The 102,835-nt window shown below is 37.7% G+C and overlaps 2 protein-coding genes across 14 annotated transcripts; one reads left to right on the top strand and one right to left on the bottom strand.

Moving 5' to 3' along the window:
- Window positions 1-36,822: 36,822 nt before the first annotated feature.
- Window positions 36,823-80,317, top strand: ECHDC1 (ethylmalonyl-CoA decarboxylase 1). 7 transcript variants are annotated; one of them, XM_060283396.2, is made up of 8 exons: window positions 36,823-36,974; window positions 37,202-37,323; window positions 46,596-46,643; window positions 50,197-50,418; window positions 52,969-53,111; window positions 61,807-61,859; window positions 66,449-66,529; window positions 78,628-80,317. In XM_060283396.2, exons 4-8 carry the CDS (start codon window positions 50,199-50,201, stop codon window positions 79,034-79,036), a joined length of 906 nt encoding a protein of 301 aa, XP_060139379.1. In that variant the 5' UTR covers window positions 36,823-36,974; window positions 37,202-37,323; window positions 46,596-46,643; window positions 50,197-50,198; the 3' UTR covers window positions 79,037-80,317. The 7 variants fall into 7 exon arrangements, with proteins under 7 accessions (XP_060139379.1, XP_030709370.1, XP_060139382.1 ...); XM_060283397.2 differs by lacking the exon at window positions 36,823-36,974 and adding an exon at window positions 37,073-37,136; XM_030853510.2 differs by lacking the exons at window positions 36,823-36,974; window positions 37,202-37,323 and adding an exon at window positions 37,032-37,136.
- Window positions 80,318-81,019: 702 nt separating this feature from the next.
- RNF146 (ring finger protein 146) lies at window positions 81,020-102,113 on the bottom strand. Of its 7 annotated transcripts, none has more exons than XM_060283615.1 (4): window positions 101,995-102,113; window positions 93,602-93,704; window positions 85,955-86,030; window positions 81,020-82,783 (listed from the first exon to the last, which is right to left on the bottom strand). In XM_060283615.1, the coding sequence occupies exon 4, from the start codon at window positions 82,780-82,782 to the stop codon at window positions 81,703-81,705; it is 1,080 nt and encodes a 359-aa protein (XP_060139598.1). In that variant the 5' UTR covers window position 82,783; window positions 85,955-86,030; window positions 93,602-93,704; window positions 101,995-102,113; the 3' UTR covers window positions 81,020-81,702. The 7 variants fall into 7 exon arrangements, with proteins under 7 accessions (XP_060139598.1, XP_060139597.1, XP_030709378.1 ...); XM_060283614.1 differs by having other exon boundaries at window positions 93,602-93,709; window positions 101,995-102,112; XM_030853518.2 differs by lacking the exon at window positions 101,995-102,113 and adding an exon at window positions 101,823-101,988 and having other exon boundaries at window positions 93,602-93,709.
- Window positions 102,114-102,835: the final 722 nt, after the last annotated feature.

Here is a 102,835-nt window from a genome sequence, read left to right as displayed (position 1 = left end):
GAGAAGAAAGGGTAAAGAAGGAGCTTCATAGGTATGCTGGGACCAGATCTTGGAGGAGCCTGGTCTTATCCTATGATCTTATCCTGTGGGAGCAATGGAAAGCCACTGAAGGATTTAAATCGATTGGCCTTATTTGCATTGTTTTTAAATGTAGATTTCAGATTTTTTGTTACCAGCACCCACTAAAACACTACTATTTTAACCCATAAAATGCATATTAAATTCCAAGAATACATTACTTTTGGGTTTTTCTTTCTGGTTATCTAAATCCCACACCATTGAATGCACAGCTCGCCTTTACTTCCATGAAGCCTTCTTTGAGCATTTCAGGGCTCAGTGATTTACAATTTTGTGAGTTCTTAGAGCCATTGCAGCCTTGTCATTCCCTGTCAGAACAGTAGCTTCAGGAGGACAGGAATTACTATCTGCTGACTTTACTGATCTATCCCTATCACATAAAATAGGACCTGGCCATAGCTGGTGCTCAGTAAATATTTGTTAAATGAAAGAATGTACTGTCCTCAGTAAGGTTTTGGGATTCAGGATTTGTACTAGTCGTTTTGGAATTGTTATATTAATTTATTATTAAGCCTGCTTTGCCTGAAAAAAAAATTCTGGCAAAATACAGCAAATATACATATTTGTTTAAGGTATATATGTTGAGATCTTCATAAATGTCCTACTTCACATATAGTTTATATATAATATAGTAAATTATACATATGTATTAAATATATATTTATGCAAAGCAGAACATTTTTAAATATACAAACTCACAGATTTGAAGGAAATGCTGAACAATCAGATTCCAAGAAATATAGGAACCGGGGTAACTGGGGATCTCAGCCATGGACACTCTCAGATGGTCTTTTTAGGGCCCCGCCTTCTGTGTTTGTGTGGCTTCACTTCAGATTGAGATTTTTAGGAGATGACAATTAGCACAGATTGGAATACATGCATTGCTTGCCCTCTACCCCTTTGAATCTGAGATGAGGGAGGGACAACTTCCAAAAGGAAAAGTGAGGTGCTATTAACAGGCACCAGAACAGCTGACAAGGGAACATCTGCAATAAATAACAGATGTCCAACACACAGCTGACTCTCCATATCCACAGGTTCCACATCCTGTGACTCAACCAAACACAGATCAAAAATATTCAGAAAAAAAATTCCAGAAAATTTCCAAAAGCAAAACTTGAAATTGCCCACATGCTGGCAACTGTTTAACTAGTATTTGCATTGTATTATAAGTAATCTAGGGATGATTTAACATGTACAGGAGAATGTACATGAGATATATGCAAATACTATGTCATTTTATATAGGGAACTTGAGTATCCTCAAATTTTGGTATCTGTGGGCCCGGGGTGGGGTGGGGAAGGAGGGTGGTAGGTCCTGGAACCAATTCCCCACAGAAACGGCAGAACAACTGTGTTCACTTTACCATGATGCAGTGTCTCTTCCTTTAATTAAATGCTATAATAGACAACAAGGTATAGGTACAAAGAGGCTTCACTTCTTGAAAACTTAGAACAGTATGGAAGTATTATCTGTATTTATGTAAAAGAATAATTATTTATAATTAATAATTTATTTATAATTTTATATGATTCATATTAAAATGTAGACCAATGTGATGAATTCTAAAAGTGGCCACAAACTCTTTCTCTCCCTGAACCCATGTCTTTACAATTTGACTTTACAGGTCCTCCCATTAATAGGTGGCATCTTTTCACCTTGGATTTGGACATTAGCAAAGGAGACACGAGCAGCAGAAGCTTGACAAGCAGTTGCACATTGGAGCTTGACCATGTGAACAAGCACACATGGCTAGTCAAGACAAGGATGACAGATCGCATAAAGAAGACACAAGCCATACCAGCTGAGGCCTCCCAGACCAACCACCAGCCAACCTGGGCTGACTGCAGACACATCAAAAAAGACCTGCAGACTCAGACCAGTGGAGCCCAGGCCAAACAAAATTTCATGAGCCAAATAAATGTTTGTTGCTTCATGGAGCTAAGTTTTGGTGTAGTGTGCCATGAAGCGAAATCCAACATATATAATCGGTAAATTAACATTTTTAGCATAAGAAATAAAAATGAAAAAAGCAAGTCAAGCAAATTCAACCATAACCATGTATGTTGTCTCTCTTCCTCGTCTGATCTGATAAGTGTTCTTTAAGACAAGATAGTACGTGAAAGTAAGCCAATTCTGAATTAACCTCTTAACCTCCTTTTGTGATTCATTCTCTTAATAGGAACCATACTTTAGATTTCAGGTACTCCGATTCTTTTGTTCTCAGAGGAACTCGTACCTGTTTGATTCTAGGTTTTGTTGTTGGTTGATGTGTCTCTTTTGTTTTAATTTACAAAATTAAGAAAAAAAAGTTTCTCTTCCTCGCTGATGTTTAAAAAACATTTTACAGAGCTTTTTCTCACAGTTCTTTCTTGGATGAAGTCTACCATCTGAAAAAACAGAAAGCAAATTTTCTCTTTCTGGCTCTCCTTTGCCTTTCACTTTTTTTTTTTTTTTTTTTTTTTTTTTTGCTGTACGCGGGGCTTTCACTGCTGTGGCCTCTCCTGCTGCGGAGCACAGGCTCCGTACGCGCAGGCTCAGCGGCCATGGCTCACGGGCCCAGCCGCTCCACGGCATGTGGGATCCAACCGGACCGGGGCACGAACCCGTGTCCCCTGCATCGGCAGGTGGACTCTCAACCACTGCGCCACCAGGGAAGCCCTGCCTTTCATTTTTAATAGTGATGTTCTCTGATGATATTCTTGGTTGTTTTCAATGAGTTTCACAGATGAGCACTCCCAGTCCCACTCAGAGTTCATTACAGCCCATGGAAATTTCTTTCCTCTTATAACATCTCATCTTTCTTCTGATTGTGAATGAAAATTAGCAAGACACATAACAAAGTTAACATTGAATACAGACATTGAAGACAGAAGTCCAGCAGGTCTAAGTTCAAACACCACCTTTGTCACTTAAAGACCTATGGCACATTATCTACATTTCCATTCTTCATTTTTCTCATTTGCAAAATGGAAGTAAGTTATAATTTATAGGATTTTTAAGAATAAATGAGTATTTATAAAAGTATTTTGATAGTGCTTGATGTAATAAAAATTCTCAGTAGAGGTGTTTTACTATGGTTTTCATATGTTTAGTATTTGTCCAAGTGCATTGTTTCCAAAGTTATTTATTGACAATCCAGAGAAGATGAAGACAAGCCTACAATGTTAACATGAAGAAGAAGAAGGAACAATTCAAAATATTCAAAACACTTTTATTAGTTTATCTCACCTAAACTTCACATAATCCTATGAAATGGTTACTGTCATCACCCACTTAATAGATTTGTAGAGTGAAATCTGTGAGTGTTAGTGTCCTTTATAAATTCACACGGCTTTGAAGTGGTCACCACTCAAATAGAGACCCATTTGGCTCCCAGTCTCATGCTTTCTGACAACTACATGCTGGCATACCCTCTGCTATCACAGAACAAGTGTCTCACATGTTGGGAGTAATCTTCAGGAAGGCAACGCTGAAAACCACTGTATACGCAGTCAGTCAAGCCTTGCTCAACTTTCAATTCAACTGATGAAATGGAAACTTTGGGTCTTCTATCCCCAAAGTTGCTGATGCCACATCAAAAGCTTAGAAAAAGCCTTCTAAGCCGCGTCCGGAGCCTGTGCTCTGCAACGGGAGAGGCCACAACAGTGAGAGGCCCGCGTACCCCCCCCCAAAAATAGTACTCACAGAAAAGCCCAAGAACACTAATTTCAAAATTCTTCCTTTGTCTGCTGTAAGGTTTTATTCAGATGTGCATCCCACATTTATATAAGTTGCATTACTTAAAGTACTAGCGTATGATTTCTATAACTTGCATAATGCACTAAAGAAATGAAATGGGTCAGATTGCAATTTCATTTCATTGTGCAATAGTTTGTCTTAGAATCAGGGTCTATTACTCTATTCCCAAACTTACCCCATCTTTGTATTCTAATGTTACTTAACTGAGATATTTTTGATCGATGAATATACAGTATTTCATTTTGAGAAGCAGAAAGTCATTATTGGATCATGTGATAAGAAGATCATATTAAGAAAAATAACAGGTGGTGCTTCAAATTGTTTAAAAATTAGTCATGAAAGCAAATTTTTACTGCTGACAGTTTTGGCAGAATGCAAAGAGCTGCATCACCAGAACTGATAGGTGTACCGAGCTAACGAGCAACAGATGTCGGGCAGACAAACATAGATTCCACAGTTGCTCCCATCATTTGAGCAATACTTAATTGTGTGATTAGCACCTCCAGTCCTTGTTAACATGCCCTAGAGGCCAAGGAAAATATCCTAATCCAGCATGATATTCTCTGATTTACAAGTTCTATCAGAGATTTCTTAGTGTTGATATTTTTAATCCACAGAAGTGTGATTATATTTTAAAATGAGCTGCACATTTATTAAAAAGAGAACATTTTTAATATTCTTCCTAGTAAGCAATAATGAGGAATACATCCAGAACGCCAGAGTAAGTCTTTGGTTTATGTTTTAAATGTTAAAAAGTAAAATGTTTTAAATGGCTCCATAAAGCTGATAAAATAAGACGACTGATTCCAGAGTTGGGGCAAGGAAGGTACAAGATGAGCCTGGAACCCATCGTTGTGCCAGAAATTAAGGAAGTACTCATCAGAAAGGAAACAAAACAAAAGAAAACAAAACAAAAAAACCCCACAATGGGGGCATAAATAAGTAATACAGAAGACAGCCTGAAGTGTCTCCACTTTGGCAATCTGAGACATTTTAATTATTCAAATACATAAAGATGGTAATATCATCAAATAAAATAGGAATCCATGAGTCCACATTACAGATAGATAAATAGAGGAGAGGCAAAGCCCTTACTTAGAGTAGAATGACAACTAATACACGTGGAACGAGCACTGGAGTTGTGAAATCATTTTGCCTCCATTATAGTAAATATTGATTTGGGGAAGAATAGTCAGTAGATGGATATGAAGGCAGGGGCTAGGGTTAAGTTTGATGAGTTTGTTGAATAGCAGAATTGTTTTAACCCCATAGACTATCAGTTTCAAGGAGGAAGTTAGTAAGGATACAGTGGAGAAACCAGACAACATACTGACCAGTGATCAAAATTAACATCACCAAGAAAGGGTTGGTGGATATCATGTGACTCCAGATATGACGCCCTAAAAAGAACACAACATCACTTTTGTAGCATTCTGGCCAGGAAGGCACTACCTGTATCTAACTATGAAAAAAACATCAGACAAATAAATATTCAGGAATATTCTATGAAATAACTTGATCATAGTCTCCAAAATATCAACCTCATAGGCTGGTGAACTATTTCAGATGATTAAATACAGAGACGTGACAACTTCCTGCAATGTGTGAGCCTAGACTAGTTTTATATGGAAAAAAAAGACTACATAAATATTATGATAAAATTGTCCAAATGGTAATATAAATTGTTGATTTGATAAAGCTATTGTATCAATGCTAAACTTACTGAGTGCGATATTGCAGTAGTGTAAGTTATTCAAATTTTTCTGGTAACTTTCCTATAATTTGAAACTATTTTAAAATAAAATTTTGAAAAAAAGAAAAATATAAGAAATGTGTTATATTATTCTATTCCAATAGTTCATAGTACTTTATAATAGATTACTTCATGTAGATACATACATAAAACAAACATATTTACACCAAATTAGCAGAAAACCAAATTTGTGATGTAAATCAGTTAACTTTTTAATATATATAATGGATTTATCTCCCCCATCACGATCTAATTTATTTTTTTAACATCTTTATTGGAGTATAATTGCTTTACAATGGTGTGTTAGTTTCTGCTGTATAACAAAGTGAAGCAACTATACATATACATATATCCCCATATACCCTCCCTCTTGCATCTCCCTCCCACTCTCCCTATCCCACCCCTCTAGGCGGTCACACAGCCCTGAGCTGATCTCCCTGTGCGATGCAGCTGCTTCCCATTAGCTATCTACTTTACTTTGGCAGTGTATATATGTCAATGTTACTCTCTCACTTCGTCCCAGCTTACCCTTCCCCCTCCCCGTGTCCTCAAGTCCATTCTCTACGTCTGTCTTTATTTCTGTCCTGCCCCTAGATCCTTCAGAACCTTTTTTTGGGGGGGGGGGCGGTTCCATATATGTGTGTTAGCATATGGCATTTGTTTTTCTCTTTCTTTTTTACTTCACTCTGTATGACAGACTCTAGGTCCATCCACCTCACTACAAATAACTCGATTTCGTTTCTTTTTATGGCTGAGTAATATTCCACTGTATATATGTGCCATATCTTCTTTATCCGTTCATCTGTCAATGGACACTTAGGTTGCTTCCATGTCCTGGCTATTGTAAATAGTGCTGCAATGAACATTGTGGTACATGACTCTTTGAATTATGGTTTTCTCAGGGTATATGCCCAGCAGTGGAATTGCTGGGTCATATGGTAGTTCTATTTTTAGTTTTTTAAGGAAGCTCCCTACTGTTCTCCACAGTGGCTGTATCAATTTACATTCCCACCAACAGTGCAAGAGGGTCTAATTTATTTTCAATATGTACATTACAACTTTGTTCTGGTCCTATCCATCTGCATCCATTCTAATTTCAATTATTTTAGTAACTAGCATTGCAAGTTATCTGTGTTACTGTTTCAATTAATTAAAAAATAGATAATACAGGAAAGCTGGACCACAATTCTATTTAAGCCCCCTAGGTTAATTAAATAAGTGCAGTAGAAATATGGTCCAGTTTTCCAATATTATTATCAATAGCAGGAAATAAAGTCTTTTTTTTTAAGCTAGTAGCTGTCACTATATTTACCTATTCTTTTATTTCCTGATTATTGAGAACAAAGCAAGACCATCTGTACTAGTGAAAACTTTTTAACTACTGGAAAGGCAGAATAATAATTGTTCTACAAGTGACCTCAGGGTTTTATACAGTCTCAGATGTCCGAAACTGAACTCTATGCTATATTCTTAGACTTGTTTAACACATTTCTACTATATGCAGTATTTATTCTATTTCCTGGGCTAGAAAACTTGGAGCTTCTTTATCCAACATCCATCCAGTCAAATCTCTTGGTTACATCAGATGTATCTCTTTATTCTGCCCACATGAAACTGCTCATCATTTCCCAAACATCACAAGTTCCTGTTAGAACTTTGTGCTTTTGTACATGCTGTTACTTGCAAGGAAGTATTGTTCTTTCTGTCTGCCCAACATTTCTCATCCTTCGTGTTCTGTCTCAAATGTCCCCAAGCATACTAAGCAGCGCCCTCCCCTGTGCTCCAGTAGCAATTCTATCATTTTTGTGGTATTCTGGTATTTTAATTTATCTGTTTACAGGCCTGTCTGACACAGGAGACTATGAAATCCTTCAGAATAAGGAACATCTCTTATACATCTTTATATCTCATTCAGGATGTGGAATGTGCATCATAAAAAGCAAGTATTCAATAAATGTGAAATGAATGAATAAATAAATAACAAATGGATGAATAACAATAGAATGAAATTAAAAAGCTAACATCTCTGGGGGAAGCAGGGAAGAGGTAAGACTTTTTAGGAAATAAAGAGCTAGGAATGTTCAGTCATTTGAATTTACAGAATATCAATATACTTATGTGTCTGGTCATATGCATATTGCATTTTTTTGAATGGAAGTTCTCTGGGGTCCAAAAGAAGAGTTCTTAGATCAAACTTGGAAATGACTCAAAGCAATGGCAGAAAAATGGGCTGAGAGTCTTGGTTCACGACGAGGTGAAATCTGCCAATCATGTCCGGGCAGGAGCAGGAAAGGCCTTCCTCTCAAGGATGACACCCCTCTTGCACAGCAAATCGTTGTGAGCTGTCTTTTGGCCTGTGACGATTCTTAGTCTTCATGCATTTTTATGGTGCAAGTCATCTCTCTGTCTTTATCATTCTTTGTCTACTACTCTGAGTCATGTACCTAAGAACTACATGGCCTTGTTCTGTATAAAACCCTACGACTTCACCTTGGTTCATGGGATAGTCTTGTAACTCACCAGCACCTGGCCTGGCCTCAGCTTCCTCCTATCCAAATAAGGGAGAGGAACTCTAATAGTCCAGAAGCTTCCTTCTAGGTCTAAAATTGTGTGATTCTAATGATAATATCAGGTTATACTAGTAACACAGGTTATCTGGTATGTTGCCAGCTGAAAATCACTAGTCCATCCCATGGGTGAAGGCTCTGAGGTTGAGAGTGACATAATAACTCAAGGAGACTTTTGCAGTGGTTGAGCTGAGAGAAGCCACCCTCCTGGTGAGCCACCTGGCCTAGGTAGGCAGCTGCGTCACCAACAGTGTGCTGAGCTTTAACTACAGAAGACTAGCCTCTCAGATGTCCTTGAGTCCACGTGGTGAGCAGAGCTAAAAATCCTAAATAGCTCCTGGGTCTCCTAGGCTCTGTTTTTGTAGATGTAAAAATAGAAGAACATTGTGTATTAGGTCTTTTATAAACCATAAACTGGAAATACCAAAACACATGCTTCCACTGTAGAGATGGGGTAGGAGTTTGTCATCCACCTGGCCTGAGGGAAGCAACAGGATAATTGATATGCCCGTTATTTATAGCTGGGCCATAATATCATGTTTGTCATTTTAGTTGTATAAGAAAAGAATGTTTTTTAATTCCTGAATAAGTCCTGGACCATATTTAAATGATATCACGCATCCAAATAAGAAAAGCAATCTTTGTGTGATAAATGAATGGGAAAATGAATGAATGCCTATCAGCTTGATGTTATACAGGCAAAATAGCTTATAATGTGATGGAATATTACAGATCCACACAGATCATTCTTGACATTACACAGATGTGGCCTCAGGCTTTGTCAGAGGTGAACCGCTCAGAAAATTATGAGCTTTGGGAGACAGGGTGGTGAATGTGTTGTCTGAGCTGGTCGCGTTGTTTATACATACCCTATTCCTATGAAGTTTTCATTTAGCTTACATCAGGCAGCCACTGCAATGCAGTGCACACTTGTCCTGCCAAGTGCACGATGACTCCAAGACATTGCATTCTTAGTCATGGAAATAGCTACAGCATTGCAAAAATGCGTGATACTCTCTACCCCACACTATTGTTAGTGTTTTCTGGTCTTATTCAGTCACATTAAAGTGCCCAGAGTTTTCTTGGCCTCATAAACTGTGTGTTCTCATCCAGACACAATTTCTGGCTTGTCTCTGTCCTCTTCTCACAAAAGGTACTCTGAGTTCATTTATTTTATTAGTTCTAGTAAAGAATAGAATATCAAAATCTGTCTGATATGCTGAATTAAATTCTAAGGGAAGTGTTATTAGTACATTTTTATGTAATGGAAATATTAAATAAATTAGGATGCCATATATCTCTTTCTTCAACATCTTTAAAAAACTGGTTGAAGTTTTCTACTTTATTTTTATTAATTTATGCCACTGATGGCTTCAAAATGCAGCTCTTAAAAAATATTGCTTTATTAATTTGCATTTGCCTCATATAGGGAATTACCAGTGAATTGGTAACTTATGAACCCTGGAGATTCATTTTAAGTGAGTTTTTTAGATTTTGAAAGAAACTAAAACCAGAACTAAGACAGAAATGTTGTAAGAAAAGCATATGATCGAAAGACCATGATTTTAAAACCAGACATCTCTAGCTTTGAATTCTAAGTTTGCTGCTTACTAGTTCTGTGCAATGGGAAGAATTGAATGTCTGTTCCTTCACCTTTGAAATAAGAAAATACTTTGGGAAATATCTTTTTGAAAATTGAATGTGATAACCTGGCCATCCCCTAGCACAGTGAGTCACAGACTAGCCACCAGTAAATGTTAATTCCCCATCTACTACTCCTTCCTTCTTAGTAACATTAGATTTTATTAAGAAAAAAACAAACCTTCTATTCCTTTAAATTCTACATGCAGTAGCATATTAATTGTTTCTAGACTGTACCTATTATTTTATTCAGCTCCAAAATGCTTCACAGAAGAAATTGGTTTGGAGTAGGTGCCAAGTAGTTGAGCCTAGAGAACACTGGGTCACCATTCTGTGGAGAACTTGCTCTGTACCAGTTCATAAATGGAGAATGAAGCTAGGGGTTCTTATAGGTGCACAGTCCCGATGTGCAGCTGTACAATAAGAAGAATGAGAATGAGTTACAATCTCTCTACTGAAAATATTCTCAGAGGCTTTCCCTAAAAAGTTGCTGTTGTTATGGTTTCTGGCCAACAGCTCTGTGAAGCCATTTTCTTATGATTTAATTACCTTATTAAGTGATAATCTCTTTCAAAAGCTATTCATTCAACCTTCCATACAATGTGTTCTTTATACAATTCTGCTCTCAATCCAGCTCTGACCTGGGGATGATAGAATATGAAGGATATTATTTGTTGACACAGATATACTCAGCTCTACAGGGAAAGATTAGTGACCATTTGGATAGAGTGTGTAGGTAATGGTAGGAAGAGAGACTATTCCTGCTTCTTCTGCTGTTACCACTATTGCTTTTTTTGGGGGCCTCATCTTGCAGCATGTGGGATCTTAGTGTCCTGACCAGGGATCGAATATGCACTCCCTGCAGTGGAAGCGCAGAGTCATAACCACTGGACCGCCAGGGAAGTCCCTGTTACCACTATTCTTGGTGCAAGTCATGCCCAGCTGATGCGGTAATTCATTAACTCAATCCAGGAAGCAAGAGTTCTCTCTGCACTTCACAATTAAACGCCCAAACTTTCTGATTGTCTCCTGAATAACAGGGGGAGCTCTAACTCATCTCAGCTAAATTCTCTTTAAAATATATTTATGTCTATTAAATGAGGATAGAAAATAAAATTTTGTAAATCCAAAAATATGCGTATGTGATATAAAACATATATGGAAATATGGTGATTTCAGTTTTCTGTCAAATCATAACTAACCTGTACCTAAGGAATAGGACATGCTAAAAAATTAAGGTAATTATTTATATTTAATTTAATAAGGGTAAAATGTTGAAAATGTTTCCTGCCTTTGAATGATGTATCTTGAGACTTTTTTTAACATGTGAGCATTATATGCAAGATAATAGTTCCTTGCTCTTGGTAAGTGGGCTGATGCAACCCTGAATTAAATAGACTAGTAAGCCCGGATTAAATAAAGTCTATGTTAGTGACACTGTACGTTATCCTGAGGGGAACAGAGAGCCTTTGGAGACATAACTAAGTATCACAGTGTAGATCCGACATGACAGATCTGATATCTGACTATTTCAACAAGGGATAATCAGTTCTGTAGACATCCCCAATGTTTCTGTTATTTTATATATAAAATAAAATGCATAAAATCTGATTGGTCCAACCTAGTTCATAGGCCTGTACTGTAGATACAAAGGAGTTTGTGGGTGTGAATTTTCTGACTTCTACCTTCAGAAGGCAGGACTCATAGTGTGAGGAATTACAAAAATAAACGGAGGTATTCAAAGGAGTTGGCCAACTACAGATGACGAATGTCTACTCGAGAGCAGATTTGGAGAAGAAAATAGGTGAAGTAGATTTTCAAGGCAAGATGAAATTTCATCTGGAAATATTACATTTAAATGTTGGGGCAAACAGACAGGAAGACATATTTAATAGGCTCTTTGGAGCTAAGGTGAGATGTCTGAACTACAAGTACAGAGGTGAGAATATTTATAAATAATCTACAAATGTTGAAGATAAAATGTTGCAGGTAAAACTGCCTAGAAAGAGATGGTATTTAAAAAAAGGGAGCAGGGTGAAGGTGGAGAGAACTAGTAATGGAGCCTTGTGGAAGAGTTACACCCAAAAGAAATTTAGCAATTAGTAAGGACAGTTTCACAATGGGGAGAATAGAACCCAACTTCCATTGGAAAGATATAGGGAATATTAGGAAGTAAGGAGTTCTGAAAGGAAGAAGAGATAAAGTTTCACACTACCCCTGATTGTCTGAGGAATTTTTCTGACCCTCAACACGATGCAGACAAAAGGACTTGGGTATTAGCTGAGTGGTCACTAGCTGGCCCACTGCACTATCTAGAATGACAGCACAGGTAAAGGTCTTTAGAGCAGATTCAAAGAATTCACACTCCATGGTCCACTTGGGTTTAATCTATTAACAGACATGAGTCCTGTGTTCTACACAAAGCTGTTGTCTTTATTATTTTCTTCTCTTCAAGTATTCTTTTTTGATGTGAATTACACTAGCCTGTAAAAAAAAAAAAAAAAGAATTGACTGAATGAACTGAGTTCTAAAGAATGCAACTGCTATTAAGGAGAAGACACAGTAAACTCTGTAAGCTTATGCTGCATCCTGATTCCAAAAAAAATGGCATCAGAAAGTAAAGCCTCAGTAACAAAGTCCTTGAATGTGGCTAATTAATAGATCCTTCTGGGGGGGTTAGGAGTGAGAGTGCTGGTCATGGAGCCCTTTACTTTTACTCTGCTGCTTCAACCTCTACTAGCTTATCGGTTTATCTGCCCCTTTGCTACATGCATTTCTAGTAGCATTGGTACTTTTGGCATTTTCTGTGGTTAAATAAAACCCATCTTTCTCAGGGAACCAACCCCAACACCAGGAAGTAAGGGTTCCTAAGGACCCTTATCTGTGGAAAATATCATTGTCAACATAGCCATAGCTATTTGATCCAAGGATGCATTCCAGAGCTATCTGGAATGTCCTGTAAAACCTGACTTTTTATTTTTTTCCTTTTTTTTTTTTAATACAACTGCCTGAGTTAAGCTTGGATTGCTGAGGCATCCACTTTAAAGAGGCATCCACTTCAAAGATGGCTTTCTAGAATAAATTTGCCAGCCATAGGACTAGATAAAGAGCCAGGTCACCTTCTCCCACTGAGACCCCTTTGTTTTAGAGACCTTTGTTGATTTCAATAACTGACCAGTTGGACCACTTGTTTTTTCTCTTCCCAAACTTTAAATTCCAGCTCCTATACTTTAAATTCACCAAGAAGGAGTAGAGTGCACCCCTGAAACCCTAGGCCCCCATCCTTGACTCCAGTGAAAGCAGAACTCCAGGCCTGTTCTCTCTCTCTCTCTCCCCCCACCCCCAAACAACCTCACCATTAGGCCCCAGGTGTGCCATGTGCTTTCCAGGACCTGTGCGTAATAAACCTTTTTTCTTTTTTTTTCAAAGTTTCCTGATGGTTATTGCTGAAAGGCATCTTGCAATAATAATAAGAACCACAGGGCTGATCCAGCCACAACATTGGTTATTGACAGGCTGGGATCGGCACAAAACAACTGGTCAATCAGAAGAAAGATTAGAGAGCCTGGGAGTTAGTTGAGCTGAGTTCTTTAAATGGCAGGGAGAATCTGGACCACAATGTTTACAGTCTCCTGCTACTGGGTTTCTGGATCTGCCTTCTTCCTTCCTTTCTTGCATCTTCATTTTTCTTTTGATTTTGTGAGATATGTCTGTCTTCCAACAAATTCCCTGTTTTTGCTTATGCTAGTCAGAATTGGTTCCTACTGCTCCCAACCAAAAGAATGTAATGAATGCTCTTAAAATAGAGATGACTTGAAGTTAAAGAAAGGCACATTCCTAGGAGATTGCATGGAAGAATTGGCATTCTCTGGTTTTCAGTGGAAGCTTGTGCCAGTGACTGTGTGCTGCCCCATCAGAGCACCTAACCATACACTATACTTGCATTGTCTGCTTCATTGTCAGATTCCCCACTAGACTGTAAGCTTCACAAAGGAAGGGAACATTAGTGATCTGCACATTAATGAATCCCATGCACTTAGCACAGGGCCTGACATTTCATAGTCGTGCCAATATTATTGTGAAACACTTAATGAGCTAGACACCTTATCATCCTTGCCATGGTCCATTTGGCAAAATTGGCTAAGTTTATTTTTTATTACCACCATATAATTGTTAATACTATGTTCTTTTATTGCAGGGCTTCCGTTTATATTGGCATACAGTTTTCTTCTTCTACTAAATCTTAAACCTAGGTCAATTCCTTTGTTTTATAGAGCTATGTTCATCCTCAACTCATGAGTATAAGATCATGACTTTACTCAGAAACTGAGTTTCAAACATGAAAAATGATGAAGTGCTGACTAAAAAAAAAATAACAAAAATGTACTTGCAAGGAACTACAAACAGCTGACCCAACAGATTATTCTTTCTGATCCGTTCATTCATGTAAGAAAGAAGAGAGGTCCCTCTCCATCTGATTCTCTTGTTCAGTGGAAAGTCAGTCATCTGTTGGTGGGCTGGTGGGCATCTAGTGAAGCTAATGCAGTTTACAAAGCATTAGAAGCAGAAACCTCACACCCTGGGCTTAGCTGAAAGGAGTGAGGGAGGTTATTGTCTGGTGAGTGATCTGAGTCTAGATCAAAACAGCTGCAGAGCAACTAGATCCTGCCTATTTACAAAATTTTCCTTCCTTCCAGGATATAACATGTATAAACATCTGACCTAAGAGTTAGGGTTCCGAACGTGGGTGCTGGTAAATGTTTTACAACTGGTTTTCTGGGGGGGGAAGTAAACAAAAAACGCGGTGATTGTAGCATTTGCTGATTTCCACGGTGTACATTGCTTCTAACATGGCCAATTTCCAGGTACCAGTGTGATATCAAGTAGCTCACAAAATTCCTGAATATTTATCAGTTGACTCTCATGAGCTGGTATAGGTAAACTCCAACACACCACTAATCCTCTTCCTTGGAGGGTGTTTATCACACACCTCAGTCCGTTATGGTGTTTGGTTTCATTAACTGACACATGCATACTTATATTCATTTACTAAACTAACACTTATGAAGTGTCTTGTGACAGAAACGGGAGATACAAAGACTAACTCTACCCTCTAAGGGTTAATAGTTTAACAGAGACAAATTTTTTAACAATAACAGGTAATATTAGAGGTATGTACAGGCTATATGGGGCCACAAACAAGAAAGTACTTAAATCTATGTGAGGAGGCAAAGGAAAATAATATTAACTATTTAGTCATTTAATGAGCATGCTTTTAGCAATGATTATTACCAGGAACTGCTAAGCATTTGATCATACAAAGGCAAATTAGATACGTCTAGAGAGGGCTTCACATTATAGCAGGAAAGATAAGTAAATAAATGACCATAATCTGGTATAAGTACAATTATGGAAGTGGATATGAGAAGCAGTGATGGCATATAAAAAGCATAAGATCCACACAGCTTGGTATAACCCACAAGACCTCAGTCACGGGGCCCCTTTGTGTCTCTCTACACTCATTTTTGACATACCGTGTAATCCATGCTCTGCTCTAACAGCGTCTTGAAACTCCTTTAAAATGCCCATTTCTTGCCACTGAAACTCGGGCTTTCCTCTTCTGGATTCAAGTGGTACTGAATATTTCCATATCACTTTTTTGAAGGGAAACATACTAGAACAGTCTTTGTCTATCTTTCTGTCAGACATTCTTCTTTGCTTTGCTTTTTGAAAAATGTCATATTAATTTATATAATTTTCACATAATAAAACTTACCATTTTATTAGTTCAGCAAGCCTTTTGCATTCCAGACCATCTAAGATGAGCTTACTTCTTCTGAAGTGTGTCTTTAAATGCTGCTTTATGGTGGACTCTGGGAAGGTAGTAAACTCAGTTTTTTTACTTGTAAGTATTTTTATTTTCCTTTCATTCTAAAAGGTTTTGCTGAACATGCAATTCTAAGTTGAGAGTTATTTTCTCTCAATAATTTGAAGATGTTATTCCGCTCTCTTCTAGATTTCATTGTTACTGTTGAAAAGTTTGCTGTAATCCTATTATTGTTGTTACTCCTCTGTAGTTTGGAATGGAAAGAATAACAATGGGTCTGGAAGCCATTCCTTGCTCCACAAGGACACCAGAGGCAAGCTTGACCCTGAGCAGAACTCCTTGCAAATGTTAACTGGTGGAATTTACTGACTAAGAAATACATGAGGGTTATGCAGGGGTTTCGATGTGCTGATTACAGAGCTAGGAATGCTTTTAGCATGGTGGATCTGTTCCATGCAGATTGGTCACTGTAAATAACCTGCAATTTATATACTGCCATTGCACTGAAGAATGGAAGGTGTGTACAGTGGCTTTCCTGTGCTACCTTGGCCCATACTCAGTTCTCAACACTCTAAAAGCAACCACATACTGGTGAGGGAAAGGGATTCTGAAAATGGGGTCTGACAGTTTGGGGTCTCCTGGATATTGATGTTGAATACACTTCAGTGTTTTGTGTGAGTCTGTTAAACAGTTTGAGTCTGTGATTATGCACAGGTGTCTGTTCTTCCTCTTCAACTAATTTAAGAACTCCCCCCGACTTTGGTGTTATGCAGTTTCACAATGGTTTGCTATGTATGCATTTATTTTTTTATAAATTACTATATATCTTGAATTGTTTTTTTGCTTCCAGGATCTGTAGATTCATATTTTTCAATAGTTCTGGAATGTTTTCAGTCGTTATCTCATTGAACATTGTTATTCCTCCAGTCTATCAAGTCTATCTTTTCTAGCTCTTCAATTAGATGAAAGTTAGACATTTTCATGCATTTCTTTTAAAAACTCTTTATTTGTTTTCCCTTTATCCTATAGTCCATAATTTTTTTTTCAGTTATAAATTCCATTTAAGTAATTCTCTTCTAATTTACTGTTTATCCATTTCGGTTTTATTTTAACAAATACATTTTTTTGCTTCTGAAAGCTTCACTTACCTCTGTTTTCCAAATATTGTTTATTCTTGATAGATTTTTATTGCTTGCTTATCTTGTGTAAGAATAAGCTTTGTTCTTAAAATTTTACAATGGGATATCAATGTGATTTCTCATAGTTAGCTGTATTTGTGATGAGAAATGTGAAATACCAACACTTGAGGTATAGCATAAAAATCACCCCAACTTGACTGCGATTTGACACTTATCACAAGATTATTTGGGATATCTGAAATTGCAAAGGGAGTGTAGTCGGCCTGCTCATTTTCCAAATCCTCTAATATCTCTAGTCTGCATCTATATTATAAATTAGCCCTCAGTGAAACAATAGCAGTGTTATATTTCTATCATTTATTTATCACTTTCTACATCCTATATATTGATTCACAGCTGTTTTACAAGATAGGTGCTGGTATTATTCTTATTTTACATATGCGAAAACTCAAACTTAAAGAATGTGTGTAACAGTTATACAACTAGCAGGACTCAGGATTCAAATTCAGGATTGCTCAATCGAAATTCCAAAAGGATTTGAACAAAGCATGAAATTATTTACCAGAATAGTACCTAATTTCCCTTACATAACAACTGACTTGAAAATTTCTCTTTAAATGCAGCGTAAGAAAAAGATTGTCACTATAATCCAAATGACACGCTTTCTGCTATAAGATCACTAGAATTATAACACCTCATCTGATTTCCTCTGTATCTTATCTGTCAGAAATCTCAAAGTAAAACAGAATATCTACCTGCCATAATAAACTATAGTCAGATGCCTGGTAATAAATATTAATTTGCTTTTGTCAAGTGTTTTTTGCACTGTTTTAATTCTTTTACTTTTATATTTCCTTTAACTTTTAAAGAGTTTCAAATATTTTTATAATGTAGGCAAGATATCTTTAAAAACTCAAATTAATGTGGTAGGTATGAGAAATATTCATTGCCTCAACATTAATGGCAAGTTCAGTTTAGTTCAGTCAAAATTATTATTTTTTGTTTCAGAAGCCATCTTCAGCCTTTAGTTGACTATAACAGTGGCTCAGTCTTTGAGGAGTTTGCAGACAACTTATGTGGTCAACTTACTTCCCAACAGAAGTGTGGTTTATTGTGTTTCTCTTAGGCTCAGACATTAAGCATTACAGGTAGCAAGGAACCTTCTTTTCACCACCTACCATCCCCCCCTATATTTCCACAGTTATATGTATCCACCCTTGAAAAATTAGACCCAAAGGGTGTGCATTACCATCTTTTATTTACTCTTTGTTGAAAAAATATTCTCAAATGTTGCCAAAAGCCAAGAAAGAAAATTATGCTTTTTGTTGTTGTCATTATTATCCCATTTGTAATCTTTTATCTTGATAACATTTCAACTCTTTGATCATTGCAAAATGTACATATTTTAGAATGAACTATTATTTATTTCTAAATCACTAGTATTTGTTAAAGGCCTATTGTATCCATATTTGTACTAGATATTATGAAATTTAATAAAGCAATAAATAGATAAGTTCAAAACAATACAGATGAAAAGTATACAAAAATAAACAACCTGAATATAATTCTAAAGGTGAAGTTATATGATATAAGCAAGATAGAGAGGTATGTTTCCGGACACATCAAGTAAAATGTTAATGGATAACTTGGCATTAGTCAGACAGTGTCGCATTTTAATTGATAGTAAAAAGATGGGAGACTTCTCTGGTTGGGAGAACAGGATGAACAGAGAATATACAGGGGAGAGAGAAGAAGGAAAGTAGTCTCTCTGAGAAGTATATCAGGGAACAAGGAATCACAGGCCATTGTAAGCCACGCAAGGGGGAGGCAGAGTGGACAGGAGCACAGCACAGTGGGTAATAGCCCCAGTTCTACAGCCATGTAACCTGAGATAGAGTCTCGGAGGCTGATGAACAGAGGACTTAAACTTTAGGCTGACACTTCTGAAAGATCATAAAGGATAATATTTCAATTAATTAAATTTCAAAGTGGGTGGTAGTTATATTTTCTGTTTGTCTTGCCGTCTTTTAAAATATAAATTGCTACATTCACCTAAACAAAAACAGTTGGTGATCAATTTAAAGACAGATGGCACAAATATTTTTCCCTACAAGTATGGTTGTTTTCCAGTTGTGACATTTTCTTTCCTGAAATTCAATTTTTAAAGATCTCAGAGGAAGCATTTCTAAAATGTAAATGATGACTGCAGTAGAGAAAAAAAAAAGCATACTGATTACTGAACTCAACTGTAAGAGCAAATGAGTTCCAGTGGGATATGGCTTGTGTGTCCAAATGTGTTCTAGCCATGAGGTCAAGAGGCCATGATGTCAAAGCCACCCTTACTTGTCTGAAGAGTCAGTGGCTGCCTAGGCAATGTTCCTTCAGGGATAACAGAAAAGGTACCTGTCACTCAAAACAACTCCCCTGTCTATAGACTGACTTCTGATGTCTTTCATCTCTCTAAAAAGAGGACTTTTAAGTGAAGATACTCTGTGCAATATAAGGAGTTGGTTTACATTTGCTTGAAGATATAAATGAATGAGGTTGATTCAGTCATGCCAGTCTCATGAATACTCACTTTTGATCTAATGAGATAATTTGACCACATATCACAGCTCTCTTTGCCCAGGGTAAGTTTGCATAGTATATCTATATACTCTGTACAGTGTGGAATAGCGGTAAACACTCTGGATCACTTATTTACTTATCTAAATAACTTATTGAAGATACATTAGCAAATGCAGCTTCAGATTTTCCTACCACCCAAAACAACAGAATCTGTGTTTTGAGTAAAATTTAAATTGTAACCCAAGGCCTTCAAACTTAAAAAAAAAAAAATTTCCAGTTCTAAAGAGTATAGTCTCTGATCTTTAATAAGCACTATTTCTTAGCAAGGACTTCATGCTATTTTAGGAAGAGAAAATGTCATATGAGAAAGAATGTAAAATGGATTTACTTTTAGATTCTATATCTATTGCTGCAAAAGACAGTTACAGTTGGCATCTAAAAACCACACAGCTTTCAAACAGATACCATCTGGAACTGTGAGTAGTCTCCTCCAGGCAAAAGAAATGAGGGGATAATTCAACAGAAACAGCAGAATGAGGACATGGGAAGTTATTAAAACAATAACACGTGCATGTCCATCAATTTGGCAACTATCTTAGTGTCTTGTTACAACACAAATCTAGTGTATATTTTATGAGCAACACCTGTACTTTAAGTATTACAGGTTGCAAACATGAGTTTCTGTTTTTAAAATTGAAGTAAACGCACCCAGAAATTACAGAAATGAGACAAACATGATCATGTACTGCTGGTGGAAGAGTAAATTGGTCTAACCTTTCTAGAAAACAAATTGGAATCAAATATCAAATGCCTTTAAAACTTATTCATGACATTTTAACACTTCTAGCAATCTATCTAAGGAATTTGTCAGTGATCTTTTAAAAAGGGAATATGATGTTTTGCACAGTACTCTTCTTAAGAGCAAAAAACAAATCATGCCATTTCCACATTATGTAATATTGTGGAGCCCATAACCATGTTTTGAAAACTTAGTATTATTTTTAAAGGTTTATGATTTAATGTTAATTTTTTTGCAATTTCATGAGTAAAATTTTACATATGTGACCATTAAAGTTTGTAAAAAAGAAAGTAAATCAAATGATAATATTTCAGTTCTTTATATTTTCCACTGCCAGACAACAATAGCTGTAATATTCAATGGGGGGGTCAGTCTTAATCCTGCTCATTTAAGTCACATAGAACAAATGTATTTCAACTTCCTCACCTTTCAAATATTCGAAACTAGGTAGAGAGAGCTGTCAGATGATCTGTCCACTCCTTCCAAATCCTGACAAAATGTCACAACTTCTCCATGTTAACTATTCCTGATACCATCAAAGATTTCCTACATGATATTTTCTATTTATTTACTTAATTCTATTTATATACAATGCTTTATATCTGCTGGTTACTGTTCTGTGTGCTTTACAATGGTGAGTTAAAGTGGCCTTCAGGGTATTTTCTGATCTAGGTTATCTAGAAGTTTGTGTTCTAATTGTGTTCTAAATTCAGGAGCCAAAAAAGAAATAAGACCTTGGGACCATTCCAGGTGGAGAGTTAAACTGAGTCCTGCCCTCCCACCCCTGCACAAAGTTGTGACCTTTGAAGGGCTGTGCCTTCTGAAAAATGATAAATGAGGCAAAATCTATACAACCAGAAAATGTGTCTGACTTAACTTGAGCTATGAGTGAGGAAAGAAATCTCCCTTGAGAATTTGTAAACACAGGCATAGTTCAAGCAGTCTTAGGGTTTTATTTTAAACCTCCTGGGTGGTTAAGTGCCAAGCTGAGAAATGTACTTGCACTGGTCCTCATTGGCAGAGCCCTGGGTGTCTGGCAGAACATACTCCCTAAGGGCATAAATTTAATCCAGATTTGTGGATTAAACGTTGGATTCTCAGAAATCCAAAAGTCAAGCAGATAAAGTCAGGGTAACATGACCTCACACCTCATAATTACAAAACTCTCGAAGTTAAAACAGTTTTTGTTTTAAATTTTTTAAAATTGGGGTATAGTTGCTTTTACAATTTTGTTTTAGTTTCTGCTGTACAATAAAGTGAATCAGCTATATGTATACATATATCCCCTCCCTCTTCGACCTCCCTCCCCCACCCATCCCACCCGTCTAGGTCATCACAGAGCACCGAGCTGAGTTCCCTGTGCTATACAGCAGGTTCCCACTAGCTGCCTATTTTAAACATGGTAGTGCATTTATGTCAAACTCAATCTCCCAATTCATCCTACCCTCCCCTTCCCCCCTTGTGTCCACATGTCCGTTCTCTACCTCTGCATCTTTATTCCTGCCTGACAAACAGGTTCATCTGTACCATTTTTCTAGATTCCATATATATGTGTTAGCATAAGGTATTTGTTTTTCTCCTTCTGACTTACTTCACTCTGTGTGACAGACTCTAGGTCTATCCACATCTCTACAAATGACCCAATTTTGTTCCTTTTTATGGCTGAGTAATATTCCATTATATATATGTACCACATCTTCTTTATCCATTCATCTGTCGCTGGATATTTAGGTTGTTTTCATGTCTTGGCTATTGTAAATAGTGCTGCAATGAACATTGCAGTACATGTGACTTTTTTTTACGGTACGAGGGCCTCTCACTGCTGTGGCCTCTCCCACTGCGGAGCACAGGCTCCGGACGCGCAGGCTCAGCAGTCATGGCTCACAGGCCCAGCCGCTCTGCGGCATGTGGGATCTTCCTGGACCAGGGTGCGAACCCATGTCCCCTGCATCGGCAGGCGGACTCTCAACCACTGTGCCGCCAGGGAAGCCCAATTTCTGATAGTCTGATTAATATGTGTCTTGGCATGTTTCTCCTTGGATTTATCCTGTATGGGACTCTCTGCACTTCCTGGACTTGATTGACTATTTCCTTTGCCATTTTAGGGAAGTTTTCAACTATAATCTCTTCAAATATTTTCTCAGACCCTTTCTTTTTCTCTTCCTCTGGGACCCCTATAATTCAAATGTTGGTGCATTTAATGTTGTCCCAGAGATCTCTGAGACTGTCCTCAATTCTTTTCACTCTTTATTCTGCTCTGTGACAGTTATTTCCACTATTTTATCATCCCGGTCACTTATCTGTTCTTCCGCCTCAGTTATTCTGCTATTGATTCCTTCTAGAGTATTTTTAATTTCATTTATTGTGTTGTTCATCATTGTTTGTTTGCTCTTTAGTTCTTCTAGGTCCTTGTTTAACGTTTCTTGTATTTTCTCCATTCTATTTCCAAGATTTTGGATCATCTCTACTATCACTACTCTGAATTCTTTTTCAGGTAGGCTGCCTATTTCCTCTTCATTTGTTTGGTCTGGTGGGTTTTTATCTTGCTCCTTCATCTGCTGCATATTTCTCTGTCTTCTCATTTTGTTTAACTTACTGTGTCTGGGGTCTCCTTTTCACAGGCTGCAGGTTCGTAGTTCCTGTTATTTTTGGTGTCTGCCCCCAGTAGGTGAGATTGGTTCAGTGGGTTGTGTAGGCTTCCTTGTGCAGGGGACTGGTGCCTGTGTTCTGGTTGGTGGGGCTGTATCTTGTCCTTCTGGTGGTCAGGGCCACATCCACCGGTGTGTTTTGGAGTGTCTGTGGACTTATTATGACTTTAGGCAGCCTCTCTGCTAATGGGTGGGGCTGTATTCCTGTCTTGCTAGTTGTTTGGCATGGGGCATCCAGCACTGGAGCTTGCTGGCCGTTGGGTGGAGCTGGGTCTTAGTGTTGAGATGAATTTCTCTGGGAGAGCTCTTGCCGACTGATATTACATGGGGCTGGGAGGGTTCTGGTGGTCCAGTATCCTGGACTCAGCCCTTCCACCTCGGAGTCTCAGGCCTGACACCCATCTGGATCACCAAGACCCTGCCAGCCACACAGCTCAGAAGAAATGGAAGAGAGAGAGAAAACAAAAACAAAAAGATTAAAAAAAAAAAAACGAACAGAGAGAAATCTAGAATAAATGGTAAAAGCAAACCTATACAGACAGAATCACACAAAGAAGCATACACATACACTCTCACAAAAAGAGAAAAAGGAAAAAATATATATATGTATATATAAAAAGGAGGGCTTCCCTGGTGACTCAGTGGTTTAGAGTCTGCCTGCTGATGTAGGGGACACAGGATCGTGCCCTGGTCCAGGAAGATCTCACATGCAGCAGAGTGACTGGGCCCGTGAGCCATGGTCGCTGAGCCTCCATGTCTGGAGCCTGTGCTCCGCAACGGGAGAGGCCACAAAAGTGAGAGGCCTGCATATGGCAAAAAAAAAAACCAAAAAGGAAGTGATCAACCAAACCAATAAACAAATCCACCAATGATAATAAGCACTAAATACTACATACACTAAGATAAACATAAAATCTGAAACAAATTAGACACAGAAAGCAAACCCCAAGTCTACAGTTGCTCCCAAAGTCCACCACCTGAATTTTGGGAACATTTGTTGTCTATTCAGTGTTCTTCAGATGCAGGGTTTATCAAGTTGACTGTGGGGATTTAATCTGCTGCTCCTGGGGCTGCTGGGAGAAATTTCCCTTTCTCTTCTTTGTTCACACAGCTCCTGGGGTTCAGCTTTGGTTTTGGCCCTGACTCTGCATGTAGGCTGCCCTCAGGAGTCTGTTCCCTGCCCAGAGAGGAAGGGGTTAATTCAGCGGCGATTAGGGCTCTCTTGCTCACTCAGGCCGCAGGATCGGTAGTCAGAATTGGAATGTGGGGAGAGCCTGAGGCAGCAGAGGCTGGCTTGATGTTGCAACAGCCTGAGGCATGCCGTGAGTTTTCCCAGGGAACGTGTCCCTGTATCATGGGACCCTGGCAGTGGCGTGTTGCACAGGCTCCCAGTGAGGTGTGGATAGTGACCTGCACTTGCACACAGGATTCTTGGTGGCAGCAGCAGCAGTGTTAGTGGTTCATGACTGTCCCTGGGGTCTGAGCTGATAGCTGCCGCTCGCACCCATCTCTGGAGCTCTCTTAGGCAGTGCTCTGTCTTCTGTGGGCATACTGGAAAGGAATACCCTCTCCTCGCGCACCCTGAAACAAAGGTCTCTTGCCTCTCCAGCGGGTCCAGACTTTTTCCTGAACTCCTTCCCAGCTAGCTGTGGTGCACTAGTCCCCTTCAGGCTGTCTTCATGCAGCCAACCTCCTTCCTCTCCCTGGGGTCTGACCTCCGAAGCCCGAGCCTCAGCTCATAGCCCCCACCTGCCCCAGCCAGTGAGCATACAAGCCTCTCAGGCTGGTGAGTGCTGGTTGGCACCCATCCTTTGTGCGGGAATCTCTCCACTTTGCCTCTGCACTTCTGTTGCTGCACTCTCCTCCGTGGCTCCAAAGCTTCCCCCCCCAACCCCCATCCCCCCCAGTGAGGGGGCTCCCTAGTGTGTGGAAACTTTTCCTCCTTCACAGGTACCTCCCAGAGGTGCAGGTCCTGTCCCTATTGTTTTGTCTCTGTTTTTTCTTTTGCCCTACCCAGGTATGTGGGGATTTTCTTGCCTTTTGGGAAGGCTGAGGTCTTCTGCCAGCGTTCAGTATGTGTGTAGGAGTTGTTCCACATGTAGATGTATTTCTGATGTATTTATCAGGAGGAAGGTGATCTCCACGTCTTACTCCTTCGCCATCTTGAAGGTCTCTCCTCAGAAAAATGTTATCTTCATTCTTTTTTCTGTTCTGTGATAGTGAATTTCACCATTCTGTCTTCCAGTTCACTTATCCATTCTTCTGCCTCAGTTATTCTGCTATTGATTCTTTCTAGTGTATTTTTCATTTCAGTTATTATATTGTTCATCACTGTTGTTTTGTTCTTTAATTCTTCTAGGTCTTTTTAAAGCATTTTTTGCATCTTCTCGACCTTTGCCTCCATTCTTTTTCCGAGGTCCTGGATCATCTTCACTGTCATTATTCTGAATTCTTTTTCTGGAAGGTTGCCTATCTCCACTTCAATTAGTTGTTTTTCTGAGGTTTTATCTTGTTCCTTCATCGGGTACATAGTCCTCTGCCTCTTCATTTTGTCTATCTTTCTGTGAATGTGGTTTTCATTCCACAGCCTGCAGGATTGTAGTTCTTCTTGCTTCTGCTGTCTGCCCTCTGGTGTATGAGGCTATCTAAGAGGCTTGTGCAAGCTTCCTGATGGGAGGGTCTGGTGGTGGGTAGAGCTGGGTGTTGCTCTGGTGGGCAGAGCTCAGTAAAACTTTAATCTGCTTGTCTGCTGATGGGTGGGGCTGAGTTCCCTCTCTGTTGGTTGTTTGGCCTGAGGCGACCCAGCACTGGAGCCTACCCGGGCTCTTTGGTGGGACTAATGGTGGACTCGGGGAGGGCTCACGCCAAGGAGTCCTTCCCAGAACTTCTGCTGTCAGTTTCCTTGTCCCTGCAGTGAGCCACAGCCACCCCCCACCTCTACAGGAGACCCTCCAACACTAGCAGGTAGGTCTGGATCAATCTCCTGTGGGGTCACTGCTCCTTCCCCTGGGTCCTGATGCGCACACACACTTTGTGTGTGCCCTCCAAGAGTGGAGTCTCTGTCCCCACAAGTCCTGTGGAAGTCCTGTAATCAAATCCCACTAGCCTTCAAAGTCTGATTCTCTGGGAATTCCTCCTCCCATTGCCAGACCCCCAGGTTGGGAAGCTTAACATGGGACTCAGAACCTTCACTCCAGTGGGTGGACTTGTGTGGAATAAGTGTTCTCCAGTCTGTGAGTCACCCACCCAGCAGTTATGGGATTTGATTTTATTGTGATTGCGCCCCTCCTACTGTCTCATTGCGGTTTCTCCTTTGCCTTTGGATGTGGGGTATCTTTTTTGGTGAGCTCCAGTGTCTTCCTCTCAATGAATGTTCAGCAGTTAGTAAACGTACATCCTTCTACTCTGCCATCTTGAACCACTCTCTCGATATGCCTGTATTTTACATTTAGACAACAGGTGGAAGTTCTCTTTACCTCTCCCTAAGTCGAGCATAAGAACACCAAGAGTAGCATTTCAGACATATCACTGACATAAGAGAATTTGAATTCCAGAGGGATATTTAACGTGCAATTTCTTTACACAAAGATCATTTTCAGCTCGTTGTTTTTGACATTGACCAAATGAGTTTTGCTTACTTTGAGTACTGCTTCACTTTCTGCCACTTAATTTTTGCAGGAACTGGGTTACTTTCTCTAAATCATGGCAAGAAAAAGACTGACTGGCAACTACTTTCCTCCTCCCACCATGATCCCCTCCTGCTGTTCTCAAAAAGAAGGAAAAGAAGGGAGGATAGAAGGTCCTCCAAAAATGTCAGGAGGATACACAGTGATCTCTGCTGAGATGAAAACAGATCTGAAAAATCCACAAGCACCGTCCAAACTGCAACTTCTGCAGAACTCATGACTTTGCACTCTGACCAAGTAAAACATATTTTAAGATTTCTGAAATTTCAAAATAAATTCTCCCCTCTTTCCTACTAAATTTCGTAAATAGTAATATCGTTTCAAACTGTTTGAATCACTGGTATGACTCATTCAAATCCAAATTATTTGACAGGTAAAAATGACAGGAAGAAACCAGTTCCATGCTAAAATAAAACTAGTGCAGTGCTCACTGGGTCTTCTTCTGGTTCTATAAAGCTACATCCTTAAGCTTTCTCTCTCTCAGCTTCTCAAGTGAGTTTCATAAAGTTTTTCCTTTGGTACATTCAAACAGTCCACTCTTATTTTAATTATTTGGGCAGATGTTACTTGATTTTTGTGTGTGAGTTGACTTTGCTAGGTGCTTGAAAGACATGAGGAAGTGTCAGCAAGCATAAAACAAGAAGAACTTTGCTTTGTCTGTTATTTTACTTCATTTTTCCAAGGCAAGAATAAGAAATGAGGAGGTGACGGAGATAGTTTGAGGAGAGAAAAACTACTGCGCATCTTATTCATCCATTCGTTCATTCAAAAATAATTATCCGGCACCTCTCATACGGTAATCATGGCAATTCAGAGCTAAAGGAGATAGTAATGGTCTCTGTCCACATGAAACTTAGAGTTTGGCTAAGAAGACATTTATTAAATATATATTCACATGCACACTGAGCCTTAGAATAATGTATAAAGTATACTGGGTGTGTGTGAGGAGCTAATCATGAAAACAAAAACCACTGAGTATTTAAAGCAGCAGAAATTTATTGCAGAGGAATGGTGACACAGGTGATGAAAAACTGAGAAGTCCAACAGAGGACCCTGAGGCTATCTAGAGGCTGGCAACAATAGGAACCCATTATCTCCTCACTTCAGTCTGAAAGGACAAAAGGCAGAGGTGGCATTATGAGAGCACAGGGGCCAGGGTCACCTGGTGGGAACTGGAGCCACGTTAGGAAACACAACTTCCATCAATTATGACACCACGGGCCAGGAGATGTGGAAACGCCGTGGCTTTCCTTTTCCTCCCACCCTTCAGTTTCTCTACAGTAGTCATCGTTGGCAGTAAACAAACTGGCATGGGAGTTTATCTTTTTGCTAAATAGAAAAGACCAAGAAGGAGATTTGAGGACAAATTGACCCAGGACCTGCACAGAGAATATAGAGAATTAGAAATATCTAACGTAGTACTGGGGATATCAGCTTTGAACCCTCTACTCACTTCCTACCTCTACATCAGCCTGGCTATGTAGCCACACAATCAGAAATGTTCACTGCCAGTCTTAAAATACTCTTCCTTCTACTTACTCAGACATAGATCTGAGGAAAGGAGAAAAAGGAGGTGGAGGAAGCTCTAAAAATGGTATAAGAGACCAAATGGAGGGGAAGTTTTATATATATGCAGCTCAGTATAGATACAAAGGAGAAATATAGTCATTATTGAAGCACTATAAAGAAAACCCTCCGCAAGATTTGGGTTCAAATTATATCTTTTGCAATTACAAGCCATGAGCTCTTCGGCAGTTTATTTAACCAATTTGACCTCAGTTTCTTCATCTATAAAATGAAGTTAATAATATCAATACTTACCTTGAGTGGTTGCTGCAAGGATTTCCATATATCAGACGTAGGGGTGGCAAGCTGGTTGGGGGTGGGAGAATGAGAGCTAAACTCATGTTTGCACAGAAAGCAGCAATTGCCCACTTTGGTACTGCCACCAATTAGTTAATGCCATGTTAATCTCTTGGATACATAGTAGGTGCTCAATAAAATGTTACTTTTATTATGTTTATAAATCATTAAGTAAAACTTTGTGTGTAGTTTATTCATTTGGAATTCAGGTAGGTGTTGAAAGGAAAGTTATTTATTTTCTCATCTCAATCTTCGTGTTCATCTTTTTACAGCCATTTGGAATAAACCGATGTAGAAACTTCTATAGAAAGAAACCCCTATTTCTTCTTTCAATGTCATCTCCTTCTCCTCCTATACACCTGCAACCATGTCTATCTTGTTCATTATATGATCTTCAGTGCCTAGAACAAGGCCTCTTAGGACGTGAAAGGTCCTGAAATCATGTTGCTATGCAGGCTCCACTTTAGTAATTGATTGCTTAACTGGTAATTCTGAAATAATTAGGTGGTTGAAAGCAACCACTGAAATTTAAAGATCACTTCCCGACATGCCTTCACAGTTTGAAGACTGAACCTACTGTTTCCATATCGGAGCAAATGCTTTATGGGAGCCGACTATAAAATTCAAAAAGTTATTATTCCAATTAGTAAATCTTAAAACAATGGTTGAAATTAAAGAATTTATTCTTGGTTGAATTTCTCCTGTGTGAATCAGAAAGACTAATGTTGTGGGTAATACTAAATAAGAGAGATTATGTCTCCGTGTCAAATATCAAAATAATTTTGATATGTGATGCATAATTTTCTGAATCTTTTTGCAACATCTCCTGGTTATGAAACATCCCAACATCCCACATCATCTCCTTTCACACCTTTAATACTAGGCTGAGAACTTTCTTTTTCCTTTCATCTCCTGCTGTTATATATGTATATAAATGACTCATCAGAAAGTCTAGCCTCATAATTTCTCAAGCTCCATATTCCCAAAACCTTTTATCTCCACTTCATTTCAGTCAGTCTTACAGCTCTGAATTGCTCCCCTTCGAAGATTAAATCTCAAGACTCCACTTCTATCTAATCCTTTCCTCCTGCTCTGTTTCCTCTCATAGTGGTTGCATTTACTCTTCAGGAAGACCTCTGGTGTCCTTTCCCCTTCTGTATCTTGTCAGTACATTAGAGCTCCTTTTGGCTTCTCTTACTTTTCTATTTAGCCTAATTCCATGCTTGCACATCTCAACTCTGCCCTTTTTTCCCAGCACTTTTGAGTCCCTAGACTCTAACCTTCCACCAACTTACAAAATCAGGTCATAGACCTTGGTAACTGCTACACTCATCCCCTTCTTTTCCTTAGAATGCCTAATGTTCCTGTGTGTCAAATATGATCCTGAATCATATGAATTCTTGCAATTTTTACCTCAATTCCAGGAATCCTTTGCTGTTTTTTTTTTTTAATTTATTTTTTATTTGTTTATTTTGGCCGTGTGGTGTGGCATGCAGGATCTTAGCATGTGGGATCTTAGTTCCCTGACCAGGGATCGAACCCGTGCCCCCTGCATTGGGAGCACGGAGTCTTAACCACTGGACCACCAGAGAAGTCCCCCAGAAATCTTTTTTTTTTTTGTGGTACGCGGGCCCCTCACTGTTGCGGCCTCTCTCGTTGCGGAGCACAGGCTCCGGACGCGCAGGCTCAGTGGCCATGGCTCACGGGCCCAGCCGCTCCACGGCGTGTGGAATCTTCCCGGACCAGGGCACGAACCCGTGTCCCCTGCATCGGCAGGCGGACTCTCAACCACTGCGCCACCAGGGAAGCCCCCAGAAATCTTTTAATTCATTTCTTGTGGATTCAGAATCATATTTCCTAAGGAGACCTTAAAGAGTATTTTTCTCTCCCCCCTTGTCTCCCAGTCCCACCGCGGCCTTGTTCAGTCTCAATGGAAGCTTTTTCTCATTTAATTTCTATGGTCTTGAATCAATAAGTTTAGGCTATTAATCACTGGGACATCTTTACGAAGGAGACACATTTACATGCGCCTCTCTCAATTGTGCCGTATACAAGAGTAGTCAGAATGCAAGGTGGTGGGTGAAGGGAAGAGAGGGCACAGGCTGGTTTGTTTGGAAAACTCCCTAGTGTAGGAGGCACTATCAATATCCATAATTTCCATGCATACCATGATTGCTTCCAACATCTTGGGCTGCCTGAACTCACTTTGCTGGAGATCACAGCAGGCCAGAAGCGCCAGGAAAATTGTTCGCTGGTGTGGGAATACATATACTCCAGCTCTCAACATTCCCTGGATGGGACAATTTTGCACATGTGTTTTACACTGTCTTCTAGAGCTTCCCTGGGGATTAGGCTCCATTTTTTTTTTTTCCCCCACTGTGGTGTCATGCTTAATTACTCCTCCTTCAATTCTCTGTATCACCTCACCTGTGTTCCTGGCTACTTTCAATAAACTGCTTGCACGTGAATCCTTGGGTTAAGGCATGCTTCTGATGGAGGCAAAAGAAGACACTAGGAAATTCTAAAGTGCATACACTTTTGGGAATCAGTGCCTTAGTGAGAAGATCAAACCCAGCTCTCATCAATTTATTTTCTTTCCTGTTTTTCATCTCAAGACACATTGCCACACCACTCCCCTCATCAAAAAATATTCAGTAACCTCCCCAATTAACTTTTCCACTCTTGTTGACCTGGGAGAAAAGCTGTCTTTTCTCCTTGTCAAGCCATGTTACTTCTTATCTACTTTCAACACTAAAATCCACTATTAAGAGATTGCCTTTATTAAAAAAAAACCAACAAAAAGAAACCTCTCCACCCTTGTACTTCTTGTCTATGATTTTATAGCTACCCTACCTTGCATCAAAACATCTAAAAGAGTAGTTGCTAGCCAGCCTTTGCCTTCACTTCATTACCATCCTTTGAGTTTTTAATCGTTTGCACTGCTTCTTCCCACCTTAATTAAAGCTGCTCTCTCAAAGGTGACCTATTTCAGGAGTCCCACCTCTGGAATGGCAGCATGAGGAGTTCCGTGGACCCAGTCCCCAACCAAATAAGCATAAATAGTAAAACTTATTTTTAAAAAAACATGATGTTTTAATGTATATGGAAATTGGCATAAGGACATACAACAAACATTTATTCAAGAAAATCTACTAAAACTCAGTAAGAACAGTGAGAATCTGGGCCATTTGAATCACAACCTCTTCCCTCTGTCCCTTGCTCCACATCAGCATGAAAGAAAGTTCATTCCAGACAAGTACAACCAAGAACATAGGGTTCCCTCTCCTCTTCAGTGCTGTGCAAGGGACAGGCTGCCAGTGTTTATCAAATACCCCAGCTACATTTTGCAGAGGCTAAATTCCAGGTGACTGCAGTAGAGGTCAGAGGCTCTCTTCTTTCACCCAGCCTCAATCCATAGGCCAGAGGCTCTACCACAAGTGCGGTAGGCTGAGAAGACTGGGCCCTTGATTTCTCTCAAGCTAGCTCATTTCGAGGTGGAGGTTTCACTATAGGAGAGGCAAGCCAAGAGGACCAGAGGCTACTGCCTACACTTAGCGCCTTCCTCCTGAGGGAAAGATACCATACATAGAGAAGTCAGAGATTTTTTTTCCTCAGGAGGACAGATGGGCCTTTAGAACAGAAATTTCTGAAGCTCTACCAGATGATCTAACTTTATATGAAACAGAGTGTGGGAAAGGTCAAACCTAAGGGTGCTCTTAGAAACAATGGAGCTGTTTGTTGGGAGTGAGAACGCCAAGCTAAAAGGCTGGCCAGCAAGTTTGCTAGAGGGAAACAGGGAAAGAGATGCCCAAGAAAATCACTCCTGGAGTCAGAGCAGTCTTCATACACTGGCTTCAGACACTACCCCTAAAATGAGGCTCAAATTTAATTGCATCAAACTGTGGAGCAATTTATGCCCAAGGGCACTATAAAACGATACAGCAGATCAGCCAGGAATTGAAGGAGTCTAACATCTGGGTGTGATCAGGGAAAGAAACAAAGAAAGCCCTGCTAAAACCACTATCATTCCAGGAATCTTTGCAGTACTCTCTCAGGAGCAACATCAGAGCCTTCAAACTAAGATAGCAGCACCGGTAGCTAAAGAAATAAACAAGTAAACAATGATAAGCACCAAATGGGTGGGGGAGAATCATATGCAGAGTTACTATATTATCTAAAATGTAAAGTTAAAAAAAAGGAGACACGCAAGAAATTGGAAACGGTGACACATACACAGTTTTTTTTTTTTAAAGCAGGCAATAGAAACTTTATTTGAGGGGGCCCAGATGTTGACCATAGCAGACTTCAAAGCAGCTCTCACAAATATCTTCAAAGAATCAAAGGAAATCATGCTTAAAGAATTAAAGGAAGGTACAATGATAACGCCTCACCAAAGAGAGAATATCACAAAGGAGAAATTACAAAAAAGAAACAAATAGAAATTCTAAAATTGAAAATACAATAACCAAAAAAAGAAAAATCACTACAGGGCTCAACCGTAGAATTGAACTGGCAGAAGAAAAAATTAGCAAATATAAAGAAAGGTTGATAGAGAGTATACAATCCAAAAAAATAGAGAGGACAAAAATAATGAAGGAAAAATGAACAGAGCCTAAGAGAAACGCATAACATCACTAAGCTCACCAACATACACGTAATAGAATTACCAGAGCAGAGAAAGGAGAGAGAAAGAAACAAGCAAACAAAACTGCAAAAACTTATTCAAAGAAATCATGAAAATTTCTCATATTTGATAAAAAACATTAATCTACACATCCAAGAGGCTCAACAAACTACAAGTAGGAAAAACACAAAGAGAGCTACCCAGCAACATGATAGTTAAATGTTCAAAGACATTTTTGTCTAAAGACATCTTTGTCTAAAGAGAAAAATTTGAAAGCAGCACAATGGAGCTGTAATAAAGACAATGTCAGGTAAACAAAAACTGAAAAAAATTCATTGTAAGTGAATCCAACTAACAAGAAATACTAGGAGAAACTCTTCAGGCTGAAAGCAAGTGACCTCAGACAGTAGTTGGAAACCATATGAAAAAAAGAAAAAAGATACTGATAAAATAATTATGTAATGATAAAACATTGAATGTGTATTGCTTCTCCTTTCTTCTCTTAGTTGATTTAAAAAGCAATTATGTAAAACAGTATGTATAGAAGTAGGTCTATAACATATAGAAATGTAATGTATTTGCCAATAATAGCACAGAGGAGATTGGTGGGAGCAAAGCTGTATTGGAATAAGGCTATGATACTAGATGGTAACTCAAATCTTAAAGAGAACCATAAATGATAAATAAGGTTAATATAATAAATGCTATAAATATGCATTTGCTCTTTTCTTCTCTGTTTTTTTAAAAGATATACAACTATATAAATTAACACTTATAACAATGTACTGTGCAGTTTGTAACATTTATAAATGCAGTATGTATAATAATAATGGAACCAAAAGGCAGAAAAAAGAACTCTGTAGGAGTAACATTTCTATATGTTACTGGAATTAAGTTAGTATAAATCTGAAGTAGACTCTGATAAGGTAAGATGTATATGGCAAACCCCAGAACAACCACTAAGAAAATAACCCCCAGATAATGAAAAAACTGTAAAAGGAAAAAAAAAACATTAACAAGAGAAAACAATCATTAATGCAAAACTAAGAAGTGAAGGAAAAATAAAGGAAAGAAAGAAATGAGACAGAAAAAAAAAAGGTAAAATGGCAGGTGTAAATCAACTATATTAATAATAACATTAAATGTGAGTGAATTAAACAATCCAATAAAAAGACAGAGATTGTGACACTGGTTAAAAAAAACAAGAACCAAGTATATGTTGTGAGAGTGGACAAATTTGTATTTATAGATACAAATAGGTTGAAGGTAATAAGATGGAAAAATATATATCATGTAACTAGTAACAATAAGAAAGCTGGAATGTGTATGCTGATATAAAGCAAATTGGACTTTTAAAAAATGTTACAAGAGACAAAAAGGGACTTTAAAAATTATAACAGTGTCACCCTTAGGAAGATAAAACATTCATAACCACATGTTTACCTAAAGTAAGAGCCACAAAATACAGGAAGAATTTACAAAATTGAAGGGAGAAACAGACTTAGAAAAACACAATTCAACAGCAATAGTTGAAGGTGTCATTAACCTATTTCCTTCCCCCCCCAACTTCATGGAAGTATAATTGACAAATAAAATTGTATATACTTAATGTATACAATGTGATGCTTTAATATATGTATACATTGTGATATGATTACCACAATCAAGCTAATTAACATCCATAACTTAACAGTTACCGTGTGTGTGTGTGTGTGTGTGTGTGTGTGTGGTGAGAACACTTAAGATCTACTCTCTTAGCAAATTTCAAGTATACAATACAGTATTACTAGCCATAGTCATCATGTTATACATTAGATCTCCAGGATTTATTCATCCTATGTAATTTAAATTTTGTAACTTTTGACCAATATCTCCCCATTTTCCCCATCCCCCAGCCCCTTGTAACCACCTTTCTGGTCTCAGTTTCTATGACTTTGGCTTTTTTTCTATGACTTTGGCTTTTTTAGATTTCACAAATAAGTGATATCATAGAGTGTTTATCTTTCTCTGACTTATTTCACTTACTGTAATGCCCTCAAGATCCATTCATATTGTAGCAAATGGCAGGACTTCCCTTCTTTCTTATGGCTGAATAATATTCCTTTATATATATATATATATATATATATACACATATATATATACATATGGCCATCAGATATAGATATTGCTATAGATAGACTATATCAATTTATATTTTTAGAATATATTCAAATATTAGCTGTTATCTCTGTGAATGGGACTAGGGAAGGTTTTTGTTGTTCTTTAAAATTTTCATATGTGCACAGTAACATTATATTCCTAAATAGAATAAACATATTTTTTTCTAATGCCAACAGAGAATTACACTCTTTTAAAAATAGATGGGAGGGAATATCTCTTACTATCTAGGAAGTGAGGAAGTGTCGGAAAGAGAGAGGGAGAGGGGAAAGGCATGGAAGAGACAGAGGAGAGAAGAAAATCGCAAAGAAACAGAAGTTATAGTCACTTGATGCTTTTCATATTTGATAAAAGTATCTACTTTTATCTCTCAATTGGGTTTTTCTTGGACATCCAAACTCTTTAGAAAAGGATGAATGGTGACCTATCCAGATATAAAGTTGGGTCATAATACTTTTTAAGGTCCAAAAAGTCTTTTGGAATTGTTATAAAAATGCAGAAAAGAACTAATTGTGACATAGAAAATTTTATGTGCCTCAAGACTGAAAGCTATTTTGAGCCAATCTCTCAGAAGAGTAGATACTGAAAAGTCTTGACTGTAGAACATGAGATGGAGTAAAAGGAAGAAACGCAGTTTAACAGCAAGTCAAGTGAAGGAGGGGAAGAATAACTGGATATGTATTTTATGAAAACTCAAATGATTAAAGAAATGGCCATCCAATATTTGCAGATTGAGCCAGCAGTTAGACTAGGCACTGACATGCTAATACTACAGCACATGAACTTTGTAGTTCGGCACAACGGTTATTGTAGTAAACGGTATTTTTACACTAAGTTGTATGTAAATATACACGGAAATGCTATTCATACAGATGGGCAACCAGAACACTACTGGAAATTAAAAAAATGTGAAAGACTAGCTCTTTTAATAGAAAACTTTTTCCACAGGATATGGGAAGCATCAGATATCCTGGTCTCAGCCCTCCCAGCTCCCACCTTCCTGTCCTCTCAGGACACTTAAATAAATAAATTTTTTGTGGCTTAGCCTCATAGTAGATTCCAATTTATCAAGGCTAATTACAAATGTACACGTGAGTGTGTGTGTGTGTGTGTGTGTGTGTGTGTGTGTGCAGGGGGTGCGAGGGAATTTCAACATGAAATTCAAGTAAATATCAATAGAATTCGTTATTTAGGCCCACTGCCTACCACCACTGACACGTCATTGCAGATTCCCATCTACTCTAACTATATGCCCATAGCTGTGGGTGAAGAGGCACTTCTGTGGGTGAAGTGCGATTAGAGAAAAGAAATACTGGTCTACCAGCGTATTAGTCACTGTACTTAAATGCATAACTGTCATCTTCTGTGCTACCTTCCATGAATCTTCACTAGCTGCCAAACTTGTTCCCCTTCCTCCAAACTCCTGAGCACCTTTTCAGCTACCTTCCAAAGCACTTCGGATTGGCAAATAATTTTAAGTTTGTTGAGCGTTACAATGACGCTATTACACGCGGTGCCTATGCTTTCTGGCAAAAACAAAAAACACAAAAATGCCTTCTCTCCACTCAATAACACAGATGACATGTGTAAGAAGGCACAGCCTAGATAACTTCCTCTTCCCTCCCGTTTCGAAATTGTCCTAAACTGGTCCTTCTCCTTCACTCTTTCCACGTTTACACAGGAGCCTGAAACAGCGCAGGACTTCGGGGCTTCCGGGCACCAGCCCCGGCCCTGCGTCGCGAAGCTCGGCAGATAGGAGCCCGCTTTCAGGGCTCACTCACGACACGAGCACCCGGCCAACAACGGGGTCTTCTGGGTCTGGGGTGCCTGCCCTGGAGCGGCACAGGATCGCCGGGAGAAAGAGCCGACGCGTAATATAGGTAACGGGCCGCGGAAGATCAAAGGGCAGCTGGCGCCGCAGGTCGGGGGCGGGGAAACGGAAGAGGATCTGGGCGGAGCGGAATGGGGCGCGGCGGGGCGGAAGGGGAAGTCGGCGTTTCTGGGAGCTGCGGGACTTTGTGGCCGTAGGAGCTTCACTTTAAGTAAGTACCGTTTAGGAGAGGACCCTAGCTGTCTCTGCGTAACGGACTTTAGTGTTTCTCCACAGGGATTCCAGACGGCGAGCCGCGGGGGTTCGGCGGCGCGGTCCGTGTGAAGCCGCCCCGCAGGCCCGCTGCCCTCTGCTGGGCGTGGGGACGCAGCTCACAGCGACGCAGAGGCCTTTGCCAGGTGAGCGGAGGGTGATAGGAAAAGACGAGTCGAACTTTCCTGGGAGAGTGGAGAAACAGCTGACATAAACGTTTTCAAAAGAATAGGGAGACCTGATTTCAGTGCACTAATTTAAATGCTGAATACTTTCCAGGCCCTCTTCTCAGCAGTGTTAAAAAAAAAAACGACTAAAGAAAATAATTTAGGTGATACAGTTTAAGTTCACATTGACATTAAGTGGGCAGTCTCCTTTTGGAGACATGCAAAATAAGGTGGAAGGCATGAAGCTTTTAAGGTAAAAATAAAACAGCTGTTTATTTTACCAGCAAAATGGGCTTATTTGGGAATAGCAGAGGAATTGCAATTCGAGACAAGCGAACTAGAGGAAAAGCCATAAATGAGTTCAGCAAACAAAGGAGAGGCCCATTCTGTTACAGAGAAAAAGGAGGAAGTTGGGAGGGGTTGTTCTGAAGAAAGTCCCCTGGTAGAAAGTGAGAGTTCAGGTGGTGATGGTTCCTTCTAGGCAAATTTGCTGGGTGAACAGGAAATCTTCCCTCCTAGTAGGTCTGTGAATGATGCTTTGCTGTTGGAGTGTGTAATTAACGGGAGTAGTTGATGCTTCTTGTGGTAGTGTGTGAGGGTTCCCCCTTCTGGACTCCCAGCTATTTTAAATGAGGTTTCCTCTATTCAGTTTGACATTTTCTGCTTTTCTCTGAAAGCATCGCTGATCAAGAGTCAGGTTTTCCATCTTCAGTGGCCTTTGTCCCTTGGTGCTAGGACTTTTCCTGGGTGTTGTGTCCCACCTTAAAGGGAAAGTGCACAGATGGGAAACGACTGAGGTCATGTTCAAGTAACAAGGAGGAGTAGGAGGCAGAAATCTCAGGCACTTACCATCTAAAGTCTGTGTCTTCTTAAGGTCATAAGCGTTGCAGACCATTCTGATCATTTTGAAATGTTGAGCCAGCATTACCTGTTGGACACATCAGTTTTACAAAGGTGTTACAGGAAACAAAATACAGAACTTAAAATAGTTATACAAACCGGAATTAAAAGTAACATAACTCCAGGGCTTCCCTGGTGGCACAGTGGTTGAGAGTCCGCCTGTCGATGCAGGGGACGCGGGTTCGTGCCCTGGTCCAGGAAGATCCCACATGCTGCGGAGCAGCTGGGCCCGTGAGCCATGGCCGCTGAGCCTGCATGTCTGGAGCCTGTGCTCCGCAACGGGAGAGGCCACAGCAGTGAGAGGCCCGCGTACCACAAAAAAAAAAAAAAAAAGGTAACATAACTCCAAATTTTATGATGGTCTAAACTAGGACCTTAGGCCTGCGGGTAGCCAGCTGAACAAATCATGGAGGGTCAGGTGAGACTTGTTGCAACCAGTGCTCTTTCTCCTCAATTGTTCCATGCAGTTGAGTTTCTGCTGCTCTAATCATGTTTTCTTTGGCACTTACTCGGACCTGAGGGAAAAAAGGCCCTTCCTACAGAGGCAGACATGGAGTCATGTATGCCTCCTGGAAGTTCCCACTCAAGGTGGCCATGAAGGCTTAGTAAAATGGATCAATGGGAGGCTTCTGTTTTGTATTGAAGAGAAAATAGAACAGTGAATACAGCAACAGCACAAACTGAAAGAATTAACTGAGCATGTTGGGAAGGCAGGGCAGGAATAAGTATGGAGCAATAGCTTATGAGCTCTTTGCAAAAACAGCAGAACTTCAAAGACGTATTAAAATAGTATTGTTATCCCCGAAGAGCTGTTTAGAACCAAGTGTGTTATCCAGTAAGACAGCCTGTAAGGTTGCAAATTCAAAGACCGTGAATCTAGGTAAGAATCCCGAAACAGTTAATAGTCCAGATGAAAGAAAGACTTCAGTGAATTCTGAACCTTCTAACTCTTAAAAAAAAAACCAAAATGCAGGTGAAAAGACTAATTTGTTATGGGGTCATGATGAGGTAGTTTCTGGAAGGCCATAATCAAAAGAAGAGGATTTGGGAAATACAAACAAGGGCATTGTCTTTCTGTGAAAGAGAGAGAGAGTAAAAAAAAAAAGCAACAGTGAGAAAAAGGGTATACAGGCCTGGTCAGGTCATCTTTGGAAAGCTGTATGCCTCCATTGTCAGCTGCTTCTCTTCCTAGTCATTTCGATTTGGAGGTTTCCAGTGTTTGTGTAGGACTACATGTCAGGTGCGGTCTTCTCTAGCTGTGAGATGTGTACTCAAGGTTCGAGTCCCTGAAGTTTGACTGCCTTCTAGGTAGTGAGGAGGACCTGGTATAGTCCCTTCCAAGAGGATTCAAGGCAGTCTTTGTTCTTACTGATTTCAAATCAGAAGAGTGGAAGAAAATTGAAAACATTAGTCTGGAGAGGAGTAGCCAGACATTATTGGAGACTAGAAGAATTTAGGATCCAGTCCAGTGTGCAGGTATATGACAAAACCTTGGAGATAATTGATAGCTACGTAAGTGCAAACATGATTTTTCTCTCTATGATTGTCCTCACTTTTATCAAAGATAATCATAGTAAAACTAATTTGTTGGTATTAAACTTGGTTTGATTATATACATAAATGCAGCAAGAATGGTGATTGACCATATAAGCTCTTTTTCAAAATTGTTTTGCTGGAATCTTGTAAGCAAGGTACCAGGCTGATTTATTTATTATTTTTGAGAAGTTCCTTAAAGCTGTCTGGTCATATCTGTCTATGTACGTCTTTCTTGAATATGATAATCCAGCCAAAGCCTTGGTAATATAGCCAATATTTCCAGTTGTGTCTTGTTATGAGGAGAACAGATTCTCATTGAATTTATGCAAGTACACATATTGTCATGAAAAACATACTTAAGTTTTTGAATTCTGGAGGGATCAGGACGGGAGAAAAAAAATAAATATTTTAACCTTTGTTACAAAGATACGTTTTCTTTTTTTTTTTTTTTTTTATGCGGTACACGGGCCTCTCACTGCTGTGGCCTCTCCCGTTGCGGAGTACAGGCTCCGTATGCGCAGGCTCAGCGGCCATGGCTCACAGGCCCAGCCGCTCCACGGCACGTGGGATCTTCCCAGACCGGGGCACGAATCCGTGTCCCCTGCATCTGCAGGCGGACTCTCAACCACTGCGCCACCAGGGAAGCCCAAAGATACATTTTCTTAAAGGAGAGGAAGAAAAAGGTCCTTTAAATCTAGTTCTGTGTAATATCTTACAGTTATCTAACACCTGCCTTCTAGAGTATTTGTCAGGATCTTTTCTGCGATGAAAGGTACTAGAAATGATATTTGCAAAAGCACCAGAGTAAAACAACAACTGTCTATAACTGACAAAAGACTTAAAAATAGTAATGATTAAAGATCTGATGAAGGTTCATTATGATGTAGTTGACAAGTCAATTTGGTTATTTCTATGACTACATCTTTAAAATCATGGCTGATAACATTATGCCAGGACACATCAGAATCATAGGAATTTTCATACAATCTCTAGAACATTTAATAACATTCACGTATACAACATAACCTAAGAAAGTTTATCGTCATTTATTTGACAAAGCTTCCCATATAATCTGACATATCAGATAAACCTGATTAACATCTCCCTTTTTATAAGAAGAGAGAACAAGTCCTCTGAGAAGTCCCAGGGGCCGTCTGGAGATTCCCAAAGTTATTTTCAGGTCAAAACGACTTAATTTAGAGTTTGATTTTGGGGAGGTGTTTCAAAAATATCAAAAGGTTTTGGACATTTGACCAAATAAGATTACTGAAGATTACAAAACACCAAGTATCTATTTAATCAAAATGACAAAATGATTTCAAAAGACAAATAGAGAAGGTTACATAGCTGCAAAACAAAAAAAAAAACAAACCAAACCCTTAGCTCTTCTTTATAAAAAAGACAGCTTTTTAGAAAAGCACAGGAAATAATTTTGATAAAACACAAAAAAGTAAGGAAAAACCTTTCACAATCTCTTATCAGGAGCAGACCAATAGCCCAAGCAAACTATGTCCTTTTAGCAGCTGAAAGAAAATTAAGTTCCAGTTTTACATAAGTACACTATTGATATTAAAGCTTACTTTTAAAACCCTTATAGCAAGTATATTTAATCTTATCCTGCTTTATTGCATATAAAATTTCTTTCAAAAGATTCTTGTTTCACAAACCCTTCTACAGTTTTCTATTTACATTCAGATTTTGTCTTATCCTTTCCTTTTTATTCTGGCAACTATTTTACTTCAGGACAAAACTACTTCCTTTGCATACAGCGATGTTTTCCTTATCATTTCTAGTAGCTTTAATCATATTTATTAATCAGAATATATAACCCTTAGAAACTTTGATTTCTAGTGAAAACTAAGAAGTAAGCAATTTTAGAGTAGCAAATTTATAAATGTATTTTCTAGTTTCCAAAGGTATATGCCATTTAAATAGTACAGTCTTTCAGTGTGACACAAGACATGGTTACTAAAAGACAAAAATTTATCTTTGGTTTCTCTAAAATAGAAAGCCAAAAGCAATAGATCTGTGTTCGGTAATTAATGTTTTAGTAATTTATCATGTTTGGAGAATGATCCAGACATTCAATAAAGATTTGAGTATGCTATTTTTTTTTAAGGACACATATCATAAAACATAATTGTTGCACCTAAACACTCTTACCCCATTTTCATCTATCTGAATTTTTAAATGTAGTACTGTCCAGAGTCCCTGAAAGGGCAGGGGGCAAACTCCAACATGTAGATTACTGGGATCCCATTTCTCAGGTTTTTTTCCTAGAGCAAAAGAAAATTCCTAAACAGTCTGCAGGTCAAATACCAGCACAGTTCCAATAGGAACAGCCTGATTCCAAACGAGTTGGGCCAAATGCTAAGTGAGTGAGTGCTCACAGGAAGGATAAAGCCTTTATACAGAAAGTTATCTAATGGAGGTTGTCTAAGTTTTGGTTTGCTGATGTGGGACCCATGGCAGGAACAGCTCTATTTTGGGCCTAGAAATTGATTTCAACAGTAGGTAATGTTCCCTGGGAACTCTGTAATTGTCCTTCTCACTACCTGTATTAAATTATCTTGCTTAAGTAAAATTTGCATCCTTCGTTTCATGCAGCCAACTTTTCGACAACAGCAAAAATGACTAACTCATTTTTGGTAAATGTTCTTTCATTCTAGAATTCTTTTGAGCCTCATTAATCCTTTTAATGCTACACAGACATATAACTGCGAAATCTGCTGGGGGAGGGAGGAGCATGGTAATAAAACAGAGGATCTTTTCTTGATATTTTATTGGTCTGATCTGAAAGATGAGCAGATCTCAGTTAGTTGGGGCACAGGCAGTGATCAGCATTCCAAGAAGAGAGACCAGTTTGCAAGGAAGAATGGAACCGAAGCAGGGTGAATGGTGGGAATAATAAACAGGGTGTGTAGAGTTGGTTTGTGGACAGCTTCTTAAGCCTTGTATGGCATTATGGATTCTCAAGCATTGTGTGCCAAATTATTACTGGTGAATATTATTTGTCAAGTACTGTACTAAGCACTGCAAATGCCCTCTTACAGCTAAATCTAGTGGGAAGATTTGGTTAAAGACGTAATTACAGGAAAGCGTGAGTGAGGGTTAATAAAGGATATAAATATTGTGAGAACAGAGAGTAAAAGTATTTTGTATAGTTTAGAGTATTAAAGGAGATGACTTGGAGTCTGAGGAAGAAAAAAGTGTGATGGGTGGGGGAAGCACGTATTCAGAGGCTTGGAATGAAGAGAACACCTGAAGGATTTGAAAAACTGAAATAAGTTCATGTTGGCTGAGAGGAAGAAGGGTATGTGTGGCACGTAATTAAACTTGAAAGGTAGGATAATAAATGACAGCCTAAAACCAAACTAAAATACGAGAAACAGGTCATATACTGACAGTCTAAAGTAGAATAGTTTTGATTTTTTGTTTACTCCCTGCGTTAAGCTAATTGTTTTCTTACTAAGTATGCGTCTGTGTTTATTGTCTAGATGTAGCAGTTTCAACACATGGTAAAACGGGTTATGCCTTCTAAGAGAACAGCTAGCTTAGCTTCTGTGCAGGGAAGGGAGCTATTTGATCACCTTTGAAGAACTTTAAAACAAAAGTGGAGAAAGTGAAACCTTTGATCTCAGATGTACACAGGGCTCTCTTCTCTTTTCCTTTTCCCATGGTATGGTTGTGAGCTTGTTCAGCTGGGCTGAATCTGCTTGTGGTAGGACAGCAAAGCATCCTGCAGGATGAGTTTTAAACATACTTTTTGTCCTGAAGAAAATTTATAAAATCAAAAATGCCTCCGAACCTTTTCGTTGCCTCTGATCCTGGGACAAATCCAAAATGCCGATTGCTTAACTACATGCTTATAAAAGACCAGAATCTCAGCCCTTGTTTGTTCACTTATACTTTCAGATAATATGGTAGTTTAATAGTGGTTTACACCTTGTCATCTTCTAAGTACTGAACTACTGTCTAATTTAATCTCTGAGTTTAGAATTGGGATGAAAGTATCCATAATAGGCTATTTCAAATGTCAAGAATTGGATCCCTAAACTTGAGATCAGCAAATCTAATAGGCTTAAGCAGTGCCCTTGAGTTTCTCTGGTACTAGTGTGTGGCACAGACAAGGGGATATGAGGGGAGAAGAGAAAAGAAAGGAGAGTTAGTGCAAGGGGGACAAGAGTGAGGGGGGAAAAGAAAAAAAATATGGAATCAAAAGAGAAAAAGGATAATGAGGTTTTTATTATAAGGTTTCCACGGAAAAATCAGCATATCAGAGTTGTCCAATGAGGCAAAAATGTTAGTAACATGAATATTTAAATTTGTAATGATTTAAGTATGAGGAGATACAGATCTGATGATGTCTATACTAATTGCCCTTGTTTTGGTTATTGGAGGTAGGGAAGTGTGTGAAGACAGAACAGACAGACTCCTTACAATGAAAGAGGATAACGTTTATTGAATCTATTATCCCTTCATAATACTTAAAAATGCTAATGATTTTATAAGCCTTACCCCTTCTTATTTTCTAGTTTAACTCCTTATTCTTTTCCCTAAACAGAATACTATGGAAAACAGGGAAATTTATTTATTTTTTTAAATAGTCATTTAAGTTCTCATCAAGTTTCTTTGGCACAATTCTTTTATACTGAAGTCATGGTCAATGTGGAAGAGACCTCTGCCCCAACTGAATTTTCCATTGAGTGGTCTCTTCTATATATGACTTATCCCCAGGGGCAAAACATGCATAGAGCATATTCTAGGCAAAAGCAAGCTTGGTCATATTGTGTTTTGCTCTGACCCTCTATGTAGACCTCTCAGTTTTGTGAACTGATCTGGCAGGTGACCTTGAGAGCTTATTTTTCTTAGACTAGAAGCAGGCCTAAGGAACCCTGAGCCCTACTGCCTTTAACCTTCTTCAGATGCCTTCCGAAGATAAAGGCAGCCCCTGCTTCCATGTACCACACAAGCTGAAAAAGAAAGAGAGGAGAGGAGAGAGAGAACCCAGTAGAGAGGAAAAGGAGGAAAGGAGGGAGATGAGAACAAAGAAATCCAAAGTGGCAGCAGTGCCAATGGAAACAGTTTCACTCTGTTGCCTTCTACAGAAAGCTGTGGTACTTTGAATGTAGTTGGCTCAAAACCGATAGCATCTTCCTTTGAAGGAGGAGTGGGGAAGGTAGGGCAAAATAGGTCAAGTCATGGGTTCCCCATTTAAATTTGCCACGAATAGTTACTAGGTCTTTTTTAAAATTAATTAATTTTTATTTATTTTGGTTGCACCGGGTCTTAGTTGTGACATGGTTTTAACCTCAGTACTCACTGGGTAAATTGCCTTTCATTCCTAGAAAGTTAGAGAATGTAACAGGCTAGTCCTAACCCTTGTGAGGGAAATCTGGTTATATAGTTAAAGTATGAAGAATACTACTAACCAGACCCTTGTAAAATATGTATTACCAACTACAGACATTATAAATAGGTAGAGCGATGTTTTGTTATCTGTTACTTACCATCATTTCTTGAAAAGTGTTAGTATTTTCATTAATGATCCAGTAGAGATTGTGTTGTATGCAAACCCAATTTGTAAACATGAAAAGAAAAAAAATATCAGACCCAAAGCTCTTGTCTGTTTTGTGAAAAGGAGGAGCAGGGGCTCCTAAGCTAGGACTGACCGTGGAGTGGTGGTCCTGGATCAAACTGACCAGGGGCCAGTGAAAAGGAGATCTCCTTCTCTGGCTGACTGTAATACCCTTGAGCACTTGTAGCTACATATCCCGGACTTGCATTTCCTAGAATTCCAACAATGAAATAAACTTTTTCTATATGGCAAATAGAGATCTTTTATTTAGTTTGGGAAATGATGGTTAGGTACAGTAATCCCTGTATGGTAATAACCACGTTAGGTATCATTTAGTACCGCAAATATTAAATGTAAAGCTCTGTATGCTAAAGCCATGAATAAGATGTGGTCCCTGCCCATAAGAGTTTTTGAATTTACTGGAGGCAGGAGCTTCATCTCTAATTCTTTCTTATCTGGTTTCTGGTTGTACATCAATTTTTAAGAAATATCATTACCTTTAATAAGGACACTTGCTCAGTTGTCAGACCTGCCAGAACCTTCAGACACCTATGTGGCCACCAATGGCAATATTTGTGTTCTTTATTAAATATCTTCTATGCAAAAAACAGTACTTAGAAAACTAGTCTTGAAATTGGCAGTTTAGAAGGTTGGGAGAGATTACTAGCAAAGGTAGTGACCATCCCCTCTAAATTTGGAATGATATCCTTCAGTTAAAAAAATGTTTAGTGAGAAATGTAGCATACATGCATATAGTGAAAAGAGCATAAGAAGAGTTTAAAGAAAGGCAACAACAAAAAGAAATACCTGTGTATCCATTACTTAGGTTAAGAACTACAACACATTCATTCTGAAACCTTACTTTTTCAAAAGTATGTTAGGTTAGCTTTCTTCATTCTTCATGTCTACATTTATTTTCATTCTGGCTAACTGTAATACAACCTGATTTCAAAGTAAGTAAATGAAAGCAATCTTTTATAGAAGTAATACATGAATAGTAGTGTCGCACAGTTTCATATAACCTCGTAAATGTTTTGATTTCATCCGATAGCCTTTGTGTAAAGTATGTTCTTGTCTATTCAAAAGACTTGTGATTCTAGGCGGCTATTTAGTTACCTAAAATAGTGTCTCAAGTTTTAAAGGTTTTTATAAATTGATAATTTGTTTTAAAAAATTACATGTATTTATTTGGAGAAAAAGCAGAGTGAGAACTTGAAGAGCTTTCCTGTTGTTTCAGAATTTGACAGCAAGCAGGTCACTCTCTAGAGGAAAGCTTCACATAAAGGTAAGCTTTCATTACTTGTAAAATGGAAATGTGGGCCCTATTTTCTGTTTGTCTGTTTTCTAGATTTGTTTTGGGAGGGTAGTGGGACTATATAATTTTCATTCTAATATATTAGTGCTAACGTAATCAGGTGAAGAACTGATACTCTGGAAATATGTAAGATGAGAGTATTTTGAAAGTAGAGCCCTCTGCCAATATTTTGGCCACAAGACACTGCAAAAAAAGAGCTGATCTGAGTTTACTTCTTTCTTTGGTTACTCCCCAGCAGAACTAGAATGTTGCTTGATTTTTGTTCTACTTCTGCTTAGAATGTTAAAACTTGGAAAGAATGAAGGGAAATAAAGTATAATCCCATGCACTGATTTAATGTCTTTGGATCCATTTCTGCCTATAGAAAATTCTTAGACTTCATGATAAAAGTTTATTGGTGAAGAGAAAAAAATCCTTTTATGAAGTTATGGCTATATTTTAAATTTGATGCAGGTCTCTAATAGAGCTTAATAAAAGGAGGTATTTTCTATTTTCAACTAGAGAGTTGAATATTATTGCTGAGTGTGTATGTATTTTGTTTCTTTGATAAAACTAAAAATACTTTTTTTTTCTCTCTGAAATAGCTAGTTAGCAAAGGGGAGATCACTAAATAGGAACTCAATAAATACCAATTGAATTGTTACCAATTATATCTTACCAAATGCTCTTATCATATGCATGTATGTTTATATACTAGGATCCCAGTCCTTTGAACTTCTTGGCTATAAAAACCTATATACACATGGTGTAATTTACTTAATGGCTTTTATGCAAAGAAACTATTCAACCATTTTTTATTCTTAGAATGAAGCTATTTACTTTAAATAATCCAAGAAAGAATACTGTCCTGTTTTAAAAGATTTATCTTAATTGCTAATCTAGTTATTATGTATGTTTTTTGCAATTTGTCTTTTAAAAAGCAAGGAAGGCTTCCAAGCTCATTTTGAATGATATATTTTGACCTTATTTTTCCCACAGACTTTGATCACTGAACTTGAATCTAGGGATAGTGAAAGGGGAGATGAAAAAGAAAGAACAGTGGTTGGGGGTGAGAGGGCTTTTTTGCACATTGCTGGAGTCGTGAGCATACATACAAATATACATATATATCTTGTCCTGAGAATATAAGTTTTGCTAATTTAATTTATTTCTAGCCCCATTGCTTGTAATTTCTCAATAACTCCTGAAATTTTGAGTATAGATTTCCTCTGCTAGCTAAGAGAATCTTGAGAGAACTTGATACTTATATTTAGTTGATAATTTAGGAAGCCTCCAAAATCCTTGTTTTTTCATAACTCTTTCGTACTTTTTAATTAGTAAAAACATTGTATTTCCCCCCCCATCCCTTTCATTTCCCATAGACCTAAATTTTCCCACCTTAATCACTTTATTTCCCCTTCAGATTCATTTTTTAGGTTCATGCTCAAGTCCTGAGAAGGACTAATTTTAAATCTTTTCAATTTCTTTGAAAATGTATATGAAGATTTGTACTTCTGGGGGCATACGGTAGAAAGATAGCTCTGATCTTAAGGTGTAGTATACAACTGATTGGTGACCACTGTATTCATCCAGGTACATAGGTTTGAACTATGTTAGTCATAGAAGAAGTAAAGGATGAGAAAAATACAAAAGGTTGCGTATGAGGAATGAAGGTGGGGAAGGAGATTGGGTTTTCCGCTGTGGCTTTCTGGGTTGAGGATACTAGGGAAGGAATAAAGTAGTTACAGGTTTTAAAAGTGTGAGTTAGGTTTAAACAGTGATTTTGAGAAACCTGTGGTACATCTAGAGGTGAGGAGTAAGGAAGTAGATTTTTGTTTGATTTAGGAGGACTTGGGCATAAGGTCTCAACTAGAGATGGAAACGTAGAATTTGTTGTCTTACGAGTTTTAATAAAAACTGTAGGCAAATGAATAAAAGAATTCCAACAAATTAGTACTAAAAAGGCAAAAAAATGAGCAAGAAAACTTGAAGAGGCACTTTATAAAAGATGATATGCAAATAACAAGCATATGAAAATGGAGCTTGACTTCATGAGACATCATAGAAATGCAAAGTGATACCACAATGATATACCACTCTCTAGAATGCCTAAAATGGAAAGAAAGGAAAAAAAAGACATTGGCAAGTGATAACAGGGTTGTGGAACAACTGGAACGTTCACTAGCTGTGGATGTGAAAACTCTTAGGCAGTATCTTTTAAAGTGAAATAAATGAACAGATGTGATCATTATGACCAGTGGTGTACCCGGAAAATGGCTGTGGGGGGGGCGGGGAGAGATTGATATGTAGAGTTTGCTAATACTCTCACCATGGTTAATTTCAAGCTACCTATGGTTTAAAAAGCAACTTGCAAAATTCTTCAGTGTTTAACAAGCAGTTTTAGCCAGCTGCTGCCTGACCCACTAATTCCATTTCTAGATATAGCCAGCAGAAAGGCATACTTGTTGACCCAAAAGACAGATACTAAAATGTTCACAGCAGCTCTACTTGTAATGCCAAAACCCAGAAACAACCCAGATGACTATTTACATTAGAATAGATGAATTGTGATATATTCATATAATAAAATACAACAATGAAAAGAATGGACTATTTAGAATCTAAGTACACATAATAATAGTAATGGGTGTCACAAACGTAGCTGAAACCAGACACAAAAGAATATTTACTATATTTTTCAATTTATATAAAGTTCAGTAGCAGGCAAGCTAATGTTGGTTATTAGAAGTCAAGATAGTTGTTATTTTTATTTGGAGTCATGTTCAGTTTCTTGATCTGAGTGCTATTTACTTGAATGTATTTACCTTGTGAAAATTCATTGAACTGTAACCTATGATTTGTATAATTTTCTGAACGTATTTTTTATGTGAACAAAAGTACTTACATAGGGCAAAAAAGCATTTGGGCAGATAGGAGATTACCCAGAGATGAGATATATAAAGTGAGAAGAGTGACAGAAGTTTGGGGAATACAGAAACCACACACATACATTCCTATTTCTTTGCCCACTTTCCTCAGGACCCATTCCAGCTTTTTCTATAAAGCATTACATAAGGTAAGGATAATGCTAAAAATAAATTTTCTGTTAGAGACTGGAACTGCTCTGTAGCATTTCTGCATAGAGATTGTTTCCAAGGGAACTTCTGGACTGAATTTATTCTTAGATTTAGAGTTAAAGGAAGAAGAACTGCTGTCATGAGGAAGACTCCCTGAAGGCAGGAGATGGTGCTGACTACAGAACAGCAACATTTTTCTAAATCCTCCTGGTGTGTTGGATCTCAGTAAATGCCCTATAACTACGTCATCATCTCCTGATGATATACTGAAATAATGTAACTTATATCCTTTGGTTTGAGAAGCGGGGGGGAAGGGAAGCAATCCTATACACTTCTCAGAGAGTGTTTTGAGAAGTAGGGAAGTCCTCCCAATAAACAGAAAGGTCTCTCACTAAAGCCTATTAATGTATAATATTCTAAAAGTGTCTGTTTATCCAGACTACTGCATACTTATCTTTCTTTTCCAGAAATGGCAAGACATGTTTTGAAGACATCACCTATCCCTATGAAGACAAAATTGCTACATCAAATAGGATTGCCACTTTATAGTACCTCTCATGGCTTCCATGAGGAAGAAGTGAAAAGAAAACTTGAGCAGTTTCCTGGTGGATCCATTGACCTTCAGAAGGAAGACAGTGGCATTGGCATTCTTACTCTGAACAATCCAAGTAAAATGAATGCCTTCTCAGGTATAGAGAGCTTTCTTTTGTTAGTTAAAAAATGACACTAAATCTAACCTGCTGTCCCATGCTTTTATCCTTAAATCTGTTGAAGAATTCTTGAAAGTCATGGTACTCTTTGTAGAACATGAGAAAACAAAAAAAACAATCACCTGAACCAGGAACTCTTTTACTAATTGTGAATATTTTAACGTTTTTAAAAAATCCGTGAGTATGGATGTTGGTAAAAAGGAAACCATCAAATTAATCTTGATTATTTTTTCCATTGAAATTTTAAGTGCTTAATAACTTCATTTGTTTGTGTTCAGCTAATGTCACTGGGAGACAAAGGGAAGGATGTTTCAAAGATTTTACAACCTAAAGAGAAAAGCCTAAAATGAGAAAAAAATTATTTAGCTTAAATTTTTTTTCTATGAACTGAAATAAGACTGTCATTTTAACCATGTAGTTCCAGTAATCACTGAGAACACTGCACTTGCCTACTTGTTGCCCCTTTCTAGCTCTGAGATACAGGTAAATACCTTTTATTTACTAGGCAGCACTCTTGGCATATAAGAATTTTATATTTAAGAGACCTCAAGGTCCAGGACCTGTGATAATTTGTAATTTTTTACCAAAGCTCAAATTTGAATTATCCTACCATGAGGTTATACAAGAGCTCATGAGTTACCTTCCTGACTACCCAGCACTTGTGTTTCCAGGTGATTTTGGCAATCTCTGTTTGTTAGTTACATACTTATTGTGGGGGGAGCGAATTATATTTTATAGTAGCATTTAAAATATTGGGTTCAAAAATATCCCAGTAAAGTTTCTTGTGTCTATATATAATCCTACTTATACACATAACTCAGTAGACTGTAAACTTTGTAAATTATTAGTGGTGGGTCTTTAAACACAAGATGACTTTTCTTTACATTCAGCAGAATTCAGAGATGTCTCTATTAATGTTAACCAATAGAAGTATAATGCAGGACACAAGTGTCAGCTACATATGTAATTTAAAATTTCCTAGTAGCCATATTTTTAAAAAGGAAAAAGAAAGGTAAAATTAATTTTAATAACATATTTTATTTAACCCAGTGTACTCAAAATATTTCAACAAATGACTGATACAAAAATTATTAATGAGGTATTTTCCTCTTTTCTTTTTTCATACCAATTCTCTGAAATCTGTTATGTATTTTACACTACTGTTACCAAATCAGGTCTGGTTGCTTGCCACTCAAAAATCAATACTCAAGAGACAGATGTTGGTAGAAAGGAAAGTAGCTTTTAATCAGAATGCTGGCAATCTGGGGAGATGTTGGATTCAGTTGTCCCCCAAAAACCAGCTCTGAAGATTCTGCTCAGCCATGAAAGTTTTAAAGGGAAAAGGGGAAGTAATCTCAGTCGTTGAGATAAGGGGTCAGAATCGTCGCCATCCCCGAGTGTGTGCAGGCTTGTTGACTTCTTGTGATTTTTCTTTAGATGCTATCTTGTTCACACAGATTTGTTCTCGAGATTTCTGAAGGGGAAGCTAGGGAAGAGATCTGGTCATGTCTTAATTACTTATTCTTCATTTCTACTTCTTTGATCTACGGAAAGAGCCAACAGGTTAGGCAACGTATTGTGTGATCAAAAGATCTGAAAGTTGTGCTAGGGCCAGAGATGAGTAGAGGATGGGGGTGCCTGGCTTAAGGTTAGTGACAAGACAAAAGGGGCCTCCTGTAGAGAGCTCTTTCCTGCAAAGAGGCCTTTCCTGCCCAAAGCTGTTCACACTACTGCACATCTCAGTTTAGGCTAGCCATGTTTCAAGTGCTCAAGAACTACATGTGCGTGGTGGCTGCTTTACTGGACAGTGCAGCTGCATACCCTCAACTGGTTCAGAGAATAAAAGCCAGTTTTTATATTAGCCTAGGAAAAATAAAATTAGAAAGGTAAGACTGCTCGAGAGATTTAGACTAGATAAATACTTGTTTTAACTTACTACTGAATAGCTACAATTTATAATTTATATTAGTAAAACTTTTTATTCAAACGGAAACAAGTATTAATTTGATGCCTAATATTTAAAACTAATACAAGCAGAACTGCTTTGATTTGGATGATGGTGGTTGGGTTGGGTTGGGTTGTGAGATGATGAATTAGCTCCACACCACACAACTCTCAAGGCCCTTGTTTGAAAATCAGCCAACCAGATACTCTTTAAGGTCTGTTTCAACTCTTATGTTTATTTTACAAAGTCAAAAAGATTATTTTAACTACTGGTACAGATTTCTCATACTTAGGGCCAGCATTATTTTTTCTACCTAACCACATATTTATGTGACTTCTTAATTAAGGGGGAGAGAGAGAGAGAAAGAGGTCACTATCAAGTTGTAAACTTTTAAAGCAGAGACTGTCATGCTTGCCTCTTTTGTATATACTCCTTAGTACCAACATGATAGGCATTTGATAGACATTCAGTAAATATTTGTACGATTTGTGACCTAAGAGTCTTGTTTGACACCTTACAGTTTCTAAATTATTTCTATTTGTCCAATATTTTATGTGTTTTTGACTCCCCCTCCCCTCTGGCAGGTGTTATGATGCTACAACTTCTGGAAAAAGTGATTGAGTTGGAAAACTGGACAGAGGGGAAAGGGCTCATTGTCCACGGAGCAAAAAATACTTTCTCCTCAGGATCTGATCTGAATGCTGTGAAAGCACTAGGAACTCCAGAGGCAAGTATTGTATGAATTATGCAATAGGTTCTACATGTTTGTCAGACATCTGGGCTAAGATACTTATATTCTACTTACATGGTTATTATCATGACAGCTTTTCTTTAATAGCTTTCTAAGGATCCGAGTTTTTGTTTTGCTTCTTAAAGTAAAGATTAGCTTGTAATAGTGTGAAGTAATGAGGAATAAAATGAAGGACAGGAAGACTAGCAATAAAAAGTTCATTATTAAAGCCAGCAAGGATTTTAATTTTTTTAGTGGAAGTCCCTTAGCATCTCATGATAAGGAGTTTTCCATGAGGTACCTAGCATAGCTTTGGCACATGGTAGACTTCAAAAAATGCTAACAGTTAAAAAATTTTCTTTTGAATTATGATTACAGAAAAGGAATCCGAATCATCTCTCATTATCTGTCCTCCGAGCAACCTGTTTTTCTTGAATTCAGCTGTCCACTAACATCCCCTAGGCAGGAAAAAAAAAAAAAGAGAGAGGGTGAGAGTGAGTGAGAGAAAGAGAGAGAGAGAGAGAGAGAAAGAGAGAGAGAGAGAGAGAGGAGAGAGAGAGAAGAAAAAGAAAAAAAGGTATCTGTTGCCATTTAATTATAGATGTGAGCTGTACATAGGTAATAATGTTTTAATGTTATTGCACAACTCTCATACCACTCTATGTAGTATAATGATCTATTTGCATAATATATGAGGAAGGATCTCTCTTTTGGAAATTTTGATAGATTTGTATTTGAATGCTGGTTTCAACATTTTCTGGCTAAGTGATTGGGTAAATCACTTACTCTTTCTAAGTCTTATTTTCCTAATCTATAAATAAGAATTGTATATTTCACAGAGCTATCGTGAGGATTTAAGATAATATATATAAAGTGCCTACTAGCATGGTGTCTGAAAAAGGTAGCTATTATTTTTATTTCAAAGATCGTCATCCATAATGATCCGTAATTTGTAGCAGCACTAGCCTTAAATTTGTAATGCCTCTGAACGGTTAGGGTGGAACTGCAGAAATGCATCTCGGGGCGGGGGGCTCCGAGGAGCTCTGGTTCTTTATGTCTCAGATTGGAAAGAATTCAGCAAGAGGCAAAGTGATAGATAAGAAATGATTTATTAGCATAGGATGCTTATAGGTTTACAAGCAGGCAGGCAGGAGGGTGCTGCCCTGAGAACTTAGTGGGCTACAGTTTTATAGTCAAAGGAAAAGTGGGGAGGGGGAGAAGACCACCTTCTTCCTCATTCCTGAGTAGACATCACACTTCCAACATTGGTTCCTCCTCCATGTCGGGTGGGGGATTTTTCTTGTCCCTACATGGTCAAACTGGGGCTGTCATAGTGTAATGGAAATGAGCAAAAAGGTGGTAACATATACTAAAATATGATAAATCATCTCAGCTTTCAGTATAATGTCACCTTTTCCTTATATTTTTATTTTCAGTGTATGCAGAGAAGCATGTCCTAGAAATCATTAACTTACTGACCTCACTGGACAGGATGTGGGTCTCAATCCACCATTATTTTATTGTTTGGGGCATGTCTCATGCTTCTGTTGCATGATTTTGTTGCTAAGCAAGCCTGCTTGGTTTTGTGGTGAAGCAAACCTGCTTTCTTGAGTGATCATTACCTTACAGGGTCTCCCATGCTTTGTCTTTACTTACAATCTCCTAGTGGGATTAACTATTTAATCACCTACTTTGTCCCTTTAATCTGTCCCTATCAAGAGCACTAAGCTGCGGATCTGAATATATGGATTCTTGCCCAGGCTTTACTGATAATTAACTATGTGACCTGCAAGTCATTTGATTATAATTTTTCATTTCTAGAATAATTGTATTGCTAAGCACTTTGTTCACAAAAGATACTATAAAGATATTGTAGAATGAGATAATAGATTACTGTGGGTCTGGTGTGTTGTCAGCGTTGGGCTGCACCCTACAGGCCTGCAAGGCCTGTATTTGCCCAGCTTTAAGACCTAAGAAAGAGCCCGGAGTCAGTGACAGAGACATCAGTGGTTCAGTGGATAGGGGGAGCCTCTGAAGCAAGGTCCTGGAGCAACACCCCACCATCTGCAGCAGATGGCGGGTCGGACAGGGCAGGACAGTCTTCACTCCAAGGGCAAGGGGAGATGGGAGATTGCCAGTTTTAAGGGGAACTAACCTCAGGTTGGCTCATTGGTTACCAGGGAAACTAGCAGAGGGGCACGCCCCTCACCACCCCTTTGTTAAGAACAGTCACTAGCTGGGGCCTGGGGCAGGTATGTAGGAAGGTCAGTCATGTGAGTAGGGTGTAGGTAAAGCAGGCACTGGTGGAGCAGGGAATGTATAGAGAGCCAGAGAACAGCCATCTGGAGTGGCCTGACCTTCCAGTCAGATAGGAAAACACCCCTAAAAATGTGAAAGGTTATTTTGCTTTCTTCTAGTTAGAAGGTTGTTGCTGTCTAACTAGATCATGTGGCCAGGAATTTTTCCCCTATAAATGTAAAAACTAAAAGTGGAGACATGCTAATTGTTTCACATATATGTAGCCAGCCTGATGTAAATCATGTAGGGAAATATGTATCATTTTTATTCAGACTTCAGGTAAGGGATCACTAAATAAAGTTTATTCTTTCCAGTAAGGACATTCTCCAAGTAATCTGCTGTCTTGAATGCCTGCAGTAGAGTAAGATTGACTTTTGATCAACAGTTGAGAACTCGGGTGGTGTTACCCCAATGCTTAAATAACACTGCCGGTGTTCGTCCCTTGTAGCTATGCACATCTGCCAGTCTCATTAGAAAAAAAAATATGGACTTGTGATTCTGCTTTACAGTGTGTATGCTTCAAGCCCAGATTGGTATTTAAAATACCTTATTTTATTTAAAGCATTTTTTTGTGTAGATGGTTCCTTTATTGTACTTTTATGAAACGTTCTTAGTCATAGTTATAGGAAATATATAGCATGGAAATAAACAATTTGAGTAAATTCTCTTTATGGATAATATTAAGAAACACAGTAATATTTATAAAGTATGGTGTATTTGTCACATGATGATTTTTGAAATTAATAAGAAGTAGAAGCAGTTTACATAAAGTTCCTGTTAACTATTTCCATTTCTCATATAGAACATATTCCTGTATGCCTGAGAAGTACCTATAAATATGTGTAAAACTGAAATTTTCAATGGCCTTGGGACTTTTGAGGCTCATGCATGTTTATGAATTGCAGCTGCACGTATAAACGCATCTGTCCCTCACAGCTGAGAGATTCTGAGATGCTTAACGTGACTTTAAGTATAAACAGCCTTTCTCTCAACAAAGCTCTTCTTTATCTAATATACTTACTCTTTGTTGTTGCAAATGCCTCATTGCATCTGCCTATTTGGTGAATTTGCTCTTCTGAGGATGATGAGATAAGTAGAATAGATGATTTTAGTAATTGGGTTACTTTCCCTTCTCATTATAATAAGATACATGAAAGTGATTATTAAATGGCTTTTTTAAAAAAGATAATTATGTTGATGTTTTTGCCACTGTATGTTTTCAGTTTTGAAAAAATATTTTATTAATGAAAATTACCAAATATAAACAAAAGTAGACATGTCGACTGAAAAAAAGTTCATGACCTAAAAGTTGAGAGTTATGTATTTTTCAGCAGGCATTCTTAGGACTTCAAGCCTGGAGACAGCATCTCAAATAACCCTGAGAAACTGCTCCGAGGAGGTGAGGGGGAACCGGAATATATAGGAGTATTTGCAGCAAAGGGCAGGTAGTCGGAATGTCAAAAGATTATTGTTAATTAAAGAAAACCAGATATCTCAAGTTAAGGAATTTACTGCTTTTCTATCTATAGGGAGGTGCAAGAGTCTAGGCTCATTGAAATCATTCCTTTGATAGGCACTTCAGCTATCTGGGGCCAGTGTTCTGTGTTTTCTCATCCTGAGTTTCCTTAAATCTGCAGTGTTGGGGTGGCTGCAGTCTAATGACTGCTAGATGGGGGGCATTCCTTGTTTCCATCCCGAGTTCCCTTAGGGTTCACCATCAGCAGTGGCTCCTGTGACTGATGGCTGTGACATCCTTTGTTTAGTGATATGACAAGCAATATTTTTCTTCTCAGACTAATACGTTGAAACCCTCATGTACTCATAATAGTATCAACAGTCATCAACATTATATTTGCTTATCTGTCATTCTAGTTTTTTTTTTTTTTATGTATGTGGTCTCCTAAGAGGTTGGTTTCATATTGGTACCCTTTGTTTAATGAGCAGGAAAAGAGCTCTAATTGTTCCTATTAGGCAGTTAATCCTTGGTTGAGAAGGTCCAGGCAGGGAGATGAATTAGCATAACACAAGCGTTAGCCCTGAAAAGTTCTGGGACAGAAAAAAAGAATAAAATAGGAAAAAATCTAGTGTAAGTATTAACCCATTTATAAGATTTGAACCGATACTACCAATGTTCTGCAGACTAAAAGAAGTCTTTTTTCAGAGGGCAGAAATAATCAAAATCCAATTGGAAGCTTCAAGATACGGGGTAATAAAAACCTGCTTACTCTGCAGTGAATGGGTTTAATGCCGCAAGGAAAAGTCTGGCGTTTTAGAAACCTTTATACTCTTAATCTAGCTGGAAGATAATATCCTCCTTTGTCCGCTGACCTCCCTTGTTACTTTTCTACCAATCTGTTGCCCCCTATTTCTCTGTTGCTTAAATTTCCACAGTGATCTCAAAGTTCTTGTCTAACTTCTTTGCTTTTGCTATGACTGTTGTACAGTTCCATTGTAGCCTTATTAATTTGTAGACGAGCTATTATAATTTTCTTGAAACCCTTCCATGTATTTTGAGGAAATTAATATATACAACAAGCACTTAGGGAAAAAAAAAGAGGCTCATTTATGGTTATGTTACTGTAAGGGGCACCCCTTCCAGGGCCCAAGAGTGGACTCTTGTCTAACACTCGGAATTGAATTGTCCAAGGAGACACCTGTACTGACAAAGCAAAAGACTTTACTAGGAAGGGGTGCCTGGGCAGAGAACAGCCAGGTATAAGGAACCCAGGAGAACTGCTCTGCCACGTGGCTTGTAGTCTCAGGTTTTATGGTAATGGGGTTAGCTTTCCAGGTTGTCTCTGGATAATCGTCTTGCTTGTACCCATATTTGGTCCACTTCCTGGCAGCGCATACATCTCTCAGTCAAGATGGTTTCCAGCGTGAGGATTTCTGGGAGGTTGGCAGGACATATTATGGGCTGGCATCTCCTCCCTCACTTTGGCCTCTCTTCCGGCTGGTGGTAGCTTGTCAGTTCTATTTTCCTTATCAGGACCTCCTGTTGTGAGATAATTCATTCAAGCAGTTATTACCCTGCCTGGCCAGGGCAGATGATTTCTGTCAGTGGTTCCCTAACAGTTCTAGGATAAGATATGTTTACAGGCTGGGCGTTTTTCCACTCAGTATACATGTGGTTTAGAGGAAATATGACGTTGATAGTTCCCTTGGGCACTTAGGCTGGGCATTGTGCGTCTCATCTTTGTTATTCTAGGAGGAGCTGGAGGAGGAGGGTTGGGTCTCAGGGTATCATCCAGATAGGATGGAAGTATCCCCTTCTGCAGCAGCTCTGAAAACCTTTATTAAGTTTAAGTTCCAAGCTCCCAACTTTCATTCATCAGAGTAGGTCTAGATTTTCATTGGTTCCTTTCTTTCAGTTTATTCTATCACAAGTCAGGGTTTCTCTGTCACTGGCTTATTTTCATCCTGTAGCCTAGGAAGAAGCCTGAACATTTAGTCATTGTTGGCTCAATAGCTTTAGGGAATAAATTTAATAAATTAAATATTTCTTCTCCCTAGGTCATGTTGGCTAGTGCAATGTAATCTCTATGATACATTTAAAGCCAAAGCATACCTTATTATCTGATTGCTATTACTGATATTAATTATAATGACGATAGATAACATTCTTGTTCTGGTACTGTATGTCAGGCACTGTTCTAAGCTCTTCTGTGTTGTAACTTATTTATTACTAATTCCCCTAATGAGATATAGGTACTATTACTAGCACCATTTTACAGGTGAGGAGACTGAGGCACAGAGAGGTTAAGTATCTTGCCAAAATTCAAACTAGCTATTAAGTGGTAGAGCCCAGATTCAAACCTAGGCAGTTTAGCTCTAGAGTCTGTGTTGTTATCTATTATTCCATATTGCTTTTAAACATTTTTAGTGTGATTTTTATCTTTTGAATGAGAAGCATAATAGTACATAGGTTAATACCCGCTTCACTTTTATTTCTACCAATTCTAAAAAATTCCATCAGTATTTTAAGTACTCTAAAATCTAGTAATAGAAAATAAGCCTATTAAAATTACTTTGTTGAGATAATTTAACAGGCTTTATAGGACAGATTTTTAATAGAATATAAACCATTCTAGTTTTAAACCTTCTAGCTCTTTGTGCTTGTGTTAATTTTCTCATCACTTTATTGTATAGACCGACCTTCCTGATAAAGGCTTTCAGTTAGGAAATTAGTATCATACTGGTTTTTACCACTCATTGACTGCCTTTGTTTTATGAATCAACATAGTTGTCCATCTTAAATTCATCTGAGTCAGTTAACTTCAGCAAGCACATACTATATGCAGAACATTGTACTACTAGCTTCTGAGGATAAAGAAGGCATTTTGTTAGCCTCAAAGACTTTATTATCTAGGCCTAGCAAATGCCATCTCCCCTTCTCCTCTATAAAACCTTCTCAACTACCCCAACCCAGTTGAAATGAATTGTTTCCTATTTGCCACTGTTCTCAGCTTGTTCAAGCGTTTCTTAAAATACTTATTATACTATACCTTGAGGCATGTTGCATTTCTTTATTTCTCACAAGATTTTTGAGGACTGGGAACTGGGACCACATTCTACTGATTATGTTCCCTATCCTTATTTTGTAGAGATGATGTGACTGATAATAAATCCAAACACAGTGTATACAATCTATAAATTCTGTAGTTAAGTTAGAAAAATAAAAATACTGCAGAAACACAAAGGAGAAAACTATTACTGTGGGATTTAGAAACTCCTGATGGAAAAATATTTGATCCGGGCATTCCTTGAAATAGGTAGAGAAAAGGACAGGCTGTTCCAAATAGTGGGAATGATGTAAGCAAAGACACAGGAACAACCGTAACTGTAAGGTGTTAAAAGAATGACAAATAGTTTGTCGTTGCAGAAGTTAAGATGCTTGGATGAGGGGTGCAGTAGTCAATAAAGTTGGTAAAATAGTTTGGGATTAATCCTTCCCAAGGAATTTAGACTTCATTTTATTGGTGATATGAAATTATCATCCTACAGGGAGGTTTTTCAGGCAGGATGCAAGATATATCACAGAGGAAAAAGGAATTAAATATAGAGAGACCAGTTAGGAAACAAGGCTGTTGGTAATCATCTAAGCATGAGTAACACAAGTCTGAACTAGTGTTGCGGCAGAGAAAATAGAAAAAGAAGGGATTTGCATTGGAAATATTTCAGAGGAAGGATTGAGGGGACATGCTTGTTAACTCATCGAGCATGGGAGAACTGTGAAATGGAAGAGTTAAAGATAATACCAAAATTCTGAGCCTTTTGGACCAGAAAACCTTTCCTATTAACTCAGAACTCACTCTGTGATCTTTTACAGAGTATCTAGGTACATTTTCATCTTTCCAACCATTCTTTAAGTCAAATAGAACAGGTTTTTAAAATTTTCATTCCTTCCTTATGGATGAGAAAACCAAAGTTCATAGTTACGACCTGCTCAAGTTTATGTTATTATTATGTGGCAGTGCTAGGATTAAAACCCAGCTTTTTCACAACCAGTTGGTTTTGCCATGCTGAATTTGAAGTATTAGCAGAATGTGAAATTTCTAGCAGGTTTTGGGACTCTACATGAAAACAGTAGTTGAAGCAATGGGAATGGTTGAGACTTCCAAGGGAAAAATTGTAGATAAAGGAGAGAAAGAGAATCATGGATTGGAGTTTTGGTAATAGCATTTAGCTGAATAAAAAGAGAGAAAGAAGAAAACTGGAAAATAACAATCAAAGAAATAGGAAGGGGATCAGGAGTGGAAGATGTTGCTAGAAACTGAGAATATCAAAATGCAGAAACTGGTCAAAGCAAGATGCCGTGTATACTACGGAGACACAGAGGAAGATGAGGATAAGGAAAAGCCATTTAATTTAACAATTAGGAGATTATTAGAAACCTTTGAGGAGAATCTTTTGAGAGAAGGTTGAAGACCACATTATACTAGTTGAAGAAAGTATATGAGGGAAAAAAGAAGGGGCAGTGAGTTTACACTACTATTAGGAAACTTGTTTTTTATGTTTATATTCTTAGGGGATCAGAGTTTGGGATAATAGGTGGGTTTGTCTTATGCCTCTTCCCTCCAAATTACCCTGAGTAGAACTCCCCTCTTTTCTGGGGTATATGACTTAGGTGTGAGAGTTACTCTCTCTCTCTCACACCTAAGTCTTTACTAATAGCGCATGCAAAGCTGAGCTCAAGGAACCCTAGAAGATCCACACAGCTAAATACTGCATCATTTGCATTTCAGACAGCTTCAAAGAGTTTTAAATGATAACCTCATTTTATAAAGTTTGGTATATTTTTGGCTTTATTACTTTCTAAATCCTGAAAGTGTTTTTTAATAATTTCTTATATAATACATTTGCATTGTATCTTTGTGCTTATTCTTATTTAAAGGATGGAATGGCCGTATGCATGTTCATGCAAAACACCTTAACAAGATTTATGAGGTAATGTATCTTTGTTTTTAAAATATAATTTCTAATAAACCAAAAATAGCTCTTCATTCTGTGATTTGCAGTAGATAAAAAGCAGTCACTGACTTTCTAACCATATTTATTCTAATGATGAACTATTTGTGCCATCAAGGATTGTCATATAATTAAATGTTACTGAAGGACATACAAGTATGTCTCTTAAAAAATAAGAGATGAGAGATAAAAAGAATTAAAGACATAGCACTTTTCCCTAAAGAGCTGATATTTAGGTATAATCTGGTTATATTTAGGTATAGACATGGGAAGGTTAAATACTGTTACTAGAGCAGAATAGACACTGGTCAAGAGGTGACACATAAAGATTACCTAATATTCAAAATTAGTAGAATGTATAGTGAAGTGGTCTGTATCCGCAAGGAGATAGAAAAAGAGTTCCCAATTGGAGAAGGCTTTTACAGATTTCTGAGGAAGATGGATTCACTTTGCACCTAGATGAGGAAGAAAAATGAGAAAATTTTGGGCCTGTCATTTTGTATTTGGGGTTACAAAGTGTGAAATGATTGGGTTGATTAGCTTTCTACTTCTATATTCTGAATGTAAACAATTTAAATATAATTATAACTAAGGAAATTCATATTTATTTAGCATACTTGTTTATTGGACATCACTGTATTTTTGGTACTCTTTGTATGTGAGTCTAGAAAGAAAAGTGGAATCAACATTACTGTTTAAAATACCTTCTTCATTGTCTTAGCTCCTATTCACCTACTTCTCCCTATTACATTTGACTTTTTCTTAAATAAATCTTAAAACTTGGGTTTTTTTTTTTAATAATCCTTTTTAGGGACGTCCCTGGTGGTCCAGTGGTGCAGAGGACGTGGGTTCTATCCCTGGTCAGGGAACTAAGATCCCACATGCTGCAGGGTAACTAAGCCCATGTGCCACAACTACTGAACTCACGCACCTCAACTAGAGAGCCTGCGTGCCGCAAACTACAGAGCCCACGTGCTGTGGAGCCCGTGTGCCACAACTAGAGAGAGAAAAAAACCCACATGCCACAAATAGAAGCCCGTGCCCTGCCAGGAAGAGCCCGCATGCTGCAACGAAAGATCCTGCATGCCTCGACGAAGATCGTGCATGCTGCCAGTAAGACCTGATGCAGCCAAAAAAAAAAAAATCCTTTTTTTTCTTTTTCTTTGCGGTACACGGGCCTCTCACTGTTGTGGCCTCTCCCGTTGCGGAGCATAGGCTCTGGACGCGCAGGCTCAGCGGCCATGGCTCACGGGCCCAGCCGCTCTGCAGCATGTGGGATCTTCCCAGACCGGGGCACGAACTCGTGTCCCCTGCATCGGCAGGCGGACTCTCAACCACTGCGCCACCAGGGAAGCCCAAAAAAATCCTTTTTATTTGGAAGCAGTGTGTGTTAAGAAATTTGCAATTACTTTAGACCTGCACCTTTTCATTTTGGTTAGACCTACAAAAAATTCTGTACTTTCAAAACATTTTAAATTCACCTTTTAAATACACACTTTGCAAAGTGGGTCTTTGCAAACACAAAAGGTTAAGACTTTTTTTTTTTTTTTTTATGGTACGCAGGCCTCTCACTGTTGTGGCCTCTCCTGTCGTGGAGCACAGGCTCCGGACGCGCAGGCTCAGCGGCCATGACTCACAGCACTAGCCGCTCCGCAGCATGTGGGACCTTCCTGGACCGGGGCACGAACCCATGTCCCCTGCATTGACAGGCGGACTCTCAACCACTGTGCCACCAGGGAAGCCCAAGACTTATTTTTACTTCAGAACCATTCTTTTATATAGGATCAGTCTCTGGATCATTTTAGTGAGTAATGAAAACATTTTTGATAGGAACCTTCAATAACAGTTCTGGAGCTCAGTCTTCTGTACCACAATTCTTCCTTTTGGATACAGCCTTAATTTTCCCATCCATAATTTGATACCAATAAAAATGGACTAAGACAGTATCACATTGAATTATTCCCGATTGCCAGCTGCTGAAAAGTTCCAGGAGCTGTATCCAGGCCTACCTCAGAGATATTGCAGGTTAGGTTCCAGACCACTGCATAAAGCGATATCGAAATAAAGCAAGTCACAAGAAGTTTTTGGTTTCCCAGTGCATATAAAAGTTATGTTTACACTCTACCATAGTCTATTAAAGTATGCGATAGCATTATGTCTAAAAAAAATGTACATACCTTAATTTAAAAATACTTTATTGCTAAAAAATGCTAACCATCATCTGAGCCTTCAGTGAATCGTAAACTTTTTGCTGGTGGAAGGTCTTGTCTCAGTGTTGACGGCGGCTTACTGATCAGGGTGGTGGCTGCTGAGGGCTGGGATGGCTGCGGTAATTTCTTAAAACAAGACACCAGTGAAGTTTCCTGCATCAGTTGACTCTTCCTTTCATGAATGATTTCTCTGTAACATACAGTGCTGTTTGATAGCATTTTACCATAGAGGAACTTCTTTCAAAATTGGAGTCAGTCCTCTCAAACCTTGCCGCTCTTTATCAAATAAGTTTATTTAACATTTTAAATCCTTTGTTGTCATTTCAACAGTCTTCACAACATCTTCACCAGGGTAGATTCCATCTCAAGAAACCACCTTCTTTGCTCATCCATGAGAAGTAACTCCTCATCTGTTAAAGTTTATCATGAGATTGCAGCAACTCAGTCACATTTTCAGGCTTCAGTTCTAGTTCTCTTGCTGTTTCCACCACATCTGCAGTTACTTCCTCCACTGATGTCTTAAACCCCTCAAAGTCATCCAAGAGATTTGGAATCAACTTCCTCAAACTCATGTTAATGTTGATATTTTGACCTCTTCCCATAAATCGCAAATGTTCTTAATGGCATCTAGAATGGTGAATCCTTTCCAGAAGGTTTTCAAGTGACTTTGCCTAGATCCATCAGAGGAATCACTATCTATGGCAGCTATAGCCTTATGAAATGTATTTCTTAAATAATGAGACTTGAAAGTCAAAATTACTACTAGATCCACAGACTGCAGAATGGATGTTGTGTTAGCAGGCATGAAAACAGCATTAATTTCATTGTACGCTTTCATCAGAGCTCTTGGGTGACCAGGTGCATAGTCAGTGGGTAGTAATAGTTTGGTTTTTATAAATTTATTTATTTATTTTTGGCTGCATTGGGTCTTTGTTGCTGTGTGCGGGCTTTCTATAGTTGCAGTGAGCAGGGGCTACTCTTTGTCGTGGTGCGCTGTCTTATTGCAGTGGCGTCTCTTGTTGCGGAGCACAGGCTCTAGGTGCGCGGGCTTCAGTAGTTGTGGCATGTGGGCTCAGTAGTTGTGGCTTGCGGGCTCTAGAGCGCAGGCTCAGTAGTTGTGGCACACGGGCTTAGTTGCTCTGCGGCATGTAGGATCTACCCGGATCAGGGCTTGAACCCACGCCCCCTGCATTGGCAGGTGGGTTCTTAACCACTGTGCCACCAGGGAAGCCCTGGGCAGTAATAGTTTGAAAGGAATCTTTTTTTTCTGAGCAGTAAATCAGCAGTGGGCTTAAAATATTCAGTAAAACATGTTGTAAACAGATGTGCTGTCACCCAGGCTTTGTTGTTCCATTTATAGAGCACAGAGTAGATTGAGCATAATTCTTAAAAGCCCTAAGATTTTCAGAACGGTAAATAAACATTAGCTTCAACTAGTAGCGTCACCAGCTGCATTAGCCCCTGACAAGAGAGTCAGCCTGTCCTTTGAAACTTTGAAGCCAGGCATTGACTTCTCTCTAGCCATGAATGTCTTAGATGGCATCTTCTTCTAATATAAGGTTGTTTTGTCTACGTTGAAAATCTGTTGTTTGGTGTAGCCCGCCTTCATGAATTATCTTAGCTAGATCTTCTGGATAACTTGCTGCAGCTTCTGTATCAGCACTTGCTGTTTTATCTGGCACATTTATGTTACGGAAATGGCTTCTTTCCTGAATTCTCATGAACCAACCTCTGCTAGCATCACACTTTGCTTCTGTTATCTGCCTCACCTCTCTCAGTCTTCATAGAATTGAACAGAGTGAGGACCTTGCTCTGGATTAGGCTTTGACTTAAGGAAATGTGGCTGATTTGATCTTCTATCTAGACCAATAAAACTTTCTTCCTATCAGCAGTAAGGTTGTTTTGCTTTCTTATCATTCATATATTCACTGGACTAGCCCTTTTAATTTCCTTCAAGAACTTTTCCTCTGTATTCACAACTTGGCTAACTGTTAGCCAAAGCCTAATCCAATGCAATAAAGCGAAGCACAATGAAATGAGGAGTGCCTGCATTACACAAAAACATCCATTTATTTGGAAGAAAGTTGATATGTCTATAGTTTAAAAATATATAATGATTTAGGGAGGTATTTTGATAAGCTTACATAGCATTTAGTATGAATTATTTTATCTTCATTATTATACTGTTTTGCTCATGATACATTGGCTAATAGTTCTATACTTTGAGGTGTGATTATTTTTATAAACATAGTTCAGTAATTTTGTTTCTACTGCATCTTAAGTTTTAAAAGTATTTGTAAATTAATATCAAAATTAAAAATATTAACATCCATTTTTCCTTTTTCCTTCAATATACAGACTTCCTTTAATAAGTGTTGCACTAGTTCAAGGTCGGGCCCTGGGTGGAGGAGCAGAGGTTACCACAGCATGTGATTTCAGGTAGGGTAAGAATTGTATGACTCCTTGCACAGGTGTAATTAACATGCTCAAATTCATTTTTTGCCTGAATATCAATATTTTATTTATTCTTAAAGAGGATAATCAGTTAGTGAATATTTTCTTTTTGCCAATCATTCAAGTAGATAATTTTAGTCAGTCTAGTATAACTCCATAAATATTTCATTACTATGCATTTCAAAAAGTTAACAAAAGGATTTGAATAAATCACATCCATATTAGCAAAGTCCCTGGGGAAGGAAACCAAGAAAATATATGAAACTTTAAGATTCCCAAGAATTATACAAGAAAAGTAAAGAACTAAAAAAACCCAGAGAAATAAAGTAAAGAGAATAGAGAAAGAGACTGCTTAAGTCTTCCTCTTACAAATAACAAGAGGTTTTCTGAGAACTATTTCCTGTCTTTACTGTGATTTGTAGTAACTTTGTGGAGATTTTGGGCTGATTAGGGAATTCAATTAGAGAAAGTTATTCGGGACCAATTAACCTTTCAATCCTTAGAATTCTTTTTAGTATTGGCTAGCTGTACTTTATAGGAATGACACAATTTTGATAAGGCCTTCTATATTTTGGTTTTGTGTGTATAAAACATAAATGTTCAGTTTAATGACTTGCTACAAAATAGGAGCCTATGTAACCATATTATAGGTCAAGAATTGAAAGATTGGGGCTTCTCTGGTGGCGCAGTGGTTGAGAGTCCGCCTGCCGATGCAGGAAACACGGGTTCGTGCCCCGGTCTGGGAAGATCCCACATGCCGCGGAGCAGCTGGGCCCATGAGCCATGGCCGCTGAGCCTGCGCGTCCAGAGCCTGTACTCCGCAACGGGAGAGGCCACAACAGTGAGAGGCCCGTGTACCGCAAAAAAAAAAAAAAAGTACCGCAAAAAAAAAAAAAAAGAAAAAAAGAAAGATTACCGGCACTCCTGAACCCCCATACATGCACCTTCTAAGTCATAGACCCTTCATTTCCATCTATAGGAAACTGTTACCCTGTAATTTATGATAATTACATTCTTACTGTCCTGTATAGTTTTATAAGTTAACTATTCTGTAACCAATATATTCTATTATTTTTTCTTTTTGAACTTAATATAAATGGCATCATATACTAATAGAAATACTATGAGGAAAGATTCAGTAAGCTAATTCATGCAAAGTAGTAACATTTTATTGATATATTAATTTTTCTTTTTAAAGTTTATGACAGGTTTCAATTTGTAAGTTGAAATATATCACTTTGTATTCACATAAGTCGGGATTTTAAAATAGTTTTGGTGTATAAGACAATTTACAAAGATCCCAGTCTCTCTGAAAACTAGCACTTACTAACTGGGGAGGATTCTTGTACACAACGAAAAATGGCGATTTCACATGACAGTGACCCCTGCTGTCATCAGTGCAGATTGCATCAGGAAGCTACATTTCATTCTGTGAGGAGGAAGCAGTTATTGGCTTCATGGACAGTATGAGACTAAATATAAATGCTCTGTGTGTGAAAGGATTAAATGCTTTCTCACTTTACCCTGAAACACAGGTACTTGTGGAATATAACATTTAAATGTATAATTATATAATATATATAAGATATAAAGTATATATTTAAGTATAATTTAATATATTTAAAGAATCCTAAGGTATATGTGAGTATACATTATTACACTTAAAAATTCTCTACATAAAAAAAACATTCTTTGCATAAAAGTAAGTGCAAGTTAAAACTTTATAGATGCACTCTGGAGAAAGTGTACCCTCTAACATAGTCTGGTGTTCATCTTTAAGCATTTATTAGACTTTTGCATCATCCTTTATATTCATTCCTGACCTGTGTTTGGGTGTAGTTAGGGTTTAGGCCAAAAGGCAAAATCACAGAAAAAATAGAGATTATTTAGTCCTTTAATACTGCTAATTTACCTTGCTATGTTATTCTCTAAATGAAGGGTCATGTGTTCCTAGAGCCTCATAAAATACTTAGTTTTTTTGATTATGAGTTGTCTGAGGGTACTGCCCTCATCAGATATATTCAGTAACATAACCAGATACAGTCACTTTTCCAATGAAGACATATTCATTTGTGGACCAACTACTTGGCATATACAGACCCTCATATTAAATTGCATTCAGTAGAGTCATTCATTAAACATAGTTTAGCACCATGGCTATCTAGGCACTGCCATTTAAGAAACTTTTATGTTTTGGGTTCTTGTTTAGTTTTTCTAGTAATACAGTTTTATTACATTTTATAAAATTTCTGATTCACAACTGTAAAGAAATTAAAAAAAAAACTGATCCTTCACAATAGAAGTGTGAAAAGCACTGTCCTAGACTATTCAGCCCTTTTAAATCTTTATACTAAATGCAAGAGTTCTTAAAAGATAAAGGCTAATAGAGAGGGTTGTATAGTGAAGTACATTACTAGCCACAGTTACAAGGTAGTGATAAATCAATACAAATTACTCTAGCTGATTTTCCCCCCAACTTGATCAGTACCCTGTCAGTTATCTTCTATGACAAATTATATTATAAAAATACCTACTTGTTATTAAAAAAACACCAAAAGCTTTCATAGCATTCTGCTAAAAAGATAAGTTCCTTCCGTAGGTTGGCTCTTTTTAGCTTAACTTTCTTACCTTGGAGAGTTGCCTGGAATTCACTCAACTGACAGAAGAAGAAGAGAAATAATCTTAATATGAATATTCCAAAGAATTGAGCTCATGCACCATTCTAGCATTATCCTACTCGCTGCCCCCAAACCCTTTAAGCACCAGCTGATAATACATGTAATGAATTAATATGTCAGAAACAGGTCTACATGGCATATATAGACCCTCATACTAAATTGCCTTCAATTGAGTCATAATTTTCATTTAAACTTTCTTAGAGAAAATGGCTTTTTAAAAACATTTTCTAAAGCAAAACATTAACTTATGAATTAAAAAATGACATTCTACAGTGCTCACAATCTCGTCACTAACATTATCTTTCCCTTTAGTGACAAAATTGATGAAATAAAAAGCTAGAATTGTATTAAAATCATTTGCTTCAAATTTTTAAATTTGTCTTGATTAATTAAAATATCTAGAATGAAATATAAATTAAGAAAATATTTGAGTATTAGTTTTCTATTGCAGCCGTAACAAATTACCACAAATTTAGTGGCTTATAACAACATCAGCTTATCTCACAGATGTATAGGTTGGAAATCTGGCTGGGCTCAACTGGGTTCTCTAAACCTGGTCACACAAGGCCCAAATCAATATGTTGGCTGGACTGGGCTCTGAGGGATCATCTACTTCCAGGTCCATCCTGGTTACAGCTGGCAGAATTCAGCCCCATGCACTTGTAAGACTGAGGTCCCTGTTTTTCTGTCAGCCTGTCAGCCAGGGGCCAGTCTTTGCTCTTGGAGGATGCCTGCATTCCTTCTTATGTTTTCCATGTGGCCCCCCTTCAGCAGTGGTGGGTTAAGTTCCTTTCGTACTTTGAATCTTTCTCACTTTCCCCTCTGCTGCATCTCTCTGACTCCAGTTGGAGAAAGTTTTCTGCTTTTAAGAGCTCATGTGGTTAGATTAGGCCCACTCAGGTAATCAAGGATAATGCCCCTATTTTGGTGTATATAACCTTAATTACATTTGCACAGTCCCTTTTACTATGTTTACTATGCACAGCTTCCAGGGATTAGGGCCCCGGACATCTTTGTGGGACCATTCTACCTACATCGTATGGGCTTGGCATAGAGAATATTGCCAGATTTTTTGCTTTTATATTCCTATTTGATCACCAATTAAAATTGGTAACTTTGTTACTCTAAGCTACCTTTGTAACTCTTTTTTTTTTTTTTATAAATTTATTTATCTATTTATTTATTTTTGGCTGCCTTGGGTCTTTGTTGCTGCATGCGGGCTTTCTTTTTAGTGGTAGCGAGCTGGGGCTACTCTTCGTTGCAGCGCGCAGGCTTCTCATTGTGGTGGCTTCTCTTCTTGCAGAGCACGGGCTCCAGGCGCGCAGGCTTCAGTAGTTGTGGCACATGGGCTCAGTAGTTGTGGCACTCAGGCTCTAGAGCACAGGCTCAGTAGTTGTGGCACACGGGCCCAGTTGCTCCGCAGCATGTGGGAATCTTCCAGGCCCAGGGCCTGAACCCATGTCCCCTGCATCGGCAGGCGGACTCCCAACCACTGCACCACCAGGGAAGCCCTGTAACTCTTTTTAAACTTTTATTTAGGTACTTTTTAGACAACATTAATAAGAGTTCCTATATACACCAAATTAATAAAGGTCCGTTGATATAAACATTATTTTAAGTGTAACTATAGTATGGTTTCTTAGATTGGTTTCAAGCTCAAGTTTCCAGAATGTATTTTAGGAGGTACTTAGAACACTCATTCCTTGATTCTGCTTTCTGTCTTATTCCATATCATTCAGAAAAAGGGGGTCGGGGTGGGACAAAGGGGAGAGAAAAGAAAATCTCTCAGAACTACCCTAGAAAATAGAAAATGACAAACTCAGACTGCTTGGCTTTTCAGCATCAACTTTTGGCAGTCAAAAGCATGTAAACAGTTTAATTACATGTCTAATATTTAGTTTTTGCTACTTAATTTGGTATAAGAGAGAAACTGGAATTGCATTTTTTGTTTGGAAATATAGTCAACCCTCTGTATCTACGGGTTCCAAATTCAAGGATTCAACCAAGGATTGAAAATATTCTGGAAAAACATCCAGAAAGTTTCAAAAAGCAAAACTTCAATTTGCCACGTACTTGCAGCTGTTGACATAGCATTTACATTGTATTAGCTATAAATAATCTAGAGATGATTTAAAGTATATGGGAGGATGTGTGTAGGTTACATAAAAATACTACACTATTTTATATGAAGAAATTGAGCATCTGAGGATTTGATATATGTGGGGAGTCCCAGAACCAATCGTGGAATGAACAGAGAATTTTCCTATAACATATTATCACTTAAATTTACCGATTTTTAACACTTGCTGTTTTGTTTTTCACCTCGTGTGTGTGTGTGTGTGTGTGTATGTATGTTTTATATATATATATAATAATTTTTTTCTGAGAAATTTGAGTAGGTTGCAAACATCTTGCCCTTTTACTCCTTTAAACACACATTACTCACATAAATATATATTATTTTTTAAGAACTAGAGTATTTCCTTATTTAACCACAGCACAGTTGTCAAATGCAGGAAATTTAACATCAGTGCCATACTTTTATCTAACATACTATCCATATTCCAGTTGTGTCGATTCAGCAGTAATACCCAGTATAGCACTCCTGGACTTTTCCTCCACTGCGAGATCATGTACTGCACTTAGTTGTCAGAGTTCTTTACATTCAGAACTGAGATTATTTATTTATTTATTTATTTTTGAGATAATTTATTTTTAAGCCAATAAGTTTGTGTTATAACATCAGTAGTAAATAATACAGGTGATCATAGTTTTAAAATGTTTATTGTGCTTTCTGGTTGTAAAAGGATATGTGTGCATGCTGGTGAATATGAATCACCTGGGGATTTTATTAATATGCAGTTCTGATTTCATCTCAGGGGTGAAGCCTGAGGTGATGCTGATGTTGCTGGTCCACAGACCACACATTGAATAACAAGGTTCTAGATTATTTTGAAAACACTTATTTCAAAAATATTTTACATATTGTAAAATATACCTTACTGTACAGTAAAAAAAAATTTTTAATGTACAGTTATAGACTAAAAATTAAAGTTGTTGCCATTCAAAGATAATTAGCATTAGCACTGTGGTGTGCTTTCTTCACATCTTTTTAAAACAGATGTATAACTATTTTTTAAAAATTAGGATCATATGACATATAGTTTACTTGGAAAACATGAATTTAATAAATTTAAAATATTCCATCAGTTTGGATTACTAAAATATCCTCCTTCGGTTGTTCCTAATTTTTCTCTATTATGATTAATGCTGTGATAACTGCCTTATAAATAAGGCTTTGTCCTTTTGGATTATTTCCATAGAATAAATCCTAGTACTTATTAAGTACTTCAAGTACTTAGTCAAGGGATGTGAAAATGTTTAAGGTGTTTGATATATGGTGCCAAGTTATCCTCCAGAAAAGATTCTGCCAATTTATACAACTACCAGCAGTATATGAGTGTCTGTCTGAGAGCATCCTTTCTTACAATGAGTATTACTCTTTTAAAAGATCTTTTCTAATTTTGATAATCAAAAATTAAATTTTATTTTCATTTGCAATTTTTAAAGGTTTCAGTGAGGCATAAATTTTCACATGTTCATTGATGTGTATCTGTGTGTGTGTGTGTGTGTGAATTGTCTGCATTTTCTTTTTGCTCTTCTTTGGAGTATCCAAGATTTAGCTGTTTATACACTGAATGAAAAACATTTTTATTCCTCCATCTCCCTAGAGAAATAAGATTCTCACTTATGCAGTTTAGAGCCTGCCTATCTAATTTGTTTTCAATCTCTAACATTGCCTTCATGAATATAAATAACCCTCAGCCAAAGGTATTAGCATTTCCAGCTGCTACCCATTAGTTCAAAGTATATTACAAAGAAAGGGAGCTATAAACAGCCTTGTCCCAAGGGAGCTACTGTAGGTAGCTCTTTTCTTAAAATACTAACTTAATAAGTAAAACACAAAATACACATACACACTTGCACAAATGTGCACGTGCACACACACACCAACCAGCACATCCCAGAGTCATTAGAAAAGAAATTCCCTTTTTTTTTTTTTTTTCCTGTACGCGGGCCTCTCACTGTTGTGGCCTCTCCCGTTGCGGAGCACAGGCTCCGGACGCGCAGGCTCAGCGGCCATGGCTCACGGGCCCAGCCGCTCCGCGGCATGTGGGATCTTCCCGGACCGGGGCACGAACCCGCGTTCCCTGCATCGGCAGGCGGACTCTCAACCACTACGCCACCAGGGAAGCCCACAAATTCCATTTTTGCTGCGGCAGTGCCTGTTCTCTAAATATGAGCTGTCCACCTTAGGAAGCAGTCACGCTGCCCATGCATGTTGCTTTGTTTTGTAGTTATCACTATTATGCGGAAAGACTTATTTTAGAGCCTGTGATATCAAGAAAATGCACCTCTGAGCATGCTAGGATTACTGAGTATTAAAATCAGACTATATTCCCAAAACATTTTACTGTCTGTTTCTATCTCACTGTACCACCACACACACACACACACACAATATTCACTCATTCAACCACATACTCTCTTAGTCAAGCAGTCTCTTTGCATAAAATACACGGAGCCTCATGAGAACAATCAGCTGAGAGCAGGAAATCAGAACAGTGAGCTATGGGGAAAATCTTTGGAGTCTTTCCTTCTGTTTTCCATAATTTGTCTTACGTTGTGATGGCAGGTAGAAAACATGAGGAAGGAGGTGCCAGGAAAGTACATGCACAAACAAATAAGTGTCTGTGTTCAAAGCATGATTTTAAAGTATTGTTTGTGGTCAGGTATGTTGTTGCTATTATATAATTTTATGTGCCATATTTCCCCATATCACCAGTTTGCTTTGTTGTATTTGGGTCTTCGTTTCTGTGCGAGGGCTTTCTCTAGTTGCGGCGAGCAGGGGCCACTCTTCATCGCGGTGCGCGGGCGTCTCACTGTCGCGGCCTCTCTTGTTGCGGAGCACAGGCTCGAGACGCGCAGGCTCAGTAGTTGTGGCTCACGGGCCTAGTTGCTCCACAGCATTTGGGATCTTCCCAGACCAGGGCTCAAACCCATGTCCCCTGCATTGGCAGGCAGATTCTCAACCACTGCGCCACCAGGGAAGCCTGGTTCGTTCTTAATACCATGTAAAAGGACCAGCAATTTCTGGCCCTACAGTTTATTTAAATCAATGATTTCAGACTTCAAATTTATATTACATGATTTAATTTTGTAACAGGACTGCCTTCTTTAAAATTTTTAAATATTTCAGCTTTTACTTATATTGTATGATATTCCTTAAGTTAGTCTTAGAGAGAGATATGTCTATTTTTCTTTTTTTAAATCACCTTGGAATCTTCTGCTTCAGCCATATCTATAACAGAACACAGTATTATTTCTACCTTTATTTGGAAATCAAAAATTGTATATATTTGTATTCTCCATTAACAGATATTGAGGAAAGGTAGTGTATCATTATTTGCTGGGCTTCAGTGCGAGTATAGCTCTTACTTTAGGGACTGAGTGAGTTTAGTCCAGGAAACAACTTTATGATGTCTTTCTAGCAGAAACACTGCTGTATTTGTAGTGACTTATCTATTAATGTAACCAACTTGATAATAATAAAAGCTAGTACACAGTTTAATATGTACACTGTGAGGCTACAAAATACATACAATTTTTATATTCCAAATAAAAGTATAAATAATACTGTGTTCTACAGATGTGGCTCAGACAGAAAATTTCACAGTTTTTTTTTTAAACATATATAAACACAATTCCTCTAAGATTCTGTTTAAAAGAATTGTGGTGTATATATGTTCTAAGTAACTTTCATATATTAACCATTTAATACTCATGGTAATTCTATGGCATAAGTACTATTGTTATATCTATTTTATAAACAAGCATACTGAGGCCCAGGGATGATAAGTAATCTACTCTTCCTCATCCTCTTTATACCATGTGTCTTTTTTCTTTGCTGTATTTTATGAGGTGTAAAATGCAGCCAGTCTAGTGGCCAAGCCAGGCAGTCAGTCTGGTTTACATTTATGCACTTCACATCAAAGCTCCCACTCTATCCCAATGCAGTTATTTATGTGTTTCTCTTTGCCACAGAGATCAGTAAAAGTACCTTTCTTTAATAATAAACATTTTTTAAAAACTTTTTTATAACTTTTACTAAAAATCTTCCTGTTTTAGTAAAATTTGGTAATTGTTTTAAAATTGTTTTTCTTGAATACATTTGTCCAAAGTCCTGCAACTTATAGCTAACTCATCAGAAAGTAGTAGCACAATGAACAGTCCTTTCAGGTATCAACATTGACTTTGCAACACCTGTCAAAGGTGATACTCCTCCTCAAGTTATGGGTAGTTTTTCCTATAACACTGATGCATCCATACTGTAACACCAGGTATATCCATATTTGATTAAATTTCCTCATCTCCCCTCTCCCAAGGTGTCGCAGGAAATTTTCAACTTTGCTAATAATAATGACACTAATAAACAGATGATACTTACAATTCTTTTACTTTTCAAAATAAGAGAGTTTAATATGGTTTTATAAATGAGTCGTGCTATAAGGCTTCAGAATCTTAAGATTCAGGTCTTCCAGTTTTCTACATAGATTAATAGATTATCCCTTGCAATAAATTACATTACATACAGGTAACTGCATCTAAACTTTAGCAGTAATTAGTGTATAATCCTATAAGGCCTATCAGGAAGCAGTTTCTGTTTTTGGATGCATCTTGCTGATATGACGTTTTCTTCATAAATTCTGGTTATCACCATTGAAGATTTTATATTTAACTTTTAGGTTAATAAAGAGTATTGTGGAAGGTTATCATCTGAATGTTCCATATTTCTTTCATTGTTAGACTGAACTACTTTGTGTTCTTTTGTCACTAATACATTTTTTGGTCATATTTTCTAATGTATTGATAATATGTACATCAGTACACAAGTACACCCTAGGCATGACATGTAAAGAATGGATGTCAGAGTTTGATCACAATAGGTATTTTTATAAAGATCACCTCAGGATTTGTTAGAGTTATAAAATATGATTCAAAAAATCATACCTCACCTTATAAAATAAGGCAAAAGGGAAAAACCACACATGGTATAAAGATGGTAATAAACATTCTTCTTTAGAAGCAAATGATTCCAAATATAAATATGCTTACATATATAATAAGTTTTGTTGTCATAAGTTCATCTACATTATCCCAACATCTAGAACTTTAACCAACTTTTATGTTCAGCTGATTTTAAATGAATTTTTCCCTGACATAATCCTTTTCTGTACTGTAGGCATAGATCTGAGCCATCAGTGTCAATTTCAGTATATAATGAGGAACTGTGACACATTTATTTTGTGAAAAGCTTTATAGGATTTTCAGTATTAACAATATTCCTATTTCCAAGTCTATTAGACATTATTGTAATGTCTAGTCTACTTTCTTAACTTTTGACCTTGATTTCTGTTTATTATAAGACAGTACTCCTCTCACAACTTGGGGCTAGATTCAGATTAAGACACTTGTTCTTTCTTCCCTCCCATTTAAAAATAATTTATTGAAAACTATTTTCATGGCTATTTGCTTCTAATAGCAGTTGTCCGTAATAGAGGCAGATTTTCTCTTACAGGAATTCACAGCTGTGAAGAGAAAGTTCTCTTTCCCAGTGGGTTAGTAAATAGGCTTTTGTGAGAATTCTCTACTGGAATATTTCTCTTGATTAAAGGGTCAGAGACTGAAAGTCTATTGTTCTTGGTACTAAAAGAACCAAACCACCTGCAGCTAAGCATTGAACTCTTTGGAAAACCAGAACTATCTTAAAGTCTTCGTTTTTGTAATGAGTAGTTTGAAAGCAATAATTTTTCTTAAAAAATTAAAATTCAGACATGACTTTTGGTCCAAATTAGAGATTTTAACATAGTGGATGCATTGAAGAATGCAGTCCAAATAAAACTCATACGCTGCATTCTCTAAACAGTATAGCTTTATGCAGCCTATTAATACTATACACATTTAACTGGCAAATGTGACTGCTGTGCCCACTAATCTCTTTGTGTTTATTCCCTTTTATTGTTCCACTTGATTATTAATCCCCCTACTCATAAAAGTCCCAAGATTTGGGGGAAATGAATCCCTGCTATAGGAAATCACTCAAGTCCAACCCAAGCCACTGTCAACTTTAATGGTATCCCTGCTTCCACTCATCTAGTTAACTATTTTATGTACTGTGAGGTTAAGAGCACACATAATGAAGCTAACTTACTTGGATTTAAAATTCTGGTCCTGCTATAGCTGCATGGCCTTGGGTGTGCTATTTATTTAATCGCTGTTGCCTCTGTTTCCCTCTGTAAAATGAGCATATTACTGTACCTCATATGGTTGTTCTGAGGATTAGTTAACATAAAGTTCCTTAAGTAGTTGGTGTGCTATTAAATGCTAAATAGGCTACTCTTACAAAACAAATCAGATACTACTCCTTTGGTCAGCCTCCTCCTAAAGAGCTTCACACTTAAAAAATAAAACCTGACCTCCTTAGTGCCTATAAGCTTACCTGTCTGATTTCATCCCCCATTACTCTCTGTTGGCTCTATTCAAGCTACATTAGCCTGTTCCCCAGAGATACTAAGCAGTTCTACTTCAAGGCCTTTGCACTTGCAATTCCCTCTTCCTGGAATTCCCTCCCAGAATTTTGCATTGCTCACTCACTTGGGTAGCTGCTCAAATATTCAGAGGACTCCATCTAAAATAGCACACACCCAACACACATTGCCTCATTCTCTAGTTCCTTGCCTCATTTTCTTTATAGCATTTATCACCACTGACATTATATTGTCCAGTGTCTTTCCTAACAGGAATGTAAACTCAGCATAAGGATTTTATTTTGGTCATTCCTGTAGTCCCGCATCTAGCGTTGGTAGTGCTTAGGAAATATTTGTTGGAAGAGTGGATCAATCAATTGAGTTAAAAAGAAACCAAACATTCATTTTTTTTTTCCCCTGAGGACTACTGAGTTTAACTTACTATGCATTTTTTTCATGGTATGCACCTAACATTCCTTACTCCCATATTTTCACTTTAATCCAGGTTTTCTCAGTAGGCCACCACTCGAGAAAGATACACTTTGGGCTTTTAGAAGTAAACATAAAGATTAGATTCTTATATGCAAAGTAAAAGATAAGCGAGCACAAGAATGTTGACCATGTTTTCAAAGGGAAGTGCTAAATACTGTGCAATAAATTGAATTCTATACTTAGCCAGATTTTTTGAACATTGTTTTTAATACAACACATCTACCTGTAAAGATCTATGGAGATTTCAGATCAGATATGAATAGGTAGTACTTTGTGACTAAAGCATATATAGTTTCAATTAAGTTTTTTCTTTTTTCTTCTGCAGATTAATGACTACCGAGAGTGAGATCAGATTTGTCCACAAGGAGATGGGTGTAATACCAAGCTGGGGAGGTGCTACCCGGCTAGTTGAAATAATTGGCAGTAGACAAGCCCTCAAAGTGTTAAGTGGGGCCCTTAAGCTGGATTCAAAAAAGGCTTTACAAATAGGAATGGTTGAGGAGGTCTTGCAGTCTTCAGATGAAACCGAATGTCTCAGAGAGGCACAGGAGTGGCTACAGCAGTTTATCAAAGGGCCACCAGAAGTAATTAGAGCTTTGAAAAAATCTGTTTCTTCAAGCAAAGAGCTTTGTTTAGAGGAGGCATTACAGACTGAAAGAGATCTTTTAGGAACAGTTTGGGGTGGACCCGCAAATTTAGAGGCTATTGCTAGGAAAGGAAAGTTTAATAAATAGTTTAAAAAAAATGTACTACAGGTAAAACTCCAATGATTAATATGTATAAAAGTTAAATGATATTAAATATGAATGTCAGAACTACTTTGAAGGCTACTATTAGTATTTCAGTTTTAAACAACTGTTTGAATACCTGAACTCATTGGCCTAGTTTTCAGTCTATTTGGGTACTTACCAAGTAATTTTGAACATCTGACTAAAATATGCAACACTTTCAGCTTAAAAATTATAAGCAATTCCCAAATTCCCATATTAGTTCTTAGGCTATAACCAAAGACCAGTTTTTAAAAGAAAAAACTACACAAAATCTCTTGTGTTATTTTTCATAAAGTCTTTGTCTTGCCTTACCTGGAAATTATTTACAAAAATAGCTTAATGAAACTTAGCAAAAGTGGAGAGGAGTAAGGGACAGGAAAATACGCAAAGGTATGATTAGTCCTCTTCTGCTCCAAGCAGCTGCAGTAAAGAAGTCATGGGTAACAGCCCTTCTTTTAAATAAAGATGCTCCTCACCTCAACCCTCTACAAATCTGGACCTTATTTATTTGATCTTTTAAATAATTATTAGATTTCTATTTTAAATTATCTACGAAACAATGATAGCCACCATAAATAAAGTCTACTAACTACAAAATTGGCCAATTCATTTGTGTGCTCCAGAATTTCCAAACCAATAGTTAAGAAGTACTGTAGTTTACGTAGTAATCAAATTGAACTTTGATCAAAACTGCCAAAGACTGCAGAGAGTGAGGAAGCATCCTGTAACATACATTTGCGTTCTACATCAGATTTCTATTTTTTTCTGAAAAGTAGCTAGCGTTTCTTCTTTTATAACTAGCTGTCTTTTAAAAGTAAAGTTAATAATGTGCAACTCAAACTTTTATGATCTCAGTAATACAGACTTTAAAAAACATAAGTCAAAGAATTAATTCCTAATTCTAACCTGTCACAACAAGAGGTAAAAGGATGGACCTAGAGTCTGTCATACAGAGTGAAGTAAGTCAGAAAGAGAAAAAGCAAATACTAACACATTTGTATATGTATGCTAACACATATACATGGAATCTACAAAAAAAAAAAATGGTTCTCACGAACCTAGGGACAGGGCAGGTATAAAGATGCAGATGTAGAGAATGGACTTGAGGATGCAGTGGGGGAAGGGGAAGCTGGGACAAAGAGAGTAGCACTGCCATAGATACACTACCAAATGTAGAACAGACAGCTAGTGGGAAGCTGCTGCATAGCACAGGGAGATCAGCTCAATGCTTTGTGACCACCTAGAGGGGTGGGATAGGGAGGGTGGGAGGGAGGCTTAACAGGGAGGGGATATGGGGATATATGTATACATATAGCTGATTCACTTTGTTGTACAGCAGAAACTAACAACATTGAAAGCAATTATACTCCAATAAATATGTAAAAAAATAAATGACAATTTATATTTGCTACTGTAACATTCAATTCACCTTTGAAAAATCGTATTAAAGACAACTTGCGTATGCTTTGTGATCCTACTGTTTTACTTAGGAAAATACAGAAGAGAAACTCACGTTACTTTTCTTCAGAATCAAATTCTGGATTACCAAGTTAACCCAATGCTTCCTACCTTGCTATACAGATTGTACAACATTTTGTGTTGAATCACTTTGTGTCTACTAATGCTGTTTAAAAGTAAGCCTACCATTTAATTCAGATTAGGGTTAGCCATTAATGAATACTGGCAAAGAAAATCTAATATATATACACGGTCTCTACTATCAGTTATTTAAGGCCTTTAAGTCTCACAGGCTTTAGGTTTATTTCCATACATATTTATTCCATGAACATTCCCTGTAGACTCTGTTTAAATATTCTCTATGAAGAAATCAAACTTTTCTGAGCAGGTGACTATGTAAGCTGAATACACCACCAATTCAAATCACCCCCTTTTTACTGACCTTTTGGCCACAGATGTCAAAATGTTTCCATCCCCTTCCAGACTCAAACAAGAGACAGATTAATTTTGATAAACTCTAGTATTTATTAAATTATAAAGTCTGTAATCAAAAAGAAAAATGTGGATCAAGACACCTCAAACTACAAGGACTAGACTGCAAAGCCTATGGGAACGCCATGAAGTGTGTTACAGACAAGATTCTGAAACATAAGTTATAAGCTGTTTTCTTTACATTTCCATTTCAGTAACTTTACTATTAAATAGTTGTTATTCATCTATTTTAAACCCCCAAATTCACATCTATGCTCACATTAATTAAGCTGCTTGTTCATACTGATCCCAGACATCTCATAGGTGCCAAATTTTAGTAATGGTTTTATGTCATTCCATGCAGAAAAATATGACAATGCAAGAGTCAGATGAGGATCGTTAATGCACAAATAATACACGCTGGCCAAAAGAACTGAAGATATTTAAAAAAACTATAAACAGACCTCAAGAAAACTGGGTTACTACTAAACAGCTCTCAACTATTAACACCCAAGTTCCTTATATTAAATAAATTTCTCAACAGAGACATGTTAGACATTTTAATTACAGGTCTATCCTTACCATACCCCTTCCCACCCCAACTCCCAAAATGCACTACTAGGGATGAGTATAATGTTATGTGGGCAGAAATTTACAGATAACCATTTTTACCTTGAGCATGGATCTGAAAACTTTTTTACTTAAACTTCAGTTACTGTGCACTGTCCATCAGGCCTTCTGGATCTGACACTGACACCCACTGTTCCACCCCCTGCCACAGATCGATCAGTTCCTGATAGATCAGATCGATCAGATACTGTCTGGTTGGGATTAGGAACCAAAAGTCTCTGTTGGGTCAAGGAGTGTTGCGCAACAAGCGCAGATCCATCCTCACTATCACTACTGGCATCTGATTCGGTTTCTTCAATGGAAGTGTCTGGTGCTGGTACCCTGCCTGAAGATGGTGACTCATGATCTTCTTCTCCTTCCCCCCTATGACTCCTTTCAGCTATGCTGTCTCCACCGAGTTGTAAATGTGCAAAAGAGTCTTCCAGAGAAGTGCTTGCATCAGGGGATGGTGTTGCAGGGCTTGTTAACTGACCATCTACTGACGTCAGGGGCCTTACAGAAGAAGACACTAGAGGCTGAACAGAAGCTCCACTCTGTGCTGATACACTGTCCGCTCCATCAGCAGAGCTCTCTCTTGCTAGGTTTACGGTATTAGCATCACAGTCCAGCCTAAGTCCGGCTACTCCCTTCTTTGGTATATCTATTATATCCCGCTTAATCTTCCTGCGACGTCCATGTTCATTTCTCCTATATTGAACCATATTTTCAAGATCAGCAACATACAGAAACCCGGCAATTAACATTTCGGTGCTCTTTTTACCTTTGGAAAAAGCATCTTCCAGCTCTCTACTAGTGCGCTCATCATACTGCCACCACCCATTTCTTCCTTCATAATACCATGCATATTCACCATTTCCTCTACTTGCTGCCTTGAGTTCTTCTGGTGACAATAAGGTTGGCTTATCAAGGAAATCCTCGGGAATTTCTTGTCGACAGAGGGCACATCGCTTTCCAAGCCATGACGCTCCCTTCACACACAGATAGCAGAAAACATGCTTGCAAGGCAGACTGACTGGGTGAACACATGTTTGCAGACAAATGGCACATTCAGGGACAGTTAGAGAAGGTGCAGTATTAGAACAGGACTCATTTGCTTTCCTGTTCGTAGGAAGCATATTTATTGAGTGATCAATTTCACCACAGCCAGCCATCCTGAGAAAATGAGAGAAAATACATATAGTATTAAAATCTTGTTTTAACTCTTCCAATATCTTAATTCAACAATTCAGAAAACATTAAGTACCTGTTACATGCAAGCCACATCCTAGGCAATGGGGATACAAAAATGAAAGTAGAGAAAAAAACTCTAACTTGTACAGAAAAATTTTTGATTTGTATTAATTTTTACTTGTGGGTGGCAATGAGGCACACAAATGTTAAGCCAAGAATAAAAACATACAACCAAAGTATAGATTTCAAATAAATACACCATTTCTATTTATTCACAGAACTTACAAGATAGAACTAAATGCAAAGATTTTAAAATGTATCAATACAACCCATCTAGACTTTTACAATCAGTCTGGAAAGTAGAGAAACAGAAAATCACTAAAGTAATTCACGTTACAATTGCAGAAAGTAACAAATTTTGTAGCCTTTTAGGATACTACTAGGTGCAGTTTTGCAAATATTGCCATGTATTAATGTACTTTTGGTACTTGACAAGGAGACCATATGAAATCAATACCAGAGTTTAAATTCTAGAAATTCCCTTTCTCTGCTGTATAATCTAAAAACACTGGTTAAACCAGTCATTTCATTCCCCCTCTGTGAAACACTCTCTTCTTACGGCCTTTTCTGTTGTTGCTGCCTCTTTCTAAACCATATGTATGCTCTTCTTGCTATACTCTTTCAAGATAATCTCATCTATATTCACGGCTTCAACTGTTACCGACTCATAAGTTGACAATCACCAGCCCAGGTCTCTCCTTTCAGCCCTATACCTATACTTTTAATTGCCTATTTTAGATCTCTTCTTGGATGTCTTGAAGGCACAAAAACTGAATTTATGATCTGCTTCCTCCTTATTTACTCACTCCCTAAATGCCCCTCTGGAGACACCTCTATTCATCTGCTTTTCAAGCCAGAAATCCATCCTTGAAGCTGTCCTTCTCCTAACCCCTCCCCAACCACAACATAAGCAAGTTTTATATTTTATCTCCTAAATATCCCCTAAATCCATCTACTATCCACTTCTACCCTTCCCTAGTCACCAAGCAAACACTATTTATTAAATTACTGCATATGCCTTTTAATGGGTCCAGCCTTACCCCTTTTTAAAAGGTTGATTTTAGGTTAAAGACCAGGATCTATATGCCCTGCATGGTCTGGATGCCAGCTCCCACGCCAGCCTCATCTCACATCAAACTTCCCCTTGATCAGGCTTCCAGCCACAGTGGCTACTCCCTCCAATAATAGGTTTTCTCTATACGGAATATTTCTTCATTTCTTGCCTCTCATGCCCCCCCATGGACAAACTACTACCCGTCTTATATCTCTCTTGAGAAAGCCTCCATGAATTCATGAAACTTAGGTGGGAAACCACTCCACCAAAAAAAAAAAAAAAAAAAAAAGCTCAACAAATGTTACAATCATATAAGACCATGGGAGAAAATGACATGAATACCGAAGTTGCCCTGAAGAGGAAGGAGAGAGGAAAAAAAAAACAAAGATTTGTCAAACTATCTACAAACAATAAATGCTGGAAAGGGTGTGGAGAAAAGGGAACCCTCCTACACTGTTGGTGGGAATGTAAACTGGTGCAGCCACTATGGAAAACAGTATGGAGGTTCCTTAAAAAACTAAAAATACAACTACCACACGACCCAGCAATCCCACTACTGGGCATATACCCTGAGAAAACCGTAATTCAAAAAGATACATGCACCCTGATGTTCACTGCAGCACTATTTACAACAGCCAGGACATGGAAGCAACCTAAGTGTCCATCAACAGAGGAATGTATAAAGAAGATATGGTACATATATACAATGGAATATTAGCCATAAAAAAGAACAAAATAATGCCATTTGTGGTAAAATGGATGGACCTAGAGTTGTCATACTGAGTGAAGTCAGACAGAGAAAGACAAATATCATATGATATCACTTACAGGTGGAATCCAAAAAAAAAGGGGTACAAATGAACTTATTTACAAAACAGAAGTAGAGTCACAGATGTAGAAAACAAACTTATGGTTACCAGGGGATAAGGTACCATAAGTTTGAGGGATAAATTGGGAGATTGGGACTGACATATACACACTACTATATATAAAATAGGTAACTAATAGGAATCTGCTGTAGAGCACAGGGAACTCCACTCAATGCTCTGTACGGGCCTATATGAGAAAAAAATCTAAAAAAAAAAAATCGTGGATATATGTGTATGTATAACTGATTCACTTTGTTATGCACCTGAAACTAACACAACACTGTAAATCAACTATACTCCAATAAAAATTTTTAAAAATTAAAAAATAAAAAAGATTTGTCAAACTGGATGTATAAAGCTTAAACACTGGTATAAAATTTGGAACTTCCACCTTACTGATTCAGATAAACACTTATTAAACTACTACTATGGTCCATATACAATTCTGAGTATTGATGGATCTAAAGATGAATAAGACACATACCTACTCTGTTAAATAGAAACGTACATGCAAACAAGCAGATATTCACAATGTGACCTGATTCCTGCAATAACTGAAATGTGTTAGGATACTTATTAAAAGTAACAATGATAAGAGAGATGAGAAGATAGACATAGGTTAGAAAATTTGGGGTGCAGGAGGCTGGGGAGTGGAGGAGATTCAAGGCAGAGACATGTGCAAAGCACTGAGTCATAAGCAATGGAGCAGCAGGAAATTAAGCTGAAAAGGTAACCAGATGCCCAACCTGAAAACCTTATTGTGCCCTGCTAAAGAAACATCTGATTTGGTTTAATCCCATAGTAATAGGAAACCACAGATATTTTAAAGGGGGAGAAAATGATAAGAGGGTGTATATGAGTGATAAGTGAAAGACTGAGAAATGGAGGTGAAGACCTTACAGAGACTAGCAACCCTTAATTAACTGCTGCTTAAAGTGAGTGGCAATCTCTCTCTCCACTTTAATCTCTGCTTAAAGTGAGTGGTTCTACCATTTTAAATACGGAATATTTAGAATTTAATCACCATAAGGATATTTGCTTTTTTCCCAAGATCAAGTTCTCAAAAATGGGTTCAACGGTTACAAAAGGTATAGTCAGTAAAAATGTTTACACTTATCTCTTAGGCTTTCATCACAGTACATCTAATCAAACAAAAATACATTCTCTTACTGCTTTTTCTGTGTCCTTGGTTCCTCAACAGGCAAGGTTCAAAATGATAGTAAGTTTTTGAAAAGACTGCACTTATCTAGAAAAGGAAGCAACACACAGTCTCAAGGGAAAGAACTGATCTCCATGAAATGCTTAATTTCCAATCTTTTTTTCAACCTTTAATTTCACTTCCAATCAACTCCTTTACCAGAAATTCTAAGTTACAGAACCTAGTAAAATACAACTTTTTCCTAACCTATGGTAAATTCTAAGTCAACCAAATATGACCTCTTAATATGTGTTATTAGGCACTACAGGAGCTTCAGAGTATTCTGAGATACACTTATGCCTTCAAAGATTTTGTAATTTAACAATCTGAGTTATAAGTGAAAGCACATGCTTCTCAACCGGTCAATTAATATCCCCCACCTATTTCCCCTAAAATGAACTGGCTGTACACAGAATATTTTGTTAGGCTCTCAAAAACTCATATGTATTGCTTGAATACAAAATCTAACTATTTTCCAAAATGGCAAGAGACAGAATACCACATATTTCATTTGTCATTTAGCAAACGATTCAGAATACTTTTGTCTGCCCCAGGTAGTCTTACACTGTGGTAACAGTTTATGTACACTACTTTCAATTTGGCCAAATACTACACTCAGTGCCCAATGTACCTTTAAGAGATTTAAAAGAAAAAATATCTCACACACCATGCTTCTGGGACTTCAGTTTTCTCATCAGTAAAAGAGGAAAAATTCATGTTTTGACTCAAAATTCCCTTTTCTAAGATATCTAATACATGCTCATCACACAGTACCTAATAAATACTTGCTAACTGAATTTAGCTTCTCACTTTTCTGTTTGTTGGCAAAAGCTATATATAGGCCGTGCTCAGGAAAAGAACTCTGAAAACAGTTGTAAGGCACTGGCTACCTAGTTTTAATTCATCAGGTCCTATCGCTACATTTAAATCTCAGGATAACTTTAAACATTTTCATAACAAAAAGAACTAAAATCAGCTGTAGAAAGGGTGAACAATTAGTACATATATTCTTTCATCCCTTTCAATTTAAGTTAAAGAAATCAGTTGTCAATGAAATTCTTGAAAATCTTTTTTTAAATCTCCATATTTATTTGAAGCCCAAGTAAGAAAAAGAAAATAAGGACGCCCTTCATCCACAAGTAATTTAACTGAGTAAGACAGATGTTTGATTCTATTCGGAAGACAAAATGTTGAAATGGGCTAATGCTCATCAGTACTTTGAAAAAACAATACCAACATCTCATATACAATAAGTCCATATCCTAAACTATCTAGGTACCCTCTGGGCAAAGGACAGGCCAATAAATTTAAAATTTTAAAAAGAAAATGTCTATATGTAAATGTAGATAAATGTAAATAAATGTAAAATGTAAATAAAATATCCAACAGTGTAACCTGGATGAATGCCATACTTTTAAAAGATACATAATCCCAAACCCTGTTGTATTTAAGTAAAATTAACCCAAAAGTCGATCTTCCATTAGATGCAGTTATCTACAAAAAGAAAGTTTTCAACCTAAAAACATTACTCTCCATCCTGTTTAACATGATCAATATTTTATATGACTCTTACTCTTGCATGCACAAATAAACGTAAACATATAATTAACAAACTAAAAAAAGCAATTACAGCCATCCCAGGGGAAGACATGAACTGTGAAAGCAACATGCTTATTTAGAAAGGCAAAACAATTCTTTTGGGGCAGGTATTTTGGTTCCCTCATTAGAATGAAGTAGAATTGGATAAACTTCATCAGAAAACAGACAGACACAAGATAGTTAAAGTTTCATTCACCTAAAGCACTTTAAACTATCAATTTGCCATAGCAAACATCAAATTCTGATTCTGTTTAGCCCACCAAGTACACTCCTAGTCTATCACCAACTAAGAAACGGAGAGAACTTATACTTTTTACATAGCTCTGGATGAGGCACACACAGTGGACAAGATACCATTAAGATATTTAACAAGATAAAGACAAAGCAACCCACTAGCCTGCCTATCTATAGACACACTTCAAGGTAATTTTCATTACCATTTTAATCTACTCTACAAAACAGATTTTTTTTCTTTGCATAGTTTCAATGATCTTCAAATAGGCTGGAGACTATGTTCAGAGGATCATACTGGTGTGTAAGAAATGCTTTTTTCCCTTTCCTTTTTGTAGAGCAAGGATTTGATAAAGAGAATGCTAATCAAAGAGTAGTATTCCCTAACTAGTAAATGTCTCAGGAAACTTCAGAGATCATTTTGAAAAAGGGAATTTATTTCCTGGTTACTAAATTAAGAATAATATGTAGAAATTTGGAATGACGTTAGTCCAACTCTGCTGAAGAACATAGTAAATGTTTCTTTCACTCATTTTCCAAGACTTTCTTACTAACTGAACTCTTAGTGTGATATGACTTTTAAGCATAAATCCCATTCTTCGTCTAAACTATGTAAAATATTTCCGGAAGACAAATAAACATCTATTAATGCTAGTAAGGCTTCTCTCTTCAACAAGACCAAATATAGAGGGATATGGGCAGATGCAGTGGAAATCTCCAAGTATTCAGATTTTGTTTAATCTTCTTAAAAACATTTCATTAGTCAAAAGAAAGGTAAAATTACTATAAATGAAAAAGACCTTTAGCTTACATAGTATTGAAGAAATCTCTGCCAGCAATTAAAAACTACAAAATATTAAAAGTCAGGTTTTTAATTCTGGGCTCAGAATCCAATTAAAAACATAAAAAAGGGAATAAAGAATAAGGTACTGCAACATCTTTTGCGCAGACCTACCAAAAAAGAATGTCATCTTCCTTCCCAAAACTTTGACTATTTTTTAAAACAAAAAAAATTCCTCAAGGGCTTCCCTGGTGGCGCAGTGGTTGAGAGTCCACCTGCCAATGCAGGGGACATGGGTTCGTGCCCCGGTCCAGGAAGATCCCACATGCCGCGGAGCGGCTGGGCCCGTGAGCCATGGCCGCTGAGCCTGCGCATACGGAACCTGTGCTCCGCAACAGGAGAGGCCACAACAGTGAGAGGCCTGCGTACCGCAAAAAAAAAAAAAAAATTAATTCCTCAAATCTTTAGTTCTGCTGGAATATAAAGAGTTTGAGGTTTAATACAAGTTAAAAATATAACATTAAAATTTTAATTTTAACAATGACCATTCCTAAGTCCTTAAGACAAAATTCTTAACTTTTCCTATTGTACAGTGTGTTGTAATTGGTGGGTGTTTAATTTCTGTTGGATGTCTGTTGATGCATATCTCATTACATTAAAATATAACAACTAACATTTACTGATTGCATAATATGTGGCAGATACTTTGCGAAGCACTTTATATCTAATCCTCTTATCACCCTACGAAATGGGTCCACTATTTTCCTTACTTTACAGATGAGGAAACTGAGGTACAGAAAGTTCAGGTGAAGAAATACCCAAAGTTCATTAAGTGATGGAGCCAGCCTCAAATCTAGGTTTCATAATCCAGGTGATCTGACTTCATAGTCTTTACCCTTAACTGTTACAGAATGCCTCTAAAATAATGACTATCCAAATATAAGAACCACCATCAATAATTTTAGGAAAGACTTCAGGAAGTAACTAAGAAATTTCACAGACTGATAAAGGAATGACATTTTTATCACCTGCTGCAAGAGCTGTCACGTATTTCTCCTTACTCCTTTTCAGTTTTGAACAGAGAAAGTGTCTGAGCATCTACCATGCTCATGGCGCTAGCAGAGAAATGGATAATCAAACTGCCATCAAAGTTAAGTTGAAGAACACTACATTACCTAATGGTTTCTGATAAGTGTAACAGATACCATTTCTTCCTTTGTACTCCCCAGTAACTAGCAGGGAGGGGAAAGATACATTTTGAATGGATGAAATGTACTATGCAGGAAGTATTGCAAAGACCTTGTACATTACGCTATCTTAGTAAGTTTAAACACTTATTTTAAATACACATGGTTCTTAAACATTTTTAGGTCACAGTCTTATTAAGGAAATCTTACATATAACATCAAGGAGTTCAAGGATCTCTAGGAAGCTGGTCCATATATGAACCCTTAAGGAGGCAACAGGAATTCATTGAAAGGTTTTATGTTAGGAAGTTAACAGTTTAGTAGTTTATCAAGACCATTTGGACAGGAGTTTGGAGGAAGACTTGGTGTCATGGGGCTAAAAGGAAACTAAAATTTGAGTAATCCAGGTATAAGATAATTGGGGGGGGGGGACAGATGTAAGGTTCCAACAATAGAATATAAGAAATACTAAGGAAACAGAAATGAAAGCATTTAGTTACTGATGGATGATGGCATCATTCATCAAGATTCGGAACTTGAGGCGAGTTCTGACATAATGACTTTGAGATATTTATAAAGTCTTCAGATGAAGACAGGTAGATGACAGTTGAGTTTACTAGATAGGTGCTCTGAAGAAATCTAAGCAGAAAGAAGTCTCATGAGTCACCAACACATACATGGTTCTTGGGACATGAAAATGTACAAATGCCCAAATTAAACCTGTTAGAGAGAGCACACAAAAGGGCCAGCGATAGAATCTTGGATTACTCCAACATTTATAAGTGAGGCAAAGGATGGGAGGAATGGTCAGAGAGGAATGGGGAATAAAGTAAGACTGCCACCTCGAAAGCCACAAGGGGAGACATTTGCAAAAAAGAAGGGTCAAGCAAGGAGAGAACTTATAAAAGTTACTCTTCAACTTATGAAAATTTCCATATTTGTAGTGAAATATATGGTGCAAAAATTGTGAGCACCATACACTGATTAGCTATTTTGATTCCCAGAATCCATCAAGCCTGCTATCAATTACTTTTTACTCAGCTAAGACATCTTTCTTTCCCTATTCCCACAAAGACTATTACAAAACTCCTCCAACCTCTTAGTAAAGAGATATTCTGGACTCCCTTATTAAGAAATTAGGTATGAATGACGCCTCAAAATTTATTTTTATCTTCACTCTACCTTATCATCATTCCTCTTGGCTCAGGATGGGGCACTGCTAGTTTTCAAAGCTAAACCATCCCAATTCCTCCAAGATTTCGATTAATATTCTCCATCCCTAAATTTCAAAATCAACTAATATGCTAAGTCTAATGACCTCTTTCAGTCTGATCTATTCGATCCCATTGAACTAAATGATATTATTAACCATCGACTCTTTTTCTAAAAATTTATATTATTCATTTCCATGATGGTACTCTCTCCTAATTCTCCGTTCTGTTATCATTTTTTTTCTACCTTCTTTAGCTTCCCTTAAATACCAGTATTCCTCACAGGGGCTCTGTGGGTGACCAAATTTTCATACTACATTCCATGCCTAGACAATCTACTGAGTATTCCAAACTTATATATATGTATTAGTTTGGAATACTCAGTAGATATATAGTATATATATATAAACCCCCATGAGTCCCCAAATCTAATATCCAGAACTGTTCTAGATACCTAAAATCTGTATTTCCAATTCTGTATTCAAAAAGTCTACCTCAGTATCTCCAGTCACCTGAAACCAAACATTAATAAAACCAAAATTATCTGCTCCCCTAAACCTACACCCTCTTCCTTTGGTCTCTATCTTGGATAAAACTTGGGAGTCATCCTCAGTGCTCCCCTATTCCTTGGCCACTTTGCTTTTCTGCAACAGAAACTTCTTTAGAATGTGTTCCCTTTAAAGCTGTGACCTTAATTCTGGCCTCTTGGACACACTCTTGTACAAAATACTGACCTCCCAAGTGGCCTCCCTGACCTCAGTCCTTTCTTCTTCATCTTTCCTCAGTTCAATTATGTCTAATTAGTCTCCCCCCCACTCAATCTTCAATAGTTTTCTATTGCCTACATAATCCCACAGAAATTCCTAAACACTGGCTTTCAATTATACTGACATAGCCTTCAGAGTATAACAGACTTAGTTAAAATCTATCATTTATTCTTACTGTTGACCTAGAACAGTGTTTCCCAAACTTCTCTAAAGATAAGAATTAGCTGGTGTGCTCTCTCCTGGAAATCTGGACACATCTGGGTTAGAGTCTAAAACTCAGTTTTCAACAAGTGCCCTAGTAGATTATTCTCAGAGATATTTGGTAAACACTGACCCAGGGAAAATGACTTCATCTCTGTTTCTTCATCAGTAAATAAGGCTACTACCATCTTGTGACTGAATTCAGTAATCCAAGTAAAATACCCAGTAAGCACCTGGCAATAAGTAGGCACTAAATAAACACTCATTCCCTGTGAAGTCTCTATTTCCCACTCCACCTTCACACATAGGACTGCTCCCCGACTCCCCTAAGATACCTTGATATTTAGGCAGCTGTGCCATGCTCCATTCCCTTGGCTTAAAAAATAATTCCTAGTTTTCTCAGATTGTTAAAATTCTATTCATCCTTTAAGACCAAACCAAAAGTTCCCTGTTCACTCTGAACCCTTCAGATGGAATAAATCCTCTCAGTTCTGAAAGCATTTTATTGTTGCCTCAATACAGTATTTCTTCCACTATATAATTATTAATTACATATGTGTCTTACTGACTACACCACAGTCTAGTTCCTTGATGGCCATGATAGTCTGATGGTCAGACTATCTGACCTACAGGATTAAAAAATATACATATGTATATAGATAGACAATACATGAACAGGGTTAAATAAAAAATATATTTGTCCCAATTTTAAAAAAAATGCTTACTGGTTTCAACTGTCTTTTATCAAATTCTCAACATTGACTAAGAATGATATGGTCATACTTTTAATAGGAATATATAATCAAAGCACCATATTGGAAAAGTAGATAACAATAGTTATATGTCAAACTGGGAGAACATATGAAATAGTATCTACAAGGGTCACTCTCTGGTCAAGTATATTAAACACTGTTATCACCAAAACTGTAAAAGTAAAGTGTTCACTGCATTTTTCATGAATGACTCAAGTTGGATATTTTTCATATCAACTTGGAAGACGGAAATATGATGGTTCATTGTGCGAAAAAGTTTCATCAATAACAGAATGAAGTTCAATATGGGCAAGATCAAGGTAGTAGTAACATTTTAAAGCATACTTCACAAAGAGAAACTGATAGGAAAACAGAACTGGTAAAACTGGGGACTACAGTGACTCCAATAGGAATTAAAATGCATGTACTAACTTGTTAAAAGAACCAATTAATTAAAAAAAACTATTTATTTTACTGAAACATGTTTTTAATAACTAGTATTTTATAACCCATAAGTCTTTCTTATTTATAAAGCCTGATATTATCTCCTTAGCTTGGTTATTTAAGTAAATTACTATGTAAAGAAAAAGTAGAACCTAGAAGACCTGGAGATCTTTCCAGTTTTTTTTTAGCCTTCTATGAGCAAATTTCTCTGTCTTCAGTTCCACTTTTTAATAGAGATTTTTTCCCTATGAAGAGATTTTTTTTTGGAAATCTACATTAATAATAATTTAATGTGAATAAAATTGTCAACTCAAAGATCTAAACGTTATATAAAATGCTCATTTTGTATAATTAAAACTAACTATGACAGATACTTGATTTATTACATTTTATACCAGTCCACTTAATTTACTGCAGCTTTGGAACAAACATGATGCCATACTTACATTTCTACTACAGATCCCACAGATGACTGTCACAAAAATAAAACATCTTCTTCACGAGCAATCAGCCAGTTTGCAGTATTTTCTCCTCCATTGCTGGATCATCCTGTGCTGCAAAAGAAAAATTTCAACATCAACTTCTCTACAGACTAAGATCAACAACATTAAAAATTAATTTCAGTCAATTATGTATGATTCTTCATTTAACAAAATTCACTGGCAAATTTTATCTCAAAAGTGGAAAAATTTCAAGACAAGGATGCCTGCTTTCTCCACTGCTATTCAACACTTTACTGGAAGTTCTAGCCAGAGCAATTAGACCAGAAAAAGATATGAAAAGCATACAAATTGGTAAGGAAGAAGTAAAACCATTAACTATTTGCAGAGACAGTAAAATTTTCTCTATTCTCTATATAGAAAATTCTGGAGAATCCCCAAGAAAGCTACTAAAGCTAATAAACAAATTCAGCAAAATTGCAGTTTATTATAAGTTCAATGCACGAAAAAGTCAGTTCTGTATCTAGCAGTCAACAATTCAAACAGGAAATCAAGAAAGCAATTCCATTTATAATAGCATCTAAAAGAATGAAATACCTAGAAATCAACTTAACCAAGGAGGTGAAAGACTTGTACATTGAAAACTACAAAGCACTGCTGAAAGAAATTAAAGAAGAGTTAAATAATGGAAAGACAACTGGTGTTCATGGATTGGAAGACTATGAAGATGACAAAACTATCCAAAGTGATCTACAGATTAAACATAATTCTTATCAAAATTCCAAGAGCCTTTTTTTCAGAAATGAAGAAACAAATCCTCAAATTCATATGGAATTGTGAGGGGCCCCAAATAGCCAAAAATAATCTTGAAAAAGAACAAAGTTGGTGAGTTCAAGCTTCTCGATTTCAAAACTTACTACAAAGCTATAGTAATCAAGACAGGGTGGTACTGGCATAAGGACAGACAAAGATACGAACAGAAGAGAGAGTCCAGAAATAAACCCATCTATGGCCAACTGATATATTTCACCACAAGAAAAAAAATTTAAGTGAAACAAGTTCTTTATAGACAAAGTAGCCCACATGGAATGTATTCCATAGCCACTGCCTTCCTACAAGAAGGTAATGTATGGGAAGGCAAGGTCATCATCACATTAACTAGGACCTCCTGGTATTTATATGTATGTCCAAGTTTAAGCCAACCTTCTCTCAAGATGCCTGTTGTCCAGGAAGTCCAGAGTCACCAACTAAAGCATCATCTCAGCCATTAATCCTCTTTCTTCCCATTTAGTATTTCCTCCTTCCACTTCATCATGCCCACTGTGGGAGGCTCATTTTACCACACAGAAATTAGAATCAAGCATACATGATGACTAAAGAGATGACGGGCTTCACAGTGACCACAAGACAGGAGAGACAAATACTCTTTCAGTTCCATGTGCCGCACAGTGTGGGAATCCATCTCCCTAAAAAATTTGTAATTTTAGTATTTAAGACGATATATGGCCTTTAAATACAAGCCAGCGTATCTCACCAAATGTTTAACAGACCAAACAGTATGCAATCTGTTTCAAAACTGGAGAACTTTCAAAAGTAACTGACTAGAAAGGGTTTCTAAACAACATGACTTTTTGTTTTACTCTGACTTTAGAACTTAGTCTTTACATGATAAGGACTCCACTGTCCTGACTTTCCTCCACAGCGCTTTCACTTTACCCTCCATCATTCACTTCCCTCCTGTAGCCTACTCAAAATAGAAACTGTCCAGTTTCACACACAGGACAGCAGGAAACACTCTACTATTCTAACATCATTACTCTTAAAAACAAACCAAAAAACCCCACTTATTCTTTGAAGTCTCCAACCATTGGCTATAATCCCCTATAGCTGTTCTCTCTTAACCCTTAAGGTACTGACTTAATCTACTCACTACTGGTCATCCTATTCATCTTATCTCCTGACATCTCACTATGAACCTATTTAAATATCCTTGAGAATAAACCACTCAACACCTAACTCAGAGGTTCCTGAACTTGCCCCACAGAGGTGGCTTGTTAGAAATACACATTCTCAGGCTCTAACCTGAGATACTGTAGGCCAGTAGAGATGGGTTTCAGCCCAGGAATCTCACCTCAAGTGATGCTGATGCAGGTAGTCCATCGAATACAATTTGAGAAACACTGTCCTTGTTTTTCAATTCCTAAAATCCTAAATTCAATGAACTTCATCACCCCCCTCCCCCCAAAAAAATATGATGGCCACATTTGGAACTAGATGCCTCCTAAAACTACTGCCTCTATAAAATCTTAATCTCACTCTCAGATCACAAGCTCCGGTCCTTTCAGCTCACTTATTCATTCCCACACCCACTCTTTAATTTCAAGGGGCCCTCCAGTCTCTTGACCACCTCCTTTCCTTTCTCCAATACCTGATCTCATTTCCTTTCCTGCCCAGTCTGGAGCCCAACCATTTTAACTTCTTAAGAGACTGCTTGGTTCTCTCATATCTCTGTCTCTCATCTACACATACTCTACACACCCCCATCTCTGCATATATCTAACAATGTGACATCTTAGCTTCCATGCCTTAACCAATGAGTGCTGACAGAGAAAAACAAAATTCTTTTTCTCATTCCCCTCCTAACACATCACACCAAATTCTGTCAACTTTCATCCCTAACACCTTTGGAATCTATCCTCCATTCTCTTGCCATTGCTAATCCCCTAGTTTAGAATTTTATCCTCTCTCTCCTGGACTACTGTTCAGCCTGATTATCTTGCTTCAGTATCACCCCTTAAATTTATTCACCAAGTCTCTGAGTGTGATAGACTTAAAAAGAAAAATGAAGCCTTCTATACACGAAGCCCTATATGGGCTCTCCAGCCTATACAACAAAGGTAAAGCTCCTTAGAACAATATTCAAAAGTCTTAAAGACCTGAAACCTAAATAACTCTCTAGTCTTATCTCTCTCTCACAAATTAATACTCTACTTACACCTAATTACTCAGTTCTCCAAACTTCCCTTTGTAGTTCTGTATTTCCTCCTGCCTGGTATAGTCTCCCTCTTTTAAGGCTAAAAAGAATGCTACTACCTTTCTCTGACTACCTCCAAAAAACTGTTCCCTCCCCTCTATTTTGTAGTTCTTCTATTACTGAATTTATCATATGCACTGCAATCATCTGTTCGCTTCTGACTCTTCTAGTAAACCATGAGCCCGCTGAAGACAAGGACAATTTATATCTCTAAGCGGCCAGTAAACTGCCAATCAGTTGTTGACAACTTGAACTGGTATTTCTTGGATGAATGAAAAACTAAATTTATTTACTAACATAACACAACATTTGCATTCTAATTGTGAATAGGCACCCAACCACAAAAGACATAAAGATATCTAAGCTCTAATCCTTTCTTTAAACAACTTAAAATCTAACAGAGGGAGTTACTACATTTACAAATATAAAATTCATGCCATCTTTATATCTTTTGACAAGTACATCATTTATCCAGCTTTATTTGCTGGCAATGAATTCTACAGAATGCAGATAAAAATCTAGGAATAAAACCAATTTTAGTAAATCTTGCAAGCTATGGGGACTTTTCCAATTCCTGTATCCCACGGCTAAATTTCAAAGCTGACTCTAAATGGATAATGGTTGAGGGGAGGAAAATGAACTAAAACCTATGTAGTCATCTAGATCCTAGCTATGACAACTGTGGTCCCCAACTAGCAACATCAGCATTACCTGGGAGTTCCTTACAAACAAAATATCTGAAGCCCCACTCCCTACCAAGAGAATCAGATCTCAGGTATTTCATATGCATATTAAAGTTCAGGAAGCACTAGTAGCCCCATTATATCATTGAATTCTCAAAATGACTCTGTGAGAAATTTTATAAATGAGGAAACCCAAGCCCACAAGGATTTAACCCCAAGTCACGAAACTATCAATACTGGGAGATGAGATTCAAGCTCAAGTATATCTTAAAAAAAATATTTTCCTCAATGTGCTGTATCTCAAAGAAAAGGTCTAGAATAGCATTGTCTAATAGAAAGATGATGCAAGCCACATATGTAATTTCACATTTTCTATTAGCCACATTAACAATAATAATAAGAAAACAGGTAGATTTAATTTAAAGAATATATTTTATTTAACCCAATATATTCTAAACATTACCATTTCCACTGGTATTTAATATAAATTAATTATTAATGTGATATTTTACACTCATGTGTGTGTGTGTACACTCTTTGAAATCTAGTGTGTATTTTACTTACAGCACAACTCAATTCAGACTAGCCACACAGTTTGCTCAATAGCTCCATGTGGCTAGTGGCTACTGGCAATGCAGGTTTAGAATGTCTTGCATACCAACAGGTTTTTTCCAACACAAAACTGGCAATTTACTACAAGAATTGTTGAATAAAGAAAATGAACTCCATGTTACTTTACTCACACCTTTGCTGGCACAGATGAAAAAGAAAATTGCATATTTTGCTGTGATCAAAACTGACTGGTTTAGCTAGTCTCAATTCTACCAAATAGATCCATCAACTCTAGCCTCTGAGAATTACAATGCCAATTGGGCACAACATAGGGTATGGCATGTATCAGTAATATTCAGAACAGTCATGTAAAGTAGCCCTCAGAAAACTTCTACATTTGAAACCGAATATTTTTTCTTTAATGGAAGGAGGGGGAGGCTTTTACTTTCAACTAAAGATAAAAGAATAGTATAATTCTAACTACAGGCCAGAATTAATTTGGTAAACATACATAATTCCTTCTGCAATGAATGATTTGTAAATTATGACCAAAGTCAACACAATTTATGAATTATTACAGTAAAATTTGCCACAATATTTTGACATGCAAATACCAATTAGCTAATGGGTTAAGGTTCCTTCTTAAGGTGCAAACTTATACAGAAATGAACCATTAGGAGGGTAACATAGAAACAGAAAACATATGGAACTAAATGAGATATTTCTGCCCCTTAACAATTCTAAAGAAAAAAAGTGGCAGACTGAATTTAAAAATATATAAAAGAGATTAGAGAGTATCAGTTAATTTAAATCATCTACCCATTCAACCAATTAAGTATAACTGAAAATGAATATTGTATTATTTATAATTTGTGACCACTCAACAAATTCATGCTCCTATTATTTGCACCTACTGTTATTTTCTCTGAAAACAGGCTTAATCACAAGTCTACTTTTCAAGTCAGTCATGGAGTCAAAAAAAAAGGTTTTTTTTAGATTATAGATTCAAATAAATGATTATCTTTTTTTAAAGAACTCATCAAAGAAAAAGATAAGCATGTAACAGTTAAAATATCAAATTACAAAGATCTGAAGATTTCCTGTATTTTTCCAATTATACTAACAGCTAATGTTTAATAAAATAGTTCTTACTCTTTATTCAAAATACACAAAACAGGAAATGTTCTATATAAAAGGTATCAGTGACAGAAAAGAAAAATACTACAAATCTTACAACTTTTGGTATACAAAGTCAAAAAAGAAAAAAGAACAAAAAGCAAGGACCAGTAAAAGAAGGAACAGAGAGAGAGAGATCGGGTGTAATTCAGCAGATACATCTTAATATTTCTTAAGAAAGAGTCCCAAACTGAGAGATGTAACTAAATGCCCTAATGTTTCCATTTTTAGCTTTCCTTCTCATCTCCTGCTAAAACTCAGCTTACTGAAAGCACACGTCATACTGGGAGACAAAAGTCTTCGGTCAAAACTCATTTCAACTAAATGGGGTCCAATATTTTACAGTACTCTATGTTAAAGAATTATTTCCACCACTGCGTTTAACACTTCCCATAAAAAACATTACTGTATGACAACCTCCGGCCTTCACAATCTTCATACCCAAGAATTAAATCTTTATATTTTCCACCCAAAAAGGTGGGCTTTGCATTTTATTTTAACAAAACATTAAATGTGAATGTGAACAAGTACTGTATTTTAATCACATAAACCAGAAGTTGCATAGCCTGCAACCATTTTGTAAATAAGAAAAGCTCTGCTGCTAATTATCTGTGTGACCTTGGTCAAGTCACAACTCCCATGTCTTTGTTATTTCACCCTACTCTACACTTCCATAATTCTAAATACTTTAATTAATACGATTTAACAACGGGTTTTGTTTTAACTAACTCAAAGGGTAATAAGCCATGAACACTCAACAGTCCATAAATAGCACAGGTGGTTGTAGCAGAATGTAAATAAGATGGATTCCATACCCACAAAGACTGTTTCTAATCCAGCTGGTCGCACAAAATCAGGTTCTTTGGGCACAATCAAAAACCAGGCAAGAGGTTGGAAAAGGTTCACCTTCTGTTACTAACACTGGGGGAAAAAAAGCATTCAAATACCCAACTGACAGTGTGTCAGGTGTTTTATGCTAGTAAATTGTTAATACATGGGATAATATTCTCTATGCAGATCAATATTGTGAAAAGAAAAAATTTAATACTATATTTTTCTTCTACTAAGTCAAGAAATCATTTTTAGATCCTTTCAAAAAAAAAGAAATCTGCCCTATCCTTGCGACAACTCAAAAACAAAATACTTTACCAGTTGACACATGTCTCCTACAAAAAAAAAAAAAAAAATTCTTTTTTTCTTCCTCTTGTCTCATGATCAGCTATTTGGAAAAACAGTTTTCCTGATGATTATAATTCTACCAAGTTTTTAACAACCGAGTAAATAACAAAATCCTACAAATGTTTGCCATTATTTTCATTTTGCCCACAATTTACACTGGCCCACTTGAAACATAAATTCTAAATCAAAGATTCGGCTTAACAAAATGCTCCAATTTAAGATGTACAAGCTAAAACAAACATGCAAAATCTATTTCTAAAGTGGTTTTTCACTTTTCCGGTTTGCTCTTTAAAATTGGATTACTTGACGTATTTTCATGATTTTTAGAGCACTCCCAGACATTCAACACGAACAGTATTTGCTGGTCACAAAAACAGCAAAGCCAACATCATAAATCCTGTTATTTGTGCAGGTCATTTTCCTCCTGGGTCTTATATGCCACGTCTTTTAAACGTCTAAATATAGATTCACTTATTAAAAAAACAAAAACAGTTTTAAGTCTTCCAGTTTCCGTAAGTATATACTGCTTTTAACGCCAATGTCATACTTTCAAATTCTATTTTAAAAGTACACACATTGGAGGGGTACCTGAAATGTCAATCATCCAAAGACAACGCGTTTTTCTATCATTTCTTGGCTTTCTTCTCTCAATTCCACAGTTTTAATATTACTTAATAAACAAAATATTACTTAACAAACAAAATGTACGTACTTTAGAAACTTGAGAAATAAGTGCTCACTAAAATGGCACTTAGGAAAAAGAAAAACATATTAAAAGCGATATCAAGCGGAAAAGATCTAGTTGCCAGAAGTGTGTGTAAACTCAAAACAATTTTTCAGCCTTTCTCTAGATGCCCACGGAAAATAAAACAGCGGCAACAATATAAGACCCGTACTCTTTCAGTCGGGATGGGGGGTAGGGAGAGAATTCCGCACCCAGCAACCAGAAGAACAAAGCAACAGCCTCCGCTGTTAAGATGCACCGAGGTTTTTGGAGGCTCAACGGGTATTGAGAAATCTCTTAATGATTCTGATGCTTTAATAACAGCGCTGGGCTTAACGAGAGCAAGGCGAGGGACTGCTCGTCATATTAGGCAATACCCAGAAACTGAACCGGAGGAGGAGGGAAAGAGGGAAGAGAAAGAAGCCAAAGACACTCCGGAAAAAGACAAAATGCAGTAACTCTACGCCCTGACCCAAGGCCCGGGTAGAAGCCTCCGCACGGGAAATTGGGAGTAGGATACCCCTCAAACCATTGCCGCCCCTAAATCTTGAGGCCCAAAGTCCCCGTGTAGAGGCCTGACACCACCGATGAGGGGAAAGGAGAGGGACCTGGCTGCCACCAAAGGCAGCGACGAGGACCCCGGCGGAAGAGGCTGCGCAGTAATGGCCGCTGCTCCGCCTCTCGCACCCGGACCGTGACCAGCTCCAGGCTGTCGCCCAGGGCAGGGGCTGCGGCGGCCCCAGGCAACGCAGAGCCCGTCACCGTCTTCTTGCCTGTGACAGCAGCCAAGCTGGGAGCGATGGAAAGGGCTGAGCTGTCCCACCCCGGCTCGGCGCAACAGCCGCGGTCCCCCCAGCCCAAGGGCGTCCACCTACGTACCGGCCCCTGACCCCGCCGCCACCGCCCCTCTCAGGCCTGGAGCGCAGGGCCGACCCAGAGTGTGTCGCCGTTGGAGGTGACACCGCGGGCCATCACTTCTCTCCCCAAGTTAGGATCCCGGAGCGGCTAACTTTCACCCTGCCCCTCAAGTGGGCTTCGCCCTTACTCGCACCTCTGTGGCCACAGCCGCGGTCGCCTCGCAGTCTTTTCTCTTCGGCCTCGGGGCCCGCAGCGGCCGCGGACGCGCGCGCGCGGCCGTCACGTGACCGCCGGTAGCGTCGCGGGGGGCGGGGCCGCGCGATGCGGAAGCAGCGCCGCGCACCCGTGAGCTCGCTCAAGCCCAGCTCCGCCCTAGTTCCCCACGTCCCGTTCCTGACGCACGCCGCAGGTTGCCTACCTTCTCCTATCTTTGGGGAGCTGCAGTTTCGCCGCTTCTAACTGCTTTATATTTTGCTTTACTTGTAGTTAGGTGCCGAAGAATTCTGAAAGAATGCAAGTCCACCAGAGAGAGATTTGGGGCTGAGGAAGTAAGACACGTGTAGAACCAGCAGGTGGTGCTGCTCAGAAACCCAGCTTCGAGATCCAGGAGAAGCCCTTTGGGCGCCTTAGCTGGATTTGGGGGTGAAGAGTCCTTGGCAAAACTACTTGTTCTCTTTCAAAAAAAAGGAAGTTCCAATTTATTCATCTTTTGAACCACTGAGCAATTTAATAGGAAAAAAAAATCTTACTTTCCTTTGGGCTCATTTTTCTTAGACCAGGGCGCAGGAAGCTGGAGGAAGAGATTAATCAGCATAAGAATCTAAAACTAAAGAAATGGCTTTATTTTATTGCACGTGTTTGGTTTCAAACATCAGATTCCTGGCAGTACCCTCCATTTCAATTTAGCATATACATCATCTTTTTTTGGAACTGATTGTATTTTCTTAATTTGTAGTAAAATGAAAAAGGTGGAAGAGCATGCTTTTTTATTTTTAAAAGAATATATGTTTCAACATTCCTTGCCAGCATCTTCT

The sequence above is a fragment of the Globicephala melas genome, chromosome 14 (assembly GCF_963455315.2).
Source record: "Globicephala melas chromosome 14, mGloMel1.2, whole genome shotgun sequence".
NCBI classification, from domain to species: Eukaryota; Metazoa; Chordata; class Mammalia; order Artiodactyla; family Delphinidae; genus Globicephala; species Globicephala melas.
Note: the sequence above shows the minus strand (reverse complement) of the source record. Positions and strands in the feature narration are given on the sequence as shown.

Bases quoted from the DNA above. Each gene is read 5' to 3' on its own strand.
- ECHDC1 (XM_060283396.2), top strand. From the start codon at position 50,199: ATGGCAAGACATGTTTTGAAGACATCACCTATCCCTATGAAGACAAAA. The intron at 53,112-61,806 runs GCAAGTATTGTA...TCTTATTTAAAG, and splicing joins AAGCACTAGGAACTCCAGAG to GATGGAATGGCCGTATGCAT. The intron at 61,860-66,448 runs GTAATGTATCTT...TTCAATATACAG, and splicing joins ACCTTAACAAGATTTATGAG to ACTTCCTTTAATAAGTGTTG.